Source organism: Hevea brasiliensis, chromosome 14, assembly GCF_030052815.1.
Source record: "Hevea brasiliensis isolate MT/VB/25A 57/8 chromosome 14, ASM3005281v1, whole genome shotgun sequence".
Classification (NCBI taxonomy): Eukaryota; Viridiplantae; Streptophyta; class Magnoliopsida; order Malpighiales; family Euphorbiaceae; genus Hevea; species Hevea brasiliensis.
The window spans coordinates 87,600,984-87,745,162 of record NC_079506.1 but is presented as its reverse complement, the minus strand read 5'-3'; the positions used below and the strand labels follow the sequence as shown (position 1 = coordinate 87,745,162).

The following is a 144,179-nucleotide window of genomic DNA, read 5'->3' as shown; positions in this document are numbered from 1 at the left end:
ATACATCTCCTAATTATTCCATCATTACATCTCCTAAACAAAAGAGGTTCTTCCCAAGAATAAAATTTAACATCATGCAAGAATCTTTTCTTTTGCTGCCAAGATAAATCAGGTGGCAAGACACCACAAGACAAGAAATTCACAATATCAGCAAACCATGGAAGTGCAGAATTCAACACATACAACTGCTCATTTATGAAAAATTCATCAATTGGCACAATTTCATCATCTTTATTTTCAGTTTTTATCCTAGAAAGGTGATCAGCCACCACATTCTCAACACCCTTTTTATCTCTTATTTCCAAATCAAATTCTTGAAGTAACAATATCCATCTAATCAACCTAGATTTAGCTTCTTTCTTGCTCATTAAATACTTTATTGCTGCATGATCAGTGAAAACAATTACCTTTGAGTTGACCAAATAAGAACGGAATTTATTAAGTGCAAATACTACCGCAAGGAACTCCTTTTCAGTTGTAGCGTAATTGACTTGGGCTTCATCAAGGGTTCGGCTTGCATAGTAAATGGCATAAGGTTTTCTATCTTTCCGCTGGCCAAGGACAGCTCCAACAGCAAACTCGCTTGCATCACACATAATTTCGAATGGCAAAGTCCAATCCGGGGGTTGCATGATAGGAGCTGTTGTTAAGGCCGTCTTTAACCTGCAAAAAGCAACCATACAATCTTGATTAAAATCAAATTTAACATCATGATTCAAAAGATTTGTTAAGGGTTTAGCAAGTTTAGAAAAATCCTGAATAAATCGCCGGTAAAACCCGGCATGTCCAAGGAAACTCCGCACTCCTTTGACAGTGGTTGGAGGTGGCATTTTTTCAATAATTTCTATTTTAGCTCTATCCACTTCAATTCCCCTTTTTGAGATTAAATGCCCTAAAACGATCCCCTCTTGGACCATAAAGTGGCATTTCTCCCAATTCAACACCAAATCATTATCAGCACATCTCTGCAAGATTTTAGACAAATTAGTCAAGCATGAATCAAAATTAGTTCCATATACTGAAAAGTCATCCATGAAGACCTCCATAATTTCTTCAATAAAATCAGAAAAAATAGCCATCATGCACCTTTGAAATGTGCCAGGCGCATTACACAATCCGAATGGCATCCTTCGATATGCAAAGGTGCCATAGGGACATGTAAAGGTAGTTTTTTCTTGGTCATCAGGATGTATTGGAATTTGAAAGAAACCAGAATATCCATCTAAGTAACAAAAGAATGAATGCTTGGCTAATCTCTCTAACATTTGATCCATAAAAGGAAGGGGAAAATGGTCTTTTCTTGTGGCATTGTTCAACTTCCTATAGTCTATGCACATTCTCCAACCTGTAACAGTTCTAGTGGGTATCAATTCATTATTCTCATTTTTAACAACTGTCACCCCACCTTTCTTTGGTACAACATGCACAGGACTAACCCACTCACTGTCAGAAATGGGGTAAATAATTCCAGCAGCTAGTAATTTTAGGATTTCCTTTTTCACAACATCCTTCATTGTAGGATTCAATCTTCTTTGGTGTTCAATGGAAGGTTTACTATTTGGCTCAAGGAAAATCCTATGCATACAAACTGTTGGACTAATTCCCTTTATATCATCAATTGCATAACCCAAAACTCTTCTATATTTTCTCAAAACTCTCAACAATTTGTCAATCTCAATATTAGTCAAACATGCATTAATTATAACAGGATATGTTTCATTGGGTCCAAGAAAAGCATACCTGAGGTTGGAAGGAAGAGGTTTAAGATCTACCTTTGGGGCATCCTCTACCTTTAATGATGGTGGTTTGATCTCCAAATTTTGCACTCCTTCAAGTTGAAAAATTGTGGCTTCAGGATGTGGTGGAGAGCTTTCCAAGTATTGCGCAAAAATAGCCATGTTGTGATTATCATCATCAATGCTCCCACCATGGACTAAGCAATTTTCAAGTGGGTCTTGTGGATAGCTTTTTCTGAAATGCTCTTGAACAATCTCTTCAATAATGTCTACCCGCAAACAAGACTCAACTTCTTCATGTTTCCTTTTCATGGCAGGATTGATGTTGAATATCATTTGATCATCTCCCACTCTAAGTGTCAATTGCTCACCCTTCACATCAATTAATGCACCAGCTGTTGCCAAAAAGGGTCTTCCCAATAAGATAGGAACTTTTGTGTCTTCTTCCATATCCAAAATGACAAAGTCCACCGGAATGTAAAATTTCCCAACCTTGATAGGCACATTTTCAAGAATGCCTTCTGGATACTTAATTGAACGGTCAGCTAATGAAAGATACATGTTTGTGGGCTTCAATTCTCCCATATTCAACTTCTCATATATTGAAAGAGGCATTAGGCTGACGCTAGCTCCAAGGTCACATAAAGCATTTGCCACACAATTATCACCAATATGACAAGGAATGGAAAACACACCCGGATCTTTGAGTTTGGGAGGTAACTTTTTCTGAATTATAGCACTGCATTGCTCTCCCAAGTTGATGGTGTCATAATCTTCTAGCCTTCTCTTGTTGGAAAGAATCTCCTTCAAAAATTTGGCATAACTTGGCATTTGGGATAGTGCCTCAGTGAATGGCACATTGATATACAATTTTTTTAGCACTTCAAGGAATTTGCCAAATTGTTTGTCTAGCTTGTGCTTGATGAATCTTTGAGGGTAGGGAAGGGTGGGCTTGTAAGGTTCAGGTGGGATGTATGGTTTCTCTCCCTCATCTTGCTCACTTTTGCTTTCTTCTTCCTTTTTCATTTTTCTTGCTCTCAACTGAATTTTCTTCTTTTGTGCTCTCTTTTTCTTCTCTCTTGTTTTCACTCTCTTGACCAACTTTTTTACCACTTCTCAAGGTTCTGACCTTACATTGTTCATGAGGGTTTTGTGGTTGGCTAGGTAGTTTCCCATAGGAATTGCTTCCTGATGAGCTTGCTTGTTGCGCCAATTGAGTCTCCAACATGCGGTTGTGGACTTGTAATTGATCCATGGTTTGTCTCATGTGTTGCATTTCTTCCTCCAATTTGCTATTCATCTTGCTTTGTTCAGCAAAAAATTTCTCCATCATGTTCTCCAAGGATGGCTTCGGTTCATGAGGTGGAAGGGATTGTTGTGCTCTTGCTTGATATCCAGGTGGTGGCTGCCTTGTGGGCTGAAATTGAGGCTGAAATTGAGGTCTATTCTGCTGCACATACTGCTGGTTATGAGGATAATTTGAGCTTTGGCCTTGTTGAGCAAAAGTTGCTTGTGGCTTCCATGTTGAGTTGTTCACATTAGAATAAGAATTTCCCATAGGTTTTTGTTGATAACCTCCTGCATAAGCAGCTTGTTCTTGCAAATAATCATCTCCATAAGAAGAGTAATCAACTCCACAACTTTGAGTTCCATTTGTGAAGGCAACTTGTTGCATAGTTGTAGGAGTTGAGGTTGTTGCCTTTGTGCAAAAATCACTAAGAAGCTGAGTCAACTGATCAAATCTTGCATTCATGTAGTTAACTGAGTCAAGTTCATAGATCCCAGCTTTCTTTGGCTCAAGTGCTCTAGGATTTCCCCACAAATGGGTATTATGAGCAATCTTCTCTAATAGATCATAGCATTCTTCACTTGTCATTCTCATGAAATCTCCTCCTGCTTGTGAATCAATTGTGTTTCTTATGGCTGGAGTAACTCTGGTGTAGAAATTTTGAACAATCATCCATTTGGGTATTTCATGATGAGGACATTGCCTTTCAAGCTCCTTAAATCTCATCCAAGATTCATACAAAGTTTCATCATCTCTTGGTTTAAAAGCTACCATCAGATTCCTCAAATGAGTGGTTTTCCCAGGTGGGAAAAATTGAGATAGAAAAGCTTGAGATAGCTGCTCCCAAGTAGCTATAATAGCTTGTGGGAGTGAGTCATACCACTCCAATGCTGAATCCCGAAGAGAGAATGGAAATAAGGTGAGCCGAATAACTTCATCAGAAACTCGTGTTGTCTTTGTGTACCACATATCATCAAAAATTTCTTCAAATGAGAATGAGGATTTTCAAGTGGGCTACCTCCAAATTGTGAATTCTGAACCATTTGAATAAGACCAGTTTTTAATTCAAATTGATTAGCTCCAATAATAGGTCTGTTATCTCTCACATCAGTACATCTAGGAAAAGCATAATCTAACATGGATCTTCTTTGAGGATCATTTTGATTAACAACAGCATTTTGCCCGTTTTGCTCGTTTCCTCCATTATCTCCACCAATAGCTCTATTTTGATTCTCCATATTTTCAATTGTCTCCTCTTGCTCAAATATTTGTTGTTCTTCTTTTTCTGCTTCTTTTCTTTTCTTGTATTCCTTTTTGTTGGCTCGACAGAATTTTTCAATTTATGGGTTGAACAACAATTCGGTGTCACTTGTGCTTTTCGATCGTCTCATAAACAAGAAAAGTACCTGAAAAACACAAGGAACAATAGTGAAAATAAAAGAAAATAAAAATTCTAATTAGCTTAAAACAATTAAAATCCAACTTAAAAACACACAATTCCCGAACGGCGCTAAAACTTGATACGGTGTCCGCAAGTGCACGGGTCACAGTAGTATAGTTTTAAAAATTGATATCGATCCCACAGGGAATTGTGCTTAAATTGGAAATAAAAGTATAAGCAAATTAGAATGACAAAAATTAAAAGATATTAAAAACAAAATCTAAAAATTAAAATTAAGACAAAAATTAAAGATGTAAAATGAAATTTGGAATTAAAATTGGTATTTGAGGAATTAAAACTAGATCAATCAATTAACTAAAATTAATTAAACTAGATTACCCAAAAATTAATTTGAAATATCTATTTATGAAATTGAGAGAAATTAAATCTAAATTCAATAAAAATAAAAATAAAGTGATTATAGAAATTGGATTTAAATTGGATTTAAATTTAAATTGCTATTTATGAGGTTTGGAGGATTTATATCTAATTTCAATGAAAAATAAATTGATTCTAGAGATTGGATTTTTAATATTGTTTGCATGTGGTTTTTCCCTAATTTAGCCAAACACATGAGAATTGCAATTTTGAGGGAAATCAATTCTTAAATTTTTGAAACCTTTTTCAAGCATCTCAAAATTGGTTTTCATTAAATCAAACCCTGTTTTCACGGTATTTCAAATCTAACAAAACCCAATTAATGCTCTAATTGATTTTTGAAAGTTCCTTAATCTTCTTAGCTTATTTCTAACACCAAGAAAATAAAGTTTATTGCAAGATTATCCATCCCCAATATTCACTTTTCAGTCCATCTATTAAGGATTAAAACTTAACTTAATGAGGGCCCATTCATCAAGCAAGGAAATAAGCACACAAGCAATAAATCAAAATATAACAATCTTCATTTAAATGGCTAAATCAGTTCAAAACCACAAAACAAATCAATATTTACAAACCCATCTCTAGAATCTCAATAAACTACTCACAAATCATTGTTTAAAGATAAACCCAAATGAAGAAATGAAGAAATAATGGAAATGTAAGCTTAAAGGGGTAGAAAACCCAAGAAATCTGCAGCAGGATCTCTGCAGAAAAGTGCAGAAACTTGATCCTTGCTGCTGCTGGAAGAAGAAATGCAGAAAGTGCTCCCTTCTCTCTTTCTAATCTTGCCAAAAAATGCCTCCCTTCTCTCTTTATGGAAAGAAAGTGATAAAATGGGTCTTTATATAGGCTAAGGGACTGTTCTAGAATGGGTAAAAGGGGAAGGATCCGTAAAAGGTGAGGTAAAAGTCGAGTAACGGAAATGCCACGTCAACAATTTTCGAAAGAAACGACATAAGCCGAGTCGGTTGTGTCGCGGGTTGTGTCGTTCTCGGTGTGAATATTCGACGATCGACACAACCTTCGACATAAGCTAATTTGGTTGTGTCACAGTTGTGTCGCTCTCGGCCATTTTTAACTCAACTTTAAAATCTTTGCATTTCGACTTTAATCTCCTCCAAATGGCTATTCTGATCAAAATTCATCAAATTTCTCCAGATTTAACCTACAAAGCAAATAAATTCAAAAATTAAACTAAGAAACGTGAAAATTGTAAAATTGACTAAATATATACTAATATCTATAATAATGGCTATGAACAAGGGTAAATTATGTGCAAAAATTACTCCTAAATGATGATCTAAAATGCATGCATCACCAAGACAACAGTTATCCAAGATACCAAAGATTTTAAAACATTCACTTATGATGAACTCATTGGATCTCTCATTGCACATGAGATGGTATATAAGAAAGATGAAGTTGAAAACGAGCAAAAAAAGAAGAAAAGCATTGCTCTCAAGTCGAACAAAGATGAAGATAAGAAGAAAGGAGTTGCATTCAAAGCTGACTCAAGTGATAACTCAAGTGCTTCAAGTGATGATGATGATGAAATGGCTATGCTTGCAAGAAAATTAAAAAGAGCTTTCAAGAAGGGAGGAAGCAAATACAAGAAATTCTTGAAAAAGTATACTCCCAAGGATAAACATTTCAGGGATTCAAAAGAAGAAATTGTATGTTATGAGTGTCACAAACCTGGACATATCAAGCCCAAATGTCCATTACTCAAAAAGAAGAAAGGAAAAGAAGATAAGAGCAAGAAAGCTATGAAAGTAGTGTGGAGCAACAGTGAAGAATCTTCAAATGATGAATCAAGTGACAAAGAGACAGCTCTTCTTTGTATGATGGCACTTGAAGAGAAAGTCGAGAGTTCACAAAAAGAAGAAGAAAGTGATAATGAGGTAAACTCTTATGAATCTCCTAATGCAGAAGAACTCGAACTTGCATTTGCTAAAGTATATGATGAGTATAGAAATTACAAGAGAAAATGCACTAAAATGAATTTAGAAATTGAATCATTGAGATCACAAAACATTGCCATGTCTAATGTGTATAAAGAAAATGAATTTTACAAAGGACAAATTGCTTTGTTTAAAGAACTAGATATAAAGTTGAAAATCTCAAAAGAAATGTGTAAAATGCTCATTGAGAAAAATAAAGTTCTTGAAGCTAAAATAGAATCTTTGACAAATGATTTGGCAAAATTTACAAAAGGAAATGAAACTCTAGATGTACTTCTTGGAAACCAAAGAATTTCAAATGAAAAGTATGGAATTGGTTTTGATGGTTTTATGAACTATGGTAAATATAAGAATCATTTCATTAAAGCATCTACATCCTCCTTGCCTAATGTTACATGTTATTATTGCAATAAAAGAGGTCATATGATTAGTTCTTATGCACTTAGGAAAGGTCTTCTTAAGGTAAAGAAGGTATGGGTGCCAAAGGGAACCTCACCTAAGGTCACTAACCCCCAAGGACCCAAAGTTGCTTGGGTACCTAAAGCTTAATGATTAAATTTCAGGTTTGTTTCAAAGGGATGAAGGAAAGTGAAAAATGGTATATAGATAGTGGTTGTTCAAAGCACATGACCGGTGAAAAGGACAAGTTTTCAAAAATTACAATGGAAGATGGAGGACATGTAAAATTCGGAGATAAAGGAAAAGGAAAAATAATTGGAAATGGCACAATTGGAACCAAACCTTGTATTGAAGATGTGTTGCTTGTTGAAGTACTGAAATACAACTTGCTAAGTGTAAGCCAACTTTGTGATAAAGGTTTTGAGGTAAAGTTCACTTCTTCTCTATGTACAATCAATAACTTAGATAATGACACATTGTTCATTGCCAATAGATCCAATAATGTTTACTTGCTTGACATGAATAATTTTAAAACTAAGCATGGTACATGTCTAGTATCTTTTGATAACTCTAGTTATTTGTGGCATAGAAGACTGGGTCATGCAAACATGCATACATTCTCAAAATTGTCTAAGAAAGAACTTGTTAATGGTCTTCCTAAGATTAACTATGAAAATGAATTTCAATGTAGAGCATGTGCACTAGGAAAGCATACTTGAGCATCTTTTAAATCTAAAAATATTGTGTCTACCACTAGGCCATTAGAATTGCTTCATCTTGATTTATTTGGACCCGTAACTCCTACTAGTCTTGGTGGAAAGTCATATGCTTTAGTTATTGTTGATGACTATTCAAGATATACATAGACATTTTTCCTTGCTCACAAGGATGAGACTTTTGAAAAATTCACCTCTTTTAGTAAAATGGTTAGAAATGAAAAAGGATTTTGCATCACATCTATAAGAAGTGACCATGGAACTGAATTTGAAAATCATTTATTTGAGAAATATTGTGATAAATATGGAATTAACCATAATTTTTCAGCTCCTAGAACACCACAACAAAATGGGGTAGTAGAAAGGAAAAATAGGACTTTGCAAGAAATGACTAGAACTATGTTAAGTGAAAATAATTTGCCAAAGTACTTTTGGGCTGAAGCTGTTAATACATCTTGCTATGTGTTGAATAGAGTTGTGATTAGACCAATTTTGAAAAAGACCCCCTATGAGCTGTGGAAAGGAATAAAACCAAATATCTCATATTTCAAAGCATTTGGTTGTAAGTGCTATATTTTAAATAACAAGAAGGATAACTTAAAGAAATTTGATGCTAAATCCGATGAAGGAATCTTTCTTGGGTATTCAATAAAGAGTAAAGCCTATAGAGTGTTCAATAGAAGAACTTTAGTTATTGAGGAAACTATTCATGTTTTGTTTGATGAGACTAACCCTTCTATCAGAAGGAAAAATTTTGTGATGATAATAATGAGTAGGTTTTTGAAAAAGAAAATATAATATCAAGTCAAGAAACGGAACAAATTGATGACAAAGATGAAGAAACTCAAGGAGAAACCACAATAGATGTCCATAATGCCAATGAAGACCAAATCAATGAAGAAATGCCAAATTTGGAAGAATTACAAGTAAATGAGCCCCAACATGAAGATTTACCTAAAGAATGGAGATTCCATAAGAATCATCCCCAAGAAGACATTATTGATGATCCATCTCAGAGGATGATGACTAGAGCACAATTGAGAAGATATTTTGGTAATGTTGCTTTTGTTTCACAAATTGAACCTAAATGTTTTAACGATGCTCAAAACGATGAAAGTTGGATTCTTGCCATGCAAGAAGAGCTAAATCAATTTGAGAGAAATAAAGTTTGGAATTTAGTGCCTAAACCAAAAGATCATTCAATTATTGGTACTAAATGGGTTTTTAGAAACAAAATGGATGAAAAAGGCAATGTTGTTAGGAACAAAGCCAGACTAGTGGCTCAAGGCTACAACCAAGAGGAAGGGATTGATTTTGATAAAACCTTTGCTCCGGTTGCTAGAATTGAAGCTATTAGAATGTTGTGTGCCTTTGCATGTTACAAGGATTTTATGCTTTATCAAATGGATGTCAAGAGTGCATTTTTAAATGGTTTTATTGATGAGGAAGTGTATGTTGCACAACCTCCAGGCTTTGAAAATCATGAGCATCCAAATCATGTTTATAAACTTACTAAAGCTTTATATGGTTTAAAGCAAGCTCCTAGAGCATGTATGAAAGGCTTACTAAATTTCTTTTACAAAATGATTTCCAAAGAGGCAAAGTGGACACAACACTTTTTGTTAAGAAGCATCATAATGATATGCTCATTGTGCAAATTTATGTTGATGATATAATTTTGGTGCTACTAAAGAATCTCTTTGCAAGAAATTTTCTAAAATTATGCAGAATGAATTTGAAATGAGCATGATGGATGAGCTCACATTCTTCCTTGGACTTCAAATTAAGCAAATGAAAGATGGCATCTTCATAAATTAATCAAAGTACATCAAGGATATGCTAAAGAAATTTAAAATGGAGGATTTGAAGAGCATGGGCACTCCTATGAGTTCAACAATTAAAATGGACAATGATGAAAAAGGTAAAGAAGTAGATACCAAGCTTTATAGAGGTATGATTGACTCTTTTTTGTACCTTACTGCATCTAGACCAGACATACACTTTAGTGTTTGCTTGTGTGCAAGATTTCAATCGTGTCCAAAAGAATCCCATCTAAGTGCAGTTAAAAGGATCTTTAGATATCTCATTGGCACATACTCAATTGGTTTATGGTATTCAAAATGTGAATTATTTAATCTTGTTGGTTATAGTGATTCCGATTTTGCTGGAAGTAGATTGGATAGAAAAAGTACTTCAGGTACTTCTCAATTTCTTGGTCTTGCACTAGTTTCTTGGCATAGTAAGAAACAAACTTCAGTAGCTTTATCTACAGCTGAGGCAGAATATATAGCTGCTGGTAGTTGTGTTGCTCAAATTTTATGGATGAAACAACAATTGGAAGATTTTGGTTTAAATTATAATCTTGTTCCAATTAGGTGTGACAACACAAGTGCCATAAACTTGATTAAAAATCCAGTCCAACATTCAAGAACAAAACATATTGAGATCAGACATCATTTTATTAGAGATCATGTTCAAAATGGAAATATCAAAATAGAATTTGTTGCCTCTGAAAATCAATTTGCTGATATTTTTACAAAACCACTTAATGAGGAAACCTTTTGTAAAATTAGAAGGGAAATTGGTATGTGTGAACCACTTGCTTGAAATTTAAGTCATAGTAATATATCTGCATATTATCCAATGTGTGAGTGATTCGCAGTGATATAAGTTTGCTGAGAAAACTCTAAAGAACATTAGCTAACTTGTTTGCATACTTGAGAAATTAGTTTACTAAGTTGTATGCTAATGTTGCGTGACTAAAATTAGTTTGCTATATCGTGTACTGTTCAAATTTCAAACCAAAAAGTGATTGTGCTTGAAACTCTCTGCATGTCCAGCAATGCACTTATCTATTCACATTTGGTATCACATTCTCAGTGCTGTGTCAGACATGTAGAAATATATATGTGTGCATATAAAGATAGATAGACATATTTGAAATTAAAAAAAAAAAAGGGAAATAAGTTCAGATAAAGTACATTAGAATAGAAAAGCGCGGGACTTAAGAGAACTTAAATCCTCTGCCACACGAAACCATCACCCTCTCTCTCTTCTGCATTGGTTTATGACATTACACCTCCAAAAATTTTCTTTCCGGCAAAACAAACCCATTCTCATCAGACCGCTCATCTCTCTTCTCTTCTTCATTCATCACTTACCGAAAGCCATTTTTAGATTTCACCATTTTTTCTTCATTTCCCATTGATGGCTCGCACTAAACGCAAAACCCCTGCTGCTGCTGCTGGTTCGTCATCCTCCTCGGCATCTGATGATATCCCTGTTGCCGCATTACGAAAGAAATTAAAAGAAAAGAAGAACTCACCTGAACCTGAATCAACTAGTGCATCCTCCGACCCATCCAAGATTGTTGAACCCGTTGTATCGGCACCAGAAAAGAAAAAGGGGAGAAAAATGAGCGGGATTGGTACCCAACGCAAAAAGGGCACTGCCCAATCTTCGGGTTCAGTGGATAAAGCGCTACTTTATTGTAAATTCATCAAATGGGATTACTTTGGTCAGGTAAATTTTCAATTCAAAGAACTTTTTGAGTTTCAAGAATGGATGACTGTTTGTGAGTGTACCAATGCGTATTACCCTAGACTTGTTCAAGACTTTTATAGAACTTTAAGAACAGTTGATGATTAAGACAAATTCAAAGTTGTTTTGAATGATAGTGCAAATGTTGTTTCTGTTGAGATAATTGCTAAAGCTTTGAACTTACCTAATGATGGAAATAAAATCTCCACTCATAAAGATGTTGCTAGGGTTGCAGGCTTTAATTTGGCTGAGTTTGAAAATGAAGTCTTCCCTGCCAACACTGCCACAAATGAAAAGTCCACTAGCACAAAAGCTTTTCAACATATTAAAATCATTCACAGTATGGTGAACTACATTTTCTGTCCTAAGTCTGGGAGCTATGGTTATTTGAGTTACCTGGACATGTGTATCATGTGGCACATTGTTAACAAAGTAAGGATGAATTTGGCTTATTTGATTTTCAAGAACATGTGCAAAGCTTATGGGATTGGAAAATTGCCTTATGCACATCTCTTGACTGCTGTGTTTAAAGAGCTGAATGTAAATGTCTCTAAGAAAAGTTCTAGGACTGATTTGATTGTGCTTAGAGAAATTCACTCTGACACTGATGGAAGAAAGAAAAGGTTTGAAAAAGGTGGTTCTTCCTCAGCTAAGGTTGGTTCAGATTCTACAAATGAGTTTATGAGTGAGCTCCAAGGGCTAAAAACTGCTATTAATGATCAATTTAGTTCAACCCATCAGTCCATTGAACTTCTGAGAAAATTTGTGGATGTGGTTGACTACAAAGTGAGTCACTTTCTTACTCAAAATGAGGAATTGAAGAAGCTGCTTGTGGATTTTCAGCAGGCCAAGGAAACTGGTTTCCCAACCAAAGTTGGGACTGCTATACCTGCAAATGATGCCTCTGCTCATGATACTGATAGGGGTGCAGGCCATAAGGTTGGTGAGTCTCCAGCTACTGTGGCACATGAAAGTGAACAAGTAGTTGAATCTGAAATTGGACCTGCAGTTGAAGCCCCAGTTGAACATGCTAGTGAATAGGTTATTGAACCTGAAGTTGGTCCTGCAACTGATGTCCCTATTGAACATGGTAGTGAAAAGATTGTTGAACCTCCAAGTGCACTACCTGTTGAACCTCCAAGTGCACCACCTGTTGAACCTGCAGCTGCCCCTACGCAGCAAAAGGAAGCCTCTCTAAAGGATCACCAAGAGAGTGCTCCATCTCAACTATCTGCAGCTGCTGCCCCTGCAGCCAAGAAAGGTAGAAAAAGATCTAAGTCGACTATGTCAAATCCATACCAGTCCCTAGCTGCTGCTCTTCAACCACCATCTGATGAAGATGAGCCACAGAAGCATGACCAGTTGGCTGACCAAGGTTCTCAGCCACCTGCTACTAAACCCACCAGGAAGAAGATGGTGCCTTCCAAAGCCACTCGCAGGAGCAAAAGACTTAAATGATTAGCATCGAATCTGGATTTTTAGTTTCCTATCTACATTTTTAGTTTACTAGTCTGTTTGCTACTATTGTTGACTGCCTTTTTAGTTTGCTACTGTTTAGCTTACTGCATTTAACTTTGGGCTAACTTGATTCTTTTTGGGTTAATCTCTCCTGTTTCCTTTTTGGATGATGACAAAAAGGGGGAAAATAGGATGGATATGTGTTTATACTTGTGTTTATACTTTGATAGGATGGATATGTGATAGGATGGATATGTGTTTATACTTGTGTTTATACTTTGACAAATAGAAGCATGTTTATGTGAATATTTTTTTTGAGAATATTGTGAATATCTTGTGAACATGCCTTATATGTGCATTTTTTTTTTGAGAATATTGTGAATATCTTGTGAACATGCCTTATAGCATAAACTCAGGGGGAGTTTTTTGTATAGCTGATAAATGTCTTGGAAGTTATGTGCATATATTTAGGGGGAGCATTTTTCTGCATACTAACTTGCTTGTATATACATAATCTTACACTCATTTTTATTGTTTCTTGATTGATGATTCAATTGAGTTTTGTCATCATCAAAAAGGGGGAGATTGTTCACCCCGTGTAGCTCAAAATGAACATTGATTTTGATGATAACAAAACTCAAACAGAATCTATCTAATTCAACTTTAAAGTGATGTGTAGATTCCTTTTCTTATTCATAAAGAATTTTTGAAGTTGCATCTAAGGAGGAAGAATACTCAAAGGCATCTCAAGACAAATCCAAAATGAGAAAAGAACAAGATTATGAAAGCCAAGACTCAAAGTAAAGGTATGAAAGTCATAGAGTTAGAGATTGAGTCTTAGGTCTTATGTGCAAAGAATAGATGAAAGTTTAGTCGAATGGAGCTCAAAAATGAAACTTTATTTTCTGATTACTTTTCCTCATCATGACCTTGGATACTGCTATTGGAACTTATTTTTCTTCTTAAGGTCTAAATCTTTGTTTTTAATATTACAAGTTGAGACATGCAGCTGTTGACTTAGTTGCTAACTGCTTTGTTAAAATATTAGTTTGCTATGTGTTTGCTAAAATATTAGTTTACTAACTAGTTTACTGCTGTTGCCAAAATTTCATTAGTTTGCTAAATGATCAGAGCTGCTCAACTTCGCACAACAAGACAAAATAACGGCCATTTTGTCTTGAGCAGTGTGTATAACGTTCCAAAAAGGTTTCAAACGGTCTAAAATGATTTGGGACTATAAATACACCTTATTTACTTCATTTTATTTTTGATGAAAGCTTACATTTGAACTCCAACCTTAATTTTCATTTATTGCTTTCATTCAAGAGCTTTAAAGACTTTGAGCTACCATTGGCAAATCAACTCATCTCTTCTTTATAGCTTGATTTGTATTGAGTAAGAGTGAATGTTAAAACATTAAGTTGCATTTAAGAGAGGTTGTACAAGCACTTATTGAAGCTTGAGAGAGAGTAAGTGCTTGAGATAGCACTTATGAAGGGTTCAAGCTACCTTGGTAAAAGCTTGGTGTTGAAAAAGTGTAAAGGGCTTTTGGTCTCTTGCCTTTAAAAGAGAAAATAGTGGAGAGAAGACTCAAAGAGGGTTCTTTGAGAGAGTGGATGTAGGCTAGTTAAGCCGAACCACTATAAAAATCATTGTGTTTGATCTCTCTAACCTTAACCTCTTTACTTTTGTGCAATTTAATTTTTATACATGACCTTGAATGTTGATTGAATATATTGAGTTGGTATACTTGAGGATTTATGAGTATGATGAGAAATTAGTTGAAAGTCTTGTGATGCATGTTTTGGTAGCCATAAATATTGATTAAAGCTTGACTTGCAACTTAGGGACACTTTATTGAAATACATATCACTGTCATTATATATTAAGAAGCACCTAGTTGAACAAAGCAACAATTTTTCATTAAGCTACAAGTAAGGGCCGAAAAATTGTTAAAGTCCAATTCAACCCCCTCTTGGACTATTTTGGGACAACATGATTTTTAGAACATTTTTTTTTTTTAGTTTCCAACATTTATAAATATATATTTGATTTTTTCAAATTCATTAAATTTCAATTTAATTTCTGATTATGAAATTAAATTAGAATTTAATTAATTTTTATAAAAATACTTATAAAATTCATCATGTGGTAATTTCTCATAACTTTTAAATTTATTTGTTGAGATAAATGTCTATCTTCAAATCTTTAAGTTATATAGCCTGATAATATTAATCATGTTCTTCAAAACTTTCTTCTCCATTCAATGTCCTGGAAGAATCAATCCATACAAAGTCCACAACCTTCAAGGCAATGTTCATCATCATCATCATCTGTAGGCAACCAATCAAAGCGATGCTTAGCAATGATGAATTCAAGACCTCAAAATCTAGTCTGATTTATTGGAGGAATGCTGTAGGTCATCAGAGGCAGAGACGCTTGGCCAATCCCCACAATCATAAATCACAATCAACAACGTTAGAGAGCCTACGCATGATGATGAATCCATAGAAAATGTCCACTGAAAATTTCTTCCACCATTCAGAATCAACTTGCTGCACCCACCCTGATAGATATGACTCAGTGATGGCTCGCCACTTTCTTTCTTTCACATGCTCACCAATGGCTGGAGCCATTTCCATTGGAGCAAGTAGTCCCCCATTTTTTATAATAGAATTCCCAATGTTTTTGCCCAATTCTGTTCAAGCATTTTATCAACGTCACCTTGACCATAAGTCGCTGCTACGAGTAGCTGTAATCACTACAGCGACACAAAGGACACCCTTTTATTTTGAAAATAATTGGAGTAATGACTAGCTATAATTATTTATTTTTAATTTTTATATTTATTTTGTGTTTTAATTTTTTTTTTTTTCATTTGTTTGTTTCCTTGCATTTATTCATTGGGGAGCTTCTTTTTTTTTAAAGTGTTGTACTCTGTAGCGGAATTTGGTCGGTTCAACATATTTACCCAACCAAAATAATCAAATCGGTTTAGAAAGTATTGAAATCAAAATTAACAAAATAAATTATAAACCTAATAACTTAAGTTTTACAATAAAATGGGTTAGATTCGGGTTTTGAGTTCTGTTTGATAATTTAAGTTGTTTTTTTTTTTAATTTTTGGGATCATACAATATTTTTAAGGTTTTTTTAATTCAACTTTTACTCATATATAAATTTAATAATTAAAAATATTACTATTTATTAATTGAAAAAAATATAATTTAACGTATTCAATTTAAATTAGACTTTTTGATAATAAGTCTTTACAAATTTTTTAACATACATAAAATATTTACTTATACTAGAGATATTCATAGCCTCCCTTCTTCCTTGTCTGAGAAAATCATCGATTCAGATTGTATTGGTTTGGTAATTTTTAAAACTAAAATCAAATCAAAATATATTAATTTATATAATTTCTAACTCATTAAAAAATATAATTCAAATGAAAACCATAAAAATTAAGTCTTTCATTGATTTGGACAATTTCATATGCACCCCTTCTTAGCTTCAACACTTGGAACCACTTTTAAATTATGTTTTTAGTCTATTTTTTAAAAATATATTATTTTACATTTTAATATTTTTAATATTTTAATATGCACTAACTTTATTAAAATTTATTCTTAATCACTCAAATTCATTTCAGGCTTAATTATTATGTAAATGATATTTAAAATCATTTAATTTTATATTTTTAATTAATAATATGTATTAAAATATTTTTATTAAGAATTTATATTTTTAAATTTAATAATTAAAATATTTAAATTTTATATATTTAAAATATAATAAATAAAAAATTGTCAATATTATTGTAAAAAATATATTTCATTAATTATTTTTATAAATGTGACATAAAATTTAAATTTGATTTAAATTCATTATAAATACTATTTTTTTAAATTTGATAAACTCATTATAAATTTAATTATATAGATAAATTCATTCCAATAGAGTCTAATCAGATCTCCACATCGATTGAAGCTAGATTTTTTTTTTTTTTTTTGGATGATATCGATTGAAGATAGACTTTGGTAAAAGCCATTGAAGTTTTCATATGCGCATGCACTATTTGCTTTTGGCAAAGACGCCAACGACCAATGATCAATCAACGAACTAACTGTTGACAAGACCAATTACCTGTAGAGCATCATTGTTATATTCTTATCATATGTGCTTTTGAAGGATTTCCACGTGGGGGCGAAGCTAAAAATTCATTTTAAAAGATTAAAAAATAAATAAAATATAAATAATATAAAAAATATAAGTTAATTTATATAAGGATAAAAATATTGAAGAACAAACTATACGCAAAGCTCAGGTAATTGCTAAGTTATATCTAATGTCTGTTTAGCCTTTGAAATTTTAAAATTATTTTTTTGAATAAAAATATTATTTTATATGTCTTTAAAAAAATAATTTGAAAAAAAATTATTTTATTATTTTTATATTCTTGTGATCAAAATTTATTAAATTTAATTTTAAATTATTTTTTAATATCATTTAATTAGTATATCTAAAAAAATAATTTTCTTGACAATAGCTTCAAGGGCAATACCAAATAGAACCTTGATCACCTAATGCGACTATAGCCAGGATTAACCTGCTTCTGTGTTTTTTATAGGCGAAAGTCGAGGAAGGATCCTCCTTCCATGCCTTTTATTGCGGTGCCGGTGCCAAAATCACTCGAATTGTTATTGGTTTCACCACCGGACTAAAAGTTTCAAAGTAGTCCTCTCCCGGCTGCTGGTGAAAACCTTTGGCGACCAATCTAGCCTTATGCCCAGCAATGGAACCATAACTGTTTCGTTTGATCTGAAACACCCATTTGCATCGTATGACCGTTTTATGGGGTGGAGGAGGGATTAACTCCCAAGTACCATTTTTTTGAAGTGCATTTAACTCGTCAGATAAAGCCTGACGCCAATGAGAATCACTAATAGCTTGAGTGACACAAGTTCAAGCACAGGAGGAGGATGTTTTGTGGCAGTGTAAAATTGTTTCTTTGGTTTGGAATTGTTGTTCTGTGATCTAGTTCGCATGGGATGGGTGCCATGAACACATTGGGTGGAATGTGGTGCCATGGTGGACGAAGGATGAGATGGATAAGAGGTATTGGAGTTAAGTGGAATAAATATGTCAGTTGAATTCTGGTTGGATGGCAATGGGACTGAGACAGGTAAAATGGATGGATTAGTGGTTGTTTGAAGGAAATTAGAATTATTGGTAATTGTGGGAAGTGATGGTGAGGGATGTAAACACTGAGAAGCCACTTCAAGAGAAATAGGAGAAGAAGTTATATGAGGGGAATTAAGATATTCACTTACCAAAACTCTAGAAAATTGTAACCTCTACTGACTATTTCCATGAGCAATTGGAACATGATAAAAAGGGGGAGTGGAAGATTGCACCCAAGATTCTTGAGATGATGATGTAACACAACGTGAGGAGGGAAGCTGATGTTGATAAGGGAACTGATTTTCAACAAAGATGACATGGCGAGAAGAGTAAACAGACCCAGTTTTTACATCAAGACAAAGATAAGCACTTTGTTAAGGAGAATAGTCTAAAACCACACAGGGTTTAGACTTAGGTTGCATCTTATTTTTTGTATATGGATGAAGCCAAGGATAGCAAAGACATCCAAAAAACCTTAACTTGTGATAGTTAGGATCTCGAGTAAATAATTTCTGGAATGGAGATGCAAAATTGAGAACTGGTGTTGGCATTCTATTTATGAGGTAAGTGGCTGTTTTGAATGCATAAGACCAAAACTTTAAGGGAAGTGAGGAGTGATGGAGTGTAATGTGAGACCAGTTTCAACCAAATGACGATGTTTCCGCTCAGAAATACCATTGTGTTGTGGAGTATGGGGTGGCGACAGCAAATGATTTATGCCATGATTAGTAAGAAATTATTTAAGTTTGACAAATTCGCCTCCATTATCGGTATACAAGTTAAGAATTGGTTTTTGAAACAAATTCTTTACTGCTGTTTTAAACTTAGGAAAAATAATGGAGACATCAGATTTCTTAGACAAATGATAGAACTAAGTGTACCATGAAAAATGATCCACAAAAATCACATAGCATTTGAAATTATCACAAGAAGTAACAGAAGCAGGTCCCCATACATAAGAAAAGACAATTTGTAAAGGAGAAGTACTCGTTAAAGTGGACTTAACAAATGAAAGACGACGACTTTTATTACATAAACAAGAATCACAATGAGATTGAAAATCTTTGACAGAAATAGATAAGGAAAAATCACGAGCTACTTGCTGTAAGATGAGGGAAGAAGGGTGACCCAATCTACTATGCCAATTGCTAACAGAGGAGCCAGCAGTGAATGCAATTGGTGAAGAATCACTAGAAGAATTAGGCCACTCATAAAATTCATTATCCTTTTTGCTCTAAAGAAGATGCGCCTCCATGCTTAGATCTTTCACAACAAAATGAGAAGGAAAGAATTCAATTGAAGTTTGATTAGTGGAACAAAACTTGGAAACTGAAATTAAATTACGTTTCATGGACGACACACATAAAGTATCAGATAATAAATAAGAATTGGATTTTTGGTCAAGAGAAATGTTACCAATATGAGTGATCTCCAAACTTGAACCATCACCAATTAAAATCTCTTCAGTACTGTCATACTCAGTACGCTTGGAAAGATGAGTTACATTAGAAGTCACATGATGGTTGGCCCCAGAATCAAGAAGCCAAGTAGAAGGTGATCAAGATGAAATACTAGATATATGAGCAACTGGTGGTGTGATATTATTGCGTTGAGGAACGCAATTTGGCCATTCTACCAAGAATTGAGTTGAGGAACGCAATTCTTGGCAGAATGGCCAAAGGCATCACAAAGCTGACACTGTATTCCTTGATGAGACCGGCCAAAAGAATTTGGATGAGAACGATATTATCTACCGATATCCCAGCTTCCTTCAAATTTGCCAGAATTAGAGAAATGTGAACCAGCAAACCACTGATGCCTATTGGAATAAAATCCTAGACTCTTTGAGTCAGCTTTGTGAGCATAATGAGCAGAAACAACAAGAGAGTCATCACAGTTGGACATGCATTTCAAAAAGTATAAAATTAAGCAATGAAACAAACCATTTTAAAATATCTAACCTATTTGGCATACAGAGTTGGAAATTAAATTGGAATTCTCAATTAATTACAATTCTATTGGAAACTGCAATTCCACGTTCTACATCCAATCTACTACCTAAACTCTTTATTTTTCCAACTCCTTTGTGTGAATTGTTGTTTAGGTCAAGGATGGACTTTCATTGACTCATGTGAATTTTTTAGTTACTCCTTTTAATTTTTTTATTAGTCAAGTTTGTCAAAAAAAAAGAGAATAGTTATAGGTATAAATGAAATAATTGATTGATTTAAAATTGTGGAGACTAAATAATTGTATTTCTCAAATTAAAAGGACTAAATAGTTAAGTTGGGAAAAAAATTTTACTTTAAAATAATCCTGGGGGTGGAGGTATGTTGACCCCGTGTAGCTCAAAATGAGCATTGATTTTGATGATAACAAAACTCAAACAGAATCTATCTAACCCAACTTTAAAGTGATGTATAGATTCCTTTTCTTATTCATAAAGAACTTTTGAAGTTGCATCTAAGGAGGAAGAATACTCAAAGGCATCTCAAGACAAATCCAAAATGAGAAAAGAACAAGAATATGAAAGCCAAGACTCAAAGTAAAGGTATGAAAGTCATAGAATTAGAGATTGGGTCTTAGGTCTTATATGAAAAGAATAGATGAGAATTTAGTCGAATGGAGCTCAAAAATGAAACTTTATTTTCTGATTACTTTTTCTCATCATGACCTTGGATACTGCTACTGGAACTTATTTCTTCTTAAGGTCTAAATCTTTGTTTTTAAATATTACAAGTTGAGACATGCAGCTGTTGACTTAGTTTGCTAACTGCTTTGCTAAAATATTAGTTTGCTAATGTGTTTGCTAAAACATTAGTTTACCAACTAGTTTACTGCTGTTGCCAAAATTTCATTAGTTTGCTAAATGATCAGAGCTACTCAACTTCACACAAAAAGACAAAATAACGGTCATTTTGTCTTAGGCAGTGTGTATAACGTTCCAAAAAGCTTTCAAACGGTCTAAAATGATTTGGGACTATACATACACCTTCTTTTCTCTATTTTACACTTGATGAAAGCTTACATTTGAACTCCAACTTTGATTTTTCATTTATTGCTTTCATTCAAAAGCTTTAAAGACTTTGAGCTACCATTGGCAAATCAACTCATCTCTTCTTTATAGTTTGATTTGTATTGAGTAAGAGTGAGTGTTACAACATTGAATTGCATTTAAGAGAGGTTGTACAAGCACCTATTGAAGCTTGAGAGAGTAAGTGCTTGAGATAGCACTTGTGAAGGTTTCAAGCTACCTTGGTAAAAGCTTGGTGTTGAAAAGTTGTAAAGGGCTTTTGGTCTCTTATCTTTAAAAGAGCAAATAGTAGAGAGAAGACTCAAAGAAGGTTCTTTGAGAGAGTGGATGTAGGCTAGTTAAGCCGAACCACTATAAAAATCATTGCGTTTGATCTCTCTAACTTTAACCTCTTTACTTTTGTGCAATTTAATTTTTATACATGACCTTGAATGTTGAATGAATATATTGAGTTGGTATATTTGACGATTTATGAGTATGATGAGAAATTAGTTGAATATTTTATGATGCATGTTATGATAGCTATAAATATTGATTAAAGCTTGAATTGCAACTTAGGGACATTTTATTGAAATACATATCACTGTCATTATATATTAAGAAGCACTTAGTTGAATAAAGCCACAATTTTTCATTAGGCTATAAGCAAGGGCCGAAAAATTGTTAAAGTCCAATTCCCCCCCTCTTGGACTATTTTGGGACAACAAATTGGTATCAGAGCCTGTCTCTCTTGCTTAGGGTATTACAACCTTAGAGTGATCCATAATGGCTGGTTTATCTAGCAATACTGCCGGTATACCCGCACCATTAGCTGAAGGCTACTCAATCACTAGACCACCACTCTTCAATGGAACTAATTATTCATTTTGGAAAGTAAGAATGAGAAATTTCATACAATCTGTAGATATTGATGCATGGAGAATTATTAAAAATGGTCCACATGTTCCTCAAAAGAATGGTCCAAGAACTACAAAAGTTCCAAAACATTAAGATGAATATGATGACAATGATTGGAAGAAAATTTCTATAAATGCTAAAGCTATTAATATTTTGCATTGCTCACTTAACCTTAATGAATACAATCGTGTTTCAGGATGTCAATCTGCTAAGGAAATTTGGGATAAGCTTGAAGTCACTTATGAAGGAACTGATGTCGTCAAAGAGTCCAAAGCAAACCTTCTTATTCGAGATTATGAGCTATTTGAAATGAGGCTAGGAGAATCAATTGCGGATATGAGCACAAGGTTTACCGATCTTGTAAATCTTCTCAAAGCACTTGGTAAAAAATTTGAGGAAGCCGAACTTGTGAAGAAAATTCTCAGATCACTTCTAAAATCTTGGGAAGCCAAGACAACAATTATCCAAGATACCAAGGTGTTAGTAGTATGCCCTAGAGCATATCATTTAGTATGTATCTTGTACATAGTTTTATTAATAAAAGGCATTTTCACTTTTTCGTTTACATAGTATATTTATGTGTAATAGAAAAGGTCCATTGATATTTTGTTAGAAATATTATTCTTAAGTTGTTAAGAATATGAGTGACAATATTTCTAGCACAAAGTATCATAAATAGGTTCACAATCGAGGATACTTCATAATAAGGACATGACTTATCCAGAAAGATTGTATTCATGTTTGTTCCCAAGTTATTTATATGAGATATAAATAAGATGGAATGGTGAGTCTCATGCCATATAACAAACATGATAGTCACTTATAAATGATAAGTAGGCCGAGCCAGTGACACTTATGACAAGCACATGGAGTTTACTCTTGTCAATGTTTTGTCATAAATCATATCAATGCATATAATCTTTAGACCTGAGATAGTACAGTTATCTTGTATATAGGTAGTTTGAGTTTGATACTGCTTTCATACTTGTACTATGTATGGGTATACGGGCATGTGTTGGCTCCTACGAGTTATATATGGAGGTAGGTGTTGATCAAGATAGAATCTGTTCCTCTAAGTAAATAGAGATAAAATCCTATGTTCATTTAATTGTTCTTGATGTTTCAAGTTCCTGACCAGGACAGATAGATTTATTCAGAAAAGAGTTTCTGATGAGAAAATCTTTTAATCAAGAACTGGAATTAAAAAAGAACATAATATTCATAGCAAATGGAGTTTGACATAAACCATGACTCCAGCTTGAGTTGGGATTTTGTAACAGAGAGATTCTAGTGCATGGTAACATATGATTATAAGTTCATTTAAGGTAAACCTTATTACTAATTGGGTGGCCATGGCATGCTATGCTAGGTGTTAACCATGGTCTATGAGGTTCATAAAATGATTTAGAGAAATCATTTATGGTAAGAAAAGAGTTCTGATGATATTAAGAGTTGATATCATGTCTCATTGCCAATTAGTGATGAGCCTAGTAAGTCACACACATACACAAGTTATCACTTATTTAAATATGATTTAATTAATTAATTAAAGAGTTTAATTGATTAATTAAATAGGTTTGGTTTGCAATTAAATTGCAAAGTCCCTAGCATGACTTGAAACCAAATCTAGATTATTGGATGTGTAGTATAAATTAAATTTATATTTAAAGTGTTTAAATATGAATTTAATTAATGAGAAATTAATTAATAGAGATTAATTAATTAATTTATATTTGATATAAATTAATTAGAAGAAGAAAAATAATTATTTTGGGTTAAGAACTCAAAATTAAGACACAGGGGCATTTTGGTCATTTCACAATGTGACACGTGGCACCATGAGATGGTGACACATGGGATTACACATAAGCTTGCCAAATATTTTTTAATCATGTAAGATGATTAAAATCAAGATTAAATATAGGTTTGACACTTGGCACAATGTGATTGGGTCACTTAAACCTAGAGCTAATCAAAGGGTGACATGTGGCAAGGGTTTAATGTGTTAACCTAGCTATTTAAGTGTGGTTATGAAAAGAAAAAGAACCAGCAGCCACTCCTCTCCTTTGTCACGCCACTTTGAGGCTTTTTATCTATTCTTCTTCATCTCTCATCAATTCAAAGAGATTAGCCATCAATCTCTTGAATTAAGAACACTAGAAATTATTTCTAGTGTCCTGTTTACATCTCTAATCTCTTAAAAGGCAGAACTTGAATTTCTAATTAATAGAAAAAGCTTTAGAAGATGGTCAAGGGCTGCCATAGGTGTTCTTGGTGTAGACAAGCTAGAGGGACAACATCTGGTGTCCTGAAGACGAATCTCAAAGGAGCAGACACGCTGCAGTGCATCAAGAGGTTAATGTAATCGTTCTTGATTTAATCTAGGGTTCTAAAATTAATCTGATTAATTTTAAAATCTTAAATGGAAAATACAGATCCAAAAACATATTAAAAGAGTTTTAATATGTTGTTTATCATTGAAATCAAATAGATAAAAATAAATATTGCACGGTGCATGTGACCCTAGGTGAAAATTTTTGAATTCAATGGTATAAACTTGTGTTTTTCACGCTTCCGATCCTTCACAAGGATTTTAAAACATTCACTTATGATGAATTCATTGGATCTCTCATTGCACATGAGATGGTATATAAGAAAGATGAAGTTGAAAATGAGCAAAATAAGAAGAAAAGCATTGCTCTCAAGTCAAACAAAGATGAAGATAAGAAGAAAGGAGTTGCATTCAAAGTTGACTCTAGTGACAACTCAAGTGCTTCAAGTGATGATGATGATGAAATGGCTATGCTTGCAAGAAAATTCAAAAGAGCTTTCAAGAAGGGAGGAAGCAAATACAAGAAATTCTTGAAAAAGTATACTCCCAAGGATAAATATTTCAGGGAATCAAAAGAAGAAATTGTATATTATGAGTGTCACAAACCTGGACATATCAAGCCCAAATGTCCATTACTCAAAAAGAAGAAAGGAAAAGAAGATAGACGCAAGAAAGCTATAAAAGTAGTTTGGAGTAACAGTGAAAAATCTTCAAATGATGAATCAAGTGATAAGGAAACTACTCTTCTTTGTATGATGGCACTTGAAGAGAAAGTTGAGAGCTCACAAAAGGAAGAAGAAAGTGACAATGAGGTAAAATCTTATGAATCTCCAAATGTAGAAGAACTTGAACTTGCATTTGCTAAAGTATATGATGAGTATAGAAATTACAAGAGAAAGTGCACTAAAATGAATTTAGAAATTGAATCATTGAGATCACAAAATATTGCCATGTCCAATGTGTATAAAGAAAATGAATTTTATAAAGGACAAATTGCTTTGTTTAAAGAACTAGACTTAGAGTTGAAAACCTCAAAAGAAACTTGTGAAATGCTCATTGAGAAAAATAAAGTTCTTGAAGCTAAAGTAGAATCCTTGACAAATGATTTGGCTAAATTTACAAAAGGAAAAGAAACTCTAGATTTACTTCTTAGAAACCAAAGAATTTCAAATGAAAAATATAGAATTGGTTTTGATGGTTTCATGAACTATGACAAGTACAAGAATCATTTCATTAAAGCATCTACATCCTCTTTGCCCAAAATCACATGCTATTATTGTAATAAAAGAGGTCATATGATTAGTTCTTATGCACTTAGGAAGGATCTTCTTAAGGTGAAGAAGGTATGGGTACCAAAGGGAACCTTACCTAAGGTCACTAACCCCCAAGGACCCAAAGTTACTTGGGTACCTAAAGCTTAATGATTAAATTTCAGGTTTGTTTCAAAGGGATGAAGGAAAGTGAAAAATGGTATATAGATAGTGGTTGTTCAAAGCACATGACCGGTGAAAAGGACAAGTTTTCAAAAATCACAATAGAAGATGGAGGACATGTAAAATTTGGAGATAAAGGAAAAGGAAAAATAATTGGAAATGGCACAATTGGAACCAAACCTTGTATTGAAGATGTGTCACTTGTTGAAGGATTGAAATACAACTTGCTAAGTGTAAGCCAACTTTGTGATAAAGGTTTTGAGGTAAAGTTTACTTCTTCTCTATGTACAACCAATAACTTAGAAAATGACACATTGTTCATTGCCAATAGATCTAATAATGTTTACTTGCTTGACATGAATAATTTTGAAACTAATCATAGTACATGTCTAGTATCTTTTGATAACTCTAGTTATTTGTGGCATAGAAGACTGGGTCATACAAGCATGCATACACTCTCAAAATTGTTTAAGAAAGAACTTGTTAATGGTCTTCCTAAGATTAATTATGAAAATGAATTTCAATGTAGAGCATGTGCACTAGGAAAGCATACTAGAGCATCTTTTAAATCTAAAAATATTGTGTCTACCACTAGGCCATTAGAATTGCTTCATCTTGATTTATTTGGACCCGTATCTCCTACTAGTCTTGGTGGGAAGTCATATGCTTTAGTTATTGTTGACGACTATTCAAGATACACATGGACATTCTTTCTTGCTCACAAGGATGAGACTTTTGAAAAATTCACCTCCTTTAGTAAAATGGTTCAAAATGAAAAAGGTTTTTGCATCACATCTATAAGAAGTGACCATGGAACTGAATTTGAAAATCATTTATTTGAAAGATATTGTGATAAACAAGGAATCAATCATAATTTTTCAGCTCCTAGAACACCTCAACAGAATGGAGTTGTAGAAAGGAAAAATAGGACTTTGCAAGAAATGACTAGAACTATGTTGAGTGAAAATAATTTGCCAAAGTACTTTTGGGCTGAAGCTGTTAATACATGTTGCTATGTGTTGAATAGAGTTTTGATTAGACCAATTTTGAAAAAGACCCCCTATGAACTGTGGAAAGGAAGAAAACCAAATATCTCATATTTCAAAGCATTTGGTTGTAAGTGCTATATTTTAAATAACAAGAAGGATAACTTAAAGAAATTTGATGCTAAATCCGATGAAGGAATCTTTCTTGGATATTCAAAAAAGAGTAAAGCCTATAGAGTGTTCAATAGAAGAACTTTAGTTATTGAGGAAACTGTTCATGTTTTGTTTGATGAGACTAACCCTTCTATCAGAAAGAAAAATGTTTGTGATGATAATAATTAGTAGGTTTTTGGAAAAGAAAATATAATATCGAGTCAAGAAATGGAACAAATTGATGACAAAGATGAAGAAACTCAAGGAGAAACCACAATAGATGTCCATAATGCCAATGAAGATCAAATCAATGAAGAAATGCCAAATTTGGAAGAATTACAAGTAAATGAGCCCCAACATGAAGATTTACCTAAAGAATGGAGATTCCATAGAAATCATCCCCAAGAAGACATTATTGATGATCCATCTCAAAGGATGATGACTAGAGCACAATTGAGAAAATATTTTGGTAATGTTGCTTTTGTTTCACAAATTGAACCTAAATGTTTTGAAGATGCTCAAAATGATGAAAGTTGGATTCTTGCCATGCAAGAAGAACTAAATCAATTTGAGAGAAATAAAGTTTGGATTTTAGTACCTAAACCAAAAGATCATTCAATTATTGGTACTAAATGGGTTTTTAGAAACAAAATGGATGAAAAAGGCAATGTTGTTAGAAACAAAGCTAGACTAGTGGCTCAAGGCTACAACCAAGAGGAAGGGATTGATTTTGATGAAACCTTTGCTCCGGTTGCTAGAATTGAAGCTATTAGAATGTTGTGTGCCTTTGCATATTACAAGGATTTTATGCTTTATCAAATGGATGTCAAGAGTGCAATTTTAAATGGTTTTATTGATGAGGAAGTATATGTTGCACAACCTCCAGGCTTTGAAAATCATGAGCATCCAAATCATATTTATAAACTTACTAAAGCTTTATATGGTTTAAAACAAGCTCCTAAAGCATGGTATGAAAGGCTTAGTAAATTCCTTTTACAAAATGATTTCCAAAGAGGCAAAGTGGACACAACACTTTTTGTTAAGAAGCATCATAATGATATGCTCATTGTGCAAATTTATGTTGATGATATAATTTTTTGTGCTACTAACGAATCTCTTTGCAAGAAATTTTCTAAGATTATGCAGAATGAATTTGAAATGAGCATGATGGGTGAGCTCACATTCTTCCTTGGACTTCAAATTAAGCAAATGAAAGATGGCATCTTCATAAATCAATCAAAGTACATCAAGGATATGCTAAAGAAATTTAAAATGGAAGATTTGAAGAGCATGGGCACTCCTATGAGTTCAACAATTAAAATGGACAATGATGAAAAAGGTAAAGAAGTAGATACCAAGCTTTATAGAGGTATGATTGGCTCTCTTTTGTACCTTACTGCATCTAGACCAGACATACACTTTAGTGTTTGCTTGTGTGCAAGATTTCAATCATGTCCAAAAGAATCCCATCTAAGTGCAGTTAAAAGGATCTTTAGATATCTCATTGGCACATACTCAATTGGTTTATGGTATCCAAAATGTGAATCATTTAATCTTGTTGGTTATAGTGATTCCGATTTTGCTGGAAGTAGATTGGATAGAAAAAGTACTTCAGGTACTTGTCAATTTCTTGGTCTTGCACTAGTTTCTTGGCACAGTAAGAAACAAACTTCAGTAGCTTTATCTACAGCTGAGGCAGAATATATAGCTGCTGGTAGTTGTGTTGATCAAATTGTATGGATGAAACAACAATTGGAAGATTTTGGTTTAAAATATAATCTTGTTCCAATTAGATGTGACAATACAAGTGCCATAAACTTGATCAAAAATCCAGTCCAACATTCAAGAACAAAACATATTGAGATCAAACATCATTTTTTTAGAGATCATGTTCAAAATGGAAATATCAAAATAGAATTTGTTGCCTCTGAAGATCAACTTGCTGATATTTTTACAAAACCACTTAATGAGGAAACCTTTGGTAAAATTAGAAGGGAAATTGGTATGTGTGAACCACTTGCTTGAAATTTAAGTCATAGTAATTTCATATATTTGCATTTTATCCAATGTGTGAGTGATTTGCTGTGATATAAGTTTGCTGAGAAATCTCTAAAAAACATTAGCTAACTTGTTTGTATACTTGAGAAATTAGTTTACTAAGTTGTATGCTAATGTTGAGTGACTAAAATTAGTTTGCTATATCGTATACTGTTCAAATTTCAAACCAAAAATTGATTATGCTTAAAATTCTCTGCGTGTCCAGCAATGCACTTACTTATTCACAGTTGGTATCACATTCTCAGTGCTGTGTCAGACATGTAGAAATATATATATGTGCATATAAAGATAGATAGACATATTTGAAATTAAAAAAAGAAAAAAGTTCAGAAAAAGTACACTGGAATAGAAAAGCGCGGGACTTAAGAGAACTTAAATCCTCTGCCACACGAAACCGTCACCCTCTCTCTCCTCTGCATTGGTTTACGACATTACACCTCCAAAAATTTTCTTTCCGGCAAAACAAACCCATTATAATCTAACTGCTCATCTCTCTTCTCTTCTTCATTCATCACTTACCGAAAGCCATTTTAGATTTCACCATTTTTAATTTCTTTTATCAATGGCTCGCACTAAATGCAAATCCCTTGTTGCTGCTGTTGCTGCTTTGTCATCCTCATCAGCATCCGACGATATCCCTGTCGCCGCATTACGAAAGAAATTGAAAGGAAAGAAGAACTCACCTGAATCGAAATCAAATAGTGCATCTTTCGACCCATCCAAGGTATTGAACCCACTGTATCAACACCAGAAAAGAAAAAGAGGCAAAAAATGTGAGGGATTGATACCTAACGCAAAAAGGGCACTGCCCAATCTTCGGGTTCAGTGGATAAGGCGCTACTTGATTGTAAATTTAACAAATGGGAGTACTTTGGTCAGGTAAATTTTCAATTCAAAGAAATTTTTGAGTTTCAAGAATGGATGGCTGTTTGTGAGTGTACAAATGCGTATTACCTTAGACTTGTTTAAGACTTTTATAGAACTTTGAGAACAGTTGATGATGAAGACAAATTTGAAGTTGTTTTGAATGATAGTGTGTATGTTGTTTCTGTTGAGATGATTGCTACGGCTTTGAAATTGCCTAATGATGGAAATAAAATCTCCACCCATAGAGATGTTGCTAGGGTTCCAGGCTTTAATTTGGCTGAGTTTGAAAACGAAGTCTTCCCTGCCAACACTGCCAAAAATGAAAAGTCCACTAGCACAAAAGCTTTTCAACATATTAAAATCATTCACAGTATGGTGAACTACATTTTCTGTCTTAAGTCTGGCAGTTATGGTTATTTAAGTTATCTGGACATGTGTATCATGTGGCACATTGTTAACAAAGTAAGGATGAATTTGGCTTATTTGATTTTTAAGAACATGTGCAAAGCTTATGGGATTGGAAAATTGCCTTATGCACATCTCTTGACCGCTGTGTTTAAAGAGCTGAATGTAAATGTCTCTAAGGAAAGTTCTAGGACTGATTTGATTGTGCTTAGAGAAATTCACTCTGACACTGATGGAAGAAAGAAAAGGTTTGAAAAAGGTGGTTCTTCCTCAGCTAAGGTTGGTTCATGTAACACCCCCGTTGTATAGCCTGGTATATTTCACTTTTCCGGTGACCGGTGTCGGTCTGGACAATTAATGGGATTAGGGCCACACTTAAGACAATTTGAGAAGCCATAAACATAAATAATTAGTAATGTTTAATTAGTTAACTATAAATAAGAAAAACAGAACATAAGAGGTTAAACGAGCCGAGAGTCACAGCGATGAGTGACCTCCTCGGGAACGCATCACGAAGTCGCTTTAAACTCAAATTTCAACCGTAAAAGTGACGCCGCGATCCGTAGGACCCTTATGAACACAAAGTGGAAAAGAGAAAATCACGAAAAGAACGTTAAGCTACCAAATAATTAGGTCAAGGAGCCGGAAGATATATTGGATTATTTGCAAACCGGGATGAACCGGCGAGGGGCAATTTGGTCAATTGATCCCGAGAGCTGACTCCTGACCTAACTGTCAAATAAAATCGGAGAAAAGAAAATTTTGGAATCGAAAATTAAATTAAAGAACTAATAGAAAAAAAATAAATAGAAAAAAAGAAAAGGAAAGAGGTTGGAAAAGTCAAAGGGATGACATCATGTATGATGTCATAAAGGTTTAATTTAATTATTTTATTAATTTGGGAATTTTGGTCTTCAAAAAGGGATAAAGATGAAAAAAAAAAAGAAAAGAAAAACAAAAAAATCACTTCTTCTTCCATGTTGTGCCGCCCCACCTTCTCCCTCTCTTCTCCATGAAAATTTCTTCCATTAAGCTTACACTTAAGCTTAATTTGCTCCACTTAATCTTCATAAATCCCATAAAAACCTTGTTAGACCTTGCAATTTCAACTTAAGCACAAGAAAGAAAGAAGAAAGAAGGAGAGAAATTGGAGAATTGGCATTAAAGTTGAGGTTAGTATGCTAACTTACTATTCTTCCATTCAAATGCATGTTTAAGTAATTAAGTGAGCTTAGAACTTGATTTAAATGAAACAAACATGGGAGAATGACCATTGCTGAAATTTGGCCTGGTTGAAGGGAGTATGAATTGCATGAATTTAATGGGTTTGAATGAGTTTAGAAACCTTCCTTAGTTGAATGATTAGCATTAAAACCATTAAGTGTGATTAATTGCACAATTTGAGTGAATTAGGGTTTGAATGTTAGGGTTTTGAGGCAAAAATTTGGAGAAATGCATAAATGATTTCTTTGACCAATTGTGGACTGAAAAATGGTCAATAATGACCAAAAGAGATGTGTGGGAATTGTTGGAATGAGAACCAAATTCGTAGGTCCAATGGTCATCTTCTTGGCAAGATGACCAAACCCACTTTGAAGGACCAAAACTCAAATTTTACAAGTCCAATTGATATGCCACCAATTGGGGATGAAAATAGACATAAAATAGCACAATTTTCATTAAGGAACCATGGCCAAAAACTGACCAAAACTCTGGTGAAACAATTGACCAAAGTGAAATGAGAGCAGCCATCGCATTAAATCGACCAAATGAGCAAGAATCAGACTGTTCATTTGGTCATAACTCGAGCTAGGTAGGTCAAATTGACTTGAAATTTTAACCGTAATTAGATAAGATATAGATCTAAAAATTTTCATGAAGAACGTCACCCCAAATTATGTCACTAACCTAGTCAGATTATTGAGCAAAGTTGACTTATCAAACCTGCAACTCTGCAGAATTACCATTGAGCAGTAATGTTTGAAGGGCTATAACTCTCTCTAGAAAACTTGGATTTAGGCGATTCTTGAACCGATGGAAACATAAGACATAGTAGAACATTTCATATGAAGAAAGTTAGACCAAATTATGGACTTAACTTGACCAAATTACTGAGTAAAGTTGGATAAAAAATCTGCCAGCATAAAAATTGCAGCATGAACAGTGCACGTGAACAGTAATTTTATTTTGGCCATAACTTGAGCTACAAAACTCCGATTGGGGTGATCCAAAAATGAGAATATAGTTAAGACAATAAGGAACATTTTCTATGAAGGAAGTTTTGTCAAATTCCAACAGTAGATCGACCAATGGAACAGTGCAACTTCGGAGAACCAAAACCGAAAATTGGCAATTTCGCCAAAATGACCTAAGCTTTAAACAAATGACCAAAACCAACAAGTTTGGTGACCAAAATGTGGTATGTGGGTGAAGTTGGAGTTCCCATACCTATTAAGCCTTAGAAAGTCAATAATTTGACTTGAATAGTGCAGTGAATAGTAACCCGAAACACAAAATTTCGAGAACGTCGAATTTAACACGTTAGAGCTAGCTAAATGTGATGTTAGGTTTATTTTAGATTTATTTTAAGTTCTAGTACTGAAACATTGGAAAATTTCGTGTTTCAGTGGAAAAGAATACCGGGACAGAACCCGAGGAGTAGAGTCAAGGCCAACAGGCGACTCGTTTGAGGTTTGTGCACAACCTATACTTTTATAATCATCTTTTGCATATTGTTTTGAATAATGTGAAATATTGGATTATAGCATTCGTATGGTGTTTGATTTAAATTGTGAAAGTTATTGTGTATATTTGAAATGACAATGTTTAGCAAATTGTTAAGATAAGTTTTGAAACCACAGTGTCATGACCATATATTTGAACACCTCACTAGCACGACTAGTGGGGGTAATTAGTTTCGAATTTTGATTCCTTCTCTGGAGAAGTGTTGAGGTGTGCCAGTAGAAGAGGATGTGAATGGATATCCATATATTTGAGCTAGCTAGCCTTGTGATATGATTTCTCTTTAGCCTCTGGCTATTGAGATTCATGTGATTTCTCTTTAGCCTCTGGCTATTGAGATTCATGTGATTTCTCTTTAGCCTCTGGCTATTGAGATTCTATTTGTTTCGAATGGCATGATCTAGCTGTCGGTTTTGTGAAATGTGTTTTGATACTTTGAAATGAACTTGGTTTACATTTAAAATCTCACAATGCATGATTTGTATTTAATTTTCATGTTTAGCCAAATCTTTGAATAAACGTGCTTTAAGTTTTGCATAAAGATTATTTTAGTATATTGTGCACCACTGAGTCCTAGTACTCAGCGATAGCTTTTATTGCTGTCGCAGATACAGAGATTAGAGGAGCAGCAGACTGAGCTGCTGAGGTGTGTGAAGTCATCAGCTTGAAGCCTTCGGGTATAATTTATACCCTAACTGCAAATACTTCTTTTGATGTATATATTGCACATAAATGTATGGACATGTAAAAATGGGTCTTGAGCAGCTTGTACACAAATTTGTATGAAGTTTGTAATAAAGTTTAGTTTGTGTTTCTTTTGATATAAAATTTGTATAAGTTGTAATATATATTGTGGTTTTAAAACTCTCTTAATGTAAATGTTGTAATAATGTATCTAAATTGTTTTGTTTCAACTGAAATATGAATGATATTGATTGACAGTATTTTGAGAATTATTGAACTTGTGAATTTGAGAAATTGGTTGAGATTGAGTATGAATTTGAAGCAGTGGTTAGAAAATTATTGGAAGTGCTTTTATTTCAGGTATTTGAAGAACTGGTTTCTCAAAATACAGAGGGAACTTTGTCAAAATTTTTATAAAATTTGCGTAAAAATAAAATGGGCCAAAAATATTAACTAGTTTTAGTTTAACTACATGTTTTAAGTACTTATTAGAAAATGCTCACCACTTATCAAAAATAAGAAAATTGTTTTAAAATCCCTTGTAGGGTACTTAATGAGTTATCGGTAGGTGAAGTTCGGTAGTTCATTAGGTATTCTACGGGATCATGTTATACCTTACAGAGGGGTAAGGTGTGACAGTTCAGATTCTGCAAATGAGTTTATGAGTGAGCTTCAAGGGCTAAAAACTGCTATTTCTGAGCAATTTAGTTCAACCCATCAGTCCATTGAACTTCTGAGAAAATTTGTGGATGTGGTTGACTACAAAGTGAGTCACTTGCTTACTCAAAATGAGGAATTAAAGAAGCTAATTGTGGATCTTCAGCAGGCCAAGGAAACTGGTTTCCCAACTAAAGTTGAGGTTGTTACTCAAGTCTCTGCTCATAACACTGATGGGGGTGAAAGCAATAAGGTTGGTGAGTTTCCAGCTGCTGTGGCACATGAAAGTGAACAAGTGGTTGAATCTGAACTTGAACCTGAAGCTGAAGCCCCTGTTGAACATGCTAGTGAATAGGTTATTGAACCTGAAGTTGGTCCTGCAACTGATATCCCTATTGAGCATGGCAGTGAAAAGATTGTAGAACCCGAAAGTGAGCCACCTATTGAACCTCCAAGTGCACCCTTCGAACTCGCACCGCCTCACGCAGCAGAAGGAAGCCTCTCTAAAGGATCACCAAGAGAGTGCTCCATCTCAACTCTCTGCAGCTGCTGCTCCTCTAGCCAAGAAAAGTAGAAAAAGATCTAAGTCTACTGTGTCAAATCCATACCAGTCCCTAGCTACTACCCTTCAACCACCATCCGATGAAGATGAGCCACAGAAGCATGACCAGTTGGCTGACCAAGGTTCTCAGCCACCTGCTGCTAAACCCACCAAGAAGAAGATGGTGCCTTCCAAAGCCACTCGCAGGAGCAAAAGACTTAATGATTAGCACATAATCTGCATTTTTAGTTTTCTAGTCTGTTTGCTACTATTGGTTTTTAGTTTGCTATTGTTTACCTTACTGCGTTTAAGTTTGGGCTAACTTGATTCTTTTTGGATTATTTTCTCCTGTTTCCTTTTTGGATGATGACAAAAAGGGGGAGAATAGAATGGATATGTGTTTATACTTGTGTTTATACTTTGATAGGATGGATATGTGTTTATACTTTAACAAATGGAAGGATGTTTTTGTGCATATTTTTTTTGAGAATATTGTGAATATTTTGTGAACATGCCTTATAGCATAAACTCAGGGGGAGCTTTTGTATAGCTGATAAATGTCTTGGAAGTTATGTGCATATATTTAGGGGGAGCATTTTTCTGCATACTAACTTGCTTGGATATACATAATCTTACGCTCATTTTTATTGATTCTTGATTGATGATTCGTTTGAGTTTTATCATCATCAAAAAGGGGGAGATTGTTGACCCCGTGTAGCTCAAAATGAGCATTGATTTTGATGATAACAAAACTCAAACAGAATCTATCTAACCCGACTTTAAAGTGATGTGTGATGCGTCCCTACCGCAAGTGCACGGGTCGTACAAGTAGTATAGAAAAGATATCGTTCCCATGAGGAGTTGTGTTAATGATTAAATTTTTGATATAAAAAGTTGAGTAAATTGAAATATTTTTTTGAAATTAAAGTAATGAATTAATGGGTATTGAGAATGTGAAATCTATGTATGCAAAATTAATAATCTATTCAACAATGTATTAATTAAACTAAAATTACATCAAATTGAAATAAGCAAGTTCAAATATGGCAATATTCAAAATTGCAAGTAATTAAATTTGATTAGAAATTAACAATGGTAAAAAGGCGATTCCGGAGTTCGGGATTTCATATCCGAGCTATTTTGGGATTTTAAATTGGTTATCCAATCTTGTGAAACTTATGGTTTTAAGGAGATTAATTCTTAAATCCTTCGAATACCCTTTCGAGTGAGACAAAGAGTGCCTTAATCAAACTAATCCTACTTTCGTGGAGTTAGAATTAATTAAGACCCATTAAGTTCTTTAACTAATCTGTGAATCCTCTTAATCCTTAGCCTATTTCTAGGTCTAAGTTAATTAAGTCCAATTTCTTAATTATCTATCACAAGGCCTTCTCCTTTCGGTGCCTCAACCATGGATTAAGAACATCACTTAATGGGATCCTACACTAAGCATGTCATTAAGCACACATGAAATGAATAAAACTCATTAAGATCACAAAATATGGATTACCCAATCAAAATCCACAAAATATCTCAAATATTACAACCCTTACTCCAGAATCAAAATAAAACTACTCACTATCTATAATGCTTACAAGATATATTGAGTTTAAATGGAAATAAAGCTTTAATCTAAGCTAAGGAATAAGAAATTAAACACTAGAAATCTAGAAAAATGTAAGGAAAGAAAGAAATCTGCAAATCTTGGTTGAAAATGGTGTGGAAGGTGAAAGTGACTCCTCAAATTCTGCCTCTCTTCTCCTTTCCTTTTCTGCTCCTTGTCTCCTCTCTCTAAAATGGGAAAATGAGACTATTTATAGCATTTTTCTGACATGGAGCCCTAAAATGGTATGTTCTAGGAGGAATTATCTGAGGGAATCTTACGCACTCATTAATGAACTCTTTATGGATCAGCATAAGTGGATCGCATAAGTTATGCAGTCCCTTATGCGCTTCACTGTTCTGGTTCACTTATGCGAAACTGCATGACTTGGTGCATAGGTTATGCACAATTCCGTGAGAGTGCATAAGGGAGGTGTGAATGTGCATAAGCTATGCAGTCTCCTTATGCACATTTCGGTTGGTTCTGGAACAGTGATTTTTCTCCTTATGCAGATCTGCATAGCTTATGTGGCAAGTTATGCACAATTTGATCGATGCATATTTCAGCTTGAAAACTTGTTTTTGACATCTTTGGCTGTAGAAGTCACTCCTCAATGGCAAAATTTATCTTCAATCCTTCAAAAACACCATTTTTCCTACAAAACAAAGTAAAAGATACAAATTAATCCAAAATCGACAATTATGAAAAACTAACTAATTAACTAATGAAATTAGCTAAAAATGACTAATAATCAAATAAAATGGCTATGAAATTAAACCTAAATGATTATGCAAAATGTATGCATCAAATACCCCCAAACTCAAGCTTTTGCTTGTCCTCAAGCAAACTTTAAAATGTAATGCAAAATTTTTAGGGGTGCCTTATCCAAAGAGCTATGAAAATTACCTATTAAAGTAACTAAACACACCTTTAGCCATACCAACAATCCATATACCCATCCTTCAAAATGCAAAGAATCTAATGCTTATCCAAGCTTTCACCGCTTAGCCATCAAGTCAATTATCATTCAAAATCCCCAAACCAACCAATCAAAAGAGAGAGTCATGCTCAAAAGGAATTCTAGGACAATCAATAGTCAAAGTGTCTCTATATGGAATGATGGAATTAAATGAATGAATGGATAATTTTCCAATCCCATAGGCAAATTCCCTACTCCTATCTCCACTAATGTAGCAAATACTATCAAGAGATCAAAGGTCTTTTTAGGGATGTAATGGGGCCATGGGGTTCAAAAATGAGGCTAAGAAGAAAAATGGGTAAAAAGGATTCAAAGCATGAGAATATTTTCAATCTTGACAACATAAGGTACATTTCTTATTTTATTATACTTATATATATATATATATATATATATATATATATATATATATATATATATATATATATATGGAGGAGAGAAATACATAATGAGAATTGTCAAGTGCTAGCATAGTTTACATAGAAATGGAGGGACATTTTGATACTTTAAACTTGTATTTTGCATTTTCTTTTGATGATTGTCCCTAAAAATGCCACCCCCAAACTCATTTCTTTTAATACTTTGGGTGGATTTCTTTCAATTTGAATGGCAATAGTGAAAAGCACATATACTAGCACTTTTACAATATTACAAGCACTTCTTCTTCCTTTTATTGTATATTTTTTCTTTTTTTTATTTTTATTTTTATTATTTTTTTAGAAAGTGTACCTAATATTCAATATTATTCTCATGAAAAGGGTTGGAGTGTTTGGTTCATTGGCTAGGTAACAATAAGGATTTCAAGAAAAATTAGGAATAAAAAGGCTCAAAGGGGTTTGCAAGGGTAAATTTTAATTAGGGAAAAGGGCCAAAGGTTTAAAATGAGAAGGTTTTAAATCAAAGAATGCCTAATCATCTCTCTTTTCAAGTATAAGCTGGTATTTCGCCTTGAAAGGTTTAGAAAATTTGTTCTAGAATTGGTGAGACATCATTTGACTACCTTATATCCAATAACTCCCTCTAAACACTTCCTTCTCCAAATGACTAGTTGGGTGGCTTTTTGGCTAAGAAGATATAGGCAAGGGATAGACACTTCAAAACCTTGCACCTTTTAGGAAACTTTCAATCCACAAACCCAACTAAAAGGTGAGTCAAATCACTCTCATAGGCACATTTTCAATACTCAAGGGATTTGGCAAAAGATTTTAATGCATGGTGCATGATTCCTAAAATGAGTGATGTATTAACTAAATGGAGGAAGTCTATTTGTGTGCAATGTGTACAATTTGTCTATTTGTATATGTGCTATGTGATGTATAATGCGTATGTAAATGTGTAATGTGTATGTATGTGTGGATGTATATGTAAAATATTTACAATATATGTAAATGAAATGGGATGAGATGTTCCTATACTCAAAATGTGAAAAATGAAGCAAATGTGAAGAATAAAGCAAGAAATCAAAATGCACCCCCAAACTCAAAATTAGACATTGTCCTCAATGTCTCAAGTAGTAGATAACCAAAACTCAAAGCAAATAATATTGACCAAGAATTGTAAAATTAAGAGAAAAAAGAAAGAGTTACCTGGTATGGAGCAGATGAGAATTCAAGATAAAGGGATGCATAAGAAGCTGCACAGGTTATGCAGAGTAAAATGCTGTCCAGATCAAGTGCATAAGTAGGGTGCATAAGCCGTGCAGTTCTGCATGAGTGGCAATATAGGTTGCATAGGCTATGCAGGACATTTGCATAAGGGGAATACAGTCTGTGCAGTTCTGCATAAGTTACAGAAAGGGTTGCACAGGCTATGCAGGACATTTACATAAGGGGAATACATCCTGTGCAGTTATGCATAAGTAGCAGAAAGGGTTGCACAGGCTGTGCAAAATATCTGCATAAGGAAATTCATAGCCTGTGTAGTGTATACAAAAGCTGCTGCATGAGGATTAGCAAGGGGAAATGTACAACCAGCAGTAGAAGCATTGAAATATATACAGAGTATGGGCAAATATGTACAGAAGGGCAATAAGTGCAATGAAAATCAAAGAAAACTAATGTAATAGCTATCCAATGAAACTTCAAGAAAAAAAAACAGAATTTAAAACAAACTAATTCAAAACAAACAAACATAATTCAAAACAAACTATAAATGTTTGAACATATTTATAAAGAAAAGGTCCTACAAGATTGAACAAAAGTAAAACAGAAGCTAATCTAGTTCTATTGTTTTGCCCTTGTCCAAAGATGTTGCTAAGGGGCTAGTGGCTGCTGCCTGTTGTCGAAATGATGGTGCTGGAGGAGGTGATGGAGGTGGGGGTGGCATGCCTAGAAAGATCATGAGTTGCTTTACCATCTCCTTCAATTCTTTCTGCTTGTCCCTGGTTTCCATGACAAGGTCAAATAGTTGATCATGACGATCCTTGAGTGTATCAAGACCAGTGTCAAGCTTCCTATCCACAAAGTATATATCATCACTAAGCCTTTCAAGATAGGTGAATAAGGCTTTAGTGTTGAATGCAGGAGGGGCTGTGGATGAGGAAGGTTCAGCTGTAGGAGGTATGGGCTGAGCAGAGGCTGTTGGGGTGTCCTGTGCAGGCTGAGGGGGTGGGATAGGTTCAGTGGAGTGCTGTGGGACTGATGGGAAAAGTTGGGCTTCTGGTTGTGCAGTGGGTTCAGTTTCTGCTGCTGGTTGTGCAATATCAGAATGTGGCAAACTGAACCCTGTTTTGGATAGGTGTGCAGTATCAAAATATAAAAATGGGTGCTCTTCAGGATTAAAACCAAAATGCTTAGCTATAACTGTTATAAACCCACCCAGGACAATGTCACCTATGGATTTAGTGGCAATATGCAACACATGCTCAAAAAAGAAATAACCAGGAGAAACCTTGACCTTGTGAAATGCACACCATAACATAAATAATTCAGATTTCCCCACAGCACTAGAACTAGTCCCTCTGCCCAATATGGTGCTAGCAATCAGCCTATGAATAAACCTAAGTGCAGGGTCAAGTATTTGGGAGGTTTTTGATCTTCCAGCAGAGAAAGTTTGAGGTTGGTTTGTGATAATTCTCTAAAATTGGGCAGCATTCCAAATACCCTTGTTGGCTACCTCTACTCCAGTATGTGGCACCCGAAATAACCCATCAATTGCAAAACCAAAAATGCTATGAAATTGGTCCAATGACAGCTCTCTATTTTGCCCTAAACATCTAAATTTCATAATTGGCTTATGGTCTACATCATGCAATTTGAGGGTGCAGAGAATGAAGAAATAAACTCCAAAACTAGAGTTGGATAAACTATCTCCTGCTTATGCACAAATTCCATCCAACCCATACCATCAAGATATGCAACTACATTGTCAAATAAACCAAGAGATTGTAGAGAATCGGCAGAAATATACCTAGTGGGTTGTACCCTCCTATCCTTGAGTCTCTTAAAAGCTACTTTTTGAATTGTATCAGGAAGAGGCCAAGGTAACTTTGATACCTGTGAAGCTACTGAAATTGGCTTTTTGCTGGAAGAGGGTGTGGAGGCTGAAGCTTTTGGCTTTTTGGGTGGTGGTTCCGACAATGGGGTAGGTGGTTCTTTGCGTTTGGATAGAGGAAGGGCAGAGGACATGGGTCGCACAGATTTCGACCGGATTTTTCATTTTTACGTGGTTGTGGGAGGTGGTGGGGGTGTTGCTTGTGGAGGGGAATCGGGATTGGGAGGTATCGTTGACAATGGTGAAACCTGGAGAGGGGAAACTGGACGGGAATGGGGAGGCGACTCCATGGGATCCCGATAGTGAGAATGGAGGAGGTGAGGGAAAAGAAGAAAATTGAAGAAGAATGAGAATTAGGGCAAATGTAGTGAGAATCGAAATGGAGAAGAAGGTGTGAGGAGGAGTTATGCCGGAATGAGGATTGTGAGAGGGGAACAGTGAACAGGGATATCGGGGGGGTGAAGGTGGGAAAGAAAAAAAAATTTGCCGAAAAGAAAAGTTTGATTTAAACGGGTTTTGTAATCACTGCATAAGGGGAAAGTGAATGTGCATAGCTTATGCACTAGCTTATGCAAGTTTCGCCTTGTTTTGAAGTTCAAAAAAATATGTCATGCGGAAGTGCATAAGCTATGCACTCTCCTTATGCACCTCTCGGCAGCTTTTGGAATTTGGGAAGTGAAGTTATGCGGGAGTGCATAAGTCATGCACTCCCCTTATGCACCTCTCGGCAGCTTTTAAAATTTGGAATTTTCGGTTATGCAGTAGTGCATAGGTTATGCACTCTGCTTATGCAGGTCTCGGCAGCTTTTGGTGTTTGGGGTTGGTGGTTATGCAGTTGTGCATAAGCTATGCACTCTGCTTATGTACTCTTCGGTGGGTTTTGAGATTCAGAGTGTGAGGTCATGCAGAAGTGCATAAGCTATGCACTCTGCTTATGCACCTCTCGACAGGTTTGAATTTTTGGAGTTTCTGGTTATGCAGAAGTGCATAAGTTATGCACTCTGCTTATGCAGACTTCGGCAGAGAGAGAAAATGAGGAATTTGAAGTTATGCAAATGTGCATAGGTCATGCACTCTGCTTATGCAAGTTTCTAAAGATATGAAATTTGACAAAATTAGGCTATGCAGAGTTGCATAAGCTATGCACTCTTCTCATGCACTTTGCAACAGGGATGAAAATGGCAAAAATTGTGATTATGCAGGATTGCATAAGCTATGCAGTTGCTTATGCACAATTCAACAAGATTAAGATTGCAATGGAACATGATTTGCAAGTGTGAAAAATACCCTACAATGAAGAAATATAATTCCATGAAGCATAAACCATGAGAAATTTTCACCAAAAACACATCAATATATACAAAGTTCATCAAAAATGCATCACACAAGCTTGTAGAAGATGGATCCTGCATAAAAGGCATTTGTGACCCATGCCATTTTAACTCAAATTCTGCAAATCAACATTTAGAACATTAAAACTCAATAAAATCTGCATAAAGTTGTATCTATTCACAAATGATGAACTCCCCAAGTCATGCCAAGAAAAATGCAGCATTTCCACCTTAAATTCCACAACCCAAATAAGCTCATAACTTCAAAAATGGCTCACTTACCACCATATTAACATTAAAAGCACATTTACTTAAAAGTTACACACCCAACCTCACCAAGAACACAAGCCATTTCTTTGCAGCACCCATTTTGCTGCAGATTTCATTTTTCCTCTGCATAAACCAGATTGCAGCTTCTGCACAGGTTATGCAGTAAAAATCAATCGGTTTTTGGGAGAATTTGAAGGATAAAATTTTCAAGTTAAGAATCACTTCCCCAACAGTTCACCAGCCTTTCTTCATTGAAATACATCTACAAGGGACAAGATTTAACAATGTCAAAAATTGAATTTGGGGAGATTTAAAATAAAAACAAAATCAATGAAAATGAAAGTAAATCAGCAAAAGCAAAATAAAAGGACTTGGGATGCCTCCCAAGAGGGCTAATTTATAGTCCTTAGCTGGACTTTTCATGAATTTCACTCAAAAGAGGTGAGGGATTGGAGAGCTTGTAACAGCTTGCTCCTATTATTGGGTCTCCAGTTATGTAATGTTTCAATCTATGCCCATTGACCTTAAAATTCCCAGATTTTTCACTCCAAATTTCAATTGCTCCATAAGGGAAAACCTTAGAAACTCTATATGGACCAGTCCACCTTGACTTAAGTTTTCCAGAAAACAATTTCAATCTTGAGTTGAACAACAAAACTAAATCACCTTCTTTGAATTTCTTTTTCCTAAGATGCTTATCATGCCAAACTTTAGTTCTTTCTTTGTAAATACGGGCACTTTCATAAGCATCCATCCTCAGTTCCTCAAGCTCATTAAGTTGCAATAGTCTCTTTTCACCAGCTTGCTTAAGATCAAAATTCAAGGTCTGAATGGCCCAATATGCTTTATGTTCTAGCTCCACAGGTAAATGACAAGACTTACCATACACCAACCTAAAGGGAGTAGTTCCTATAGGGGTTTTGTAGGCAGTCCTATATGCCCATAAAGCATCATCTAGTTTGATAGACCAATCTTTCCGAGAATTGTTCACTGTTTTCTCCAAAATATGCTTGAGCTCTCTGTTAGAAATTTCAACTTGTCCTGAAGTTTGAGGGTGGTATGGGGTAGCTATCTTGTGCACTACACCATACTTCCTCATTAAGCTCTCAAATTGCTTATTACAAAAATGGGAACCCCATCACTAATTACAGCCCTAGGAGCTCTAAATCTGCTCAAGACAAATTTCTTCAAGAATCTCACTACCACTCTAGCATCATTAGTTGGAGTTGCAATAGCTTCCACCCACTTTGACACATAGTCAACCCCAACTAAGATGTATCTATTACCATATGAAGGAGGAAATGGCCCCATAAAATCTATTCCCCAAACATCGAATAATTCCACTTCAAGAATATCATTTAGGGGCATTTGATCTCTTTTTGACAAATTTCCACTCCATTGGCATTTATCACATTCCAACACAAATTTCCTCACATCCTTAAAAAGATTTGGCCAAAAGAAACCAGCTTGCAAAATTTTACTAGCTGTTTTAGAGATTCCAAAATGTCCTCCATAATCAGAAGCATGGCAATGATGCATAATACTCTGTGTCTCTTCATCAGGAATACATCTCCTTATTAAACCATCACAGCATCTCCTAAAGAGTAAAGGATCATCCCATCTATAAAATTTCACTTCATGCAAAAACTTTTTCTTTTGTTGCCATGTCATACCTAGAGGTAAAACTCCACAAGATAGATAATTCACAAAGTCTGCATACCAAGGTAGTTTAGCAACAAGAGAGAAAAGTTGTTCATCTAAGAAAAACTCATCAATAGGGATTTCATCCAATTCTTCATCATCCAATTTCAGCCTACTAAGATTATCAGCAACTACATTTTCAGCTCCCTTCTTATCTCTAATCTCCAAATCAAATTCTTGTAGCATCAGAATCCACCTAATGAGCCTAGGTTTAGCCTCCTTTTTACGGAGCAAATACCTGATGGCTGCATGATCTGAAAATATAACCACCTTTGAGTCAATAATGTAAGGTCTGAACTTTTCTAATGCAAAGACAATTGCTAAAAATTCCTTTTCAGTTGTTGCATAATTTGTTTGAGCCTCATCCAGTGTTCTACTAGCATAATAAATAGCATAAGCCTTTTTGTCCTTTCTTTGACCAAGAACAGCCCCAATTGCATAGTTGCTAGCATCACACATAATTTCAAAAGGTAGGCTCCAATCAGGTGGTTGCATGATTGGTGCAGTGATAAGGGCTTGCTTCAACCTGCAAAAGGCATCCAAACACTCTTGGTCAAATACAAATGGTGTGTCATTACTTAACAAATTAGAAAAAGGTTTGGCTATTTTAGAAAAATCCTTGATAAAGCGTCTGTAGAACCCGGCATGTCCTAGGAAACTTCGAATTCCTTTGACATTGGTAGGAGGAGCCATCTTCTCTATCACTTCAACTTTGGCTTTATCAACCTCTATTCCTCTGTTAGACACCAAATGTCCAAGCACTATCCCTTCCTGAACCATGAAATGACACTTTTCCCAGTTTAACACAAGGTCAGTTTCTGCACATCGCTGCAAAACTTTAGAAAGGTTAGCCAAGCATATGTCAAATGAAGATCCATAAACAGAAAAATCATCCATAAAAACCTCCATTATGTCTTCAATGAAATCTGAGAAGATTGCCATCATGCACCTTTGAAAAGTGGCTGGTGCATTACACAACCCAAATGGCATCCTCCTATAAGCAAAGGTTCCATATGGACAAGTAAAAGTGGTTTTCTCTTGATCATTTGGATGGATAGGGATTTGAAGAAAACCTGAATATCCATCTAAATAGCAAAAGTAAGAATGCCTAGCCAGTCTTTCTAACATCTGATCAATAACGGGAAGTGGAAAATGATCTTTTCTAGTGGCAACATTTAATTTTCTGTAATCTATGCACATTCGCCAACTAGTTACTGTTCTGGTGGGAATTAATTCATTATTTTCATTTTTGACAACTGTCATTCCACCCTTTTTTGGGACAACATGTACTGGGCTCACCCAAGTACTATCTGAGATAGGGTATATAATCCCTGCATCAAGCAACTTCAAAATTTCCTTTTAACAACTTCTTTCATATTTGGGTTCAACCTCCTCTGATGTTCAATAGATGGCTTACAATTTTCTTCCAAAATGATTCTATGCATGCAAAAGTGTGGGCTTATTCCCTTAATGTCATCTATGGTGTATCCTAAGACTTTCCTAAATTGTCTCAACATTCTTAACAACTTATCAGCCTCTAAGGTACTCAAGTTTGCATTTACAATTACTGGATAAGTGTTATTAGTGCCAAGAAATTCATACCTGAGCTGGGAAGGAAGTTGCTTAAGTTCTACCTTAGGTGCATCTTCTTCCTTGAATGATGGTTGCTTAGATTCTACTTTTTCCTTTTGTGTGAGTTGAAAGACTGGAGCAGAAATGAATGGTGGACTATCTTCTAAGTGTTGAGCATATGCAGCCACATGAGGGTTATCATAGTCTATGCTTCCTCCATGAACTAAGCAATTTTCAAGTGGATCTTCTGGATATTTCTTTCTGAAATGTTCTTCAACCAGCTCATCAATAATATCAACTCTCAAGCAAGTATCAGCTTCAGAATGATGCTTCTTCATAGAGTTATTAATATTGAAAACCAATTGCTCTTCACCAACCCTAAGAGTCAGCTTTTCTCCCTTAACATCAATCAATGCTCCTGCTGTAGCTAGAAAGGGTCTTCCCAAGATGATTGGGATATTAGAATCTTCCTCCATGTCCAAGATGACAAAATCAACAGGTATATAGAACTTTCCAACCTTCAGAGGCACATTCTCCAAAATCCCTTCAGGATACTTGATTGATTTGTCAGCTAACTGAAGAGAAATGTGGGTTGGCTTAAGATCTCCCATATTGAGCTTTTCATAAACGGAGAGGGGCATAAGGCTAACACTAGCCCCTAAATCACATAAAGCTTTTGTAGAACATGATTCCCCAATGTGGCATGGAATTGAAAAACTCCCTGGATCCTTGAGCTTTGGAGGAAGTTTCCTTTGGAGGATAGCACTACATTCTTCTGTCAAAGCTACAGTTTCATCATCTTCAAGTTTCCTCTTGTTTGAGAGAATTTCTTTCAAGAATTTTGCATAAGAGGGCATTTGTGAAAGAGCATCAACAAATGGCACATTTATGTAAAGTTTCTTCAAAACCTCTAAGAACTTCCCAAATTACTTATCAAGCTTGGCTTTTTGAAATCATTGTGGAAAGGGAAGCTGTGGCTTGTAGGGCTCAGGAGGTATATACTTCTCTTCAATTTTCTCTTTACATTTTTCTGCACTCTCTTGTTTTTCACTCTCATCAGTTTTTTTCGCATTTTCTCTCTTCTCATCATTTTCACTCTTCTCTTGTTTTTCACTCTCCTCATTATTTACAACTTTCCCACTTCTTAAAGTCATAGCTTGACATTGCTCTCTTGGGTTTTCTGGTTGACTTGGAAGTTTTCCAAAAGACTTGGCACCTGAGGAAGATGCTTGTTGTGCAATCTGATTTTCCAGCATTCTGTTATGTGTTTGCATCTGTTCCAGCCTTGCTTTCATCTCTCTCATCTCCTCATCATGCTTATTTTGGTTAGCAAGAATCTGTTGCAATAACGCTTCAGTGGTGGAATTTTGTTCTTGCTGTTTTGGTGGAGGATTCATATTTTTCTGCTGAAAATTAGGCAATGGTTGCCTATTTTGCTGATATGGAACTCCTTGTTGCTGTTGTGGTTGAAAATTCTGATTTGGAACTTGACTTTGCTGATTTCCCCATGAAAAGTTGGGATGATTCCTCCAATTTGGATTATAGGTTTGAGAATAAGGATTCCCCATTTGCTTGTTTCCATAATTACCAACATATGCTGCTTGTTCTCCATAATCTACTCCACAGCTGGTAGTTTCTTCTGCATAAGCCACTTGTTGTGAACTTCCAGATGATGATGTTGAACTAACCAACATACTCAAGTCTTCCATCTTCTTAGCCAAAACATTAGTAAGTGCATCAAACTTTGCATTAATCATATTGAATGGATCAAGATCATACATTCCAAAGAACTTGCCTTTTTGAGTTGGGCTGGTCCTCTTGGACTACTCCAAAGATGAGTATTCTTTGCAATTTTCTCTAATAGCTCATAAGCTTCATCTTCATGCTTCATAATAAATTCTCCTCCTGTTTGAGCATCAATAATTCCTTTGATTGCAGGAGTGACATTTGTGTAAAAATTCTGGTTTATCATCCATTTCGGAATGGCATGATGTGGGCATTGTCTATCTAATTCCTTCCATCTCATCCATGACTCATAAAGAGTTTCATCCTCTCTTGGTCTGAAAGCTGTCATTTGATTCCTTAGTTCTTGAGTTTTTCCAGGTGGAAAATATTGTGCAAGAAATGCATCAGTGAGTTGCTCCCAATTTGTGATGGAGTTGTGAGGTAAAGAATCAAGCCAATCCAATGCTCTATCTTTCAAAGAGAACGGGAATAGCTTTAATCTTGCTGCATCATCAGACACTCCAGGTTGTTTTTACATGTCACAGATCATAGCAAACTTCTTCAGATGTGTGTGTGGATTTTCAGAAGGATGTCCTCCAAATTGAGAATTCTGAATCATTTGAAGAACTCCAAAATCCATCTTGTAGCTATTTGCATCAATTCTTGGTCTTGCTATGCTCTCTCTCAAGTCATCAAAATGAGGAAAAGCATGATCCATCATACTTCCCCTAGGCAGATTAGCATTAACAACTTCTTCACCTTAGGCTTCATTTTCATTGTTTTGACCATTTCCAGCATTACCAACACCAATTCTAATTCTTTCATCAGCCATGTCTGCTTCAATTTCGGTTTCTCTCAAAGCTTCTTTTCTTTTTCTGGTTTCTTTCTTGTTGGCTTTACAAAATTTCTCAATTTCAGGATTGAATAATAAGGATGTATCACTTGTGCTTCTAGCTCTTCTCATAAAAGATTAAAAGTACCTGAAAAAGAACAAACAAACACAAAATGAAAAGATAACGAAAATAAAACTATAAACAACTAAAATAATCAAGAATTCAATATTAAATAAACAACTCCCCGGCAACGGCGCCAAAAACTTGATGCGTCCCTACCGCAAGTGCAACGGGTACAAGTAGTATAGAAAAGATATCGTTCCCACGAGGAGTTATGTTAATGATTGAATTTTTGATATAAAAAGTTGAGTAAATTGAAATATTTTTTTGAAATTAAAGTAATGAATTAATGGGTATTGAGAATGTGAAATCTATGTATGCAAAATTAATAATCTATTCAACAATGTATTAATTAAACTAAAATTGCATCAAATTGAAATAAGCAAGTTCAAATATAGCAATATTCAAAATGGCAAGTAATTAAATTCGATTAGAAATTAACAATGATAAAAAGGCGATTCCGGAATTCGGGATTTCATATCCGAGCTATTTTGGGATTTTAAATTGGTTATCCAATCTTGTGAAACTTATGGTTTTAAGGAGATTAATTCTTAAATCCTTCGAATACCCTTTCGAGTGAGACAAAGAGTGCCTTAATCAAACTAATCATACTTTCGTGGAGTTAGAATTAATTAATACCCATTAAGTTCTTTAACTAATCTGTGAATCCTCTTAATCCTTAGCCTATTTCTAGGTCTAAGTTAATTAAATCCAATTTCTTGATTATCTATCACAAGGCCTTCTCCTTTCGGTGCCTCAACCATGGATTAAGAACATCACTTAATGGGATCCTACACTAAGCATGTCATTAAGCACACAAGAAATGAATAAAACTCATTAAGACCACAAAATATCTCAAATATTACAACCCTTACTCCAGAATCAAAAAAAAACTACTCACTATCCATAATGCTTACAAGATATATTGAGTTTAAATGGAAATAAAGCTTTAATCTAAGCTGAGGAATAAGAAATTAAACACTAGAAATGTAGAAAAATGTAAGGAAAGAAAGAAATCTGCAAATCTTGGTTGAAAATGGTGTGGAAGGTGAAAGTGACTCCTCAAATTCTGCCTCTCTTCTCCTTTCCTTTTCTGCTCCTTGTCTCCTCTCTCTAAAATGGGAAAATGAGACTATTTATAGCATTTTTCTGACATGGAGCCCTAAAATGGTATGTTCTAGGAGGAATTATCTGAGAGAATCTTCTGCCAGCTCATTAATGAACTCTTTATGGGACTGCATAAGTTATGCAGTCCCTTATACAGTTTTCGACTGGTTCTGGTTCACTTATGCGAAACTGCATGACTTGGTGCATAGGTTATGCACAATTCCGTGAGAGTGCATAAGGGAGGTGTGAATGTGCATAAGCTATGCAGTCTCCTTATGCACATTTCGGTTGGTTCTGGAACAGTGATTTTTCTCCTTATGCAGATCTGCATAGCTTATGCGGCAAGTTATGCACAATTTGATCGATGCATATTTCAGCTTGAAAACTTGTTTTTGACATCTTTGGCTGTAGAAGTCACTCCTCAATGGCAAAATTTCTCTTTAGTCCTTCAAAAACACCTTTTTTCCTACAAAACAAAGTAAAAGATACAAATTAATCCAAAATCGATAATTATGAAAAACTAACTAATTAACTAATGAAATTAGCTAAAAATGACTAATAATCAAATAAAATGGCTATGAAATTAAACCTAAATGATTATGCAAAATGTATGCATCAATGTGTAAATTCCTTTTCTTATTCATAAAGAATTTTTGAAGTTGCATCTAAGGAGGAAGAATACTCAAAGGCATCTCAAGACAAATCCAAAATGAGAAAAAAACAAGATTATGAAAGCCAAGACTCAAAGTAAAGGTATGAAAGTCATAGAATTAGAGATTGAGTCTTAGGTCTTATGTAAAAAGAATATATGAGAATTTAGTCGAATGGAGCTCAAAAATGAAACTTTGTTTTCTGATTATTTTTTCTCATCATGACCTTGGATCATCGCATCGAACTTATTTATTCTTAATGTCTTAATCTTTGTTTTTAAATATTACAAGTTGAGACATGCAGCTGTTGACTTAGTTTGCTAACTGCTTTGCTAAAATATTAGTTTGCTAATGTGTTTGCTAAAACATTAGTTTGCTAACTAGTTTACTGTTGTTGCCAAAATTTCATTAGTTTGCTAAATAATCAGAGCTGCTCAACTTCGCACAAAAAGACAAAATAAGGGCCATTTTGTCATGGGCAGTGTGTATAACATTCCAAAAAGGTTTCAAACGGTCTAAAATGATTTGGGACTATAAATACACCTTTTTTACTCTATTTTACACTTGATGAAAGCTTACATTTGAACTCCAACTTTGATTTTTCATTTATTGCTTTCATTCAAGAGCTTTAAAGACTTTGAGCGACAATTGGCAAATCAACTCATCTCTTCTTTATAGTTTGATTTGTATTGAGTAAGAGTGAGTGTTACAACATTGAATTGCATTTAAGAGAGGCTGTACAAGCACCTATTGAAGCTTGAGAGAGTAAGTGCTTGAGATAGCACTTGTGAAGGTTTCAAGCTACCTTGGTAAAAGCTTGGTGTTGAAAAGTTGTAAAGGTTTTTTGGTCTCTTGCCTTTAAAAGAGTAAATAGTGGAGAGAAGACTCAAAGAAGGTTCTTTGAGAGAGTGGATGTAGGCTAGTTAAGCCGAACCACTATAAAAATCATTGTGTTTGATCTCTCTAACTTTAACCTCTTTACTTTTGTGCAATTTAATTTTTATACATGACCTTGAATGTTGAATGAATATATTGAGTTGGTATATTTGAGGATTTATGAGTATGATGAGAAATTAGTTGAATATTTTGTGATGCATGTTATGATAGCTATAAATATTGATTAAAGCTTGAATTGCAACTTAGGGACACTTTATTGAAATACATATCACTGTCATTATATATTAAGAAGCACTTAGTTGAACAAAACCACAATTTTTCATTAGGCTAAAAGCAAGGGCCGAAAAATTGTTAAAGTCCAATTCACCCCCCTCTTGGACTATTTTGGGACAACAAGGTATAAACAATTTACAAACTAAAAAATAGATAAATTAAATAATATATTTTTTAAAATTAAAAGACTAAATAACTAGTTTTGTTAAAATGCATAGATTAAATAGTAATTTTTTAATGTAACAGTGACTATTTAAAATTTGGCCTCATTTTTAATTATCCAGTAAATATTTATGTTATGCGCAAATTTAATAGAAATTAACTTTTTTATGCCTAATTTAAATTTTAATATTTCATTTTTTTATTAAAATCATTTATAATATTTTTTATATAATTTGATTATTAAAATTTCATAGCATATAACTATAATACTCTCACCTTAGCGCTTTACTTTTAATATTTACATGTTTAATTTAAATTTTCAATAAAATTGTATTTTTTATCACATTTTATAATTCGTTTCTATTAGAATTAAATTAGTTAACATATATAAATAAAATATATCATCAATTATAAAAATAAATAAATAAATATTTTTTAAAAATATAAAGTTTCATAATAATAATCTGTAAATAAATAAAAAAGACAAATAAAAATAATAAAAATAAAAGATAATATATGCAAAACCAATAATGAAAGCTTATATTCGTATACTTTTACAAATAATTATATTTATCTTTTTTTTTAAAATCTAACTATATTTACCTTATTACTATTGCTCTATTAATTTTTTTGGTAGTTGGTGCTTCTTGATTTTAATCTTTTGATTTTTGTATTCAATTGTCTCTTTCTAATGAAAAATCAAGATGAATAATTTTCATAACAATATCCCATAAATGTAAGTATATATGGCAAATATGTTAGTAGCAAATTTAATTAAGTATTTATTTTAATTTAAAAATATTTATTGTGTCATAAATAAAAATAAATAGCACTATCTTTTTAAATATTATTTTATAATTATACAATATTAAATATAAATTTGAGAATATATATATAATAAAAAATTATATATTTTAAAAAAATTAATTAATTTTATAAAATTATATAAATATCCTGCCTTGCGTGTTTTGCTGGAGATGACTTACTGACTACTTTTGCTCGTTTAGTCATCTCCAACAAAGCACGCAAGGTAGGATATTTATATAATTTCATAAAATTAAGTAACTTTTTAAAAATATATAATTTTTTTTATTTAAATATATATATATAAACTAATTATATACATTTTTTATAATTTTAAAATATATTTTTATATTTCAAATATTATATTGAAAATTTTTATTTAAAATTTACATTTTAAAATTAATTACAAGAATCGAAACTAATCAGATTAAGATGCAGTACAAATAAGTTTAGGCCATAAACGAGCCAATTTATTTATGACGCATTAAAAATAAAAGTTAAATAAGATGTTCTCACTTAATTTAATAAGACACGTAACAATTTATTTATTTAATATAATTATTTTTTAAAAATAATTATGATATTGATAAGAACTCATATTTTATTTTAGTATAAGTATACTATAAAATTTAAAAAAAAAGTATAAATTGTAGAATATTAAATGTAAAATTGCATTTTTATTATATAAAATGCATCATAATAGTTTTAAATATATTAAAATAAAATATGTTAATTTATTAATCTAATTAAATAAATAAGTTATTATATATCTTATCAGATGAAGTAAATATCTAATTAATTTTTATTTTTAGTGTACTATAAATAGATTGATCCGTTTATAACTTAAAACTATTTATACTAAACTCAATTTTGTTTAACTATGTACTAAGTTGAGTCAAAATATGTCACCTTCATTCACAAATATTATTTTAGTTTTGATTTTTGTAATTAATTTTTAGAATTTAATTTAATTGTAAATTTGTAGTGAAACATTTGAAATTCAATTAAATATAAAATATGTTATAAATTCACAAAAAAAGAAATGTATATGAATAGTTCCACAAACATATATTTAGAATTTCCAAGCAGTAGGTGCAATTGACCAATGCTATTACTTTGTAATACCCAACAAAATGGCCTTTTCCAATTTACTAAAATAATTTATTGTCGTATATTGGCGTTTTCTTAATAACTTATTTATCCTTGAAAACGCTAATTAAAATAGTATTTTTTTTTTGTAAATTATTTTAATAATTAACCCTCAAGTGGCTGGTCTTCCTTTACCATACAGATATTGGTCGCATTGTTCCTTTCAAAGCTATTGAAAAGAAGAATAATAACTTTTTAATTTTTATTATTTTATTTGTTTTTATTGATGTGTGTTTTATTGTTTTCTTTGTTTGATTATTCGTTTTTTGTTGAGCAGGGATTTTTTTTTTTTTAAGTGTTTCAATTCTTCTCCTTCTGTTGAACAATTGCTGCCATTTTCTTCTCTTAAACAATTAACTTTTTAATTTTTATTATTTTATTTGTTTTTATTTATGTGTTTGATTGTTTTCAAAATTTTATAAAATTCAGCAATGAAACAAACCATCTTTAAATTAAAATCTTTAACCTAATTGCCGTACAGAGATGGGAATAAAATTGGAATCCTCAATTCCAATTCTGATGGAAATTGCAATTGCACGTTCTAATTCCAATCTACGGTCAATGAAACTGGAATACTTCCATAGAATTGGTTGACGGAAAGACTAATATATATACTACAAAATAATACTGGCTCACCCAGTAAGCACATGAATTAGCATAAACCCAATAGAAATGGAACTTCGAATAACACGTTTAACGACCCTTTGGCCTTCAATCCATCATTTTCAGGTCATTTTGTTATTCTGTACAAGTTTACTATGCTTGCAACCACCTACCGATTGTCTCAGGAATTTGGGAAATGAAACTGATCGACTTGCACTCCTGGAATTCAAATCCAAGATAGGCAATGATCCACATGACGTCTTCAGCTCCTGGAATGATTCTGTCAACTTCTGCAAATGGCAGGGGATTACTTGTGGTCGAAAACACCACAGAGTTACATCTCTAAACGTGTACGGGCTGAGCTTGTCTGGAACCATTTCTCCGTTTATAGGGAACCTCACCTTCTTAAGGTTCCTCAATCTTCGCAACAACAGCTTCCATGGTGAAATTCCTCAAGAAGTTGGCCGCTTGTCCCGACTGAGACACCTCAACCTGACAGATAACAGATTGGGAGGTGAAATTCCACTTAACATCACCTGCTGCTCAGAGCTCCGAATCCTGATATTGGCTAGAAATAGATTTGTGGGTAAAATTCTCGATGAACTTGGCTCTTTGAAAAAGCTTGTGTCACTTGACCTCTACGGAAATAATCTCACAGGAGAGATCCCACATTCATTTGGAAACCTTTCGTCCTTCAAACATTTATCTGTAGCTGTCAATAATCTGGCTGTAAATATTCCAAACAAGTTGGGGCAATTGACGGGCTTAACTTTCTTCTCGGTTGGAGTAAATAATCTAATAGGTACAATCCCTGGCGCCCTGTACAATATCTCATCTATCAATGTCTTTTCTGCGCCAGATAATCAGTTGAAAGGGAGTCTTCCAGCGAACATAGGCCTCACTCTTCGAAATCTGCAAGATTTCTACATTGGTGGAAACCAATTTTATGGAGCTATTCCAAGTTCATTCACCAATGCTTCTCAGCTTGAAATATTTGACATCTCTGCCAACTTTTTCACAGGACAAGTTCCAAACAATTTTGGAGATTTAAGGGATCTGCAGCAGGTGAATTTCGAATTCAATTTTCTGGGCAGAGACACAAATCAAGATTTGAGTTTTATTACATCTTTGTCAAATTGCAGCAATCTAGAAATTCTATCTTTTGCTAAAAATAATTTTGGCGGTGTATTACCTGCAGCCCTAGCCAATTTGTCAACCAAACGGAGCCTATTAGGGGCTGGAGGCAATCGAATGTCTGGAAGACTTCCATCGGAGGTTGGGAATCTTGTGAATTTGTATGCATTAGGCTTGGAGGAAAACCATTTTTCTGGTACCATACCAATTTCTTTTGGGAAGCTTAGAAAGTTGCAAAAACTGTATTTGCATACAAACCTATTATCTGGACAAATCCCGCCATCCTTAGGCAACCTCAGCCAGCTATATAAACTACATTTAGGTGAAAACAAATTACAAGGAAACATAACAAGTAGTATTGCAAACTGCCAAAACCTGCAAGCTCTAGATATTGCAAACAATTTCCTTATTGGCTTCATACCCCAGGAGATCATTGGTCTTTCCTCTTTAACAACAATTCTCAACTTATCACACAATACATTGACAGGTCCCCTACCCCGAGAAATCCATAAACTGAAAAATATTAATGCGCTAGATGTGTCACAAAACAAACTGTATGGGGAAATTCCTGAGACAATAGGGGATTGCTTGATGCTAGAAAACCTTAACATGCAGGGCAACTTTCTCCAAGGATCAATTCCCTCAACCTTGGCTTCACTGAGAGGTCTCCAACATTTAGACCTATCAAGAAACAATTTGTACGGAAACATTCCGAAGGAGCTACAGAAGCTCCCCTTTTTGCAATATGTGAATCTTTCCTTCAATAATCTTGAGGGTGAAGTACCAAGAGAAGGAGTGTTCAGCAATATAACGACAGTTTCACTTGTTGGAAACAAAAATCTATGTGGAGGTATCCCAGAACTGCAGCAACCAGAATGCCCCATCAAGCGAAAGAAACACAAAAATTCTCCTCTTGCCATTATCCTTGCAACAGTTATCAGTTCAATTGTGCTCTTCATGGCGATAACATCTTTAAGGGTTTTCTGCTGGCGAAAATCAAGAAAGAATCCATCATCCAGTCCTTTTTGTTTGGATAAGCTCCTTCGAATTTCCGCTTAACTCAGGGATTCTCTTCTGAAAACTTAATTGGACAAGGTAGTTTTGGCTCTGTATATAGAGGAAGTCTTGATCTACATGGTGAAAGGATAGTTGCTGTGAAGGTAATCAACCTTCATCAACATGGAGCATCCAAGAGCTTCATTGCTGAGAGCAGAGCATTGCGGAACATCAGGCACCGAAATCTGGTGAAGATCTTGACATACTGCTCAAGCATTGATTTTAAAGGCAATGACTTCAAAGCTTTTGTGCTTGATTTCATGGTGAATGGAAGTTTAGAAATGTGGTTGCATCCAAATGAAGATAGTAATAGCCAGCCAAGGAATTTAAACCTTCTTCAAAGGCTTCGGGTCGCCATTGATTTGTCATCTGCATTGCATTACCTTCATGACCTTTGTGAAACGCCAATCATTCACTGCGACCTGAAGCCAAGCAATATTCTGCTAGACAATGACATGACTGCTCATGTTGGTGATTTCGGATTAGCAAGGCTTCTTTCCAAAACCTCAAGCAACTCTTCTCAGGACCAAACGAGCTCCATTAGGATAAAGGGAACAATCGCCTATATGCCTCCAGGTAAAAACCTTCGATACTTTTATTTATCAAATAACTACATTAGTCATGTATATAATAAAAATGGAATTGCGCATGTTTGCCTTGCAGAATATGGAATAGGTGGCGAGCCAACAACATATGGGGATGTGTATAGCTTTGGAATAATTTTGTTGGAGATTATCACAGGACGGAGACCAATTGATGAAGTGTTCACAGATAGTTTGAATCTCCACAACTTTGTTAGGTCTAAGCTACCGGGACAAGTAATGCAGGAGGAGAAGTGGGAGCAGAAGAGATTGTTGAAGACAATGAGAGTAATGATGTTCAAACATAAATCCAAGAAAATAATGTCAATATTGAAAATTTGAAATTACAGGGAAGCAATGTGCAAAAATGTGTTGTATCAGTCCTCAAAATAGGACTCGCATGCTCGGTAGAACTACCAGGAGATCGAATGAATATGACCGATGTCACAAGAAAATTAATCATTATTACAGAGGCCTTTCTTCGTGCAAGGACTCACACAGAACGGCAAATTGTAAACCACAATTAGGTATGAGTTTTTTTTTTTTTTTTTCACACACATTCTGATTGATGAATCCTATCCTATCTTCATATTTGCTTAGCCCAAAGACTACTTTGATCATTTGGATATTGCAGAGGAATAAGCTGTGGCATTCAAGCATGTAGGCCTCCACTAACATCAGCTTTTGGATCTCACTGAATTTCAAGAATAAGTGTTATATGAACATCAATCTGCAGCAAATAAACCTCAAGTTCTACCTCGTGCACTGTCTGCGAGGATTTTCTAATATTTTCTTTCAACTAAATTTAAAAATCAGAATGTGTAAATCAATAACTGTCACCAAGTGTGTTATTTCTTTTGTTATGATTATGTTGTTGGTGAAAACAAAATTTTCATTCCCTTCAGAAAAGGAAGTGAAAACAAATTTCTTGGAAATGAATTACCAGTTTGAGAGTAAGATTATCTCATCTCACATGGGAGAGTGTTGGAACGTGTTGTTTCGCGTCAGGTGGGAATGTGGCAACACCATGGGCAAAAAATAGAGGCCCATTTAAAATCAACGTTAGCCATTTTGACATTAAAGCTGGAGCCTAAAGAGACTGGAAGCCCAACATCTCAAAGATGGGAGATTGACACCCAAGTTTGCATTCTCTCAGGCCTAGTCTTTAAAAAAAAAACAATATTAGAGCGGTCAGGCGTTGATTCAAAGTTTTGGCGAATCCAAATCGCAGGACTCCCCAAAGATTTTGATTGAATTTGGTTTCAATTTGATATTTTTAAAATTTTTCTTTTTTTGTTTTAATTCTGTTTTGCCTGGAAACAAACCGGCTAATTTTGATCCAATGCAAAGATGTTTTTGTTCAATTCGATTTTGTTTAATTTCGATTTTTGATTAAACTGCTCCAATTTCAATTCTGAATCAACTTTTGGTCGGGTCTAATGTAGAGAAAAATGGAAGATCTCTGTCTATACCATGGGCAAGTATTGATGGGTTCAGTTTAAAAAATCAAAAAATCAAATAAACCAAAATTTATAGTAGAAAAAACTGAAATGAAGCAAATTAGATAGAAAATAAAAAATTAAATGAAATTGAACCTATCGACTTAGACTTTATCTTGACCTTATTTTAGACTCATTTCAGACCCAATTTCTTTTATATTTTTTATTTTTAATTTTGATTTTAGATCTAATAATAATTAATTTAAAAAAAATTATAAAGTTTAGTTCTTTTAATTTTTTCGGATGGAATAAATTGACAAAAATCTATAACGGATAGAAATCTGTTAGTTGATAATCTGTGTTTTTCTTTTCTTTTACTTTAATAATGATCATTGATATCATTTAAGAGTGAATTAATTTTATTAATATATACTGTTTGCATTTAAAAAAATAATGAAATAATGACATGCCATAAATTTAAGGTAATATAAATTATTTTAGCTAGTAATATAAATATATATTCAAACAAAGTGTCATATAAAATGTGAGAGATTAAATCTTATATATATATATCATTGCAAAACTTTGTCATAAATATTTTTAATATAATTAATTTATAAAAAAATATTTAACAGTATCATAATAAAAATTGATTGAAATTGATGATCTGAAATTTTTGGTCCACTTATTTATTTTAAGAAAAGTCATGAATTTTTTTAAAAAATATATAATTTTCTTTTAACTAAAAAAATATAAACTCATTAATGTTAATTTAAAAAAAAAATGATGTCCCAAAATATGTCCAAGAGGGAAATCACTTGGACTAAAATAATTTTTCGATTCTTACTTGAAACTTTTGAAAAATTGTAGCTTAGTCCAGCCTAATTTTCTATTATAAAATGTGTGTGTGATACTGCTCAAATAATTAGTTGATACAAAATTGACTTAAAAACATTCAATATACTGATCTGACAGAATATATTAGCACTTAGTAAAAATACTAGTAATCTGAATAAAATCACATCATAACAAACAGAACAGTAGACATAATATATCAGTGAACAGCAGATATAACAGTAACCAAATTATATCAGATCTCAACAGATTCAACAGTAAATAAATTATCTCAGTTTGCAGCAGAGTTAACAATAAACTGTATCAGTTCTCAACTCAACAAAGATAATTCAACCAGAAAATCAAAGTACATAAATATAAAGAGTAAGTGTTGAGAGAATTGAATACTGAATTTTTATAATAGTTCGGCCTAACTAACATACATTTACTCACCTAAAAATCCCACTTTGAGTTTTCACTTCACTATTCTTTCTTTTTAAAGGTAAGAGACACAAGCCCTTTACAAATTTTCACACCAAAACTTTTACAATTAGCTTCACACTTCTGCCGAGTGTTATCCCAAACACTTTTCACAATCAAGCTTCAATAGGTACTTGAATAACCTTTCATAAATGCTAAGAAAGTGTTTAAAACTCAATCTCACTCAATACAACAGAATATATAAAGAAGAGATGAATAGGTATGCCAATAATGAGCAATAAAAACAATTTGAACACTTTGAATGGAAGCTTTAATGACTTTAAGATATTAGGAACAGTAAAATAATTTTCATTAAATGCAAAATGGCCAAGGATAAGTATAATTTATAGCCTTAGATATTTTCTAACAGTTTGAGAACTCATTTGAACGTTACAATTTTAAATTTCAAGTAAATAGCCATTATTTTATCGTTTTCTGCGATATTGTGCAGAGTTGAGTTAGTTAGCAAACCAGTTAGCATACCATAAATAGTGGCAAACCAGTTAGCATACTAGAAAAACTTTTCTGCATAACTTTGAAAATTTTAAAACTTTAGAACAAATTATAATAAAATACTTTTAGGCCATTGATAATTCAAAACAAGTTTTGAAAACTTAGGATTAAAATTTGAGGTATTAAAAAAAAGTATTATTGGCTTCTACTCCCCAATTCTTTTCACAAGTAATTCTAAAAGTTTAAACTAATTTCTAAATTATGTACCTTTATTTTGATCTTCAATGTAGCTTAAAAGATAATATTTTTTTTTCTTTTTCTTCTTTGTCTTTAATTCATCTTGTGTTATCTTAGAATGCCATTCTTTCTTTAAAACACAAGTTCATCATCAACTCTATAAATCTTTTTCTTTATCCTTAGAAAAACACTTAAAACAATGTTAATTTGATTCTAGTTGAGTTTTATTATCATCAAAATTCATGTTCCTTTAAGCTCATGAGGTCAACAAAAAATATTTCATTTTGATCTATTAACTTTATTTTTAGTACTAATATTACTTAATTTTTTTAAAAAAAATCCTTTAATTTTTAATAATCAATAGAAGGTTTTTAGGTAAAATAAAATAAATTATTATTTTAATATTTTTTTCATAAATTTCTTATTTTACTCCTCTTCTTTTCTTTTTTTTTTTTCTCCTCCTCTCGTATTTCTAATTTTTTTTATCGTAAATTTAACAATTATTTATTAACAATTGGTTTATTTTTAATAATTTTGTATTAATAAAAGTATTTATTCATGTATATTTTTCTATTTGTCATTAATTTATTATAAATTTAATTTAATTTTTATAAAACTTTAATTTAAATTTAGATTCTTATTAAATTGAAAAATAAATTTAAATAGTAGAAAAAATATTGATTTTCATTAGATAATTATTTTGAAAATTAGTATCTGGTTTGAAAATTAAATAAATTTATTTTATTTTAAATTAAATTTTAATTAAAAATTAACATTTTCATTAAAATTGAAATTAATAAAAATTTTGTCAAGAATACAATAATTTTAGTCATAAGAAATTAAGCATATAGAAGAAGAATAAAGAGAGGGGGAGGGGTGAAATTTTTTTTTTAAGAAAAGAGGGAATAATAATATTTTTCTTTTTTTTTTCACCTATAAATCTTCTCTTATCTATTAGAGGTATTTTTTTCAAAATAAAATGAAACTTGAGTGATATACATATGACTTTTGGAGTGTATATCAAGTGGTCCCCTTTTGAGATAGTTATGAATATGTATATGACTAATATTTTTATTGTAAGTCATTATAGAGCTCAAAAAACTAGCATTACTCTAAGGTTGTTAAAATTTATCTTATACACTTAAGATGTCAATTTTATTTATAAGAAGCATATTGTGAATTTTATAATATTTTAGAAAGTTTAATTCAACAATATTTTTATAGAATGGATTTTATTTTAGGTAAATTATTTGATTTTAAAATAATTGATATTTATTCAATCTATGTATTTTTGTAATTATTATGACATTATTCACTATTTATATTAATTATTTTCATTTTTTATTTATTTTTATGTTTTAACTTTTACTTCTTTTGATGTAAAATTCTAAAAATATTAAACTAAAATTTTTTGATCAAGTAATTTTTTTTTTCTCTACGGAGTTTTTTGTTTGATAGTGTGAGATTTCTTAGCTTCAATATTCATTATGCTTGTGAGAGGGTCTTTGATATTATGATTTACTCTATTTTTAAAATTATAATTTTAAATTTTATTAAAAATAATTTTAAAAGTTATTTAATTATTTTATAATTAAAACATATTAAATTTAATTAAAAATTGTTTTTTTATATAATTAACTCTAATTAAATTTTAATTTCATAATTTTAGAAATGACTCAAATATCATTAAATTAAATTAAAACTTAATGATACTTATAATAAAAATAAATAGCACTACTATTTTAAATATTATCTTATAATTATATATCAGATAAAATTTAGAAATATATAAAAATAAAAAAATATATTAAAATAAATTATAGTTTTTAAAATAATTAGTCATTTTGTGAAATTATATAAATATAATGCCTTGCGTGTTTTGCTGGAGAGAACTTATTGACTACTCGCTTTACAATGCGCCCTTTTATTTTGATTAGTATTTTTTTAATGTTATTTGTGCAGGTTATATGCATTTATGATTTAATTTTTTATATATATATAATTTTAAAAATTTTATATTAATTAATTAATGTATTAAAAAATATATTTTTATTAAAACATATTAATTTATTAAATATAATATATAAATTTTATAAAATATTATCTTTTATATTTTAATTAATTAATATTATAGAATATTTTTAATAATATTTTAATATGTTAATAAATTAAAGTGTTTTATTAAATTAATATATTTTATATTAAAAATTAATTAATGCATTTGGATTTTAGGATTTTTTTTTATTTATAAAAAAATATCATGTGTTGTGTATTCGTTAACCTTGAATATAAAAAATATATTTTTATAATAATATTTATAATTTTTATATATTATATTTAAAAAAGATTTAAACATTTTATAAAATTAAAATATAAATTATAAATAAAAAATATATTTTTAAAATTATAATTAAATTATATAAAATTAAATGAATTCAAATATTATTTGAATAGTAATAATAAATTCAGATAATTTATGATAAATTTTAATTGAGTTTAATTTGAGACGAATAATTTATGATCATTTTAATCCAATTTAATTTAGAACATATTTGAATTCGGATGAAATAATTTTCATGTATATTTTATCCATTGTCATTCATATTTTTTGGGTGCTTAGATTTCTTCTACATCACTTCACATTCTTTGCTCTTTATTCACTCATTCTCATTTTTCCACTCTTTTCTCTCACTTTCTCATTTTAAGATTGACATTTTTTTTTCTCCTTCATTTGACATCTTTTTTTTTTCTCCTTCATAATTAAGGTTAAAAAATATACGACATACAATTAAAGAAATTTTGGATTAACTCAATGATAAAACCTAAAACTGTTACTTAATTAATATGATCTCACTTTTATCGTCTCAATTATAAGGGATCCGCAAGTAAAAGAAAAATGGTCAAATGTCCACTAGGCTGGTCCCTAGTGAGGACCTTCCAATGCCCAAGTTAGGTGGATAATAGTATAATAGAATATAGCTAAGAGAGACAGAATAGGTCAGAAGGGGATGAACCCCTTTCCTTATCCTATTTATAAAGAAAAGTGATCAGAGCATATTTTAAAAAATATTCTTTAAGGACATATTCCTAATTAAGGGGATATATATTATATGTAATTATTTTATAGTGTATCACTCAATTAATAAATTATATATATATTGAATCATTTCCAATTTATATATTTACTAAAAAACATTTATAACCACCAATGAATATAATGTTTGGGAGCATCACTTCCCAAAGAATTCACAAAAATGACAAAAAGGTATAATAATAATAATAATAATAATAATAATAATAATAATAATAGTTGACTACTACTATCAAGACAAACATGACCGTGAAAATCAAGGAATAGATTTTAATGGTTTCAACACTCTATTCTATTTTTCTTTGTCCATTTCGCATAGATAAAAGATAGTCATACGACTTATTCTTTTCAATAATTTATCTCTCTCAATTCATTGAAGATTTACTGTATATATTCCACAAACGTTTTTCTAAATTGTTCCTAACATTCAAGAGCTTGGTAGATCGTAGAAATTAGGTGCAAAATCGTAGTCATATAGAACTTAAATTTGAATTTCAAATTTAAATGAAATTCTAAGTCTATGGGCTGCTACAATTCCTTTCTGAATGAGAACACATGGGATATTTTTGAATAATCAATCTAACAAAACTCTATTAGAATGAGTTTTTACAGTATATATTTGGGTTTGAAATGAATTTATATTTAAAAAATAATACCTGTATTAGGTTTAAGTTGAGTGTGAGTTGTATGTATTGAGTACAAGCTGTACAACTCATTTATATAAAAAATTAATTAAATATAAAATATATATTTTTATACTAATATTCTTAAACTTTTTTATAATTTTATATATTAAATAAATAAATTTAAAGATGTTATAGAATAATTAAAATTTTAAAATATAAATTATAAGTAAAAATATTTTTTGTATAGGTTATTAATTAAAATATGTAAATCTAAGCAGATTCAAGTATTATTCGAGTAATAATATTTAGGTTTGGTATGGGTTCAGTTTATAATATACTCTAATTGGAGAACAAATTTAAATATTTAAAATATTAATCAAATTTAAATTTAAATAAAGTAATTTTCATGGATATTCTACCTATTATCACTCTTAATCTCAATTCAATCCAAGCTTTTCACTACACACCAAATGAATATAAAGTGTTAGCATAATTACAGCAATCAGCATGATTATAAGAGATTTGTGCAATTAGCATGATTATAGGAGATTTGTGTAACATAATTACAGCAATTAGCATAATTATAGGAGATTTGTATAGCATAATTATAGCAATTATTATTCTTGTCCAAATTAGTTAATATTCTCATGTATAAATAGATGCAATATCTCTGTAAATATGACACAAACAAATACACAATCCTTTCCTTCATTACTTGTATTCTTTCTTCTAACTTGGTATCAGAGTCGTAAAGCTTTTATTTCTAGTTTCTGGGGTCTTTCTTCTCTCTCTACAACCTGTTCTGGTTCATTCTTTCATACCTATTATTATACCATTTTTTTTCTCCTCATCATGTTATCAATGGAGAAATATGATATTTCAAAACCTATTGCAACTACTCGATCCTCACATCAGAAATATGGCAATCAACTCTGTAAGAATTGTAATCAAATTGGTCATGTTTTTGCATATTGTCCTACTATAGAATGCAAATATTGTCATGGTTACGGTCATATTCTTGAACATTGTCCCACACGTCCTCCAAGACCAAAAGGAAGGCATTCTAAATTCAAAAATGTCTCAAAACCTGGATCTTCCTCTGTCACTGCTATTGCTGCTACTGAGGGCTCTACTGCCATCACCATGAGTGATCTTGAGGCACTATTCAAACAAGTTATCTCTTCTAATTCTCCTGCTGCCATGTCTGCCACTCCGGGTAATTCTTATTGGTTTTTTGACTCTGCATGTTGTAATCATATGACCACTAATCCCAAATTTTTGTCTTCTGCAAAACCTGTATCTTCCTTACCACCAATCCATACTGCAAATGGTACTAAAATGAACATCATACATACTGGTCATGTGTCTACCTCAAATCTTCATCTCCCTGACACCTATTATATCCCTAATTTGGCACTCAATCTTATTTCTGTTGGTTAGTTGTGTGAAAAAGGACTAAATGTTATTTTTTCTCACCATGGTGTCCAGGTACAGGATCCACAAACGGGACAGATTCTTGGGGAGGGTCGCAGAGTGGGTCGATTATTTGAGCTTACATCTTTACATCTTCCTTAGAGATTTGTGTCTGCAGCTACAATCCCTAATTTCTCCATTCACCAATGGCATCTTCGTCTTGGTCATGCTTCTGCCAGTAAAATTCAACATTTAATTTCTCGTGGATTATTAGGATCTACTAAGTTTGAGTCATTTAATTGTTTAAATTGTCAGCTTGCAAAACAACCTGCATTATCTTTTTCTCATAATAATACTACTTCAGACACTCCTTTTGGTTTAATTCATTCTGACATTTGGGGTCCTTCTCCTATTTCTTCAATAAATGGTTTTCGTTATTTTGTAATATTTATTGATGATTATTCTCGGTTTACTTGGATATATTTTTTGAAACATCGATCTGAGTTATCACAAATTTACATCACATTTGCAAAAATGATTAAAACTCAGTTCTCTTGTGACATTAAAATTCTCCGAACAGACAATGCCATGGAATATCGGGATTCTTCTTTACTTCAGTTTCTTAGTTAACAAGGCACCGTTGTTCAACGTTCTTGTCCTCACACCTCTCAACAGAATGGGCGAGCCGAATGCAAGCATCGCCATATTCTTGATTCTGTACGTACTCTTCTTCTTTCTGCCTCATGTCCAGAAAAATTTTGGGGAGAAGCAGCTCTTCATGCTGTTTATATTATTAATCGTCTTCCTACCTTGGTTCTTCATAATTTATCTCCTTTTGAAAAGTTGTTTGGACAACCTCCTGACTATTCCATCCTTAAACCTTTTGGATGTGTTTCTTTTGTTCCTTTACAACCTCATGAACATACCAAATTAGAACCCCGTGCTCGTCTATGTTTTTTTCTTGGTTATGGCACTGAACACAAAGGGTATCGTTGTTGGTATCCTGTTTCTAATAGGTTACGCATCTCTCGTCATGTTACCTTTTGGGACAATACTATGTTCTCTTCTCTTTCCAAATTTCATCACTCTATCAATACTGACTCTCTATTTTTCACTGACTCCTCCAAAGAGCTGTTTCCAAGTCCTGATCCAGGTGATTGTGATGTGCTCAATATTAGCCCAACTACACCTGCCCCTGTTGAATCGGCACCAGTTGTTGATCCAGTACCTGCACCTGCATCTCCTCCTAGCACTACTCTTCGTTGTTCTACCCGTGTAAGAGAAACTCCTCATTATCTTTCTGATTTTCACTGTTACTCTACTATTGCAACCCTTCATGAGCCTCGTTCTTATCGTGAGGCAAGTACTGACCCTCTTTGGCAGCAAGCTATGACTGACGAACTTCAGGCTTTAGAGAAAACTCATACTTGGGATTTAGTTGATCTTCCACCAAACAAGACCCCTATTGGTTGCAAATGGATTTACAAAATCAAGACCCGTTCTGATGGAACTATTGAATGCTACAAAGCTCGCTTAGTAGCCAAAGGGTACACTCAAGAGTATGGTATCGACTATGAAGAAACTTTTGCTCCAGTGGCCCGATTAACATCTATTCGCAGTCTCTTAGCTATTGCTGCAGTTCGTAAATGGAAACTTTTCCAGATGGATGTCAAAAATGCTTTTCTTCATGGTGATTTAACAGAAGAGGTTTATATGCATCCTCCTCCTGGTTATCATTCTCCTCATAAGGTTTGCAAACTTCGGCGAGCCTTATATGGATTAAAACAAGCTCCCAGGGCCTGGTTTGCCAAATTTAGTTCCACTCTTGCTCAACTTGGTTTTCTCTCTAGTCCACATGATTCTGCATTATTCACTCGCCGAACTAACAGTGGTATTGTTCTTCTGTTGCTTTATGTTGATGATATGATAATAACAGGAGATGATTCATCTGGTATTTTAGAGTTACAACATTATCTCAATCAACATTTTGAAATGAAAGACCTGGGTTCTCTCAGCTATTTTTTGAGTCTTGAAGTTTCTCAAAATTCTGATGGCTATTTTCTATCTCAAGCCAAGTATGCATCCAACTTACTTTCTCGAGCAGGCATCACTGATAGCAAAACAGTATCAACCCCATTGGAGCTTAATTGCAAACTTACACCTCTTGATAGCACTCCTCTTGATAATCCTACTTTATATCGACAGCTTGTCGGGAGTCTTGTTTATCTCACAGTTACTCGACCTGATATTTCATATCTTTGTTCATCCGTCACCGGTTTATGTCTGCTCCTCGCTCAACTCATTTCTCTGCAGTACTTCAAATCCTTCGTTATATCAAAGGCACTCTTTTTCATGGTTTGCACTTTTCCGCTACCTCCTCCTTAGTATTATTTGGCTACTCTGATACTGATTGGGCTGGTGATCTGATAGATCGTCGCTCTACAATTGGTTATTGTTTCTTCTTGGGTAATTCTCTTATCTCTTGGCGTAGCAAAAAGCAAACTATTATTACACGTTCTAGCACAGAATCTGAATATCGTGCTCTTGCTGATGCTACATCTGAATTACTTTGGTTACGGTGGTTATTAACTGATTTGGGTGTCACTCCTTCTTCTGCCACAATGCTTCATTGCGATAATAGAAGTGCCATACAGATTTCTCATAATGATATATTTCATGAGCGTACCAAACACATCGAAATTGATTGTCATTTTGTACGTCATCATGTTGCTCATGGCACCATATGTTTGATTCCTGTCTCCTCTGTCAGCCAAACCGCTGATATATTCACCAAAATGCATCCTCCCGCTCGCTTTCAGGATCTCTTAAGCAAACTCAAGTTGGCACCTGTGCTACCACCTTGAGTTTGAGGGGAGGGGGGGGGGGGGAGTGTTAGCATAATTACAGCAATCAGCATGATTATAGGAGATTTGTGCAATTAGAATGATTATAGGAGATTTGTGTAGCATAATCACAGTAATTAGCATGATTATAGGAGATTTGTATAGCATAATTATAGCAATTATTATTCTTGTCCAAATTAGTTCATATTCTCATGTATAAATAGATGCAATATCTCTGTAAATATGACACAGACAAATACACAATCCTTTCCTTCATTACTTGTATTCTTTCTTCTAACATAAAGTTTGGGAGTATTACTTTCCATAGGGTTCATAAAAATAAGAAGTATATAAAGACATAACAATGGTTGACTGTTTCTATCAAGACAAGCATGGCCGTGAAGACCATAGCATCGATTTTAGTGGCTTAAGCACTCTATTTACCTTTGTCCATTTTCAGAGATAAAAGACAATGACTTGTGGTTTTCAATCAATTCATCTCCAATCTTAATCCGTTGAAGACTTCCTATATATTCCTAAGGGTGTGTATTTGAAATTATCGTGGATTTGAATTTATGTTTTGAATAAAAATTTATAAAATTTTAATATCAAATTTATATACCTTGACATGAGGTAATTTTATGAAATAGATAATTTCATATGAGATAATTTCATGAAATAATTGACAAATTAGCAGGTTAATTTGAAAACATTTAAATTTTTTGTCACAGTAATTTTTATGAAATCGAATAAAAGTTCAGTGACTTTTATAAAAAAGATTATAAATCAGTGACTTTTATGACAATATTTATAGAGTTGAGTGACCACATATAATATTTACCTAATAATGATTGTAATTAACCCTGGAATGATATCCCCAAATTCTTTGGTATATATTAATTAAGTTAACATGTTTTCTGACTTTATTTTTCTTTGATTATTAGATATTTCAATCAATTTCTAATTTTAAATAAATACATTTTTTAACATTATTTTTCTTTGATTATTAGACATTTCAATTAATTTCTAATCTGAACAATGACTTAACTCTATCCTCTGCTCCATCTTCTATACCATTCCTTATGCATGACTTTTACGACACTTATTTATAAGCATATAATTAGCATAACTTTTGTGACATTTATTTCTACAGGCATTACTTGCCTTTTTAATTGTAAATTAAATGTTACCTTTTAAATTCTCCTTTTTTGTTTTGTTTTTTAGAAATATTTTTCTAATTTTCTTGTAATTGAGACACTCAAAAAATTAATCAATAAAAAATATTTTTTTAGTCAAAAAGAAAATAAATTTATTTTTAAGAAAGATTGACTTTCTTTTTTCAGAGGAGGAAGCCATCATTTTTCAAATTTTGACAATCTTATTAAAATGCGAAATCATTTATGCATGAATGACATAAATATATACTTTAGTTTAATATTGTAACTAAATAATGAAAAATATTTTTATAAAAAATATATTTTTATAAAAAATATATTTTTAAATAGCAATTTCCATAAAAATAATTTTTATGTATAAATTATTTTTCATAAAATAAATCGAGCTACAGGAAACCAAGAACAATTCCATTGGTGTATAATCGTGACTCTCAAGTTTCAATTTAAAAAGATTATTCTATCAAATATTTCAAATATGATTATACAAAATGTCCCCAGCTTTATTTAAATTTATTTGGTGTAAAAATCCTTCAAATTTTTTCCATAAAAAATCCTTGAAATTTTTATTTTCTTAATTGAACTTCTAAAATGCTAAAATTTGCTAATAAAAAAAAATTTAAATTTGCAATTAATTGTCAAAAAGAATTGCACGTAAGCACAACATATTGCTCCAAGTAATTTTCTTTTATCTAAATTTAATTTATTATTTAATTTATTATTAATTTAAAATATAAAATACATAATGAGACTATTTATTAAATATATAGTTTCATATTATGCAAAAAAAATCCTTAAGTATATAGGTTACTCGCCCAACAACACTGGTTATTTAATCTGTGTGTCACCTCCAGGCAACAAATTATATGAGATGGCACGTCCGGCCAACTTAGTAGCACCTGGGCTTTCAATCCTTCGTGTTCATCTCATTTTCTTGTTTTCTATGAGCATACTCAGCTTGCAACCTGAGATTTATCTCAGTTATAGTATGGGAAATGAGAATGATCGTATTTCACTTTTGGAGTTCAGATCCAAGATAGCCCATCCACGTGGAATTTTGAGCTCATGGAACGATTCTGTCCACTTCTGCAAATGGCAAGGGTTTACTTGTGGTTCGAAACACCGTAGAGTTACGTCTCTAAACCTGCAGGGGCTGAGCTTGTCAGGGACCACATCTCCATATACAGGGAACCTCACCTTCTTAGGGTTCCTCAACCTTGCTGACAACAGATTTTATGGGAAATTCCCCAAGAAGTTGGCCGTCTGTTTCGTCTAAGGTATCTCAACCTGTCGGACAACACATTGGGAAGAGAAATTCCAATCAACATCACCTTTTTTTCAGAGCTCAGGATTATGAGTTTGGCCTTTAATGGCTTAGTGGGGAAAATTCCTGCTGAGCTAGTGTCTTCAAAGAAGCTTGTGACACTTTTCCTTACATCAAACAACCTCACGGGAAAGATCCAACATACTGTTGGAAACCTTTCGTCCCTTCAACGTTTCTCTGTATCATTTAATCATATAGAAGGAAATATTCCAAATGAATTGGGGCAAATAACAAGCTTAATCGTGCTCGCGATGGGACCCAATAATCTGGTTGGTTCAATTCCTTCTAACCTCAACAATATCTCATCCATCGCTAGGCTCTCTGTTCCACAGAAGCATGGAAGGCTCCCAGCAAATATAGGGCTTACTCTTCCTAACCTGCAAATTTTTGAAATCGGCGGAAACAATTTCCATGGAAGCATTCCAATTTCGTTGACAAATGCTTCTATGCAGCTTGAAATACTTGACATCTCTTACAACAGTTTCAGAGGACAAGTACCAATCAATCTGGGAGATTTGAACGGTCTCCAATTTCTGAACTTGGAACACAATTTTCTGGGCAATAATTCAAGTAAGGATTTGGCTTTCTTTACATCTTTGTCAAACTGCAGCAATCTCGAAAATCTATATCTTGCTGAAAATAATTTTGGTGGTGTATTACCTAGCACTATAGTAAATATGTCTACCCTTGTCGATGTAACTTTAGGAACAAACCAAATGTTTGGTAGAATTCCAGTAGACATTGGGAATCTTGTCAATCTGTATGGATTAGGCATGGAACAAAACCTTTTCTCTGGCAACATTCCCATTTATTTGGGGAAGCTTCAAAAGCTGCAATCATTGAATTTGCATATAAACATGTTGTCAGGGCAAATCACTCCATCCCTCGGTAACATTACCCAGCTCTATAAGCTTTGGTTGGGAAGAAACAAATTAGAAGGGAATATACCATCAAGTATCGCTCAATGCCAAAATCTGCAAACTCTGGATTTAGGAAAAAATAACCTGACTGGCATCGTACCCCATCAAATTCTTGGTCTGTCATTTCTATCCCTAATTCTTAACTTGTCATATAACTCATTGGAAGGTTCGTTGCCTCGAGAGGTTGGCCACCTAAAAAATATCGGTGCATTAGATGTCTCAGAAAACAAACTGTCTGGGGAAATTCCTGGAACAATAGGGGAATGTTTGAGTCTAGGAATCCTTTACATGCAGGGTAACTTTCTCCAAGGGCGCATTCCTTCATCCCTTGCTTCCTTACGGGGTCTCCAATTCTTAGACCTGTCAAGAAACAACTTATCAGGAAAGATTCCAAAAGAGATAGAAAAGCTTCCTTTTTTGAAATATCTGAATCTCTCTTTCAATAATCTTGAGGGTGAGGTACCAACCAAGGGAGTGTTCAGCAATTTAACGGCAGCTTCACTTGTTGGAAACAAAAATCTTTGTGGAGGTATCCCAGAATTGCAGCTACCAGCATGCCTCATCAAGCGAAAGAAACACAAAAAGTCTCCTATTGCCATTATCCTTGCAACAATCATCAGTTCAATTGTCCTTTTCATCGTGATAACATCTTTAAGGGTTTTGTGCTGGCGAAAATCAAGAAAGAATCCATCATCCAGTCCTTTTAGTTTGGATAAGCTCCTTCGAATTTCCTATAAGGAGCTTCACCAAGCAACTCAGGGATTCTCTTTAGAAAACTTAATTGGACAAGGTAGTTTTGGCTCTGTATATAGAGGAAGTCTTGATCTACATGGTGAAACGATAGTTGCTGTGAAGGTACTCAACCTTCAACAACATGGAGCATCCAAGAGCTTCATTGCTGAGTGCAGAGCATTGCGGAACATCAGGCACCGAAATCTGGTGAAGATCTTGACATACTGCTCAAGCATTGATTTTAAAGGCAATGACTTCAAAGCTCTTGTGCTTGATTTCATGGTGAATGGAAGTTTAGAAATGTGGTTGCATCCAAATGAAGATGGTAGTAGCCAGCCAAGGAATTTAAACCTTCTTCAAAGGCTTCGGGTTGCCATTGATTTGTCATCTGCATTGCATTACCTTCATGACCTTTGTGAAACACCAATCATTCACTGCGACCTGAAGCCAAGCAATATTCTGCTTAACAATGACATGACTGCTCATGTTGGAGATTTCGGATTAGCAAGGCTTCTTTCCAAAACCTCAAGCAACTCTTCTCCATAGCAAACAAGCTCCATTGGGATAAGGGAAACAATCGGCTATATGCCTCCAGGTAAAATCCCCCATGCTTTTATTTATCAAATATCCACACTGGTCAAGTATATAATAAGAATGGAATTGCATATGTTTGCCTTGCAGAATATGGAATAGGTGGCGAGCCAATAACATATGGGGATGTGTATAGCTTTGGAATAATTTTGTTGGAGATATTCACTGGACGGAGACCAATTGATGAAGTGTTCAGAGATGGTTTGAATCTCCGCAACTTTGTTACGTCTAAGCTACCGGGACAAGTAATGCAGGTTCTCGATCCCAAGCTTATTGCAACGGGAGAAGTGGGAGCAGAAGAATTTGTTGAAGACAATGAGAGTGATGATGGTCAAACAGAAATCCGAGAAAATAATGTCAATATGGAAAATATGAAATTACAAGGAAGCAATGTGCAAAAATGTGTTGTATCAGTCCTCAAAATAGGAGTTGCATGCTCGGCAGAACTACCAGGAGATCGAATGAATATGATCGATGTCACAAGAAAATTAAACATTATCTCAGAGGCTTTCCTTCGTGCAAGGACTCATAGAGAACGACAAATCGTAAACCACCATTAGGTATGAGTTTTTTTTTTTTTTTTTTTTTAAACACACATTCTGATTGATGAATCCTATCCTATCTTCATATTTGCTTAGCCCAAAGACTACTTTGATCATTTGGATATTGCAGAGGAATATGCGGTGGCATTCAAGCATCTAGGCCTCCACTAACCTGAGCTTTTGGTTCTCACTCAATTTCAACAATAAATATTCTATGAACATCAATCTTCAGCAGACAAACCTCAAATTCTACCTCGTGAACCGTTTTCTAATCGTTTCTTTCAACTAAATTTAAAATCAGAATGTGCAAATCAATAACTAAATTTCTTTTGTTTGTGATTATGTTGTTGGTGAAAACAAAAATTTCATTCCCTTTAGAAAAGGAAGTGAAAACAAATTTCCTGGAAATGAATTACTAGCTTGACGGTAGGATTATTTCATCTCACATGGGATGATGTTGGAATGTGTTGTTTCACATCAGGTGGGAATGTGGCAAAAACATGGGCAAAAGAATAGAGGCCCAGCTAAAATCAAAGTTAGCCATTTTGACATAAAAGCTGGAGCCTAAAAAGAGTGTAAGCCCAGTATCTCAAAAATGGGAGATCGACACCCAAGTCTACGTTCTCTCAGGCTTATCCTTGAAAAAGAAGGCGCTAGAGCGGTCAAACGTTGATTCAAAGTTTTGGCGAAGTCAAATCGCAGGACTTCCCAAAGATTTTGATTCAGTTTGGTTTCAATTTGATATTTTTATAATTTTTTTTTATCTTTTTTTTTTTAATTCAGTTTTGCATGGAATCAAACCAGCTAATTTTGATCTAATTCAAAGAAGTTTTTGTTCAATTTGATTTTAATTGGTCTCAATTTTGGATTGAATTGTTCCAATGCCGATTCTAAGCCAATCTTTTGGCCAGGTCTAATGTAGAGAAAAATGGAAGACCTTTTTTTATACTATGGGTGAGCATCGATAGTATTCGGTTTGAAATCAAATAAACCAAACTTTATAGTAGAAAAAATTGAAATGAAGCAAATTAGGGAGAAAATAAAAAAAAATTAAACTGAATTGAATCAATTTGGTTCGATTTATCAATTTGAACTTTATCTTGAGCTTATCTTAGACTCATTTCAAATGTAATTTTTTTTAATATTTTCTATTTTTAATTTTGATTTCAGATCTAATAATAATTAATTAAAAAAAACTATTAGATTTAGTTCTATCGATTTTTTTCCTCTAATTAATTGGAACAAAATAAATCAAATTTCTTAAAATAAAAAATAACAAAAAAAATTAAATTAAAACTATTGATCAATTATTTTTTAAATCAAATTCTGTTCATCTAATCTGTACCCCTCAGGTCAATTCAGAAAAAAAACTTGAGAGGAAAAGACGTTGTGAGTTCGTTGGGTTGGTGGTGGTGCCTTCGAGACAATGGCGAAGCCACAATCAATTGAGAGCCCCATATGGAATTGTGGTTGGAGGATAAAATTGAGCTAATTTTTATTGTCAGTCCTTAATTTTTGAAATTATTATATTTTTATTTTTTATTTTTAATTTGTTATCATAAAATGTTAATTTTAAAATTTATTATATCTTAGTCCCTTAACTTTTAAAGATGTTACGCTTTCATTCTCCGTCTTCATTTTATTACCATACAATCCCTCAACTTTTCAAACTAAAAAGGAAAATCTTAACAACAATTATTTAGGGTTCATTTCCAGTTTATTACAAGTAAAAAGAAATCCTTATTTGTTTGTTAGTCTTCCAACATGCTTTTCTATTATTTTTCTAATTGGGTATTTTCAGCAACAAATTTAAAAAGCAATAAAAAATCATGTTAAAGGATAACAAACAAATAAGGAATTCTCTTTACCTGTAATTGACTAGAAAAGGAACCCTAAAAAATTATTTTAGGGATTTTCTTTTCAGTTTGAAAAGAGAGAGAGCAGAGAGTGAGTTGCTTTTTTTTTTTTTTTTCATCGAGATAAAGGACAAAGAGGGAAAATGATAAAAAATAGCACTAAGAGGATTAAATAAAGAGTCGAAAGGGAGATAGCGTGTAAGGAGAGAGGGTGGCATGAATTTTATATGTGAGAATTTGTTTTTTTTTTTCTTTTATTTTACACTGTGCCACTCCCACATGTAAAGTTGGCAAGAGATAAGAGGGGTCTCTGGCATGAGAGACTAAAATATAATAAATTTTAAAGTTGAGAGGTTTTATAGTAATAAATTGAAGAGAGAGGATGGACGTGTAATAACTTCAAAAATTAAGAGACTGAAGTATAACAAATCTCAAAATTAAAAGAATTTATAGTAATAAACTGAAAATAGAAGATGGAAGAGTAATAACTTCAAAAGTTGAGGGACTGATGGTAAAAATTAGTCACCAAAACTGTTTGTCAGAAATAAAGCACCATTTTAAATAATATTAAATAAATAATTTGAAAAAAGTTATTTTTGTTATTTTATTACTCATATAATTAAAATTTATAAAATTTAATTTTAAAGTTGAGGGACTGATGGTAAAAATTAGTCACCAAAACTGTTTGTCAGAAATAAAACACCATTTTAAATAATATTAAATAAATAATTTGAAAAAAATTATTTTTGTTATTTTATTACTCATATAATTAAAATTTATAAAATTTAATTTTAAATTATTTTTAATACTTTCTAATTAATATATTTAAAATATATATATATTTTTCTTAATAATAATTTTAACAGTATTATCAAGTAAATCATGAATGGATAATTATTAATTTATTTAAACATAATAAATACAAAATTAAGGTCAAATTTATGTCTTGAACTAATATATATATATATATATATATATATATATATATATATATATATATATATATATATATATATATTCAATAATCTATAAAGGTTTAAGATTTACATTAAAATATTTATAATGTTTAAATTTTATTAAATAACATTATTAAGAAAAGAATCATCCTTAATGTCCAATCATCATTTTAATATTTAGACTAACTATAATTTAATCTTTAAAATTTAATTAAACCTATAACTTATTCTCTACAGTTTTAAAACTAATCAATTTAACTCTTAAAAACTTTATCCATGTGGAAAATCTTAAAAGAAAATCACTATATATTAATATAATTTTAATTTCATATTTTCTTCACTTTTATCATTGATCTTTTTCTTTTTTTTTCGTTAATATAATTTTTCCTCTATTCATTTCTTCACCATAATTTTTTTTAAATAATACTTTTTACTCTCATTATAATGTATCTATAATAACTATTAGTGACAATTTATGTATTAATTAAAATTTATAAATTAGTTTATAATATTAAAATTAAAACTTTATAATATTAAATTTGTAAAGGAATTATTAATTGATTGTAATTAATGATGAAAATTTATTGCTAAATCGGTTATAAATATCAAAGTATTATTATTTTTTTTATCTCTATATATATATACTGTCCATTATTATTAGCAATTGGAACGTTGTTAATTCTTTAAATGAATTAACAACGAGACTTATTGCAACAAATAGAAATCGATAGATTAGCAATGTAACGTGGAGAGATACCTAACTTTTTTTACTTTAATAATGGTCATTGATTTTAGTTAAAAGTGAATTAATTTTATTAATTGATACTGTTTGCATTTAAAAAATAATGAAATAATAACATGCCATAAATTTAAAGTAATATAAATTATTTTAGCTAGTAGTATAAGTATATATTTAAACAAAGTGTCATATAAAATATAAGAGTTTAAATCTTATAAATTAAAAAAAAAATAAAAAAAAATAAAAAATAAAAGCAGGAAACCCACCATATATCATTCATGCTATATATATGTATATATTTCTATTCTAATGGAAAATTTTCCGACAAAGATTATGATATAATCTCCACCTCACAAAGGTGTTTTATTGAGCTTATCTTTTCATTAATTTGGACTTTCCAAATGCTATAATTCTAAATCATATGCTTTTGAAATTTGTCCTTTATTAATTAACAGACAATTAATTGTATTCTTTACAAGGCACTAGTGTAAGCCAACATAGCTAGCACTACAAATTAAAATTGTGTATCATGATCACATGCAAGATTATAATTAACAAAACTAGCAAAGTTTTTATCTTTTATGTTTTTAATAGCCGATCTGATTGGATCCTAGTAAGACTAGTTTGAATAGCCAGGTTTGAAATGGGTTTAAATTTGAAAAATAATACTTATAGTTTGTTTGAATTTTATATATAGAGTAATAGAAGTTTAAATTCGTTTACATAAATATTTAATTAAATATAATATATATATATATATATTTTATAATAATATTTATAAATTTTATTTATTTTATTTTAAATAAAATAAAATTTAAATATTTTATAGAATTATTAAAATTTTAAAATAAAAATTGTTAATAAAAAATTATTTTTTATGTAAATTATTAATTAAAAAATATAAAATTAAATAAATTTAAATATTTTTCAGATAATAATAATTAAGTTTAAAACGAATTCAGATAGTTAACGTTAAATTTTAATTGAGTTTGAAATGAATTTAAATTTTAAGAATTATAATCAAATTTAGATTTGAATACAGAAATTTATTTACTTTTAAATGATAACTAATTTTTATAAATATTAAAAATATAATTACATATTATAAAAATTTTTTATGTATTACTCACATATATATATATATATATATATATATATATATATATATATATCCTCTAAATAAGATCTGACTTGTGTAAAAGTTACTGAAGTTTTCGTATGTGCATGATGCTGCAATAGTTGAAGCATTCACACGTTACAATTTGCTTTTAGATAAGACCACGTCAATCAACGAATTAACCTTTGACAAGATCAATTACCAAAACCATAATTGTCGTTTTTGGACGATGGTCAATGAACTACTTATTGATGTTTTTAAGTCTAGATGCCAACCTAAGCGTAGTCTAAACGCTTTGTCTGTAGTGATTAAATTAATTAAACTTTGTAATCTTTCCACATCCTGTGTAATTCCATGTCTGCACGCTCTGCCAATTAAGCGTAGTCCCACCACGTTAAGATATCATATTTTGTTGATTGAATGACACTTCTATCTATAAAGCTGTGCTCATGCTATATATTGTACCTAGCAATGAGACCATTGTACCCCATCAGCAACAAAAATCTGACCATCACTTCCATACACATACATACACCACAATTACTCGTCCAACAACACTTGTTATTTCATATCTGTGTGCTCCACTTCCAGGCAACAAATTAAGATGGCACGTTACTTGGTAGCACCGTGGCCTTCAGTCCTTCATTTTCATCTCATTTTCTTATTTTCTATGAGCATACTCAGCTTGCAACCTGAAATCTGTCTCAGCAATAGTATGGGAAATGTGACTGATCGTATTTCGCTTTTGGAGTTCAAAGCCAAGATAGTCAGTGATCCATTTGGAATCTTGAGCTCATGGAACGATTCTGTCAACTTCTGTCAATGGCAAGGGGTTATTTGTGGCCTAAAACACCACAGAGTAGTGTCTTTAAACCTGCATGGGCTGAGCTTATCGGGGACCATATCTTCATATACAGGGAACCTCACCTTCTTAAGGGTTCTCAACCTTAGTGACAACAAATTTTATGGGGAAATTCCCCAAGAAGTTGGCCGTCTGTTTCGCCTAAGACATTTCTACCTGAAGAACAACACACTGGGAGGACAAATTCCAATCAACATCAGCTTTTGTTCAGAGCTCAGGGTTATCAGTTTGGCCATTAACCGCTTAGTGGGGGAAATTCCTGCGGAGCTTGGTTCTTTAAAGAAGCTCGTGGCACTTCTCCTCGGTTCAAACAACCTTACGGGAAAGATCCCACATTCTGTTGGAAACCTTTCGTCCCTCCAAGGTTTCTTTGTAACATATAATCATATGGAAGGAAATATTCCAAATGAATTGGGACGAATAACAAGCTTAACTCAGCTTGGGATGGGAGTCAATAATCTGGTTGGTTCAATTCCTTCTACCCTCTACAACATCTCATCCATCGTTGCGCTATCTTTTACAGAAAATCAATTGCATGGAAGGCTACCAGCAAATATAGGGCTCACTCTTCCTAACCTGCAAATTTTTCAAATCGGCGGGAACCAATTCCACGGAAGTATTCGCGATTCATTGACGAATGCTTCTCAGCTTGAAATATTTGACATAGCTAGCAACAGATTCACAGGACAAGTCCCAATCAATCTCGGAGATTTGAATGGTCTTCAACGGCTGAACTTGGAACGCAATTTTCTGGGCAACAATTCAAGTCAGGATTTGGCTTTCATAACATCTTTGTTAAACTGCAGCAATCTCCAAAAACTATATCTTGCTGATAATAATTTTGGCGGTGTATTACCTAGCACTATAGCAAATATGTCTACCCTTGGTGATTTAGGCTTAGGAATAAACCAAATATCCGGTAGAATTCCAGCAGACATTGGGAAGCTAGTCAATTTGTATAGACTAGGCATGGAGGAAAACCATTTTTCTGGCAGCATTCCCATTTCTTTCGGGAAGCTTCAAAAGCTGCAAATATTGTCTTTGCATACAAACATGTTGTCAGGACAAATCCCTCAATCCCTAGGTAACATAACCCAACTGTATGAGCTTTGGTTAGGAAGAAACAAATTAAAAGGGAATATACCATCAAGCATCGCTCACTGCCAAAATCTGCATACCCTGGATTTAGGAAACAATAACCTGACTGGTATCATACCCCAACAAATTCTTCATCTATCCTTTCTATCACTAGTTCTTAACTTGTCATATAACTCGTTGGTAGGTCCGTTACCCAAAGAAGTTGGCCAACTGAAAATATTGGTGCATTAGATGTCTCAGAGAGCAAACTGTCTGGGGAAATTCCTGAGTCAATAGGTGAATGTTTGAGTCTAGAATTCCTTTACATGGTGGGCAACTTTCTCCAAGGACCCATTCCTTCTTCCCTTTGTTCCTTACGTGGTCTCCAACAATTGGACCTGTCAAAAAACCACTTATCAGGAAAGATTCCAAAAGAGATAGAAAAGCTTCCTTTTTTGCAATATCTGAATCTCTCTTTCAATAATCTTGATGGCGAGGTACCAATCAAGGGAGTGTTCAGCAGTATAATGACAGTTTCACTTGTTGGAAACAAAAATCTTTGTGGAGGTATCCCAGAACTGCAACTACCGGCATGTCCCAAGCAAAAGAAACACAAAAAATCTCCTATTGCCATTATTCTTCCAACAATCTTCAGTTCAGTTGTGCTTTTCATGACAATAACATCCTTAACGGTTTTCTACTGGCGAAAATCAAAAAAATCAAGAAAGAATCCACCATCCAGTCCTTTTATTTTGGATAAGCTTCTTCGAATTTCATACAAGGAGCTTCTCCAAGCAACTCAGGGATTTTCTTCAGAGAACTTACTTGGACAAGGTAGTTTTAGCTCTGTATATAAAGGAAGTCTTGATCTACGTGGTGAAAAGATAGTTGCTGTGAAGGTATTCAACCTTCAACAACACGAAGCTTCCAAGAGCTTCATTGCTGAGTGCAGAGCATTGGGAAACATCAGGCATCGAAATCTTGTGAAGGTCTTGACATACTGCTCTAGCATTGATTTTAAAGGCAATGACTTCAAAGCTCTTGTGCTTGATTTCATGGCGAATGGAAGTTTGGAAATGTGGTTGCATCCAAAAGAAGATGGTAATAATTGGTCAAGGAATTTAAACCTTCTTCAAAGGCTTCGTGTCGCCATTGATTTGTCATTTGCATTGCATTACCTTCATGACCTTTGTGAAACGCCAATCATTCATCAGGACTGCCAAGCAACATTCTCGCTTGACAATGACATGATCGCTCATGTTGGTGATTTCGGATTAGCAAGGCTCCTTTCCAAAACAACTAACACTTCTTCTCAAGGCCAAACAAGCTCCATCGGGATTAAGGGAACAATTGGTTATATGCCTCCAGGTGAAATCTTCTATGCTCCAATTCATTAAATAACAACGCTAGTCATATGCTTAATGAAAATGGAAGTTGCCCACACATGAAGTAATAGAACCGGATTTGTTTTGCATTGCAGAATATGGAATAGGTAGCGAGGCAACAAAAGATGGAGACGTGTACAGCTTTGGAATAATTTTGTTGGAGATTTTCACAGGACGGAGACCAACTGATGAAGTGTTTACAGATGGTTTGAATCTTCACAATTTTGTTAGGTCTAAGCTACCAGGACAAGTAATGCAGGTTCTGGATCCCAAGCTTATTGCAACAGGAGAAGTGGGAGCAAAAGAAATTGTTGAAGGCAAGGAGGGTGATGATGGTCAAACAGAAATTGAAGAAAATAATTTCGATGTCGAAAATTTGAAATCACCGGGAAGCAACATGCAAATTGTTGTATCAGTTCTCAAAATAGGACTCGCATGTTCAGCAGAACAACCGGGAGATCGAATGAATATGAGAGATGTCACAAGAAAACTAAACATCATCACAGAGGCTTTCTTTCGTGCAAGGACACTCTAAGATTGATGAATGGTACACCACAAATAGGTATGAGTTTGATTTTTTAGCACACATTCTGATTGATGAATCTTATACTATCTTCATATTTGCTTAATTATAACCCAGATACTACTTTGGTTTGGATTGATTTGCAGAGGAAGCAATTGCATCCAGGCCCCACTAACCTGGCTTGTGCACCTCACTGAATTTCTAGAACGCACCTCACTGAATTTCTAGAACAAGTGTTCTCTTTGGTATTTTTCCGCCGAATGAACATCTCTCGTCGGCAAATAAACCTCAAGTTCTATCTTCGAGGCCTTTTCCATACTTTTTTTTAGCTAAATCTAAAATCCGATTGTGTAAATCAATAAATGTAACAAATTTATATTGACATACTTCATCTTTGATGATTCTGGTGTTGGTTTTTGATAATATATACTTAGTCGTCCATAATGCCAGCATTGCCATTTGTAGTAATTTAGTATTTGAAGCCACTGAAGCCACTACTATGAGTATGATATTTTTCACAAAATTTGAAATTATAACAAGGATAATTAAATATGAGAATTTAAATGCTATATTTTTCTATTGAAATGATAAAAAAAAAAAAAAGATTTCAAATAGTAATATGAACCGTAGAGAGAAGCAAAATCTCATAAGCTAAATATTATCATAAAGTTTACTATTTAATAATAGATAATATTCATTGCTTGTACATTGAGGGGAGTAGAATTTTATTCAAACAAAAAAACCAACAGAATCTTTTTAATTCTGAAATTTAGTTCAATTTGTACTTTTCCAAAATTCCAAATGCAGCAAAAATTATGAAAGAGAAGCTTAATATACTACCAATTTGTATTAGGTCAGAAAATGCAGTATAAGAAGAATTTAAAAGAGCATAATTTGTGCATTCTAGTTCAACATCACAATCATGTAAATGTTTACATGACCGTGTAAAGACGTGCTTTAGCAAAACTCTTTAAACTTGGAGAAACCTAAGCATGTAATCTTCACATAAGAGTGATGTAAGTGTTGTAGTATGTCTTTACACGACCTAGAAACACCACTTATGCTTTCTCCCATGTTTTGAGTGTCTCCTTCTACTACCTCAAAATTGAAGATTACACCACTTGTGTAAACAAAAGCACTACTTATGTAAACAAAAGCACCTACTTACGTAATGATATGTTCCGCATTTACACAACAAAAAACATGACCATGTTAGTGGTCGTGCAATCTTTTACTCTTTCAAAACTTGAAATTCTCCTCTGTATTTAATTGTTATGGTTTTTAAATCAGTACACATTGTTCTTCCCATTAATACTTTTAACACCTTTTTTTTAACTTCAAATCAACCTAAAATGCAAGAAAAACACAATTAAATATTAAATCATTAAACTAAACTAAAATGTTACTAGCTAGAAATATATAAATAAACTATATACAAGGGCGAAATATGTGTAAAATGAATCCTAAATACCTATAAAATGAGAATGCATTGTTGCACGCTTACAAATGTACAATCATTTGTCCTTTTGTTAAACATACAAAAGAATTCTCATAAGCCTTTGTATATAGACCCATAGTTAAAATCACCTTTTAGCCAAAACATATATCTTCTAGCATAGCAATGTAATCTTTAGTTTAAGCTATATACCTTTTAGCTTTATATGATTTTGCATAGTCGCACCATGCAGTTATATTGGTTCATTTGCTTGTCAAAATGTGATGAATTTCAACCTATCATGATGTAACTTACATTTAGATAAGTTTTTTCATTAGTTTGAATTACAATTCGATCCAAAAAGTCTATGGTATATTTTGAATTGGATATTTTTGTAAGCTATATAATGATAGCAGTCGATTCGAGTAAAATATGTTTGAGATTTTAGCCCACTATTGACCTCATTGAAAGGTATAGGGGACAATGCATGCTTGCAGCATGGGCCAATATAAATATTATAAATTTTGCCTATAATAACAAATTGGAAGATTTTGAAAAAGCTATTGGTAATTAGGATTTGAAGAGTTTAAAAGCTTGCAACTAAATTTTTATCATAATGAAATTTTTGCTCATGTTTTATCTGTAATTGGAAAAAGATACATAAATTTACTATTTCTATTTTTCTTCTTTTCTATGTTATGTTGTATGAAATAGAGAACTTGGGGTGGAGGTGGAAGTCCATTTCAATCTAATTCTATTGAGAACCGCTAATCAAATCTAAAATCACGCAAAAGACAAAAGGATCCTGCCGGTGTAAACTTATGTTGACAAACCACAAGAGCAATTCAATAATTCAAAACATCAAAATCCATTTGATTTTACTGTTTCTTTTACGAACTCACTTTTATGAAATACCATGAAGATATAGATGTATCATAGATTTGTATATCTATTTTAATATAATTCAATAATATTAAAGTCTTTAAAATTATAAAATCTTACATTCCGATTTGAAAACAAGTAAATAAAAAAAATGCCACAACAGGTCAACAAGATATCCACCATCCTCCACTACATAAGATATGATTTTTCATATATATTACGAAAGTAGACTTTTGTAAAAGTTATTGAAGTTTTCATACGTGCATGCAACAATAACAGAGATATTTTATATGATTTCACAATACTATTTCTTTTACCTTTTGCTTTTGGCAAAGACTCCATGGTCTTTTCTGAAAAAAAAAAAGAAAAAAAAAAAAAGAAGACTTCATGGTCAATCAACGAACCAACTTTTGACGAGACCAATTATATTATATATATCTGCAAAGCATCGTCGTCGTTTTCAGACCTACGCCATATCATATGTTCACATCATATATGCTTCTGAAGGATCTCCTACTTGTGATCTAACTACTATTAATGTTTTTAACTCAAGACGCCAAGTAAATAAAGCATAGTCTAAATGCTTTATCCTTGGTGATTGAATTAATTAACCTTTGTAATCTTTTCACATGCTGTTGTAATTCCAAGTCTACACGCTCTGCCAAATAAGCGTAGTTCTCTATATAGTAATTTAATTAACATTTGTCATCTTTATACACCCTATTGTAATTTTTTTTTTATTGATATGGTGTTGATTGTTGAGATATGTTTAGCATTATTAATTTAAAATTAAATTTAATGCATTCTAAAATAATTAATTAAACAAATTTTTTAAATTAACTATTATAGTTAGGAGTATAAACGAACGAAGCCGAATTGAGTTTTGAAGAGTTTAGACTTAGTTTATTAAGATTTTACTCGAGTTTGAGCTAGTTCATGTTGAAATCGAACTGAATATCAATAAGTTTAAATTTGGTTCGTTTAGAAAACAAACTCTAAATAAATCAATTCGGGCCAAACTTTTATCAAACTGAGTATCGAGCAGCTCGTAAGTAGCTTGACTTATTTTACAAATTAAATTTTAGGGGAAATTCCTCAAAAAGTTGGCCGTCTATTTCGTCTAAGACTTCTCAACCTGTCGTATAATCAATTGGGGGGAGAAATTTCAATTAACATCAAATTTTGTTTAGAGCTCAGGATTGTAAGTTTATCCTCTAATGGCTTACGATCTGTTTGGATGGGGTGAGGAAAAGGTAAACAATTGAAGGATAAGAAAGGGTAAGAGAGATTACAATAAAAAAAAAAAATAATGTTTGGAAAGAGGTGAATTAAGGGTTATTTAAATAAAATTTAGTCATAATTCTCAACTCCTCTTTTTACCGCTCCTTAAGAAAAATTAAGATTTGAATCCTTTGGATACAAGAAAAATCGAGATTTGAACAATAAGAGAGGATTTACTTTTATTTGCTTTTACCTTCCATTAATTCATCGCTTTCTAAATAGGGGTACATAGTAGGAAAATTCCTGCCGAGCTAGGCTCTTTAAAGAAGCTTGTGGCACTTCTCTTTTCAAACGGCCTCACAGGAAAGATCCCACATTCTGTTGGAAACCTTTCTTCCCTCCAACGTTTCTCTGTAACATATAATCATATAGAAGGAAATATTCCAAATGAATTGGGAGAAATAACAAGCTTAACCGTGTTCCCGGTGGGAGCCAATAATCTGGTTGGTTCAATTCCTTCTAACCTCTACAATATCTCATCCATCGTTGGGCTATCTGTTACGCAGAATCAATTGCATGGGAGGCTCCCAGAAAATACAGGGCTCACTCTTCCGAACCTGCAAAATTTTCAAATCGGCGTAAATATTTCATGAACTGTTATGATTCTGTTGTTGGTGAAAACAAAAATTTTATTCCCCTTAGAAACGGAAGTAAAAACAATTCTCTTGGAAATGAATTGCCAATTTGAGAGTAAGACTATTCAATCTCACATGGAAGAGTGCAAGGATGTAGTGCTGTCCCAAGTCTGGCGGGGAATGAGACAAAAACATGAACGTAAAATGGAGGCCCAGCTTGAATCAGAATTAGCCATTTCCACAAACAAGCTGGAGCCTAAAGAGAGAGCAAGACCAACAGCTTAAAGAGGGGAGGAGATTGAGACCCAAGTCCACACCCATCCGATCCAGTCTAGAAAAAAAAAAATAACAGGGTTTTACAGCGGTAAAAAAAATTGGATAAAGACATGGGCCATTGCCTATGTAAAGCAGACTTAAGTTCATAACTTTCGGGATCCAGTCCAGAAAAAACAACATTGGGGGAAAGAAGAGGTAAATTCGTTGGATAGTGTAAAATCCAGCAATGAAACAAAGCATCTTTAAAATCTCTAACCTAATTGGCACACAGAGATGGAAATAAAATTAGAATCCCCAACTTCAATTCTAGTGGAAATTGCAGTTCCATGTTCTAATTCCATTCTACTATGTAATTCTGACGGAAATAGATTAGTTCCAAGGTCCTGACTCAAGAATTTGAATCCTGGGAAGTAAATTAACTTACCAAAGCTAACACATTATTATTAATAGAAAAATGCTAATCATTATTAGTATCTGTCTATTGAATATGAAGTTTCTTAATATAATATGGAATTTCATTATATTAGGTCTATATGTGGAATTTAATTGGTAAACTTTAGAAATGAAATACTAATATAACGTCATTAGTGTTTGTCTATTGAATATGAAATTTCTTAATATAAATGTAATTTCATTAGGTGTAGATATGAAATTATATTGGGTAAACATTGGAATTGGAAAGACTAATATAATGTTATATGCGCATAGGAATCTTCCTAGAGTTAACCTTTCATATTACAATTTAGGTTCTTCTTAATTCTTCTTCATTCATGGTTTAGAAATGTGGTTGAATCCAAATGAAGATGATAGTAGTCAGTCAAGGAATTTAAACCTTCTTCAAAGGCTTCATGTTGCCATTGATTTGTCATCTGCAATGCATTACCTTCATGACCTTTGTGAAACACCAATCATTCATTGTGACTTGAAGCCAAGCAATATTCTGCTTGACAAGTACATGACTGTTCTTGTTGATGATTTTAGATTAGTAAGGCTCCTTTCCAAAACCTCAAGCAACTCTTCTTAGGATCAAACAAGCTCCATTAGCATAAAGAGAACAATCGACTATATGCCTCCAGATAAGCTATTTAGCTGACTAAATCAATACAGGTTGACTGCCCATCATTAATGTGCCGTAAGTTTATAACTTGGCAGTTGTATGAAACTTACATGTGTTAGACTCCCAATAATTGCCATTTCAAAAGAGTCAGAATAATGATAGCGCTCTATAAGAGATATTTTATGTCATTTCAAAGTGTACCCTAAATATTACAAGCTTGCTTGTATAATTTACAATACATGGCATTACTTTATTGGATGAGAAGAAGAATATAAGCATTGACTATAACAGTTAAAGGTATTCTTTGAACTCATATTGGCTACATTTATTCTCTCTGAGTTCTTTATTCTTACATTCTCCTCTCCTATTCCAACTTAACCTTCAAAATGCCAAGTGGGGGAAATCCCTTGGCCCTCTAAACTTGTGTTCTCTTACAAACAAAGTGGTCATAGGAGGTCTAACCCTCTTCTTGAGAGCTTGGAGTGGTTGTCTGAAGTGTCCAAGCAATCCTATCAGTTGTAGCCTACCTCTGTATTTTTTGTTATAATAAGCACGCAAATATAAGGCACACACACAAATCACACAATTACACAGTATAGAAAAGAGAAGAATAATAACATAGGATTTAACGTGGTTCAATCGTAAGGTCTACGTCCATGGTTAAGTCAAGAGAAAAAAGTTTCACTATGATGAAAAGAGCAAGATACAATCACTCATAACTCTCGAACCCTAACCCCAATGTATTTCCTAAATATCTCACAACTCTATTGCAAAGGGCAAAATATTATAATATTTATACTGGTCTATACCACGGGAACGTTGCACCCGCACCCCCAAGGAAATTACTGATGGGCTTCGGCCCCAGGCCTATCAGCCCACGCCCTCCACTACCACCACAGATTTCACTTTTTATCCCAATCGGGGTCGTAACGCGAAACTTTCAGGTCGGGTTCACAATTCAGGTCCATGAAAAATATATCCAAATTTCAAGCCACAAAAATAACATTATCCGAATAACCTTTCCACGTTCATTTATCAAAGATTCTACCCATATCAGAAGTTAGCAAAAGTAGTATTCGTTGTTATTATACTTTAATTGTAATGAGATGACAGCTTGGCATTTTATCAATATGATTTTATTGTATAATGTAAAATTTATTTTATCATAAAATGAAGTTAAATAATTGAAAAAAATTAAAATAACAATTTGAATTCATACGTGAAATGCCCAAGAGGTTTAAAATTAAAATAAATAGGAATTAAAAAAATTAATTAATAAAATAAAACACCAAAATAAATTTTTGAAAAGAACTCAAGCGTTCATTCTAGTTCAAAAGATTCAACTAATTGAAAAGGAAGAAAAAAAAAAAAGGATAGCATGTAAAAAATTCCAAGATATACCATGTGTAAGAATTAAAAAGAAAATCTTTATTTTAATAATAAAACAAAAATTTTTTTAAAAATAATGAGCTGCATAAAATGATCACAACACTATTATTTGAACAATAAATTACACTTTGTTAATAAAATTGCTCTAAAATTATTTTAAGGAAAAATAATAATTAAATAATTTAAAAGCTATTAAAATTAAAATTAAAATTAAGGTGAAAAACTAATTTGAATATATATATAATAAGATAGTGGTTTTTATTTAATAATAAAAAAAATAGAAATAATAAGTTAAATTAAGGCTTAAAAATATCGAGTAACTAAAACATTAAGTTATAACCAAAACAGATTCTGCTAAAAAATATTGTTTTATAGCAAACAGAATTTTGTGAGTTTTTTTTTTTAATAAAATATGAGAACTCGCTGAATATAATAGTCATAATTTTCTTAAATTTGAGGCTCGAGATCACCGATTGACATACTGTATTTAACTCAATTCTATAAAAAAAATGATCTACCATCGAACTTGAGGTGACACTCAATGATATAAATCATTGGATAATTTACTATTACCTTTTATTACACTTCTAAATAAAGATAATATTTAATTATTATATTAATATAAAAAATTAAATTTAAATAAAATAAAATTATTTTATTAAGTTAATCACTAAACTATTAGGTTGCTAATAATTTCGTGTGTTATGGGTGGCCCAAATTTAGGTTTAAATGGATGAGAACTTACTTTTACGTTCTCTTTTAGTAATATATAATATAATATAATAATACGATGACGATGACGATTATGGCTCGCTCGCGTGTTTTGTTGGGGATGACACTTCGACTTATTGACTGCTCTCTTTACAATGGGCTGTTTTATTTTGAAAATAATTGGACTAAGGACTGGCTATGAAGATCACTAATACAGATAATAATATAATGACTCATTTTTCATCATAAAATTTTGCATATTATTATTTAATTTTTATAATTATATTCACTTTTAATAATAATTATTATGGCATTATTCACTATAAAATTTATTATATTAATTTTTTTTAATTTTATTTATTTATTTACATATTTTAATTTTTTTTTTATAATTGACCCTGATTGAAACTATATCTCAAAACCTCACAATATGATTTTAAATAACATCCATCACGTTACATTATTTAACGGCATTATTTAAAAGATTTTTGGCATATCATTACCATTATTATTACTATTTAAAAATTATTTTAAAATTATAAATGTAAAGTCCATTACGGTCATTATTTAAAAATAACAGCCATTATCAACTATTAAGTAATGACCATAGCAGTCGGTACTTTTCTAACTGAGAATTTTTTACTTTTATTTACCTCTTTCATGTGAAATGAAATAGAACTATCTTAGCTCATTCTTTTAGCACCTTTTCATTTCTCTCTAATCAACTAAGCAAATTTCTCTCAAATTTGTCTCAATTTCCTCTACAACCATCTCTAGTGAAATCCTTTATTCCTCTACAAAAATTTTAGCTCAAAAGCACACATCACCAAATAGATAAGGTAGTTTTGAAGTGAAGGAGAGCAAAGGGTGAGTTCTCTTTTTTTTTTTTTTTTTATTTTTAGCTATTTTTTAATATTTTTAGGTAAATACATAAAATACGTTTTTTTTTATCTGTATAATATATAAATGTGAGAAGAGAGAAGAACATTAGTTTTGCCCAAATAACCCTTCATTATTTATAGTATTTATAATTATATTTTTTATTATTTATTTTAATTTTAGAATTTATATAAATTTAAAATACTTAAGACTCAAAATTTAATTTTCTATATAATTTCAGAGTTTATATAAATCTAAAATTTTTAGTTCTACTTGTATTTAAATTCTACTTAATTAAATTTTTATTATCACATAATTTTAAAAAAATTGTAAAAATATTATTTACAAATAAATAAGAAATTATTTATTTATATGAATTACTTTTTTAATGAATCATAATAAATTTCTATCTATATCTTATAATTATTTATGTAAAAATATTTTAATACAATTACATTTGAATTTACATAAAATAATAAGAAAAGAAATTAATTTTTGTCAACCAAACATATCAATTCTTTTATTAATGTTTTTGAAAATTTTCTTTTAATTTAATTTCTTTAAGTTCTTTACAAAATATTTTATATAAAATAAATTTATATTTTTTTTAATTATAGATATATTTTTAAAATTCTTAATTATGACATTAATATATAAGTTACTTCAAACATTACAAAAAAATTCATATTCGTTGATTTATAAAAAAATATTTAATTTGTATGTAATATATGAATCTAAAATTTTTTAAATAATGTGTAATTATGCATATAAAATAAATTATATATATGAGAAAACCATTTAAATAGATAAATATGTATTATTTAAAAATTAATAATTAACACAATATGTTATGTTTGAGTTCTATTATAAAATTAATATAATTAATAGGATGATTAGAATTTATAATACTGATTTTTTTTTTATTTTAAAATGATACATTATTAAAAATTTAAAAATGTTAATATGTGTATATATAAAAAAATTAATATTTTTTAATTTTTTAATATTGTAATCTTACCCTGACTTGGCAAATAATGAATACATATAAAAAGAATTAGGAATCATACTTTAAATATAAAATTGTTACCTTAATTTAATAAATTTATGTTCAAATATAAACACAAATTAATATTTTAATTTAAAAAGAGTCCAATTTTCATATGAATACAAACATTACATCATTTAATAAAATTTTTATTTATTTAAATTCAACAAGTTGATTTATTGAAATTTAATATTTACTTGTAGTAAAATAATTATAAAAAAATTAATTTAAAAATACGTTATACGTTAATTTCATAAAGTGTTTTACTATAAATCAAATAATTGTCTATACATTTTTTACTATAATTATTTTAATTAAAAATAATAATATACTAATGTTAATGTTTTTTATTCTATTAGCATCTTTTTTTATTTTTTTATATAAAAATAAAATTTTAGTTATTAATTTATTATTTATAAATAATTTATTAGTGTTAATATATTTATTAATCTTATTTTTAAGGTTTTTCTCCCTATCAAAAGAAAATATAAAATGATTTAAAATATTAAATATCAAATATAAATTAATGATAAAATTAATTTTGTCAAATAAAATTAAAAAAAAAGAATAAAAAATAATTAGGAAAAAAATCAACATTATATAAACTATACCAAATTAAATTTATTTTATTATTATGTGTATAAACTCTTAAATATTATTGAAAAAATTTAAATTTCTCACGCTAATTATATATATTTTATAAGAATTATAAAATACTAAAAGCTAATTAATCTTAATAAATTCAATACTTTATTATTGAAAAAATTTAAAATGAAAATATAAGAACTAACAAAATAATAGATAATTAAATTTATATATTTATAAAGCACTAACAATTACAAAATTATATTATAATAATAATTTTTTCATAATAAATTTTTTATTTATAATTTTTATTTTTATTAATATATTTTTATTTTCATTAATTTAATTTAAAAATAATAAATACGTATACAACACACTTATAATGAAAAACGAAAAATTATTATATTATCATATTAATATCAATATATTATAATAATATTATATTTGATAAAAATTAATAAAAACTGTATATGAAAATATTAAACTACTGATATACACAAGAAGTAAAAAAAAAAAAAAAAAGGTGCAATGCAAGTTAAAAAAAAAAACTAATATACATAAAATACATAAAACACATTGATGAGAGAGACACCCTTTTATTTTTCTGAAAATAAAATATTAATAATAAATTAAAAAAAATAAAGTGTGTCCTTTATAAAATAAAATTTGACCCTTTGTTTTGATCAGTTATATAAAAATATAGACTAAAAATTAACAGATTAATCCTCATATTTTTTTAATCACGCAATATAAAATGAGCCATTGACTAGAAATATAATAACTTTTTTATTTGTTTATGTGTTTTAATTTTTTATTATTTTATTTGTTTGATTACTCGTTTTGTGGATGGGTGTTACACGTTAGGCATTGGTTGTCGTCCTCTGTTTTGTTTTTGTTGCTGCTTTTGGTTTTTGATTGCTGTCATCTATTTGCTGCAATTTTGTTTTGTTTTGCAGCTTCTGTGACGTCGTTTGAGTTTTCTTTCAGGTTTTTTCACCTAGTATCTCAATACCTTGGTGAGATGTACTAAGGCAGCCTATTGGCCGGGGCTTAGCTAGAATTGTGTTTGTTAAGTTTTCCCATAATTTCTTTCTTAATAAAAACTTCCTTTAAAAAAAAAAAACAAAAACTTGTTGGCACATTACAGTGGCCATCATATTTATTTTGGCAAAACCAGCTTTTTCTCGAAAAAAGAGAGAAATCTACTCTCTATTACAAGTCAATATGATAGATTTACCTGAACTCCTGGTTAGTGCATTAGGTCAGCACAAGACTCTGCTTCTCTTCCATTGGAGTTGGCAAGAACTCTAAAAAATGTAAAATTGTAACCAGTATAAGATCTCAAACTTGCAGTCATTCAATTGTCAGTAGCAAAGTGATACTCCTAGCGATTTATTTAACAGTATAAAAATACACGTATAATGTCTTGTATAATAGTGAAGGAAATTTCAAGCGAAATTGCTTGAAAATATTACATTTTACAAGGTCTTTCTCCTTCTGAAAGATGCATACTGATACACAAAGTACAAGCTTCAATTAATTGTTCGAATATGCTTTATCTGTAGTAATTGAATTTACTAATCCTTGTAATCTGTCTACATCCTGTTGTCAAGTCTACGCGCTCCGTCATCTTTACACAGCCTATTGTAATTTTTTTTTTCATTTGAATTAATGATTTTTACCCTCCCAATTACAATCTCAAATAGAGTATTTTGAGTGATAATTTGATTTTGCTCTCCAATCTTTCATTTTCAATTTGATTTTCGTGATACACCATTACACCGACTATTCCATGAAATAAATTAATTAGAGAGAGAATGTTTAATTTAACTTATAAGTTGATTAGCCATAAGTTTAAGCTGATTTGTTTGTTTAAGATATTTTTAGAGTTTATAAACTGTGCTTATAAGCCCCTCCAAGAAAAAAAATATGAGCGAAGAGATACTTTTCATTTTAATGCTTATAAATTTGATGCTTATATATTAGTTTGACTAAGTATTTTACTGTATTATCCTCATTTAAAATTCTACTATATATCTTTATTATATTTATTCTCATATTCACATTAAAAAATTTAGTTATATGCAATCATTTAAATAAATTATTTGTATTAATTTTAATGAATTTAAAAATTATTTTTATTAATTTTAATAAAATTTCTTCTATAAAATATTTCTTTATTTAATTTAAAACTAAATTATATTGTAATTAATGTGATTAAAACATATTTTGATAATGTTATAATAAAATATTGAGTTAATATAATTTATTATTTGAGAAAATAATTTACGGCTATAGTTTGCTCATCTCTCCAACGAGGGGCTATTTCTTTACTATCTTTAAAAGTTTATTAGCATGCTTACAGACACGAGAAATAAAAACTTTCAAATAATTAATAATGAAAAATTGTTGAATTTTCCTTATCATTAAATTTTTATTAGGAAATTTGAGCAATTCTTAAGCAATATATGAATCAAGTTGATATTTATCATTTTTAAATTATTTTAATAATAAATGTGCTTATAAATTACTTTTTACCAAATATATCTCAATTGATTATCGATCATTTATAAGCATTTTAATTAAACACGTAACCATTTTAAATTTTAAATTCTTATAAGCTTAAATAAAGTGTTTCTAATTTATATTTATTATTTGTATTTATTTTTTATTTTCACAATTTTAACACGTTATTCTTAAAACATTTTAAAAATAAATGAAGTATAAATATATAAGAAAAGGGATATAATCATATGTTTATTCAATTAAATAATATACTAATATATATAATTAATTATAATAAAATTATATAATATATCTCTAAAATATAAAATATATATATATTTAATTTTTAATTTAGTTATTAACAAAAATTTAAAATAATTTTTTAATTTTCAATATGATAAAATTAATAACCGCAGGCATACCTAGTGGTAACTCGATGAATACACAGATCTGGCAGGCAATGTCCCACAACCAGAACGTGCAGCATTAAAGACATTAAAGAAAATGAATCCCTAAAAAATAAGTCATAATACTTTGATTTGATGAAAATTAAAAAAAACAATACTATCACCCCTATTAATAAATAGATAAATGTAAAAAAAAAAATTAATTTCATCTAAAAAAATTTAACTTATTTTATAAAAAAAATATTTACGTTTTAAAATTAACTACATATATTTTAATAGTCATTTATAAAATATATAAAATTAAATATTCATTTTAAAATGATACATGCTAATTTTGTCACAAATAGAAATGAATTAATAGTAGTACTCTTCTAAATATTATCTTATAATAGTATAAATATTAAATTAAAAAAATTAAAACACGTATTTAAAATAAACTATTTTCTTGAAATCATTCGATGTTATTAAATTAACACATATTTTGAAGATGTAAACACCATGCCTCACCCTTTTTTTTTTATATATGATTTTTTAAAGAGCTAGCAATTTCAAGTGGTAAAAAAATAAATGTTAAAAAGAAATTAAATAATATTTTGATAAAAATATAAAAAAATATAAAATATTAAGAGATTAATTTTTTTTTAATTAATTCTAAAATAACACACATACACCTGATATAAAGAAAATTTACTATACACACTTACACTTTCAAATAATTACTGATAGAAAGGTATTAAAATTAGATAATATAAAAATCTAAATAAAATTAACATAAAAGCAAAGGGATAAACAGTAATTTCTTTAAAAATACATTAAAATTTACAGATAAATTTATGATTTTAAAAAAATTAGAGTGCAAACGTTAATTTTTGAAAAAAACATACTAAAATTTTTAAGTAAAATTATAATTTAAAAAAATTATAATTTAAAATTATAATTTAAAATTATAATTTAGCCACAACCCCCTCGCCCTTCACCTAGTTTCGCCCCTACCTTTCAGAGCTATCGACTAGAATTGGGAAACATGCCATCATTTTATTTCGCACTATGTCTTTCAGAGCTGTCGACTAGAAGTACAATGGGAAACATGCCGAGAGCAATGATTTATGATATATTATATTTAATAATATTTTATTATAAAATCTTTATTTATTTGTTTTTTAATTTATGTGATTAATCGTTTTTTGTTGAGTGCGGAATTTTTTGTCTGGTAGTGTGGACATCTTTCTCAAGCGTGTTACACCTTAGGCATTAGTCACAACACTTCGGGCCTAGTACTGCTGGCTTTACACCATAATTACTCGTCCAACAGCACTGGTTATTCCATCTGTGTGCCACTTCTACTTCCAGGCAACAAATTAAGATGGCACGTCCAGCCAACATGGTAGCACCTTGGCCTTCAATCCTTCACGTTCATTTCTTTTTCTTATTTTCTATAAGCATTCTCAGCTTACGACCTGAGATTTGTCTCAGTTATAATTTGGTAAATGAGACTGATCGGATTTCACTTTTGGAGTTCAAAGCCAAGATAGCCGCTGATCCATATGGAATCTTGAGCTCATGGAACGATTCTGTCAACTTCTGCAAATGGCAAGGGGTTATTTGTGGCCGAAAACACCACAGAGTTACGTCACTAAACCTGCACGGGCTGAGCTTGTCGGGAACCATATCTTCATATGCAGGGAACCTCACCTTCTTAAGGTTCCTCAACCTCGCTGGCAACAGATTTTATGGGGAAATTCCCCAAGAAGTTGGCCGTCTGTTTCGTCTAAGACATCTCAACCTGAGGAACAACACGTTGGGAGGAGAAATTCCAATCAACATCAGCTTTTGTTCAGAGCTTAGGGTTATGAATTTGGCCGATAATGGCTTAGTGGGGAAAATTCCTGCCGAACTAGGCTCTTTAAAGAAGCTTGTGACACTTTTCCTTGGTCCAAACAACCTCACGGGAAAGATCCCACATTCTGTTGGAAACCTTTCGTCCCTCCAACGTTTCTATGTATCATATAATCATATGGAAGGAAATATTCCGAATGAATTGGGACAAATAACAAGCTTAACTGTGCTCGCGCTGGGACCTAATAATCTGGTTGGTTCAATTCCTTCTAACCTCTACAATATGTCATCCATCACTGTGCTATCTGTTTCACAGAATCAATTGCATGGGAAGCTTCCAGCAAATATTGGACTCACTCTTCCTAACCTGCAAATTTTTGGAATCGGCATGAACCAATTCAGTGTAAGTATTCCACTTTCAATGACGAATGCTTCTTATCTTGAAATAGTTGACATCTCTGCCAACAGTTTCACAGGACAAGTCCCAATCAATCTTGGAGATTTGAAAGGTCTTCAACGGCTGAACTTGGAACTCAATTTTCTGGGCAATAATTCAAGTAAGGATTTGGCTTTCATAACATCTTTGTCAAACTGCAGCAATCTCCAAGCTCTATCTCTTGCTGATAACAATTTTGGCGATGTATTACCTAGCACCATAGTTAATATTTCTACCCTTGGTGATCTAAGTTTAGGAAGAAACCAAATATCCGGTAGAATTCCGGCAGACATTGGCAATCTTGTCAATTTGTGTATATTAGGCGCAGAGGAAAACCTATTTTCTGGCAGCATTCCCATTTCTTTTGGGAAGCTTCAAAATCTGCAAGCATTGTATTTGCATAGAAACATGTTATCAGGACACATCCCTCAATCCTTAGGTAATATCACACAATTATATGAGCTTTGGTTAGAAAGAAACAAATTAGAAGGGAATATAACATCAAGTATCGCTCACTGCCAAAATCTGCATACTCTGAATCTTGCAGAAAATAACCTGACTGATATCATACCCCAAAAAATTCTTGGTCTGAACTTTCTATCATTAATTCTTAACTTGTCATATAACTCATTGGCAGGTCCGTTACCCAGAGAAGTTGGCCAACTGAAAAATCTTGGTGCATTAGATGTCTCAGAGAATAAACTATCTGGGGAAATTCCTTGGACAATAGGCCAATGTTTGAGTCTAGAAATCCTTTGCATACAGGGTAACTTTCTCCAGGGAGCCATTCCTTCATCCCTTGCTTCCTTACGGGGTGTCCAATACTTAGACCTGTCAAGAAACAACTTATAAGGAAAGATTCCAAAAGAGATAGAAAAGCTTCCTTTTTTGGAATATCTGAATCTCTCTTTCAATAATCTTGAGGGTGAGGTGCCAACCAAGGGAGTGTTCGGAAATATAACGGCAGTTTCACTTGTTGGAAACAAAAATCTTTGTGGAGGTATCCCAGAACTGCAGCTACCAGCATGCCCCATCAAGCCAAAGAAAGAGAAAAAGTCTCCTACTGCCATTATCCTTGCAACAATCATTAGCTCAATTGTGCTTTTCATGATAATAACATCCTTAAGGGTTTTCTACTGGCGAAAATCCAAAAAATCAAGAAAGAATCCATCATCCTGTCCTTTTATTTTGGATAAGCTGCTTCGAATTTCCTATAAGGAGCTTTTCCAAGCAACTCAGGGATTCTCTTCAGACAACTTAATTGGACAAGGTAGTTTTGGCTCTGTATATAGAGGAAGTCTTGATCTCCAAGGTGAAAGGATAGTTGCTGTGAAAGTATTCAACCTTTAACAACAAGGAGCTTCCAAGAGCTTCATTGCTGAGTGCGGAGCATTGAGAAATATCAGGCACCGAAATCTAGTGAAGATCTTGACATACTGTTCAAGCATTGATTTTAAAGGCAATGAATTCAAAGCTCTTGTGCTTGATTTCATGGCCAATGGAAGTTTGGATATGTGGTTGCATTCAAAAGAAGATGGTAGCATTCAGTCAAGGAATTTAAACCTTCTTCAAAGGCTTCATGTTGCCATTGATTTGTCATCTGCGCTGCATTACCTTCATGACCTTTGTGAAACTCCAATCATTCACTGCGACCTGAAGCCAAGCAATATTTTGCTTGACAATGACATGACTGCTCATGTTGGTGACTTCGGATTAGCAAGGCTCCTTTCCAAAACCACAAATAATTCTTCTCCAGGCGAAACCAGCTCCATTGGGATAAAGGGAACAGTGGGCTATATGCCTCCAGGTAAAATCTTACATGCTTTTATTTATCAAACAACAGCACTAGTCATGTATACAATAAAAATGGAATCGGATATGTTTTCATTGCAGAATATGGAATAGGTAGCGAGGCAACAACATATGGAGATGTGTACAGCTTTGGAATAATTTTGTTGGAGATTTTCACAGGACGGAGACCAACTGATGAAGTGTTCGCAGATGGTTTGAACCTCCACAACATTGTTAGGTCTAAGCTACCAGGACAAGTAATGCAGGTTCTGGATTCCAAGCTTATTTCAACAGGAGAAGTGGGAGTAGAAGAAATCGTTGAAGACAATGAGAGTGATGATGGTCAAATAGAAATCCAAGAAAATAATGTCAATATTGAAAGATTGAAATTACAAGGAAGCAATGTGCAAAAATGTGTTGTATCAGTCCTCAATATAGGACTCGCATGCTCAGCAGAACTACCAAGCGATCGAATGAATATGGGTGACGTCACAAGAAAACTAAGCATCATCACGGAGTCTTTCCTTCGTGCAAGGACCCGTAGAGAACGACAAATTGTAAACCACAAATAGGTATTAGTTTATTATTTTTTTTAGCGCACATTCTGATTGATGAATATTATGCTATCTTCGCATTTGCTTACAGCCCAACGAATACTCTGATTTGGGTTGAAATGCAGAGGAATAAGTTGTGGCATTCAGGCTTCAAGATTCCCACTAACCTGAGCTTGTGCATCTCTCTGAACTTCAAGAACAAGTGTCAACTCTTCAGCACATAAACCTCAAGTTCTGCCTCGTGAACTGTTTGTGAGGCCTTTTACATACAGTGAAATTACAAATAAATCTAAGATCAGAATGTGTAATTCAATATATGTCTCAAATTTGTGTTACAGTACTTCATCTTTTATGATTCTCTTGTTGGTTTTTGATAATGGAAGACAACTTGTTCCTGACAAATCAGGAAGCAAAAATAGAAGCGTAATATAATACTTAAGAAATGGCTATAGATTACAGATATGATTTGAACTAGGGAAAGGAAGCATCCAAGATCTTGGAGGATGGAAAACTCATCAGCTCTAGCTAGCCATCCTGTTAGTCCATAATACCAATGCCATTTGTGGCAATTTAGTATTTGAAGCCACTGCTATGAGGATGAGAAGATCTATTAATTAAATAAATATAAAACCAGCGGTGGAATTTGAAAAGATAATAACCATATAATACACTTTGAAAATAGTAAAGACCTAAGGATGAATATTTTCATATGTCACGGAATTTTGTAATTGACCTCAGCTACTCTTTCACAGAGAATATTTAGATTTACATATATGCAGAACAATGGCCTGAAATATTACCCGCATGATTAGTATCCAATCTTACATCTTCATCCAGAATCAGTGTTTATCTATGAATAATGTTAAACAGAAACTTGAACTTTGGCACATTACAGTGGCCATCATGTTTGCTTTGGCAATACCAGCTTGTCTTGAAAAAGGAGAGAGATTTACTCTGTTACAAGTCAAGATAATTGATTTACCTAAACTCCTGGCTAATGCATCAGTTCAGCATAAATCTCTGCCTCTCTTCCTTTGAAGTTGGCAAGAACTTAAAAAAATGTAAAATTGTAACTAGTATAAGATCTCAAACTTGCAGTCATTCAATTCTCAGTAGAAAAGGTGAAACTTCTAGCTATTTATTTAACAGTGTAAAAGCATACGAGTAATTTCTTGTATAATAGTGAAGGAAATTTCAAGCGAAATTGCTTAAAAATATAACATTTTACAAAGTTTTTTTCCTTGACAAAGATGCATACTAATATACAAAGTACAAGCTTCAATATAATGAATTGTTTTGTTTGGTTTTCTAATGAAAAAATGGATAAAATCAAACCAAATTGAATAGTTCATTTTCTTAATTAATTGTTATTACACCTAAATTAGAGTTAAAAATAAAAAAATATGATTAAAATTAGATTTAAAATGAATTAAAAGTACAAAGATAGTGGAGGGATTAGGTTGATAGTTCGACCATATGCCATTACTAACCTTACTAGAGGGTGTAAGGGGCAACATGTGGAAAATATGAGTCAGTATAAATATTATAAATTTTATCTATTACAACAAATTATGAAAATTGAAAATTTTATAGTTAAACCACATGAATTTAGTGTTTCAATTTTTCTTCTTTTTTCTATATTATGTGGCATGTGCTATTAATTTATATGCTTACTATATTATAACTCAATAATACTAGAGCCATCTTTAAAATTATAATGTCTTACACTAAAAAAAATATATCATCAAGATATCCACCACCCTCCTATAATACATAGGGTGCTTTATATATTAACATCAGCTTTTGTTCAGAGCTCCGGATTATGAGTTTGGCCTTTAATGGCTTAGTGAGGAAAATTCCTGCCAAGCTAGCCTCTTTAAAGGAGCTTGTGACGCTTTTCCTCGGTAAAAACAACCTCACGGGAAAGATCCCACAATGGAAACCTTTCGTCCCTCCAACGTTTCTCTGTGGTATATAATCGTTTGGAAGGAAAAATTGCAAATGAATTGGGACGAATAACAAGCTTAACTTTGCTTGTGATAGGAGCCAATAATCTGGTTGGTTCAATTCCTTGTAACCTCTACAATATCTCATCCATCGCTGCGCTATTTGCAGCACAGAATCAATTGCATGGGAAGCTCCCAGCAAACATAGGGCTCACTCTTCCTAACCTGCAAATTTTGCAAATCAGCTTGAACCAATTTTATGGAAGTATTCCAGTTTCATTGATGAATGCTTCTCAGCTTGAAATAGTTGACATCTCTTTCAACAGTTTCACAGGAGCAGTCCCAATCAATCTGGGAGATTTGAATGGTCTTCAACGGCTGAAATTGAAATTCAATTTTCTGGGCAATATTTCAAGTCAGGATTGGTTTGGCTTTCAAAACGTCTCTGTCAAACTGCAGCAATGTCCAAAAATTATCCCTTGTTGATAATAATTTTGACGGTGAATTACCTAGCACCATAGTTAATATGTCTACCCTTGTGGATTTAACTATAGGAAGAAACCAAACCTCCGAAAGAATTCCAGCAGATATTGGGAATCTTGTCAATTTGTATCAATTAAGCATCGAGGAAAATCATTTTTCTTGCAGCATTCCAATTTCTCTCTGGAGGCTTCAAAAGCTTGAAGGATTGTATTTGCATTCAAACAAGTTGTTGGGACAAATCACTCCAACCACAGGTAACATCACCCAACTGTATGAGCTTTGGTTAGGAAAAAACAAATTAGAAGGGAAGATAACATCAATAGTTCAATGCCAAAATCTGCTTTGGCTGAATGTTGCAAAAAATAACCTGACTGGTATCATACCCCAACAAATTCTTGGTCTGTCCTTTCTATCACAACTTCTTAACTTGTCATATAACTCATTGACAGGTCCGTTACCCCAAGAAGTTGGCCACCTGAAAAATATTGGTGCATTAGATATCTCAGAGAACAAATTGTCTGGTGAAATTCCTGTGTCAATAGGTGAACGTTTGAAAGTAGAATTCCTTTACATGCAGGGTAACTTTCTCCAAGGACCCATTCCTTCATCCCTTGCTTCCTTGAGGGGTCTCCAATCCTTAGAACTGTCAAGCTTCCTTTTTTGCAATATCTGATTCTTTCTTTCAATAATCTTGAGGGTGAGGTACCAATCAACGCAGTGTTCAGCGATATGACAGCATTTTCACTCGTTGGAAAGAAAAATCTTTGTGGAGGTATCCCAGAACTGCAGCTACCAGCTTGCCCCATCGAGCGAAAGAAACACAAAAACTCTCCTGTTGTCATTATCCTTGCAACAATCATCAGTTCAACTGTGCTTTTCATGAAAATAACATTCTTAAGGGTTTTCTACCTGCGAAAATCAAGAAAGAATTCATCATCCGGTCCTTTTATTCTTGATAAGCTCCTTTGAATTCCATACTAGGAGCTTCTCCAAGCAACGCAGGGATTCTCTTCAGACAAACTCAACCTTCAACAACACGGGGCTCCCAAGTGCTTCATTCCTGAGTGCAGAGCATTGCGAAACGTCACACACCGAAATCTGGTGAAGATCTTGACATACTGCTCTAGCATTGATTTTAAAGGCAACGATTAAAAGTTGTTGTGCTTGATTTCATGGTGAATGGAAGTTTAGAAATGTGGTTGCATGCAAATGAGGATGGTATTAGTCAGTCAAGGAATTTAAACCTTCTTCAAAGGCTTCGAGTTGCCGTTGATTTGTCATCTACATTGCATTCTACTCATGTTGGAGCAAACTAAGAATTAACAGAGAAAGAGAAGAATATTTCAGTGTATTATGTTTTTTTATTAACTGCAAATGAGCTTAAATACAGCTCAAAATATAACAAAAATTCCTATATTTCAGCTCAACCATGGAACATGCCTCCATGTTTAACAACTTAGCTAGAAAAATGGAAATAATGACTAAAATGCAGTAGAACAAGTCAATTAATAAAAAACATAACAGAAAAAAGAAAACTACAGCAGCTAAATAGGAAGTGCAGCAGCTAAGTCAACTTCTTAACACTCCTCCTTGGCTTTGATGCTGCAAACTCCAAGTTTTTCCCTTAGAAATTCAAATTTGCTTCTTTCCAAAGGTTTGGTAAAGATGTCTGCAACATTATCATCAGTTTTGCAATATTTCAGAACAACAGAACCTTCTTTCTGCACATCTCTAAGGAAAAACAATTTGATATTAAAGTGCTTCGTTTTTCCATGAAAAACGGAATTGTTTGAGATTGCTATCGCTGCTTGATTATCCACAAACACATCTGCGCCTTCATTTTGCTTCAGGTTCAGATCAAATAGCACCTTTCTGAGCCATAAAGCTTGATTTGCAGCAGCTGTAGCAGCAATAAACTCTGCTTCTGCAGTCGATTGTGCAACAACTTCTTGTTTTTTACAACACCAAGAGAACATTCCTGACCCCAGATTAAAGCAATAGCCTGAAGTACTCTTCATATCATCAGAACCACCATGATCACTATCAGAATAGCCTTGCAGAACATGAATCTGACTAGCACAAAACTTGATTCCATGCTTCAATGTTCCTTTCACATATCTTAGAACTCTCTTAGCAGCAGAAAAATGAGTTTCAGTAGCACAATTCGTAAATCTAGATAGCAGACTCACAGAGTGTAAGATGTCAGGTCTTGTGGCTGTTAAGTACATCAAACAACCCATTAAACTTTTGTAAAGAGTTTCATCAACCTTTTCCACTACATCTTCCTTGCTGAGCTTTACATTTTTACCCATAGGAGTTGTAGCAATCTTGCACTCATCCATTCTGAATTTCTTCAGAATTTCTTTGGCATATTTGGTTTGGCAAATGAACACCTCTTTCTCCTTTTGTTGAACCTCCATTCCAAGAAAATATGCCATTTCTCCCAAGTCAGTCATCTCAAATGTCTGTTGCATATCTTTCTTGAATTTGTTTACAAGTTCCAAGTTGCTTCCTGTAACAAGTAAGTCATCCACATACAGGGAAACAACAATAAAATTGATCTCATCACCTTTAATGTAGAGGGTAGCTTCATTGAGACTTTTTTTGAATCCCAACTGCATCAAATGCTCATCAATTCTGCTATACCAGGCCCTTGGTGCCTGTTTCAAGCCGTATAATGCTTTTTTGAGCAAATACACATCTTCTTCTTGCTCTTTCACAACAAACCCCTCAGGTTGTTCAACGTAAATCTCCTCCTCAAGAAGACCATTTAGAAACGCTGACTTTACATCTAACTGGTACACTTTCCAACCCTTTTGAGCAGCAATGGCCAACAGCAATCTGATTGTTTCAATTCTGGCAACAGGAGCAAATGTGTCAGAAAAATCAACACCAGGGATTTGGGCATAACCTTTCACAACAAGCCTTGCTTTATGCTTGTTTATAGAGCCATCTCCATTGAGCTTTGTTCTAAATACCCACTTTACTCCAATCACCTTTCTATCATCAGGTCTTTTTACCAGCTGCCACGTTTTATTTTTTTCAATCATGCTTAACTCCTCCTTCATTGCAGCTACCCATTTTGGATCTCTTTTTGCCTCCTGAAAATTTTCTGGTTCCAGAACTGCAACGTTGCACTTTTGATAGATTTCCGAAAGTGATCTTGTACCTCTGATAGGTTCATCATCAACCAAATAGGATTCGGACAGCTCTAGCAATTTTGAATCTTGACTTGGAATTGTACTAGCCTGATCTCCTTTCCAATTCCACTTAGCATCTTCCATAAAATGCACATCCCTGCTTATCAGAATTTTTCTCGTATTAGGTTGAAAAACTCTATAAGCCTTCGAAACTGAGCTGTATCCGACAAAGATTCCAGCTTCAGCTTTTCTGTCGAGCTTGTCTCTTTTGATCTGAGGCACATAAGTGAAACACAAGCAGCCAAACACTTTTAAATTTTTTAAAGAAGGTTTGTAACCATACCAAGCCTCAAAAGGTGTCTTCCCATCAACTGCCTTTGTAGGAAGTCTGTTTAGCAGAAACACAGAAGTGTTAGCAGCCTCTGCCCAGTATTCTTTTGGCAACTCTTTCTCATGAAGCAAACACCTGGCCATCTCCATCACTGTACGATTTTTACGTTCACTGACTCCATTTTGTTGAGGAGTATATGGAGCAGTGAGTTGGTGTTCAATTCCAGCCTCTTCACAGAACTCATTGAAAGTTTCAGACGTGTACTCCTTCCCATTATCAGACCTCAACGTCTAAATTTTGTAGCTACTTTGTGTTTCAATCCAATTCTTGAATTTCCAGAACACACCAGCCACTTCTGATTTGAACCTGAGAAAATATATCCTTCACATTATGCTATAATCATCAATGAAAAGCAGATAATACTTACTCCCATTAAGTGAAGGAGTTCTATGTGGACCAGCCACATCAGTATGAATCAACTGAATCTTTTCTGATGCTCTCCAGGTAGCTTTCTTGAAAGGAAGCCTTGATTGCTTTCCATATTAGCAAGCCTTGCATTCTGGCAGTTCAACTTCAAGATTAGGCAAACCTTGAACAAGTTCATTCTTTTGCATATTCACCACTGCTCTATGATGAAAATGACCCAGCCTTCTATGCCACACTTCTACATTCACTGTTGTTGTAGAGTAGACTGATTGCTTTGCCTGTAGAGGATCTAGTTCAAAACTCTTCCCTTTCATGCTCACTTTGAACATATCTTCATCTTTTGAGTTTTTGATTAAGCAATGATTGCCCTCAAAAAACACTTTAAAACCATTTTCAAGAAGCTAGCCAACACTCAGCAAATTTTGGTTAATGTTAGGTACAAATAACACTTCTCGGATAAGCTTTGTACCTTTTGAAGTTTCCACTACAATTGTGCCTTTCCCTTTCACTGCGATACATTCTCCATTTCCAATCTTCACTTTGGAAATGAATGACGTATCCAGCTCCTTGAATAGATCCCTGTCAAATGTCATGTGGTTGGTGCAACCACTGTCAATGAGCCACTTGTCACTTGAATGACTTGCTGCAAGACCGGTAGCTACGAATAGTTGCTCCTCTTCATGATCAGCTACTTGAACAACATTTTTCTGCTGAAGATCAACTTGAGCTATAACCTTCTGAATGTTGCTCTTGCATATTTTCTGATGATGTCCCATTTTCTGGCACTTCTCACATTTCACATTAGGTCTCCTCCAACATTTTGATTGTGGATGACCCTTTTTGTTGCAGTGCTTACAAGGAGGAAAGTCAGACTTTGATGAATATGAACCTTCCTTCTTGTTTCCTTTATACTTCCCTTTCCCTCCTTGATTAGTTTGCACCTTTGCAGCCAATGCTCCTTCAACAGAACCTTCACTTCTCATGAGCCTTCTCTGTTCTTGAGCCTGCAAAGCATGTATCAATTCTGCCAAGCCAATCTTTGATAGATCCTTAGTATTTTCCAAAGAAGAGATGGTAGCTTCAAATCTTTCAGGGACAGTAACAAGAATTTTTTGAACTATTCTTGTATCAGCAAATTCAGTACCAAATAATCGTACCTTGTTTACGATATTGAGAAGTCTATCTGAATACTCTTTAATAGTTTCAGATTCCTTCATTTTCTGCATCTCAAATTGTCTAACCAGATTCAGCACTTGCATTCCTTTGATCTTCTCATTTCCCTCGTACTCCTTGTTGAGATAGTTCCATATATCAAAGACTGTTTTCAAGGACATGATTTTGGTGAAAATTGAGGATGAAACTACAGCAAACAAGCAGTTTTTGGCCTTGGACTTCCTTGCCTTCCTTTCTTTGAAACTCTTCATTTGAGCTATTGTAGGATTGTCGGGTAGTGGAAGCACTTGGTAGTCTTCCTCAACAGCCTCCCAGAGATCATTTGCATCCAGGTAAGCCTCCATTCTGATTGCCCAAACTTGATAATTTTCTCCATTGAACACAGGAGGTGCAATGGCATTGAAAGGAGTTTCAGCACTTGAAGCCTCCATTTTTGGTGGAAAAAATACACTCAAATTCCTCACAAGTCCCTTAAGAAGAAAGCTCTGATACCAGTTTGTTGGAGCAAACTAAGAATTAACAGAGAAAGAGAAGAATATTTCAGTGTATTATGTTTTTTTATTAACTGCAAATGAGCTTAAATACAGCTCAAAATATAACAAAAATTCCTATATTTCAGCTCAACCATGGAACATGCCTCCATGTTTAACAACTTAGCTAGAAAAATGGAAATAATGACTAAAATGCAGTAGAACAAGTCAATTAATAAAAAACATAACAGAAAAAAGAAAACTACAGCAGCTAAATAGGAAGTGCAGCAGCTAAGTCAACTCCTTAACAGCTCATATTGGTGATTTTGGATTAGCGAGACTACTTTCCAAAAGCTCAAATAATTCTTCTCAAGGCCAAATGAGCTCCAATGGGGAAAAGGGAACAATTGGCTATATGCCTCCAGGTAAAATCTTCTATGCTTTTATTTATCACATAACCGCTCTGGCCATGTATATAATAAAAATGGAATTTCATATGCATGCCTTGCAGAATATGGAATAGGTGGCGAGCCAGCAACATATGGGGATGTGTACAGCTTTGGAATAATTTTGTTAGAGATATTCATAGGACGGAGACCAATTGATGAAGTGTTCACAAATGGTTTGAATCTCCAAAACTTTGTTAGGTCTAAGCTACCAGGACAAGTGCTGCAGGTTCTAGATCCCATGCTTATTGCAACAGGAGAAGTGAGGGCAGAAGAAATATGAAGACAACGAGAGTGATGATTGTCAAACAGAATTCCAAGAAAGTAATGTCAATATTGAAAATCTGAAATTACAAGGAAGCAATGTGCAAAAATGTGTTGCATCAGTCCTCAAAACAGGATTAGCATGCTCAGTATAACTACCAGGAGATCAAATGAGTATGGGAGATGTCACAAGAAAACTAAACATCATCACAGAGGCTTTTGTTCGTGCAAGGACTCGTTAAGATCCGACGAAATTGTGAACCACAAATGGGTATGAGTTTAATTTTTTAACACACTATCTGATTATATATATCTTCATATCCGCTTGCAGCCCAAAGAGTACTTTGATTTGGATTGAATTGCAGAGGCATAAGCTATTCATTCAAGCATCCAGGCTCCCACTAACCTATGCTTGTGCATCTCATTAAATTTCAAGAATAACTATTCTCTTGATACCTTCCCCCATATGAACATCACCCTCCAGCAAATAAACCTCAAGTTTTGCCTCTTGAACTGTCTGCGAGGACTTCTCCGTACTTTTCTTTCAACTAAATCTAAAATCAGACTGTGTAGTTAAATCAATAAATGTCACCAACTATGCTGTAGAAGTATTTCATCTGTTGTGGGTGAAACAAAAATTTCATTCCCTTTAGAAATGGAAGTGAAAACAAATCTCTTGGAAATGAATTACCAAATTTAGAGTAAGATTATATCATTTTAAATGGAAGAGTATTGGGATGTGATGTTGTCGCACGTTGGTTGGGAACGAGACAACAGCATGGGCATAAAATAAAGGACCAGCTTGGATAAAAAATAGCCCTTTTGACAAACAATCTGCAAGCCCAAAGAAATTTCAATTCCAGTAGCTTAATGATGGAGGAGATTGAGAGCCAAATCCACACCCTCAGGGTCCAGTATTGAGACTTAAGTCCCCTAAGGGTCACCATAAGGGTTCTAGGTGGCAGGGAAAAATCTTCTGATTGTCTATAATTCCTTGTTGAACAATTGCTGCCATTTTCTTCTCTTAAACAGTTAAGTTCAATGCTAATTGAAAAAACAAAAATAAATCAATGTGTTTAATTACACATAATTATGTTTAATTTTTATTTTTTAAAAATAAAAAATTTTTTAAATTACAAAGAATTAAATTTTTTATTTCAAACATAAAAATTAATAAAAAAAATTAATTGAATTAAATTCTTACAAAATTCTAAATTTCAAACAAAATGATAAAAATCCTGGAAGACTTACTTGTTCACTCTTTTCTTCTTGTTCTTCTTTTCTAATGCGATTAATAGTCATGAGACTTAATGCTTGGTTATTTTCTTCGGATAAAAGGAATCATAAAAGATGTTATCCCTTAAAATTTCATCCAAAAAATCTTAAAAGAAAATCACTATATTATAACAATTATATAAGTTTATGTAATATTTATTTTATGTAAACATCTATTGTTTTAATTAATTTTAAATTAAATATTAGTTAATCCACAATGAAGGTAAAATAACTTTGATTTCAAAATAAATAAAATAATAATATCCCATAAATTTAAGTATATAGATGGCAACTATGTTATTAGGAAATTTAATTAAGTATTTATTTTAATTTAAGACATATTTAACAAGTTATTGTGTAAAAAAAAATAAATACTACTATTCTTTTAAATATTATTTTATAATTATATAAAATGGATATAAATAAAAATATAAAAATAAACTTTTTTCAAAGTCATATTTATGAAATTATATAAATATCATGCATTGCATATTTTTCCTAGAGTTAAAGAGTAGAGCGCGCAGTCCACCGATTGACCAATCTACATGTTATTAATACTATTAAATCTTCTAAAATTTTTATATTATTTTTTGTATAAATTATTAATTTTATTTATACAAAATATAATGTGTTCAGATTTGTATTTCATTTATACTCTATTTTTAATTAACAAAATATTTTCTACATTTCTATATAAAAAAAAAATCTATCATGTGGAATTTAGTAGGTCAATATGTTTTGTTCTATATGTGGAATTTGTTTAATTGGGTAAACTATGGAATTGGAAAGACTAATATACACATAGGTATCTTCCTAGAGTTACTCTTCCATATCACAATTTAGGTTTTTCTTCTTCATTCATGAATTTATACTATAGCAAGTAATAGTCATGAGTCTTCTTCTTTTTCTACGCCAATTAATTGTCAAGACTCGTAGTGCTGGCCATTTTCCTTAATTTAATTATCGTGTATGACTGACTTGCTCACTTTTTTTCTTGTTCATCTTGTTCTACAGCCATTAATGCCCATGAGTCATAATGCTGGTCCTTTTCCTTAATTTAACTACCATGGAAGACTGACTTGCTCACTTTTATATATAAAATAATATTACTATAGTTTATTGATTAGTGCTCTGAATTTTTTTATTTAAGAAGGTAAATAATAAAAATTTGCAAGAAATTCTTTTTTTAATATAATAAAGTTTATTTATATTATACTATAATGTTTGAAATTTTTTATTTAAATATTTAAGACACTAATAACTCTAAATAAATATTATGAAAAGTTTTATAGACATTATTTATTAATATTTTAAAATAATATTAACAATACATAATTTTATAGTTCTAAACAATGCATATTTTGATGATAATAACAATATGTTAATGAAAATAATTTATCGCTCTAAATAATAGTCTTTATAATAAAAAAAATTACAAAAAAATGTTTAAGAAATATTACTAAAATAAATTAACAATGACAATAAAATCCTTTAAAATTTTTTAAAAATAGTATTCCTAAAAAAATGAAATTAATAAAGATGTAAAAAAAAAATAAATCAATGTGTTTAATTACACATAATTATATTCAATTTTTTTTAAATAAAAAATTTTTCAAATTACAAAAAATTGAATTTTTTATTTTAAATATAATCATTAATAAAAAAATTAATTAAATTAAATTCTTATAAAATTCTAAATTTCAAACCAAATGATAAGAATCATGAAAAACTGACTTGTTCACTTTCTTCTCGTTCTGCCATTAATAGTCTTGAGTCATAATGCTTGGTCATTTTCTTTAGAGAAAAGGAATCATAGAAGATGGTATCCCTTAAAATTTCATCCAAAATCTTAAAAGAAAATCACTATATTATAACAATTATATAAGTTTATGTAATATTACTTTTATGCAAAAATCTATTGTATTTTTTAATTAATTTTAAATTAAATATTAGTTAATCCATAATGAAGGTAAAATAACTTTGATTTAAAAATAAATAAAATAATAATATCCCATAAATGTAAGTATATAGATGGCAACTATGTTATTAGCAAATTTAATCAAATAGTTATTTTAATATAAGACGTGTTTAACTAGTTATTGTGTCACAAATAAAAATAAATAGCACTATTCTTTTAAATATTATTTTATAATTATATAAAAAAATATATAAATAAAAATATTAAAAAACTTTAAAAAAGTCAATTTTATGAAATTATGTAAGCATCATGCCATGCGTGTTTTGTTGGAGCTAAAGAGTAGAGCGCACAATTCATATAGTGATCAATATACATGTTAATACTATTGAATCTTCTAAAATTTTTATATTATTTTTTGTATAAATTGTTAATTTCATTTATACAAAATATAATATATTGATTTATACTTCTCATTTATATTTTATTTTTAATTAACAAAATATTTTCTACATTTCTATATTAAAAAAAAAATCTATCGTGTGGAATTTAGTAGGTCAATGTGTTTTGTTCTATATGAGGAATTTATTTAATTGGTTAAACTTTGGAATTGGAAAGACATAGGCATCTTCCTAGAGTTACTCTTCCATATCACAATTTAGGCTTTTCTTCTTCATTCATGAATTTATACTATAGCAAGTAATAGTCATGGTTCTTCTTCTTTTTCTACGCCAATTAATTGTCAAGACTCGTAATGCTGGTCATTTTCCTTAATTTAATTATCGAGGATGACTGACTTGCTCACTCTTTTTCTTGTTCATCTTTTTCTACAGCCTTTAATGATCGTGAGCATAATGCTGGTCGTTTTCCTTAATTTAATTAACTATCATGGAAGCCTGACTTGCTCACACTTTTTCCTGTTCATCTTTTTCTGCCGCCATTAATGATCATGAGCATAATGCTGGTCCTTTTCCTTAATTTGATTAACTATCTTGGAAGCCTGACTTGGTCACTTTTCTAAACCTTAGCGTACGGAGCTATGGAAAATTGACCCATTCTCCTCAGCATTTGACTCTACTAAAGAGCTCTCCGAGAATAATATCTCGAACAAAATTATTAAATAATTTATTAATTATTTATATTCAGATGGATAATGTCAGGGTAATTCTAGCAAGTAATTTGTATGCGATGTAAGAATTATTGAAAAGCCTACGAGGAATGTAGTTATTAAGAGATATTTAGAAATTCTTAGGCCAAACAATGGATTTACACTTGACAATATTGTATTAACCTATTTTAAAACTCTGCTTTATAATATTTATATAGAATAGCATAGTTATTAGTCACTAATTGATAACAATCTTTGAGTATTAAGAAGTTCAAATTCATTTTCCCATGCAAGTTCCTGAAACTGTTGCATTAATAAAATCCAGCATTCCCCTTTTTGAGCTTTAATTTAAACGAGAAGAAATATGTGTCAATGCGAAAGTTCACTATTGAGATAAACAATTATTAAAAAGAAAAAAAAAGGAGGGGGGGTGGGGGGGAGCTTCGATTATTTTTTGGGAGTCTATTTTCTGAGTCTAAATAACTCATTATTCTGAAAGTTGTGCTTCTCAAACATATCAAATCCATATTAAACAAGTTTATGGTCCCTGTGAAAGAAACGCTGATGGCATTTAGTTTGCTTGTTACATACCTTGTTAAAACAGAAGTTTAAAGCAAAAAAGAAAGAAATCCAGCTCATTTTTATTCAAGAAAGTTTCAAAATTTATACAAGAAGAGAATAACAAACTTTCTTATCTAACTGCCGCTTACAAAGTGGGCAAAAATTGAAATAAGAATTAATCAACCACTAACTTCAGAAAAATAAGCAACTATTTTTGGACATGATCTTTTGCTTAAAAGTAGGAAACAATAAATTAAAATAACAAAGAAACAATGAGCTAGAACTGAAATGCCAATTTTCTAACACCCCTCCTTGGCATTTCGATGACAAATACCAATTTTTTGTGTCAAATCTTTGAACCTTTCTTTAGGTAGAGACTTGATAAAAATGTCTACTAACTGATTCACATTGAAGGAGCGGAAGCATGAAAATTATTATATTAAAATATTGAATTCAAAAATTTTCTTCTGGGGTCTCATGCATCATGCAAGATTCATTATGTACCTAATTGATTTCAATATTCAATTGCATATTAAAACTCTTTTAATATGTATTAGGATCTACATTTTCTATTTAAGATTTTAGAATTAACAAATTAATTCATTAGAACTCTAGATTGATACAAGAATATGTGCACTAACCTTTTGATGCACTGTAGATGTGATTGGTATCTTTGTGAAGCACCTAGGACCCCAAATATTATCCCTCTAGCTTGTCCACACTAAGATCACCAATGGGCAGCCCCTAAACCAGCTTCTCAAGCCTTGCCAACCAATTTGAATTTAGGTTTTTGCCTTTAGAGAGGTTGTAGATGTATATAGGACACTAGAAATAATTTTTAGCAATTTTAATTCAAAGAAACTTGGATAATTCCCTTTGAATTGATGAGAGAAGATGAAGAGAGGAGAGAGTGCTATGGGTGGCGGCACACTTGAGAGAAAAATAAGAAGAGTGGCTAATTTTCTTATTTTCTCATAATATCACATTATATAATTAGGTCATCACTTAAAACCCTTGCCACGTGTTATCACCTGATTGCATCTTGATTTTAATTGACCTAATCACATTAAGCCAAGTGTCAAAGCTAAACTTAATCTTGACTTTGATCATTTTGCATGATAGAAAGAAAAATGACAAACCATGATGCCATGTGTCACCATCTCATGGTGTCACATGTCACCCTGTGAAATGACCAAATTACCCTTTTGTTATAATTTTGAGTTTTCAACCCAAAATAATTATTTCTCCTCTTCTAATTAATTTATATCAAATATAAATTAATTAATTAATCTCCACTAATTAATTTCTCACAATTAAATTCATATTTAAACACTTTAAATATAAATTTAACTTATACTATATATCCAATAACCTATATTTGGTTTCAAGCCATGCTAGGGACTTTGCAATCTTATTGCAATCCAAACCTGTTAATTAATCAATTAAACTCTTTAATTAATCAATTAAATCACATTTAACTTGGTGATTACTTGTGTATGTGTGTGACTCACTAGGCTCATCACTAATTGGCAATGAGATATGTTATTAACTCTTAATATCATCAGAACTCTTTCTTACCATAAATGATTTCTCTAAATCATTTTAGGCACCTCATAGACCATGGTTAACACCTAGCATAGCATGCCATGGCCACCTAATTAGTAATAAGGAATATCTTAAATGAACCTATAATCATATGTTACCATTTACTAGAATCTCTCTGTTACAAAATCCCAATTCGAGCTGGAGTCATGGTTTATGTCAAATCCCATTTCCTATGAATATTATGTTTTCTTTTAATTCTAATTCTTGATTAAAAAGATTTTCTCATCAAAAACTCTTTTCTGATTAAATCTGTTTGTCCTGGCCAAGAACTTGAAACATCAAGAATAATAAAATGAACATAGAATTTTATCCCTATTTACTTAGGGTAACAGATTCCATCTTGATCAACACCTACCTCCATATATAACTAGTAGGAGCCAACACATGCCCATATACCCATACACAGTACAAGTATGAAAGCAGTTTCAAACTCAAACCACCTATATACAAGATAACTATATTATCTCAGGTCTAAAGATTATATACACTGATATGATTTATGACAATGCATTGACAAGAGTAAACTCCACATGCTTGTCATAAATGTCACTGGTTCGGCCTACTTATCATGCATAAGTGCCTATCATGTTTGTTATATGGCATTAGACTCACCATTCCATCTTATTTATATCTCATATAAATAACTTGGGAACAAACATGATTACAATCTTTCTGAATAAGTCATGTCCTTATTGTGAATTATCCTCGATTGTGAACTAATTTATGATACTTTGTGCTAGAAATACCGTCACTCATATTCTTAACAACTTAAGAATAAAATTTCTAACAAAATATCAATATATCTTTTATATTACACATAAATATGTTATGTAAACGAAAAATTGAAAATGCCTTTTATTAATAAAACATGTACAAGATACATACTAAATGATATGCTCTAGGGCATACTACTAACATTCTCAGATGAGCAATGAACAGGTGACACTTTATTAGATTTTTGAACTTCTTTAATAAAATGGAATTTGATCTTGATGTGCTTAGTTCGGCCATGAAACACTAGATTTTTGGAGATTGACACTGTTGAAATGTTGTCACACATAATTTTGGTAGCCTTTATTTGTTCACACCCCAAGTCCTTCATCATCTTCCTTAGCCAGATAGCCTGGTTTACAGAGGAGGCAGCAGCAATATACTATGCTTCTGCTATTGATTGAGTTGTTGTTTCTTATTCCCTTGAATTCCAGCTAAAACTTGAGCCTAAGGAAAATAGATATCCAGAAGTGCTTTTTGAGTATTCAACGCAACCACCCCAATCACTGTCAGAGTAACCAACCAGCTTCAAGGTCTTTCCTGCAGATGCTGGAAAGAAAATCCCAAGTGTGCTGGTTCCTTTGATATAACTTAACACCCTTTTAGCAGCTATAAGGTGAGTTTCTCTAGGTGAATGCATGAATCTAGAGAGCAAACTTACAGCAAATAGAATGTCAGGTCTGCTTACTATAAGATACAGAAGGCTGCCAATTAAACTTCTATAAATGCTTTCATAGCTCTCCTCTATGCTTGAGAGTCTTGTGCTTCAGCATAGCTTGTTGGTTCATTGACAACCAAACTGCACCTCTGATAAATGTCCTCCAAGGTTCTGGTACCCTTCATAGGTAAGTCATTCACCAATTCATTTGCTGCAAGTTGAGGTTGCACTTTTGGATAGAGAGGAGTATGAGCATCCTTTTGCTTCTCCTAATCCCAAGCAGTTGCCTCATTAAACTTCACATCTCTACTTAGAATTATTTTTTCTGTTCTCAAACAGAAAATCTTGTAGCCTTTGTATGATGAACCATAACACATGAAAATACCTTTTTAGGCCTTGTTGTCTAGCTTGCTTCTTTTGGGTTCTGGTACTTGATAATAACATATACATCCAAAGATTCTGAGATGGTGTATTGATGGTTTGCTGTCATACCAAGCTTCATATGGAGTCTTGTCTTATAAAGTCTTTGTGGGTAGTCTATTTAATAAATAGACAGATGTATTGATTACCTCTACCCAGAACTAGTTTGGCATTTGTTTTTCAATTAAAAGACACCTGGCTATCTCCATTATTGTCCTATTCTTCCTTTCAGACACCCCATTTTGTTGTGGGGTGTATGGTAAGGTCAATTGATGTTCAATGTCATTCAAGGACTTGGTTTTCATTAGGCTACAAACATCAGTGTGGATGAGCTGAAGTTTCTAGTTGGCTCTCCATGCTTGATTAGTTTGAAATGGTAGCTTTGTTTGCTTACCCTACTGACAAATCTCACAAACTTGAGCATCACAAGAAATTTCAGGCATATTTTCCACCAACCCCTTCTTGTTCATCTCAGCAATGCTTCTGTGATTGACATGACCAAGCCTTCTGTGCCCCAGGTTTGTAACTAATTGTGAAGCACTTATACAAGCCTGCTCAATTGCTTTTTCAAGATTTACCGCAAAACTCTTGTTGTTCATCTTGACATAGAATAGTTCTATTCCAGAAGGATAAAAAAAATAGTGCATATTCGATCCTTAAAAATAATGAGTAATTCTTTTCAAGCATCTGTTCAACACTCAACAAATTTTGGCTAATACTAGGTATATATAAAATATCAGTAATAGTTTTGATACCTGAGATTATTGAAACAACCATTGACCCTCTTCCTTTGACTTCCAAGAACTTTCCATTTCCCACCTTTACTCTAGAATTATAAGTATCATCAAGGATCCTGAAAATCTTAGCATTATTGCACAAATGATGTGTGCAACCATTGTCAATGAGCCAAGCATCAGAGGGGTCATTCGTTGAGAAGCAAGAAACTACAAAGAGTTGCTCCTCCTTTACCTCAGCTGCATCTGCCAATTGAGCTTGTGAAGATTTAAAGGCTTTGTTTTTGGATTTGCAGACCTTGGATATGTGCCCCATCTATTTACAGTTGCTACATACGGTATCAAGCCTCCACCAATAGTACTTGTCCAGGTGTGTTCTTTTTTTACAGCGTTTGCAAGGAGGGAATGACTTATTTGACCCTTCACTACTGTTTCCTCCATCATGCTTGCTCTTATTTTTTGGGTTAGATAGCTGCTTTCCCTTACCAAAATGTTGCTTTTGCATAGAAAAAGCTCCTTCAGTGATCCTCTCCTGTCTCATAGTCATTCTTTGTTCTTGTGCTTGAAGAGCACTCATCAGCTCACTTAATGAGATTTTGTTTAGGTCCTTGGACTCTTCAAGAGAGGAGATCTTGGATTCAAACCTCTCAGGAAGAGTTACAAGAATTTTCTCCACAATCCTTTGGTTTGCAAATTCCTCACCAAGCAGTCTAATGTTATTAACAATTAAGGAGATTCGATCAGCATACTTACCAATTGTTTCATCCTCCTGCATATTCAAGGACTTAAATTCTCTTTTCAGATTCAACACTTTCATTTGTCATGTTCTATCACTACCTTGGTATTCTTCTTTCAACCCTCCCAATCCTCCTTTGCTATGTTGCAAGCCATGATCCTGTAAAACACAAAATCAGACACTAAATTCTGAATGGCCTTGGATTTCTTTGCCTTTTCTTCACCGTTGAATTTAATTTGGGCTAAGGTGGGGTTTGCTGGTAGAGGAGGTATTGATTTGTCTTCAATCACGCTTTCTGCAGGTCATAGGCTTCCAAAAAGCCTGCATCTTTACTGACCAATTGTGATAATTTTGACCAGTGAAGATGATAGGTGCGTTTAAAGATTGGCTGCTGGATGTCATTTTATTTTTGGGTTGAAAAGCTTTTGTTTTTGGTCCTATAAGATCAAATAATGCTCTGATACCACTGTTAAAATAGAAGTTTAAAGCAAAAAGGAAAGAAATCCAACTCATTTTTATTCAAGGAAATTTCAAATTTTATACAAGAAGAGAATAACAAACTTTCCTATCTAGCTGCCACTTACAAAGTGGGCAAAAACTGAAATGAGAATAATCAGCCACTAATAGCCACTAACTTCAGAAAAATAAGTAACTATTTCTGGACATGATCTTTTGCTTAAAATTAGGAAACAATAAATTGAAATAGCAAAGAAACAATGAGCTAGAACTGAAATGCCAGCTTCTGATAAGTGCATAATTTATTAATTTTACTCTCATCACATTTAGTGTTTTTAGTGTGTTTTTATGCTTAATTCAGTTGGTTAAAATATATTTATCATTTAGGCATATTTTTAGATAGTTGTGGAATAATTGTGTTAAATGGAGAAATTTTCAGCATTTGACCTTTGTTGTATTTTTCAGGTGTTTCTAAAGTTGTGGGTCTCCAAATTGAGTGTTGTTTAATCCATTGAAAAGCTAAGATAGAGCACTTCAAATGATAAAGGGGGACCAAAGCCCAAATCAGTCTCCAAGGTTGACAAAATGAGCTATGGATCTATTGCAAAAGCCTAGACTTGATGTGTCACAATCAGTTTCAGTATTTATTTTGTATCTGGAGTTTCAGACGTTCAAATGAAGCAAGCCCAAGCCCACTTGAACCTTAAGAGCCACCTCTACAACTTCTATGAAGGGCTGGACATGAGATGATGCCATTTTAATTGTCAAAAACGGCAATGAAGTCGTCACTATGGGCTGGGTCATCTATCTGAACCAGTCCTGATTTTTGGGCCATAACTTGGGCTGTAGACCTCATATTTGCGCAAATGAGTAACCGTTGGAAATTTAAGAAATAGGGCTACAACTTTCCTGAAGAGGGCAGAGGTAGATTTGGAAACGAAGTTGCTGAAAATCGGCCTTGATTTCAGAGACATGAATGCAGGCTGAAAATCTGTCTTTTGAATTTTAAAAATTTTCCTAGTTTGGTTCCTATCTTTGGGATTAGGTTTTTGATTATAAATATGTCTTTGGGCAGTAACTAAGAGCATCTCCAATTTAGAGCTTCGTTCTCCATAGAAGACCTTCGTTCTTCATTCTCTTTTTAGATTTCTTCTTTATTTTTTCTTTATTTTTCTGTAAGCCATGAACATGAGTGGCTAAGTTTTTAATTCAGTTGAAGGGATTCAAGTTCTTTTGTTTGATTTGTGAGACCAGGTTCTTAATTTAATTTATGTCTTTTTGAATATCTATTATTTTCTGATTTCTTTGTCTTTGATCTATTGAATGATTTGCTAAAAAGGCCTATTAGTTAATTATTTGATGAGATCAATTGCTAGTTCATCTTCATAATCCGTAATTGTTGTGTAAGTTTGAACATGAGTAGCAATTAGGTTTTATTGATTATGATCCCAGTTTTTGATAATAATCTAAGAAAACCATAAGGTGGATTAAATGATTTATGCTTTATAAATCGTTGTTCAGCTTCACTACTTCCTTTTCTTAATGCAGTTATTAATTTGATGAGGATTGCTTAATACCAACTCAGTTAATAATTAGAGTCAATAAGAGTGCTGGGCTCTAAATGATGAGTATAGGAAGGTCAGGGGTTTACCTCACTGTTTAGTAAATCTACGTTAAGTATTCAATAAGATATAATTGTATTTCTTTTGTCTATGATCGAATCAATGCATTGGAATGAGAATTACCTTGGACTGGAGTTTGTTTCATTGGAGAGTCTCTTATTTTTAGATCTTAATTTTGGATTGTTGATTTCTTCTTTGGATTGCGAATTAACCCCCTCCCCCCCCCCCAACCTTTGTTTCTTTTTCCATTACACAAGTGCACGAAATTTAATAATTTAGTCTCTAGGGTTCGACCTGGATTTACCACTTACTACAGAAAATATTTTATAATTAGTGATTTCAGTTAATTTAATTTTTGGTGGATTCAACAACCATCACTTTCTAACATCCGTCATATTCATTCTATCTTGTGGCACTACTGCAGAGCATGCGACTCCAATTTGAAGGACTGATACAACACATTCTCGTACACTATCTTCAATACTTTCATCATCCATATTTTCTGCTGCTACTCTAGCTTCCCCCACTTCTCCTAGAGTGAATAATGTGGGATCCACAACCTTCTTGACTTGTCCTGGGAGCTTAGCCTCAACAAAGTTGTGGAGATCTAAGCCATCTATAAAAACTTCATGAGTTGGTCTCTTTCCTGTGAACATCTGTAAGAAAAGTATTCCAAAGCTATACACGTCTCTGTAAGTTGTCACATTGCTGCCCACTCCATATTCAGCAATTCATACATCTCCAATTATATTAAAATGTGATCAAGACTGTACAATTACTATTCTGTATATCTATAAAAGAATCTGGCATTCATCTTTAGTATTTGATGTGAATTTTAATAAAAGGTTGAGGGCTTAATGTGGAGCAAAAAAAGTTCAGGGGCTTAACACAAGCAAAGTTCAGGGGTCTTAGACTGTTTCGCCCTCATCCTGCATATGCCATGCCATTCTGATTCATGCAGTAATTTAACAAAAGAAAAAGTAGTGTGGAAAATATTACCTGGAGCCATGTAGCCTATTGTTCCCTTTAACCCTGTTGAGAAATTTTGGCTTTGAGAAGGATTGATGGTGCTTTAAAAAATGAGCCTTGCTAATCCAAAGTCACCAACATGAGCAGTCATGTTATTGTCAAGAAGAATATTGCTCGGCTTCAAGTCACAATGAACGATTTGCATTCCACAATGGTCATGAAGATAATGCAATGCAGAAGCCACATCAATGGCAATGCATAGTTTTCGAAAAAAGATTAATTTATTTCTCTGACTATAACCATTTTCCTCTGGATGCAACCACATTTCCAAACTGCCATTTTCCATAAATGTATACACTAAAGCTTTGAAATTGTTGCCTTTGAAATCAATGCTGGAGCAGTATGTCAAGATTTTAACCAGATTCCGATGCTTGATGATTTTCAATGCTTTGCACTCAGCAATGAAGCTCTTTGGAAGCTCCATGTTGCTGAAGATTGAGCACCTTTACAGCCACAAAACATTCTCCTAGCTGTTGAAGAATTACTTTATATACTGAGCCAAAACTGCCTTGTCCAATTAAGTTTTCTGAAGAGAATCCGCTAGTTGCTTGCAAGAGTTCCTTGTATGAAATTTGAGGAAGCTTATCCACTGTGACAGGTGAGAAAATTGGACTCTTTCTTGACTTTCGCCAATAGAAAACACATAAGGACATCACTATCATGACAAACAGAATTGAACTGATGGTTGTGGCGAGGATTGTAACAATGGAAGGCTTTTTGTGTTTCTCTTCTTTGCCAGGGCATTCTGGTAGCTGCAATTCTGGGATACCTCCACAAAGATCTCTATTTCCAACAAGCGAAAATGCGCTTGCATTGCTAAAAACTCCTGTTTTTGGTACCTCTCCCTCAAAATTATTGAAAGAAAGATTCAAATATTGCAAGAAGATTAGCTTCTCATTTGTAATATTTCCTGACAAGTTGTTTCTGGACAGATCTATTCGTTGGAGACCTTTCGAAGAAACGAAAGATGAGGGAATGGGTCCCTGCAGGAAGTTTCCCTGCTGGAAGTTACCCTGCATGTTAAGGATTTCTAGCTTTGAAAAATCGCGTATTGTCTTAGGAATTTCCCCACAGAGTATGTTCTCTGAGACATCAAATGCATTAATACTTTTCAAGTTGTCAGCTTCTGGGTGTGAAGGACCTGTCAATGAGTTCTGTGATAATTTACGAGTTGCTGATAGAAAAGAAAGGCCAAGGATTTGTTCGGGTATGCTGCTCTTCAATTTATTTCTTGAAGTTATATTTCCTTGGTTTGTTTCCTTCTAAATTCGAAGGTTTCGGCAGATATCAAGACTTGGAGTTATATTTCCTTCGAATTTGTTTCCTTCTAACTGAAGCCAATATAGCTTGGTGATGTTACCTAGGAACACTGGGATTTCTCTAGAAAGTAGATTGTGATTTAAGGTTAGCCTTTCCAGCTTTTGCCGCTTTCCAAAAGAAATGGGGATACTACCAGAAAAAAGGTTTCCATCCATATCTAATCGATACAGATTGACAAGATTCCCTACCTCTTCTGGGATTGTTCCTGATTTTGGATTTCGTCCTAGGCCTAATTGGACAAGGTTAGACATTTTGCCAATGGAGCTAGGTAATTCACCACCAAAATTGTTTCCATCAAAATATAATTGTTGCAGATTGCTGCAGTTGGCAAGCTCTGAGCAATTGCTGATGCCACCTTGAATTTCACCACTCAACTGGTTATTCGTCAGGTTGATAAAATCTCAATCTGAAGAGGTGACCAACTTCTCGAGGAATTTCTCCATGGAATCTGTTGCCACCAAGGCTGAGAAACCTCAAGAAGGTGAGATTCCCTGCATGTGGAGATATGTTGCCTGCAAGCTCAACCCCTGTAGATTTAGAGACGTAACTCTATGATGTTTGGAGCCACAAGTAACACCTTGCCATTTGCAGAAGTGGACAGAGTCATTCCATGAGCTGAGGACGTCATTTGGATCATTGCTTATCTTGGCTTTGAATTGCATAAGAGCAAACCTATCAGTCTCATTTCACATTTTAGTGAGATAATGAGCAGGTTGGAAGCATACTGTGGTTACCGAAATCAAGAAAAATACATTTTAGGATAGAAGAAGGCCAAAACGCACCCAAGCTTGTGCCTACGAATTCCATTTTTTTCCCCCTTTTTTAGCGTCGATGAAAATATGCTGTGAACTCATCTATGGTTACAAATGTAAATTCAACTATCAAGGATGGACGGTTAACAGTAACTCGCAAACAAAAAGAAACTGAGTATTGACCTTGACTTTTTGACGGCTATAATGGGAGAGATTGTCATTCTCTGAGGTGACTTTGTTCACATTGAAGATTCAACTGACGCCAAACAAAACCTGCAATAATTAACATTTTTTTTTATTTTATATTCCATATATATATATATATATATTATGTCAAAAAAATTACAATATTTAAAATATTAAATTTTATAAAATTTTAAAATTACAAAATTAAAAATTAATTTGTAGCTAAAAACAATCTAAGTTTATCCTATAAAAATAAAAATAAAAATAAAAAGAATAATTACTATTTTTACATAATTTTTTTTTAAAGTGAATTGATAGATGATGTTCACGATCAATCCTATATATATATATATATATATATATATATATATATATGATTTTAAACTCTTATGCATTAAGTTAAGCAGTGATTGAAAATAGGTTATGTATGTGTCTAAGAATTCAAATTTTAATAGCATTAATTCTGTAATTCATTAATTTTGTTATGATATAAGGATATTAATATCAAAATTCTACAATTTTGATTTTTTTTAACAGTTTTAATAAAAAAATTTTTCAGTTCATAAAAAATTTAAAATTTAACTCTATAATTATGTGCAATGAATATGAGCTAGGAACTTTAATATTCTTTTTGAATTTTTCTTCTCTACAACTCAGACTCAAGATATAAAATATATAATTAGATTCATCTATTAAATATATAAGTTTCATATATTTGTATCTTTGAGTTCATAATAAACCGAGTTTACACAAGAATTTTTTATTTTGAATTGTTATATCATAAGGAAAAAAAACTTATAACCTACAAAATCCCACTCCAACAAGTCAAATTAAATAGTGGAAACATAGAAATTAAAAGTATTATACATTCGATCCTCACAGTTTGTAGACTTGGAGCAAGACAAGTCGATTGTCTTAACGTGGAGGCTCTATTCCAAATTTTGTCTGCATGCCTTAGTAATCTATACACTACAAGAAAAAACCAGATTTGTGATGAAAAAATCTGTCACAAATCCAATTTTGTGACGGATTTGTGATGGAAAAATTGACGTTGCAATTTTACTTGTCACAAATTTTTGGTGACGGATAACAAAAATCCGTCACTAATTTAACAGAATTCATTCGTCCATCACAAAATGTTGAACTGTCAATACACGAATCTGTCACAAAATTGGGACGGATTAGTGACGGCAAATCTGTCACAAAATATTATCCATCACAAATTTTTTGACCAATTTTTTTTTATGACGGAAAGCTTTTCGTCACAAATTTGTAATGGATTTGTGACGGATTATAATTAGTCATAAAATTAAAATTTTCTTTTTTTTATATTCTAATTTTTTAATAATAAACAAATAACTGTGAATTAAGAATTATTATATTTATATAATTTGTAATAAGCCTAAATAAATATAATAATAAAATTTACAATAATTAGTAAATAAAAATATCATATATTATATAAAAATATAAAGTTAACCATACAAGTAACAAGTTCAGTTAGCAAATGTTTATAAACAATATCAAGCTATATATTCGGTCTACTCTGATCATGGAGATCAACAGAATCACTTGAAGGGCGGGATGATGATTCCATCTACTTCATCATACGCCTCATCTCTTCTTGCAAAGAGCGAAACTATTCTTCACTCTGTTGCCTAAGGTGCAATACGTTCTCCTCAACATGTTGCTGAAGAATTCGCTTTTGATTTTTCCTCATGTGCACGATCTCCTCCTCAAGCACTTTAATGCACTCATCAGCAACATGATTTGTCACCATAGCTATCCTGCATGAAGTAGCAGAGCTGCTGAATGAGTCTAGGTACAAAGTTGAAGCATGAGAGCCCAAACCGTACACGCGCCACTTATTCTCTCCACCCACAATAGCTAAGTGTAGGAGATTCACATTACTAAGATCTCCTATGAATCGTTATGGTGTGAGTTCAAAATAGCATCAGCAGTAGCAACAACCACCACAACCTCCGTTTGATCTTGTATATAATTATTGGAGTTAATAATTAATTACAAGTAATAATGAAACTAGAAAAATGAAATTAATAACAATAACAATAACAATATAACATATTCACAATAATCCAAATGAAAATAAAAAAAAAAAAAAATAAAAATTACTTACATTAATCTATGCCTAGTTGAATTTTTCATTAATCTATTTCCATCAACATATAGTTTTCAACAAATTGAATGAAAAGTAAAAGAACACCCACATTCTCTACAAGCTTTCCAAAATTGCATCGAAATAACTTTTTGAATTTGGATCTAAGCAACAATGTAATTCAGTCACTAACTTCCATGGCCAGTTAGCAACAAATTTCTTTGCTAAAAATGTTGAACTTTGATGGCAACTTCTAAAAAAATTCATACACCACAGTTTTTGCAACGCAACAACATAATGTTGAGAATTTACCTTCTTAACACTTAGAAACTCAAAAAGTAATTTTTCTTATCGGGTCATCAGCAAAGACAACACCAAAATGTTGTCCTTTGGAATCTTGAACTTCAATAATCAAATCATCAATATGCTTATCTAATAAGATACACTTCACTGAGGTAACTTTCAGCCATACACATATATATAATGGTGATCCTTCAAGCTAGATAGATATACACAATGCGGAATACATGAAAGATTCATGTTGGGTGCAAAATCTTGAGAATTCATTGCTTTCTTGAAAGTCGTATGAGTTTTCTTTGGCATTATTTCAAGTGGTATGAGATAGGGGAAGAACATTGGACGTTAACAGTATGCTTATATTTGAAGAACATCTATAAGCTAATAATGATGTCTCCCATGATGGATATATATGCACTTCATAATTATAATCATAATTATTAAGAGAGCTATTATACTTTTCATATATAAATAGCATTCGAAATGAAGAAAAAAATGGAATTAAAAGTTGCTTTCTTATGTTTGAAACATTGATCTAGTTGAATAATATATATAAAAAAAAATTGCAAGTGGGTTACATACTTACAAGAATTCAATTTAGTTATATACAAAGGATAATGGGAATCATCAAAACTACAAAAAATAAAATACAAAATAAAAATTATCTCTTTAAAATTTATATCAGTTATGCTAATTTGATTAGCGATGTAAACTAGTTGTCAATCGCATTTCTTGTTTAAGCTCCAATTTGGGTTAAAATTCATTAAATTACTCATTTGCAAGATGACAAATGATAAAACCACATAATTAAAAATTAAAAATGCATGTCTAAGGAAGACTTGGTGAAATCAGAATATCACGATCCTATTGAAGGACCCATCTTCTCCATGTCCCCCAATTTGCAGACATCAAGGGAATTAAATATCAACCAACATTTTTTTCAAGTCCAATATTGACAGTCGATATATTGGAAATTAAGGTAGCCAATCCAATATTGACAATGCCGTGAGTTAGAAATCAAAAAGAACTTGTCAAGGGTTTATCATATTCATAAAAAGGAAATTGATTCAATCGTTATTTCAAGTCCTAGATAGCTAACCCAATAATTCTGTCCCATGTATTCCCAAACGTAGCAACATAATCGATTTTAAAAGGTAGGAATTTGAGAATTGAAAAACTCACCGCACAATGGCTGTGATTCCTGCTATTATGCAAGGGAGAAACCGAGAATCAATCCTGCAATTTTGCTGGGAAGGACGGAGAAGTAGCTGCGCATCGATGAGATTAAGGGCGGCTACAAGAAAGAGTTACTAGCTTCAAGGAGGAGAGGATAGCAATTGGGCAAGGATAATGCAAGAGGCACAAGGTTGAGAGAGAGAGAGACAGAGAGAGAGAGGGAGGGAGAGGCGATGAGAGAATGAGCAAAGGCATGAATGTGAATTTAGGGTTAAAATATATAATTGGTAAAGCTAGAATTAGACAAAGTTTGTGACAGAATTATGTTTCTGTCAAAAATTTGTGACAGACAATTATTTTCCGTAATAAATTTGTGACATAAATATAATCTATCACAAAGTTTTTGATGGCAATATTTGTCTGTCAGAAATTTGTGACGGAGCCATGCATTCCGTCACAAAGTTTGTGACAGAATTATGTTTTCAGTCAAAATTTTGTGACGGATAATTATTTTCCTTCACAAACTTTTGACATAAATAGATTCTGTCACAGTTTTTGACGGCAATATTTTTCTGTTACAAATTTGTGACCAAATAATGTATTCCGTCATAAAATTTATGATGGAATTACGTTTTTCGTCAAAAATTTGTGACGATAATTATTTTTTCTCACAAATTTATGACAGAAATACATTCCGTCACAAATTTTTTGACGGTAATATTTGTCCGTTACAAAGTTGTGACAAAATAATCTATCTGTCAAAAATTTATGATAGCTTAGAGACGGAATATTTTATCCGTCAATAATTAAAATATTAAAAAAATAACTAAAAAATTTGTGACGGATATTCCGTCACAAATCCTTCCAATGATGTAATCTGTCAAAAGTCCGTCTCCAATTTATGACAGAATCGTTCCATCACAAAAAAATCCGTCACAAAATTCTCTTTTTCTTGTGGTGATAGATGAGGGTTACTTATTCAATGTCAATGGAAGAGAGAGAAGAGTCTTGCATGCGTGCAAAAAATTTGCAAGGAAAAGGATGATTTGCGAAGATACTTGGAAGGAAGTGCAGTTAGACCTAATGGGCTCATCAGTATATGGCTGGTGATGAACAGAGGAGACCACAAGTATAGATTTTAATGGTAAATGTGAGGGAGGTAAATGGAGTCGCTTGGTAACGAGTTAGGATTACAAATGGATGATTTCAGGGTAATTCTAGCAAGTAATTTGCATGTGATGTCAGAGTTATTGAAAAGCCTACGAGGAAATGTAGTTGTTGAGAGATACTTGGTAAATTTTTATCTAAACTAGATTTATTTTGAATTATAATTTAATTATATAAATTTTATTTAAATTATATGAAAATATTTAAATAATATTATCTTTTTTATATAAATATTAAATAAGTTTAATTATATAAAAAAAATTTAAAAAAATCAACGGAAAAAAATAAAAATTTAACATGACTTAATATAATAACTAAAGTCATATCACTTACTTGGTATCAAGATCAAGCATATTAAAAAAAATTATTCTTATGAATGATCTGTCTCTATATATTAAAAGGTATCATGTAAAAAAACTATAACTATCCTCAACCCGTGTAATAATAAATAGAGAAGTGAGATAGAAAATAAGATAAACTAATTTATAATTTTTTAAAGAAATTTATAATTTTATTAATTTAAATAAAAGTTTAAAATGATTTATAAAAATAATAAAATATATAATTAGAATTTTTGTGTAGTCTATATAATATATACTTTTCGTGGATATATTATGTTATGTTAATTTTAAATAAGAAGGAGAGTAAAAAATTTTATTCGTAATTAAAAAAACTTTATAATTACAACAAAAGCCAGTAAAGGAATGGAATTTCAGTGAGAGAGAGAGAGTGAGAGGGAGAGAGAAACATAATTTACAACCAAATCTGTTGGGAATTCCAAAGTAAATGTTTTAACTGTGGAGGTGGGTTTTTTTTTTCCATTTAATTTTACAGGAACGCCCTAGTTAATCAACAAACTGATAAGAGCACTAATTCTGGCCCTGGTTCATATGTCAAGACTAATTTCATTATAGCCTATAATCATTATATCTAGCACCAACCGCGTTTGACCTTGTACGAAAGATAATGCACCGATGGATCATTAACAAATGTTTACCATTGCTCATTCAGACATATAAAACACCACTTACCCATAATACTTGACATTTCACCTGTGCACAATCAATCCAATAGAAATGGAACTTCCCACCATACACTTAGCAAACCTTTGGCCTTCAATTCTTCATGTTCATTTCATTTTCTTGAGCTCTATGAGCATACAATTGTTGCAACCTGCCAATTCTCTCAGTAAAATGGGAAATGAGACTGACAGACTTGCACTTCTGCAGTTCAAAGCCAAGATTGGCAATGATCCATATGGAATCTTGAGCTCCTGGAACGACTCTGTCAACTTCTGCTCATGGCAAGGGGTTGCTTGTGGTCACAAACATCAGAGAGTTTTGTCACTAAATATGCAGGGGCTTAGTTTGTCTGGGACCATATCTCCATATATAGGAAATTTCACTTTCTTAAGGTTCCTCAACCTGGTTGACAACAAGTTCTATGGTGAAATTCCCCTGGAAGTTGGTCGCCTATTCAGATTGAGAATTCTTGACCTGTCAAACAACACACTAGGTGGAGAAATTCCACTCAAAATCACCTACTCCTCAGAGCTCAAGGTTTTGAATTTAACAAGAAACAGGCTGGAGGAAAAATTCCTGCTGAGCTGGGCTCTTTAAAGAAGCTTGTAACACTTAGGCTTGGAACAAATAATCTCACAGGAGAGATCCAACAATCCCTTGTAAACCTTTCCTCTCTCAAGGTCTTTTCTGTAGGCTTTAATAATCTGCACGGAAATATTCCTAGCGAAATGGGACAATTAACAAGTTTAATCATCTTTGTGATCAACTTCAACAATCTAAGTGGTACAATCCCTCCCACCCTTTATAATATCTCATCTATCAGTCTCTTTTATACTTCATCAAACCAACTGAGTGGCAGTCTCCCAGCGAACCTAGGCCTCACTCTTCATAACCTGCAACAACTTGCCATGGGTGGCAACCAGTTTCATGGAAGCGTTCCTGTTTCATTGGCCAACGCTTCTCAGCTTCAAGATCTTGACATCTCTCGCAACTTTCTCACAGGACAAGTTCCTACCAATCTGGGAAATTTGAATGATCTTCAGCGGTTTAGTTTGGGGCACAACTTTCTGGGAAATAGCACGAGTCAAGATTTTAATTTCATAACATCTTTGTCAAACTGCAGCAATCTAAAAATTCTATTTTTTAGTGCAAATAATTTTGGTGGCTTGTTACCTACCTCCATAGCCAATTTGTCTACACTTTATGTATTAGGCATGGGAAGTAATCATATATCAGGTAAAATCCCAATAGGGGTTGAGAATCTTGTCAATTTGTACGAATTAGCCATGGAGATAAACCTTTTTTCTGGTGTTATTCCTTTTTCATTTGGGAAGCTTGGAAAGCTGCAGTTATTGAATTTAGGAGGAAACCTACTGTCTGGTGAAATCCCAACATCCCTAGGTAATATCACCCAGCTATATCAGCTTTATTTAGATGAAAACAAATTAGAAGGAAAAATACCTTCTAGTATTGGGAACATCCAATTCCTCAAACGGTTGGATATTTCACAGAATAAGCTGATTAGTATCATACCACAACAGATCTTTGGTCTCTTCTCTCTATCAGAACTTCTCGACTTATCACAGAACTCATTGACAGGTTCCTTGCCCACCCAAGTTGGCGTCCTGAAAAATATTTATGCATTAGATGTTTCAGAGAACAAGTTATCTGGCAAAATTCCTGAGACAATAGGTGATTGTTTGAGCCTAGAAATCCTTAATTTGCACAGTAACTCTCTTCAAGGACCTATTCCTTCATCTTTTGCTTCCTTGAGAGGTCTCCAACACTTAGACCTGTCAAGAAACAACTTATCAGGAAAAATTCCAGAAGATCTGGAGAGCCTTTCGGTTTTACAATATTTGAATCTCTCTTTCAACAACTTTGAAGGTGAAGTGCCAAAAAAAGGAGTTTTTAGAAATGCAACGACATTTTCAGTTGTTGGAAACAGTAAGCTTTGTGGGGGGATCCCTGAACTGCAGCTGCCACCATGTCCTATCCAAAAAAAGAAACAGAAAAAGACTTCCACAATCATAATCCTTGTCACAACCATCAGTTCAGTTGTGTTCTTCATGACAATAACCTGCCTCTGTGTTTTCTATCGGCGAAAGTCGAGAAGGAATCCTCCTTCCATGCCTTTTATTGCGGATAAGCTGTTTCAAATTTCATACAAGGAACTCTTCCAGGCAACTGCAGGATTCTCTCAAGAAAACTTAATTGGACAAGGTAGTTTTGGCTCAGTATATAGAGGAAGTTTACTTCAGCATGGAGACAAGTTAGTTGCGATAAAGGTTCTCAATCTTCAACAGCATGGAGCTTCCAAGAGCTTCTTCGCTGAGTGCAAAGCATTGACCAAAATCCGACATCGAAATCTGGTAAAGATCTTGACATGCTGCTCTAGTATTGATTTCAAAGGCAATGATTTCAAAGCTCTAGTGTTTGATTTCATAGAAAATGGAAGTTTGGAAATGTGGTTGCATCCAGAAGAAAGTGGTATTGATCATTCACGGACTCTGAACCTTCTCCAAAGACTTCATATTGCAATTGATGTGGCTTCTGCACTGAATTATCTTCATGACCATTGTGAAGTGCCAATCATTCATTGTGACTTAAAACCAAGTAATATTCTTCTTGATAGTGACATGACAGCTCATGTTGGTGATTTTGGATTAGCAAGGTTCCTTACCAAAACAACCAGCTGCTCTTCTCAAGGCCAAACTAGTTCCATTGGGATGAAGGGAACAATTGGGTACATGGCTCCTGGTAAAATTTTGCATTCTTCTTTATCCAATTACCACCAATTGGCCAGACACACACACACTCGGGAAAAATATGTCAAGTAACTGTTGTTTCTTGATTTGATGCATCCGTGACATGAAAATACCCAACATGTAATTGAGATTGTATTGACACACAATCCTGAAGGAAAAAAAATGATCAATTGCAAAATATATATATGTGTGTGTGTGTGTGTGTGTGTGTGTTGCATAACCTCAAATTTAAGGATGTATTAGTGATAAAACATCATAGAAAGAAATGCAGCATTCTGTCAAATGAAATTCCTACAAAGACTCCAATATTTCTTATTCTGAATCCATCACTTTTTCCCCTTTTACAAGCTCAAAACAGATTCCATACATTCATTCATATACAGTAGACTGGTCTGTACTTGCTTTGTTACAATTGTGATAGAATTGAAGATAAATTTACTGCAGAGTATGGCATAGGCAGTGAGGCAACAATATCAGGAGATGTTTATAGCTTTGGGGTAATTTTACTGGAGATGTTCACAGGGAAAAGACCAATTGAAGAAATGTTTACAGATGGTCTAAATCTCCACAATTTTGTCAAAGCTAAGCTCCCAAGACGAGTCATGCAAGTTGTGGATCCAGTACTTCTCACAACAGGAGAACTAGGGACACCAACAAATATGGCAGAAAATATGGATGACAATGACATTGATGATACTCAAATAGAGATCCAAGAACATGATTTCAGTATTGAAAATTTGGGATCAAAGGGAGAGGATGTGAAAAAATGTGTGGTATTAGTCCTTGAACTAGGACTTGCATGCTCAGTAGAAGTACCAGGAGATCGAATGAATATGAGGGATGTCACAAGAAAATTGAATGTCATCATGGAAGCTATTCTTCGGCTGAGGACTCAGAGAGGCAATTGAGGCCATGAGAAATAATGCTGGAGTTTCTGAAATTTGCTGCTGAAAATATTTTGATGCAATGTTTTTACTTGCAAAGGATTGATTGTCCATGTTTTTAGAATTAAATTTCGGAAGTTTGTCTTTGGTGTGGTTTTGCTGACTTGTAAAGGCGCCCGTTGCCTATAAAAAGGAGTGTATTTGCTAGAAATAAGTGTGAAGTGGCTGAAATGAGCTGTTATGTGAGTTGAGAGGGAAAAAAAAATGGTATTTGTGTTTTCTTTTTGTATCCCCTGTTCTAAAGCAATGAGTTTTTCTTTTGTTGTGTTCGTGAGAATGTTTATGTTGTATCTTCGTTGAAAACAACTCCAGCTTTGCTTGCTGTTTATCTTCTGTTTTTTTTATTATTATTATTTTTTTTTTTACATGATATCAAAGCATGAGCTTCTATTATTCAACAAATTTGTATTTTTTTTTTCATTTGGTTCGAAAAAAGACTTCAATACAGTAACGTCGATTTCTTTACCACTACTTAATATTTTCATATTTTAATTATATTGAAGGCTATGTATTGCCATTGATGTGGCTTCTGCATTGCATTATCTTCATAACCATTGTGAAATAACAATCTTTCACCGTAACTTGGAAACCAAGCAATATTCTTCGACAATGACATGGCAGCTCATGTCGGTGATTTGGAATTATACCAATCTTTCACCTTTAGCACTCAAAAACTAGAAATATTTATGGTTTAGTTTCACTTCTCAAAAGTCTATCTTCCTTTGGTTGTATTAATTCCTAGGTAAATTGACTTCTTTTAGTATTATGTGGTGTAGGAACTAGGTAACTCAGAGTGCTTATGCTATGATTTGCAGAAAATCATTGCAGGAAGAAATCAAGAAATTTAAAGTAAACTAGAAATCAGACAGGTGCTTTGGCAACAGATTATAGAAAGTATAGAAGAGAATAAAATTCTTCAATCAAGAGTCTAAAAAAATCTTTAGACTTTGAAGAAGCCATTCAATGTTGAATATCAGTTAGCAATTCAAAAAATATGCATATTTTAGCAATTCAAAAAATATGCATATTTAAATGTTGAAACATCAAAATCTTGAAGCTAATGAGCAATTTCCAATTCCCAAATTTGCTCTTTAACTCATCCAACAAGAACAATGGTTGCTTGGCTTTGTGTTGAACTCAGATCGAAAGCAAAGTGGTGGCCTGTGTAGTTTGAAGAAGATGGCATTGCCGTTCTGACGGTCCCGGCGGACGGACATCAGTTGCCGCCTTGCCGGGTTCCCAATTACCACATATACCTTCAACATTGTGATAATAGTCATTTTTAATTATTCATAAAAATTTTTTAGTATTGAAAATGCATAACAATTTAGTAAATTTTAGTTTATTTTTAAAATTGATGGAATTCATATACACCACCGTTCAATCCTTTATCAAAATTGATTTTTAGAACATTTTTTTTTAGTTTCCAACATTTATAAATATATATTTGATTTTTTCAAATTCATTAAATTTTAATTTAATTTCTGATTATGAAATTAAATTAGAATTTTATTAATTTTTATAAAAATACTTATAAAATTCATCATGTGGTAATTTCTCATGACTTTTAAATTTATTTGTTGAGATAAATGTCTATCTTCAAATCTTTAAGTTATATAGCCTGATAATATTAATCATGTTCTTCAAAACTTTCTTCTCCATTCAATGTCCTGGAAGAATCAATCCATACAAAGTCCACAACCTTCAAGGCAATGTTCATCATCATCATCATCATCTGTAGGCAACCAATCAAAGCGATGCTTAGCAATGATGAATTCAAGACCTCAAAATCTAGTCTGATTTATTGGAGAAATGCTGTAGGTCATCAGAGGCAGAGACGCTTGGCCAATCGCCACAATCATAAATCACAATCAACAACGTTAGAGAGCCTACGCATGATGATGAATCCATAGAAAATGTCCACTGAAAATTTCTTCCACCATTCAGAATCAACTTGCTGCACCCACCCTGATAGATATGACTCAGTGATGGCTCGCCACTTTCTTTCTTTCACATGCTCATCAATGGCTGGAGCCATTTCCATTGGAACAAGTAGTCCCCCATTTTTTATAATAGAATTCCCAATGTTTTTGCCCAATTCTGTTCAAGCATTATTATCTTGCCCTATGGCAGTAGCATGTTGTGGAGTCAACGTCACCTTGACCCTAAGTCGCTGCTACGAGTGGCTGTAATCACTACAGCGACACAGAGGACACCCTTTTATTTTGAAAATAATTGGAGTAATGACTAGCTATAATTATTTATTTTTAATTTTTATATTTATTTTGTGTTTTAACCTTTTTTTTTTTTTCATTTGTTTGTTTCCTTGCATTATTCATTGGGGAGCTTTTTTTTTTTAAAGTGTTGTACTCTGTAGCGGAATTTGGTCGGTTCAACATATTTACCCAACCAAAATAATCAAATCGGTTTAGAAAGTATTGAAATCAAAATTTTATAAACCTAATAACTTAAGTTTTACAATAAAATGGGTTAGATTCGGGTTTTGAGTTCTGTTTGATAATTTAAGTTGTTTTTTTTTTTAATTTTTGGGATCATACAATATTTTTAAGGTTTTTTTAATTCAACTTTTACTCATATATAAATTTAATAATTAAAAATATTACTATTTATTAATTGAAAAAAATATAATTTAACGTATTCAATTTAAATTAGACTTTTTGATAATAAGTCTTTACAAATTTTTTAACATACATAAAATATTTACTTATACTAGAGATATTCATAGCCTCCCTTCTTCCTTGTCTGAGAAAATCATCGATTCAGATTGTATTGGTTTGGTAATTTTTAAAACTAAAATCAAATCAAAATATATTAATTTATATAATTTCTAACTCATTAAAAAATATAATTCAAATGAAAACCATAAAAATTAAGTCTTTCATTGATTTGGACAATTTCATATGCACCCCTTCTTAGCTTCAACACTTGGAACCACTTTTAAATTATGTTTTTAGTCTATTTTTTAAAAATATATTATTTTACATTTTAATATTTTTAATATTTTAATATGCACTAACTTTATTAAAATTTATTCTTAATCACTCAAATTCATTTCAGGCTTAATTATTATGTAAATGATATTTAAAATCATTTAATTTTATATTTTTAATTAATAATATGTATTAAAATATTTTTATTAAGAATTTATATTTTTAAATTTAATAATTAAAATATTTAAATTTTATATATTTAAAATATAATAAATAAAAAATTGTCAATATTATTGTAAAAAATATATTTCATTAATTATTTTTATAAATGTGACATAAAATTTAAATTTGATGTAAATTCATTATAAATACTATTTTTTTAAATTTGATAAACTCATTATAAATTTAATTATATAGATAAATTCATTCCAATAGAGTCTAATCAGATCTCCACATCGATTGAAGCTAGATTTTTTTTTTTTTTTTGGATGATATCGATTGAAGATAGACTTTGGTAAAAGCCATTGAAGTTTTCATATGCCCATGCACTATTTGCTTTTGGCAAAGACGCCAACGACCAATGATCAATCAACGAACTAACTGTTGACAAGACCAATTACCTGTAGAGCATCATTGTTATATTCTTATCATATGTGCTTTTGAAGGATTTCTACGTGGGGGCGAAGCTAAAAATTCATTTTAAAAGATTAAAAAATAAATAAAATATAAATAATATAAAAAATATAAGTTAATTTATATAAGGATAAAAATATTGAAGAACAAACTATACGCAAAGCTCAGGTAATTGCCAAGTTATATCTAATATCTGTTTAGCGTTTGAAATTTTAAAATTATTTTTTTGAATAAAAAAATTATTTTATATGTCTTTAAAAAAATAATTTGAAAAAAAATTATTTTATTATTTTTATATTCTTGTGATCAAAATTTATCAAATTTAATTTTAAATTATTTTTTAATATCATTTAATTAGTATATCTAAAAAAATAATTTTCTTGATAATAGCTTCAAGGGCAATACCAAATAGAACCTTGATCACCTAATGCGACTATGGCCAGGATTAACCTGCTTCTGTGTTTTTTATAGGCGAAAGTCGAGGAAGGATCCTCCTTCCATGCCTTTTATTGCGGTGCCGGTGCCAAAATCACTCGAATTGTTATTGGTTTCACCACCGGACTAAAAGTTTCAAAGTAGTCCTCTCCCGGCTGCTGGTGAAAACCTTTGGCGACCAATCTAGCCTTATGCCCAGCAATGGAACCATAACTGTTTCGTTTGATCTGAAACACCCATTTGCATCGTATGACCGTTTTATGGGGTGGAGGAGGGATTAACTCCCAAGTAACATTTTTTTGAAGTGCATTTAACTCGTCAGATAAAGCCTGACGCCAATGAGAATCACTAATAGCTTGAGTGACACAAGTTCAAGCACAGGAGGAGGATGTTTTGTGGCAGTGTAAAATTGTTTCTTTGGTTTGGAATTGTTGTTCTGTGATCTAGTTCGCATGGGATGGGTGCCATGAACACATTGGGTGGAATGTGGTGCCATGGTGGACGAAGGATGAGATGGATAAGAGGTATTGGAGTTAAGTGGAATAAATATGTCAGTTGAATTCTGGTTGGATGGCAATGGGACTGAGACAGGTAAAATGGATGGATTAGTGGTTGTTTGAAGGAAATTAGAATTATTGGTAATTGTGGGAAGTGATGGTGAGGGATGTAAACACTGAGAAGCCACTTCAAGAGAAATAGGAGAAGAAGTTATATGAGGGGAATTAAGATATTCACTTACCAAAACTCTAGAAAATTGTAACCTCTACTGACTATTTCCATGAGCAATTGGAACATGATAAAAAGGGGGAGTGGAAGATTGCACCCAAGATTCTTGAGATGATGATGTAACACAACGTGAGGAGGGAAGCTGATGTTGATAAGGGAACTGATTTTCAACAAAGATGACATGGCGAGAAGAGTAAACAGACCCAGTTTTTACATCAAGACAAAGATAAGCACTTTGTTAAGGAGAATAGTCTAAAACCACACAGGGTTTAGACTTAGGTTGCATCTTATTTTTTGTATATGGATGAAGCCAAGGATAGCAAAGACATCCAAAAAACCTTAACTTGTGATAGTTAGGATCTCGAGTAAATAATTTCTGGAATGGAGATGCAAAATTGAGAACTGGTGTTGGCATTCTATTTATGAGGTAAGTGGCTGTTTTGAATGCATAAGACCAAAACTTTAAGGGAAGTGAGGAGTGATGGAGTGTAATGTGAGACCAGTTTCAACCAAATGACGATGTTTCCGCTCAGAAATACCATTGTGTTGTGGAGTATGGGGTGGCGACAGCAAATGATTTATGCCATGATTAGTAAGAAATTATTTAAGTTTGACAAATTCGCCTCCATTATCGGTATACAAGTTAAGAATTGGTTTTTGAAACAAATTCTTTACTGCTGTTTTAAACTTAGGAAAAATAATGGAGACATCAGATTTCTTAGACAAATGATAGAACTAAGTGTACCATGAAAAATGATCCACAAAAATCACATAGCATTTGAAATTATCACAAGAAGTAACAGAAGCAGGTCCCCATACATAAGAAAAGACAATTTGTAAAGGAGAAGTACTCGTTAAAGTGGACTTAACAAATGAAAGACGACGACTTTTATTACATAAACAAGAATCACAATGAGATTGAAAATCTTTGACAGAAATAGATAAGGAAAAATCACGAGCTACTTGCTGTAAGATGAGGAAGAAGGGTGACCCAATCTACTATGCCAATTGCTAACAGAGGAGCCAGCAGTGAATGCAATTGGTGAAGAATCACTAGAAGAATTAGGCCACTCATAAAATTCATTATCCTTTTTGCTCTAAAGAAGATGCGCCTCCATGCTTAGATCTTTCACAACAAAATGAGAAGGAAAGAATTCAATTGAAGTTTGATTAGTGGAACAAAACTTGGAAACTGAAATTAAATTACGTTTCATGGACGACACACATAAAGTATCAGATAATAAATAAGAATTGGATTTTTGGTCAAGAGAAATGTTACCAATATGAGTGATCTCCAAACTTGAACCATCACCAATTAAAATCTCTTCAGTACTGTCATACTCAGTAGGCTTGGAAAGATGAGTTACATTAGAAGTCACATGATGGTTGGCCCCAGAATCAAGAAGCCAAGTAGAAGGTGATCAAGATGAAATACTAGATATATGAGCAACTGGTGGTGTGATATTATTGCGTTGAGGAACGCAATTTGGCCATTCTACCAAGAATTGAGTTGAGGAACGCAATTCTTGGCAGAATGGCCAAAGGCATCACAAAGCTGACACTGTATTCCTTGATGAGACCGGCCAAAAGAATTTGGATGAGAACGATATTATCTACCGATATCCCAGCTTCCTTCAAATTTGCCAGAATTAGAGAAATGTGAACCAGCAAACCACTGATGCCTATTGGAATAAAATCCTAGACTCTTTGAGTCAGCTTTGTGAGCATAATGAGCAGAAACAACAAGAGAGTCATCACAGTTGGACATGCATTTCAAAAAGTATAAAATTAAGCAATGAAACAAACCATTTTAAAATATCTAACCTATTTGGCATACAGAGTTGGAAATTAAATTGGAATTCTCAATTAATTACAATTCTATTGGAAACTGCAATTCCACGTTCTACATCCAATCTACTACCTAAACTCTTTATTTTTCCAACTCCTTTGTGTGAATTGTTGTTTAGGTCAAGGATGGACTTTCATTGACTCATGTGAATTTTTTAGTTACTCCTTTTAATTTTTTTATTAGTCAAGTTTGTCAAAAAAAAAGAGAATAGTTATAGGTATAAATGAAATAATTGATTGATTTAAAATTGTGGAGACTAAATAATTGTATTTCTCAAATTAAAAGGACTAAATAGTTAAGTTGGGAAAAAAATTTTACTTTAAAATAATCCTGGGGGTGGAGGTATGTTGACCCCGTGTAGCTCAAAATGAGCATTGATTTTGATGATAACAAAACTCAAACAGAATCTATCTAACCCAACTTTAAAGTGATGTGTAGAGAACTTTTGAAGTTGCATCTAAGGAGGAAGAATACTCAAAGGCATCTCAAGACAAATCCAAAATGAGAAAAGAACAAGAATATGAAAGCCAAGACTCAAAGTAAAGGTATGAAAGTCATAGAATTAGAGATTGGGTCTTAGGTCTTATATGAAAAGAATAGATAAAAATTTAGTCGAATGGAGCTCAAAAATGAAACTTTATTTTCTGATTACTTTTTCTCATCATGACCTTGGATACTCCTACTGGAACTTATTTCTTCTTAAGGTCTAAATCTTTGTTTTTAAATATTACAAGTTGAGACATGCAGCTGTTGACTTAGTTTGCTAACTGCTTTGCTAAAATATTAGTTTGCTAATGTGTTTGCTAAAACATTAGTTTACCAACTAGTTTACTGCTGTTGCCAAAATTTCATTAGTTTGCTAAATGATCAGAGCTACTCAACTTCACACAAAAAGACAAAATAACGGTCATTTTGTCTTAGGCAGTGTGTATAACGTTCCAAAAAGCTTTCAAACGGTCTAAAATGATTTGGGACTATACATACACCTTCTTTACTCTATTTTACACTTGATGAAAGCTTACATTTGAACTCCAACTTTGATTTTTCATTTATTGCTTTCATTCAAAAGCTTTAAAGACTTTGAGCTACCATTGGCAAATCAACTCATCTCTTCTTTATAGTTTGATTTGTATTGAGTAAGAGTGAGTGTTACAACATTGAATTGCATTTAAGAGAGGTTGTACAAGCACCTATTAAAGCTTGAGAGAGTAAGTGCTTGAGATAGCACTTGTGAAGGTTTCAAGCTACCTTGGTAAAAGCTTGGTGTTGAAAAGTTGTAAAGGGCTTTTGGTCTCTTACCTTTAAAAGAGCAAATAGTAGAGAGAAGACTCAAAGAAGGTTCTTTGAGAGAGTGGATGTAGGCTAGTTAAGCCGAACCACTATAAAAATCATTGCGTTTGATCTCTCTAACTTTAACCTCTTTACTTTTGTGCAATTTAATTTTTATACATGACCTTGAATGTTGAATGAATATATTGAGTTGGTATATTTGAGGATTTATGAGTATGATGAGAAATTAGTTGAATATTTTATGATGCATGTTATGATAGCTATAAATATTGATTAAAGCTTGAATTGCAACTTAGGGACACTTTATTGAAATACATATCACTGTCATTATATATTAAGAAGCACTTAGTTGAATAAAGCCACAATTTTTCATTAGGCTATAAGCAAGGGCTGAAAAATTGTTAAAGTCCAATTCACCCCCCTCTTGGACTATTTTGGGACAACAAATTGGTATCAGAGCCTGTCTCTCTTGCTTAGGGTATTACAACCTTAGAGTGATCCATAATGGCTGGTTTATCTAGCAATATTGCCGGTATACCCGCACCATTAGCTGAAGGCTACTCAATCACTAGACCACCACTCTTCAATGGCACTAATTATTCATTTTGGAAAGCAAGAATGAGAAATTTCATACAATCTATAGATATTGATGCATGGAGAATTATTAAAAATGGTCCACATGTTCCTCAAAAGAATGGTCCAAGAACTACAAAAGTTCCAAAACATTAAGATGAATATGATGACAATGATTGGAAGAAAATTTCTATAAATGCTAAAGCTATTAATATTTTGCATTGCTCACTTGACCTTAATGAATACAATCGTGTTTCAGGATGTCAATCTGCTAAGGAAATTTGGGATAAGCTTGAAGTCACTTATGAAGGAACTGATGTCGTCAAAGAGTCCAAAGCAAACCTTCTTATTCGAGATTATGAGCTATTTGAAATGAGGCTAGGAGAATCAATTGCGGATATGAGCACAAGGTTTACCGATCTTGTAAATCTTCTCAAAGCACTTGGTAAAAAATTTGAGGAAGCCGAACTTGTGAAGAAAATTCTCAGATCACTTCTAAAATCTTGGGAAGCCAAGACAACAATTATCCAAGATACCAAGGTGTTAGTAGTATGCCCTAGAGCATATCATTTAGTATGTATCTTGTACATAGTTTTATTAATAAAAGGCATTTCCACTTTTTCATTTACATAATATATTTATGTGTAATAGAAAAGGTCCATTGATATTTTGTTAGAAATATTATTCTTAAGTTGTTAAGAATATGAGTGACAATATTTCTAGCACAAAGTATCATAAATAGGTTCACAATCGAGGATACTTCATAATAAGGACATGACTTATCCAGAAAGATTGTATTCATGTTTGTTCCCAAGTTATTTATATGAGATATAAATAAGATGGAATGGTGAGTCTCATGCCATATAACAAACATGATAGGCACTTATAAATGATAAGTAGGCCGAGCCAGTGATACTTATGACAAGCACATGGAGTTTACTCTTGTCAATGTTTTGTCATAAATCATATCAATGCATATAATCTTTAGACCTGAGATAGCACAGTTATCTTGTATATAGGTAGTTTGAGTTTGATATTGCTTTCATACTTGTACTATGTATGGGTATACGGGCATGTGTTGGCTCCTACTAGTTATATATGGAGGTAGGTGTTGATCAAGATAGAATCTGTTCCTCTAAGTAAATAGAGATAAAATCCTATGTTCATTTAATTGTTCTTGATGTTTCAAGTTCCTGGCCAGGACAGATAGATTTATTCAGAAAAGAGTTTCTGATGAGAAAATCTTTTAATCAAGAACTGGAATTAAAAGAGAACATAATATTCATAGCAAATGGAGTTTGACATAAACCATGACTCCAGCTTGAGTTGGGATTTTGTAACAGAGAGATTCTAGTGCATGGTAACATATGATTATAAGTTCATTTAAGGTAAACCTTATTACTAATTGGGTGGCCATGGCATGCTATGCTAGGTGTTAACCATGGTCTATGAGGTTCATAAAATGATTTAGAGAAATCATTTATGGTAAGAAAGAGTTCTGATGATATTAAGAGTTGATATCATGTCTCATTGCCAATTAGTGATGAGCCTAGTAAGTCACACACATACACAAGTTATCACTTATTTAAATATGATTTAATTAATTAATTAAAGAGTTTAATTGATTAATTAAATAGGTTTGGTTTGCAATTAAATTGCAAAGTCCCTAGCATGACTTGAAACTAAATCTAGATTATTGGATGTGTAGTATAAATTAAATTTATATTTAAAGTGTTTAAATATGAATTTAATTAATGAGAAATTAATTAATAGAGATTAATTAATTAATTTATATTTGATATAAATTAATTAGAAGAAGAAAAATAATTATTTTGGGTTAAGAACTCAAAATTAAGACACAGGGGCATTTTGGTCATTTCACAATGTAACACGTGGCACCATGAGATGGTGACACATGGGATTACACATAAGCTTGCCAAATATTTTTTAATCATGTAAGATGATTAAAATCAAGATTAAATATAGGTTTGACACTTGGCACAATGTGATTGGGTCACTTAAACCTAGAGCTAATCAAAGGGTGACATGTGGCAAGGGTTTAATGTGTTAACCTAGCTATTTAAGTGTGGTTATGAAAAGAAAAAGAACCAGCAGCCACTCCTCTCCTTTGTCATGCCACTTTGAGGCTTTTTATCTATTTTTCTTCATCTCTCATCAATTCAAAGAGATTAGCCATCAATCTCTTGAATTAAGAACACTAGAAATTATTTCTAGTGTCCTGTTTACATCTCTAATCTCTTAAAAGGCAGAACTTGAATTTCTAATTAATAGAAAAAGCTTTAGAAGCTGGTCAAGGGCTGCCATAGGTGTTCTTGGTGTAGACAAGCTAGAGGGACAACATCTGGTATCCTGAAGACGAATCTCAAAGGCGCAGACACGCTGCAGTGCATCAAGAGGTTAGTGTAATCGTTCTTGATTTAATCTAGGGTTCTAAAATTAATCTGATTAATTTTAAAATCTTAAATGGAAAATACAGATCCAAAAACATATTAAAAGAGTTTTAATATGTTTTTTATCATTGAAATCAAATAGATAAAAATAAATATTGCACGGTGCATGTGACCCTAGGTGAAAATTTTTGAATTCAATG

General features: G+C 32.6%; 3 protein-coding genes, 2 non-coding genes and 4 pseudogenes across 5 annotated transcripts; 8 read left to right on the top strand and 1 right to left on the bottom strand.

The window, feature by feature from the left end:
- Positions 1 to 3,706: 3,706 nt before the first annotated feature.
- LOC131173610 (small nucleolar RNA R71) lies at positions 3,707 to 3,813 on the top strand. The gene has a single exon (XR_009143923.1). It is a non-coding gene; the product is annotated as a small nucleolar RNA R71 (small nucleolar RNA).
- A 44,013-nt stretch (positions 3,814 to 47,826) lies between these two features.
- Positions 47,827 to 47,933, top strand: LOC131173584 (small nucleolar RNA R71). The gene has a single exon (XR_009143900.1). It is a non-coding gene; the product is annotated as a small nucleolar RNA R71 (small nucleolar RNA).
- Positions 47,934 to 54,236: 6,303 nt separating this feature from the next.
- Positions 54,237 to 70,802, top strand: LOC131173074 (LRR receptor-like serine/threonine-protein kinase EFR; annotated as a pseudogene).
- Positions 70,803 to 71,192: 390 nt separating this feature from the next.
- Positions 71,193 to 73,670, top strand: LOC131173280 (putative receptor-like protein kinase At3g47110; annotated as a pseudogene).
- A 5,170-nt stretch (positions 73,671 to 78,840) lies between these two features.
- Positions 78,841 to 82,345, top strand: LOC131172587 (putative receptor-like protein kinase At3g47110). The gene is made up of 4 exons (XM_058133709.1): positions 78,841 to 80,249; positions 80,810 to 81,610; positions 81,723 to 82,189; positions 82,297 to 82,345. The coding sequence occupies exons 1-3, from the start codon at positions 78,908 to 78,910 to the stop codon at positions 82,160 to 82,162; spliced, it is 2,583 nt and encodes an 860-aa protein (XP_057989692.1). The 5' UTR covers positions 78,841 to 78,907; the 3' UTR covers positions 82,163 to 82,189; positions 82,297 to 82,345.
- A 14,092-nt stretch (positions 82,346 to 96,437) lies between these two features.
- LOC131173073 (putative receptor-like protein kinase At3g47110) lies at positions 96,438 to 99,812 on the top strand. Its single transcript, XM_058134724.1, has 5 exons — positions 96,438 to 97,888; positions 98,450 to 98,626; positions 98,924 to 98,928; positions 98,998 to 99,256; positions 99,343 to 99,812. Exons 1-5 carry the CDS (start codon positions 96,541 to 96,543, stop codon positions 99,810 to 99,812), a joined length of 2,259 nt encoding a protein of 752 aa, XP_057990707.1. The 5' UTR covers positions 96,438 to 96,540.
- Positions 99,813 to 101,616: 1,804 nt separating this feature from the next.
- LOC131173072 (leucine-rich repeat receptor-like serine/threonine-protein kinase At1g17230) lies at positions 101,617 to 103,539 on the top strand. Its single transcript, XM_058134723.1, has 7 exons — positions 101,617 to 101,764; positions 101,838 to 102,107; positions 102,295 to 102,477; positions 102,673 to 102,779; positions 102,920 to 103,093; positions 103,205 to 103,272; positions 103,365 to 103,539. Exons 1-7 carry the CDS (start codon positions 101,617 to 101,619, stop codon positions 103,537 to 103,539), a joined length of 1,125 nt encoding a protein of 374 aa, XP_057990706.1.
- Positions 103,540 to 120,708: 17,169 nt separating this feature from the next.
- LOC131173071 (putative receptor-like protein kinase At3g47110) lies at positions 120,709 to 127,310 on the bottom strand (annotated as a pseudogene).
- A 2,861-nt stretch (positions 127,311 to 130,171) lies between these two features.
- LOC131173279 (putative receptor-like protein kinase At3g47110) lies at positions 130,172 to 133,142 on the top strand (annotated as a pseudogene).
- Positions 133,143 to 144,179: the final 11,037 nt, after the last annotated feature.

Excerpts from the sequence above, each read along its gene's own strand:
- LOC131173072 (XM_058134723.1), top strand. The coding sequence starts at position 101,617 with ATGAGTTTGGCCTTTAATGGCTTAGTGAGGAAAATTCCTGCCAAGCTA. Across the intron at positions 101,765-101,837 it reads CCCTCCAACGTTTCTCTGTG|GAGCCAATAATCTGGTTGGT; the intron begins GTATATAATCGT and ends TGCTTGTGATAG. Across the intron at positions 102,478-102,672 it reads ACAAATCACTCCAACCACAG|GTCCGTTACCCCAAGAAGTT; the intron begins GTAACATCACCC and ends ACTCATTGACAG.
- LOC131172587 (XM_058133709.1), top strand. The coding sequence starts at position 78,908 with ATGGCACGTTACTTGGTAGCACCGTGGCCTTCAGTCCTTCATTTTCAT. Across the intron at positions 80,250-80,809 it reads ACAAATCCCTCAATCCCTAG|GTATCCCAGAACTGCAACTA; the intron begins GTAACATAACCC and ends ATCTTTGTGGAG. Across the intron at positions 81,611-81,722 it reads AATTGGTTATATGCCTCCAG|AATATGGAATAGGTAGCGAG; the intron begins GTGAAATCTTCT and ends TTTGCATTGCAG.
- LOC131173073 (XM_058134724.1), top strand. The coding sequence starts at position 96,541 with ATGGCACGTCCAGCCAACATGGTAGCACCTTGGCCTTCAATCCTTCAC. Across the intron at positions 97,889-98,449 it reads ACACATCCCTCAATCCTTAG|GTATCCCAGAACTGCAGCTA; the intron begins GTAATATCACAC and ends ATCTTTGTGGAG. Across the intron at positions 99,257-99,342 it reads AGTGGGCTATATGCCTCCAG|AATATGGAATAGGTAGCGAG; the intron begins GTAAAATCTTAC and ends TTTTCATTGCAG.